At 45.3% G+C, this 144,179-nt stretch overlaps 1 protein-coding gene across 1 annotated transcript; it reads left to right on the top strand.

Annotated features, from left to right (window-relative positions):
• The first annotated feature begins 42,800 nt into the window (after positions 1–42,800).
• On the top strand, positions 42,801–142,583 carry PLCXD3 (phosphatidylinositol specific phospholipase C X domain containing 3). Its single transcript, XM_069745336.1, has 3 exons — positions 42,801–42,934; positions 86,342–87,050; positions 141,462–142,583. The coding sequence occupies exons 1-3, from the start codon at positions 42,832–42,834 to the stop codon at positions 141,613–141,615; spliced, it is 966 nt and encodes a 321-aa protein (XP_069601437.1). The 5' UTR covers positions 42,801–42,831; the 3' UTR covers positions 141,616–142,583.
• Positions 142,584–144,179: the final 1,596 nt, after the last annotated feature.

The raw sequence follows: 144,179 nt of genomic DNA, 5'->3' as shown, positions 1-144,179 counted from the left end.
GGACGAAAGAATAAAAAAGTTCTGCCTCTTGGAAGAAGGGGAGGAAAAAATCGAAAGAACAAAAAAACTGAAAACTGGAAAGTTTGGGAAAAATTTGGAAATTTTTGACTTTTTTTTGTCTTTTTTAACTTTTGGCATCAGAAGAGTTAATGCAACTCAGTTCTGGTTTTATTGCCGCTTTTTTTTTTCTTTCTGCTGAAGCAGATTGCAATTAAAGTGAATGCAAATGGCGACATCAGGAGCTATAGTTTCGTACGGCGCGGCTCTATTTTCTCGAGCTAAAAGTCTGAGCAATTTATTATTGTTGCCTGGATACAAAAAAAAAAGGAAAAAAAAATATCTGCATATAAAGCATTTAAATCCTGCGTCGTACCTAAAACCCACCTGATTGTTGCTACGACAACATTAGTGGATTAGCGGTGGAAACATAAAGCAGACGGCGCCATTAACCCACAACACAGCTGTGTTGATGCTTCAATGTGAACTTGCGCTCTGATCCTAGAAAAGAATCAATCTGTTATAAACATATAGAAAAATAATCATTGCCGTGGGGTGGGGGGGGGGTCCCGTTAAGTAAGCGCTCCCCTCCCCCACCCACACTGCCCAGACAGATGAAAAATACAAATATAGCCACTCTGAGCAATGATGTATACACAGGGTGCGTATACCGCCACGATGCCGATATACGGTGACGTCATCTCTGACCGCTCCATCCTCCCCGGGTGAGGGCCGAGAAAACAGAATCCACTTGGGTAACAACGACCATGACTCATTTTGGGAAGCAGAAATCTTCCCCCCACTGAATGGAATGTTCAAGATTAGAATTTACTGACTTGTTCCAGAAGTAGCGCCACACCCGTCCGTGGGTTTTGTCTGGTATTGCAGCTCAGTCTTACTTAAACCAGTGGTCGTGGATAGGTGTAACACTGTTTTTTGGAAGACCCACGCAGATTTTCCAGTGCCTTTAAAAAGTTGCTAAAGTTTCATTCTTGTTTTGAAGAGAAGTTTTGAAACTTTGCAAATCACTTTATTAGTTGATTTGTCTTCACTCCTGTGAAGGAATTGGATGTAAGTGGCCTCCATCCTATTTGCCTACATTGATATCAGAGCATACTACTTTGGAGTACAGATGATGGCAGTGATGGGTCAGCCCCCGTCTCCTCCTCCGATTGTTCAGCCTATCAGGACAATCTCCTGCAGCAGCTCCTCCTGCTCAGAGAGACAAAGTAGGTGACCATCACTGCCATCATCTGTACTCCTGTCTGATATTAATGCAGCTTAAGGCCAGCATATAGGCTGCGGAAAGGCAAAGGATAGCAGCCACGTACATGCAAATCCCATAATAAAGGGAGATGGTAAGTTTTATAACTTTCCACATGGGACAAAATTATTTAAAAAAAAAAAGAAATAAAATGTTTAGTTACTCTTTAAAGAATCTCCAATCAAAAGTTGAGTACGTTGTACCAGAGGCATTGTCACGTTGAATTCCCATTTTTGTGGAGAGGAGGAGGACGTATCTTGTCACGACTCTTATATAAATAAATGAACCAGGCGAGCCGCCCACCTTGTTCATATCTTTTGTTGGTTGAGCTTTATTTCATGTGTGGTGGGTACAAAGTGAGGTGACAGGTCACTTGGGCAGGATGCCAAAATGTGGTCAATGGAGCTTCGATGGGTCCAAAGAATACAACATGGGTGCTGAAAAACCTCAGGGTGAGACTTAATGATTCGTAATTAGAGAAAATGTGTGAGTACGTGCAGACAGCCAAGGATTGACAGCCAGCACAATGACAGCCCGAGAGATCTGCTCAGCATCACTGCTAGAGTGAGCCTCTCTGATGGGGCAGATGTAGGGCGACTCTGGGAATACCAAATGTTTACGAAGAGCTTCATTCTACAGTAACTACCTGCTGATTTCTCCAAAGTGATGGAGAGTCACCATGACATAAAGACAGACCCTGCGTATGTGTGTCCTGAAGTGATCTGGAGCTGTAGACTACCTTCCTTGAGGCCACTGGTGAAAGATAACATGGCTTGAGACAGCAAAGGACATGGTAAGATATGGCAGACTTTTGTGGCCTTGATGACAAGGAGACCACTGGGAGACTGTGATGACCTGGATAGTGTCTGGAACCCCCATTATTGCTGGGCTGCAATAAGTGAAAAGAATCTGTTTGTTACTTTGCAACTACCAAGCTCTTTACCTTCTAGTATTGCAATGACCAAACTTTGTGCCTCCTAGTTCTACAACCACCAACTGCTGTGCTTCCTAGTAGTGCAACTGCCAAGCTCTGTGCTTCCCAGTGGTTCAACCACCAAGCTTTGTGTCTCCTAGTAGTAAAGATGTCAACTTCTGTGCCTCTTAGTACAACCACCAAGCTCTATGCCTCCTAGTAGTACAATTGCTGATTTCTGTGCCTCCTACTAGTACAGATGTCAAGTTCTGTGCCTCCAAGTAGTACAACCACCAAGCTTTGTGTCTCCTAGTAGTAAAGATGTCAAGTTCTGTGCCTTCTAGTAGTACCACCACCAAGCTCTCTGCCTCCTAGTAGTACAATTGTTAATTTCTGTGCCTCCTACTAGTACAGATGCTAAGTTCTGTGCCTCCTAGTAGTACAACCACCAAGCTTTGTGTCTCCTAGTAGTAAAGATGTCAAGTTCTGTGCCTTCTAGTAGTACCACCACCAAGCTCTCTGCCTCCTAGTAGTACAATTGTTAATTTCTGTGCCTCCTACTAGTACAGATGCTAAGTTCTGTGCCTCCTAGTAGTACAACCACCAAGCTTTGTGTCTCCTAGTAGTAAAGATGTCAAGTTCTGTGCCTTCTAGTAGTACCACCACCAAGCTCTGTGCCTCCTAGTAGTACAATTGTTAATTTCTGTGCCTCCTACTAGTACAGATGTCAAGTTATGTGCCTTCTAGTAGCACAACCACCAAGCTCTCTGCCTCCTAGTAGTACACATGCTAAGCTCTGTACCTCCTAGTGGTACCACCACCAAACATTATGTCTCCTAGTAGTACAACCACCATGTAAACTCTATTGTGATAAGATTTGATAGTATATGCTGCTATTATGCGAGATTATGTACTTTATGCCCCCATATTCGTGATGCAAGCATTTATCATATAATCCTTTCTTTTGCCTGAATTTTTGGTCTATTTGGGTCTTGCCTGTCCCTAGCATTTATGTGTGTCTCACAATCACTGTAATAATATCCTCTTTCATTGTGTATTATCTATTAATTAAGTTGATTTTTACTATTTGTAATTCTTTGGACTTTTTGATCGTCAGATCCTCCCCCCCCCCCTGTGTTTTGCTAGCGTAATTGATGATTTGTCCATATTTAGTCCGTATCATTCATTGGTTGGCTATTGTCCCACATTATGACCTAGATATTAATACGTATAGGTGACCAATGTTATTCATAAGTTATTGTTATGCCTCCTAGTAGTACAATCACTAAGCTCTATGTCTTATGGCTATATAAACACAAATTCTGTGCCTCCTAGTAGTACAACTGCCAAGCTCTACGTCACCTAGTATAACCACCAAATTCTGTACCTCCTAATAGTACAACCACCAACCTCTGTATCTCCAAGTAGTATAACCACCAAGCTCTGTATCTCCAAATAGTATAACCACCAAGCTCTGTGTCTTCTAATAGTACAACCGCCAAATTCTGTACCTCCTAGCAGTACAACCACAAAGCTTTGTGCCTCCTAGAAGTACAATTGTTAATTTCTGTGCCTCCAACTAGTACACATGTCAAGTTCTGTGCCTCCTAGTAGTACAACCATCAAGTTTTATGTCTCCAATAGAATAACCACCAAATTATGTGCCTCCTAATAATATAACAGTCAATCTCTGTGCCTCCTAGTAGTGAAATGCCAAGTTCTCTACCTCCTTGTAGTACAACCACCAAGCTCGATGTCTCCTAGTAGTACAACCATCAGGCTCTGTGTTTCCTAGTAGTGCAACCATCAGGCTCTGTGCCTTCTAGTAGTACAGTACAACCATCAGGCTCTGTGCCTCCTAGTAGTACAACCATCAGGCTCTGTGCCTCCTAGAAGTACAACCATCAGGCTCTGTTCCTCCTAGTAGTACAACCATCAGGCTCTGTGCCTCCTAGTAGTACAACCATCAGACTTTGTGCCTCCTAGTACAACCACCAGGCTCTGTGCCTCCTAGTAGTACAACCATCAGGCTCTGTGCCTCCTAGTGGTACAACCATCAGGCTCTGTGCCTCCTAGTAGTACAAGCATCAGGCTCTTGCCTCCTAGTAGTACAACCATCAGGCTCTGTGCCTCCTAGTAGTACAACCATCAGGCTCTGTGCCTCCTAGTAGTACAACCATCAGGCTCTGTGTCTCCTAGTAGTACAACCATCAGGCTCTGTGCCTCCTAGTAGTACAACCATCAGGCTCTGTGCCTCCTAGTAGTACAACCATCAGTCTCTGTGCCTCCTAGTAGTACAACCATCAGGCTCTGTGTCTCCTAGTAGTACAACCATCAGGCTCTGTGCCTCCTAGTAGTACAACCATCAGGCTCTGTGCCTCCTAGTAGTACAACCATTAGGCTCTGTGCCTCCTAGTAGTACAACCATCAGGCTCTGTGCCTCCTAGTAGTACAACCATCAGGCTCTGTGCCTCCTAGTAGTACAACCATCAGGCTCTGTGCCTCCTAGTAGTACAACCATCAGGCTCTGTGCCTCCTAGTAGTACAGTACAACCATCAGGCTCTGTGCCTCCTAGTAGTACAGTACAACCATCAGGCTCTGTGCCTCCTAGTAGTACAGTACAACCATCAGGCTCTGTGCCTCCTAGTAGTACAGTACAACCATCAGGCTCTGTGCCTCCTAGTAGTACAGTACAACCATCAGGCTCTGTGCCTCCTAGTAGTACAGTACAACCATCAGGCTCTGTGCCTCCTAGTAATACAAATATCAAATTTAGAGGCTGCTTATTTCTTGCGATAGCACAGATCAGTGCTTTAATTTTGACATGTAACCAGTAAGATTTATACCGACATATCTCAGGCACTAGAACATCTCCTTGCGATATGCCACCATTTTATGGTGATGGAGTCTTTAGGACTTCTCTGCAGCTACAAGTAAGGCTTGGCTACCCCTGAGACATAGAGGCAAGATATGATGTTGCCCATGATAATCATTGGATATTAGTCTTCATTATACTGACAGTGTGAATGCGGAGCTCAGTCTGTATACAGCAGCATACAGCTCCTGTAGTCATAACCACCGTCCCCCGCTGTCACCTCTGCAGCAATGTAATGGCTCGGAGCCTCGGTATTCTGCAGATCTACTGATCACACGGCGCTGGCATTTTGTATCCTTTGGTCATTTGCTCAAATGGCAAGTACTAAATGTGCACGACTGCCTGATTGTACTGCACGCCTCGTCTTATTCCAGATGACTTATGTGCATTGGCAAAATAAAAAAAAAATACACTCGGAGATATTCAAAGGTCTACGCAGATAACCCGACCCTGGAAGGTCTCCCTATTACACCTCCAAAACTGACAAGCTGAACATTTTGTAAAGGATTAGAAAACGATGGCAGCTTCCTTACAAAATTAGCTGCACCCCTGAAGGTTGTGTCTGATATCGCAGGTTAATTAAAAGTGAGTAGAGCAGATCTGCAATGCCAGACACAACCTGTGGCCGGGTGTGGCGCTATTTGCAAAAGAAAGCAGTCATACTGTTCTATTCCTCTGAAAGTTATTGACCCATTTAGGGTTCAAATGACTTGTTTTGCAAATGAATATGTGGAAGTCCCCCCACTGAAGCAGATTTAGCAATACAATCCTAAAATGAGTGAGGATGAACTAAACCAAACAAGGGGAAAACTGCCAATGTTGTCAAAACAGCAATTGTTGCATAATAAGTTTGGTCGAATTTTCAGGATGTGTCGCACATTCCCTTCTATCACCTCTCAGCTGATGTATTATCCACCATTCAAAATTCTGCGCTCTGGTATTACATTTATCATATTATGGAGAAACTTTGTTTATGTGCAAATTTGAAAATTAAGCTGTGTGCTTCTTAGTAGAACAATCACTAAGCTCTGTACAGCTCTGCACAGCGATGAAGCTCTATGCCTCCTGATTGTGCTACCACCAAGGTCTGTACATTCTCATAATACAACCATCAAGCTCTATGCCTCCTGATTGTGCTACCACCAAGGTCTGTACATTCTCATAATACAACCATCAAGCTCTATGCCTCTTGATTGTGCTACCACCAAGGTATCTGTACATCGTTGCTGTACAAACATCAAGCCCTATGCCTCCTGATTGTGTTACCACCAAGATCTGTACATTCTCATAATACAACCATCAAGCTCTATGCCTCCTGATTTTTCAATCACCAAGCTCTGTACCTCATCGTAATACAACCTCCAAGCTCTATGACTCCTGATTGTGCTACCACCAAGGTCTGCTCCTATTCATAATACAACCATCAAGCTCTATGCCTCCTGATTGTGCTACCATGAAGGTCTGCTCCAATTCATAATACAACCATCAAGCTCTATGCCTCCTGATTGGTCAATCACCAAGCTCTGCACCACCTCATAATACTACCATCAAGCTCTATACCTCCTCATAATACAACCACCAAGCTCTGCACCACCTCATAATACTACCATCAAGCTCTATACCTCCTCATAATACAACCACCAAGCTCTGTACCTCCTCATAATATAACCATCAAGCTCTATGCCTCCTGATTGGTCAATCACCAAGCTCTATACTACCTCATAATACTACCACCAAGCTCTGTACCTCCTCATAATACAATCACCAAGCTCTGTACCTCCTCATAATATAACCATCAAGCTCTATGCCTCCTGATTGGTCAATCACCAAGCTCTATACTACCTCATAATACTACCACCAAGCTCTGTACCTCCTCATAATACAATCACCACGCTCTGTACCTCCTCATAATACAACCATCAAGCTCTGTACCTTCTCATAATACAACCATCAAGCTCTATGCCTCCTGATTAGTCAATCACCAAGCTCTGTACTACCTCATAATACTACCACCAAGCTCTGTACCTCCTCATAATACAACCACCAAGCTCTGTACCTCCTTATAATATAACCATCAAGCTCTGTACCTCCTTATAATATAACCATCAAGCTCTGTACCTCCTTATAATATAACCATCAAGCTCTATGCCTCCTGATTGGTCAACCACCAAGCTCTGTACCTCTTCATAATATAACCATCAAGCTCTGTGCCTCCTCATAGAACAGCCATCAAGCTCTTTGCCTCCTGACTGTGCAACCACCAAGCTCTGCTCCTCTTCATAATATTACTAGTGATGAGCGAGTGTACTCATTGCTCAGGTTTTCCAGAGCACGCTCGGATGACCTCCGAGTATTTATGATTGCTCGGAGATTTAGTTTTCATTGCGGCAGCTGAATGATTTACAGCTACTAGCCAGGCTGAGTACATGTGGGGGTTGCCTGGTTGCTAGGGAATCCCTACATGTAATCAAGCAGGCTAGTATCTGTAAATTATTCAGCTGCTGTGATGAAAACTAAATCTTCGAGCGGTCATAAATACTCGGAGGTCACCCGAGCGTGCTCGGGGAAACCCGAGCAACGAGTACACTCGCTCATCACTAAATATTTCCATCAAGCTCCAAGCTTCCTGATTGGTCAAATACCAAGCTCTGCACCTCCTCATAATTCATCCATCAAGATCTGGATCTACTCATATTACAATCGTGAAGCCCTATGCCTCCTCATTGTACAACCACCAAGCTCTGTGCCTCCTTGTAGAACAACAGTGAAGTTTGTTGCCTCCTGATTGTGCAACCACCAAGCTCTGCACCTTCTTGTAGTACAACCATCAAGCTCTTTGCCTCTTGATTGTTCAATCATCAAGTTCTGCATCTCTTCACACTACTGCCATGAAGCTCTAAGCCTCCTGATTGGGCAACCACCAAGCTCTGTAACTCCTCATAGTACAACCATCAAGCTCTACTCATAGTACAACCATCAAGCTCTATGCCTTCTGATTGTGCAACCATTAAGCTATATGCTTTCTCATGGTAAAACCACTAAGTATAGAGACTGTTCTTGTTATCTTGCAATTGCACAGCTCAGTGCTAACGTTAGGTTCACTTGGTGAGATGGATTTGCAAAGCAGCAGATCAGGGTGGAAACAGATCCATGTCATTAGCGCAGAACCTTGTAGATATTCACAACAACGTCACAGGTGTTGAATGCGGTCTCCCATTCATTGCCTTTCATTGTGGATAAGTTTATAAACTAGACTCAGGTCTAATTTGGTGAAGACAGAATTCAGAGATGAGAGGTTATTGGTCTTTCAGCATGATTTCATTCTGACTCTGATAGTCTATGGACGGTCTCAGAGACTTTTTGTTGAAGAAAAAGCCTCCACCGGCCAGAGATACAAATTTTCAGATGAACTCCCCTTTCAGATTCTCTTTAATAAGCAGACATTGGCTCTGTCTCTTTCTTTGGGTGGTTTAGTACTTGCTAAAATAAAAATAGCATAGTCAAATGGCCGATGAGGAGGTAGCTTCTTGGTCCTCGGCTTAGAGAAGACATCTGCAAAGTACTGGTATGGAATAGGCAAATTCGAGGCAATAGACAGAGAACAGAGTTTCGGAGAAGGTTGTTGGAGTAGAACTTTGAGGCAATTTCGAAAACTAGAAAGTTCCCACTGGGTTATCTGGTCAGATGAACAATCAATGACCGGGGCAGGTAACCTTAGCCTCTGACGTCTTTAAAGCGCTGGTGCATCACAAAGTGACAAAATACAAAATGTAAAAAGAAATGCCCTCAATGTGTTGTTTACTAATTGTAGAGTCATCTTCTAAGTCTTGAATTGGATACTACCACCAAGAGTTACGGAGCCGTTCGTGGGGACTATCTTCAGTGACGTCCGCAAGGAAATAAAAGGAATTCTAAGCCTTTTTGCCAAAGAGAAATTAATGATATTCTCTGCAGATCCAGAATAAAGGAAATTTTGTGCTGTGAACAGAAACAAAATAGACACAGGCACGAGCAGTCTGTCTTCAGTGGAGGATAGAATTAACACCAAGGCGCTTCCTCCTTCTTTGTTTCCAGAAAAAAAATTGCTAGAGACAAACCTCAAATTGGTTCCCAAATCCCAGTAAAGCCTAAGGATCTCCATCAAATGTGGGTAAATGTGGAGATGTGAGAGATAAAAACGATTTTGACATGGGGCAAGTGTTTACGTGGAACAAAAACAAAAGACAGTCTTCATTTTTCAATAAAAGTCGCAGCTATAAAGGAAATAAAAGTTATAAGAAAAAGAGACAAGACGGCTGGATTACTGATTCAGAATCAAGCCCCGCAGAAGATACAGGTGAACCCAGTTACAGCACCTCGGTAAGAGCAGGTCCGTCAATCCCTTTAGAAAGAAAACCAGACGAGGGAGAAGAAAGCGCAATTACCAGGAGAAAGCGCAAGCAAGTTTCATGGAGGAAATAAGAACGGAAAAAGACGAACTTCAAATATTGAATTTATCGAAAAGAACATTGAGCGCTGACCATATTTCACTCCTATCCATTCCAAAGGGCTTAATTACTGTCTACCAGAGACTTTCGACTTAACAGGCTTCAAAATAGACTTATTTAAAAGTGTGAGAAAGCTTCATCTTCAAAAATATTTCCATAAAGATAAAAAACAAACCCCAAATAACTCTAGTTCTCAAATGGAAACTAACACCTCTTTTCCTATTTTAGAAAATAATATAGGTTCTTTGGGTTTTATGGTATATTCATCTCAGGATACTACAGATATAGATGATTCAACATTGTTACTTAGTATAAATGATCCCTCTGTGTCACAATATACTAGTGTAGAAAACATACCTAGTTCTCAGAAAAAAACATTTAGAGGAGGGACTCCGTCACACTTCATGCCACCGATCTCTCCAGGCAACGTTATCGACCTATTTCAAGATTTAGTGATTAAGGATGTAGAAGCAATTCTATACCAGACACCTTGTAAAAATGTAACCAACAAAGAATCACTAGCATCAAGGCCAGTCTCACACGTCCAGATAATTCCGGAAAAATCGGTACCGGAATTATCCATGTCCGTGTGTCCATGTGCTCACGTGGCACATCAGTGTGGTACACGACACGTGTGGTAGCCGTGTGCCACCCATGTGCCGACTGGGTACCACATGCACCGTGCAGGAGACAGCGCTACAGTTAAGCGCTGTCCCCTGCATCTGGTGCTGAAGCCGCCATTCATTTCTTCTCTCCAGCAGCGTTCGCTGGAAAGAAGGAATGAATAATCTTTTTTTTTTTTTATTTTTGTTTTTAAAATAAAGTTGCCGGTAATCTGCCCCCTCCCACCCCCTGTGCGCCCCGCCCGCTGGCATTAAAATACTTACCCAGCTCCCTCGGCGCTTACATCCTTTCAGCGTCGCTGCTTGTCCTGTATGAGCGGTCACGTGGTGCCGCTTATTACAGTAATGAATATGACCGCTCATACAGGACAAGCAGCGACACTGAGAGGATTGAAGCGCCGAGGGAGCTTGGTAAGTATTTCAATGCCAGCGGGCGGGGCGCACAGGGGGTGGGAGGGGGCAGATTACCGGCAACTTTATTTTAGAGAAGAAGTGAATGGGGCTTCAGCACCACACGCGGGGGGACAGCGCTTACAGTAGCGCTGTCACCTGCACGGCACACGGACTGTACATGGACAACATCCGTGTGCGGTACATGTTTTACACGGACCCATTGACTTTAATGGGTCCGTGTAATACGTGCGCTCCCACGAACACTGACATGTCTCCGTGTTTTCCAAACGGACACACGGTCCGTGAAAACACGCTGACATGTGCAGAGACACATTGATTTTAATGTGTCTACGTGAGTCAGTGTCTCCGGTACGTGAGGAAACTGTCACTGACGTGTGAAACCGGCCTAAAAGAATTACAAAAATGGGACGACATTGTTATTAGAAGAGCAGATAAAGGAGGCAATATCGTGGTATTAGATAGAGATTATTACATTAAAGAAGCCCTCACACAGTTAAATGATCAAGTGACTTATTGTTTACTGCCAAATAATCCTACCCAAAATTATAAAATGAAATTAAGAACTTTATTAAGAAAATATGTAGAAAAAGGAGTATTACCTAAAAAGCGTGCAGAAAGTTTACTGCCCGAATTCCCACAATATCCATATTGGTATACTGTAGTATACCTAAAGTTCATAAATGTATGAAAGAACCGCCAGGGCGACCTATAATTTCGGGGATTAATTCAGTCACAGAATCGTTATCTCAGTATATCGATTGGTTGCTGAAACCGCTTTTACAAACCATTCCATCGTACATTAAAGACTCTGAAGATTTAGTTTTAGCCCTTAAATAAATAGACTGGCAATGCACATTCTCATTGACATCAATACTGTAGATGTGGTAAATTTATATACCCGCATCCCCAAAGAAAAGGGTTTACAAGCAATTCAAAAAATTTTACAAAGTATGATTTTAGATCCAGAAATAATCTCCTTTATCATAGAAGGTCTAGAATTTATTCTTTCCCACAATCCTTTCAAATTTATGGACAAATGGTATAAACAATTAGTAGGGACTGCAATGGGTACGCCCACTTCATGTACTTATGCAAATCTTTTTTTAGCAGTCTTGGAAGACACATATATTAATAATATAAATAACCCATTTTTAAAACATATTCGTCTCTTCACAAGATTTGTGGACGATATTATGATAATTTGGGATGGAAATGAGGCAGAATTCAATAATTTTGTAGAATATTTGAATGTCTCTAACACAGACAATATGTTGTTCACATCATAGTAACATAGTAACATAGTTAGTAAGGCCGAAAAAAGACATTTGTCCATCCAGTTCAGCCTATATTCCATCATAATAAATCCCCAGATCTACGTCCTTCTACAGAACCTAATAATTGTATGATACAATATTGTTCTGCTCCAGGAAGACATCCAGGCCTCTCTTGAACCCCTCGACTGAGTTCGCCATCACCACCTCCTCAGGCAAGCAATTCCAGATTCTCACTGCCCTAACAGTAAAGAATCCTCTTCTATGTTGGTGGAAAAACCTTCTCTCCTCCAGACGCAAAGAATGCCCCCTTGTGCCCGTCACCTTCCTTGGTATAAACAGATCCTCAGCGAGATATTTGTATTGTCCCCTTATATACTTATACATGGTTATTAGATCTCCCCTCAGTTGTCTTTTTTCTAGACTAAATAATCCTAATTTCGCTAATCTATCTGGGTATTGTAGTTCTCCCATCCCCTTTATTAATTTTGTTGCCCTCCTTTGTACTCTCTCTAGTTCCATTATATCCTTCCTGAGCACCGGTGCCCAAAACTGGACACAGTACTCCATGTGCGGTCTAACTAGGGATTTGTACAGAGGCAGTATAATGCTCTCATCATGTGTATCCAGACCTCTTTTAATGCACCCCATGATCCTGTTTGCCTTGGCTGCTGCTGCCTGGCACTGGCTGCTCCAGGTAAGTTTATCATTAACTAGGATCCCCAAGTCCTTCTCCCTGTCAGATTTACCCAGTGGTTTCCCATTCAGTGTGTAATGGTGACATTGATTCCCTCTTCCCATGTGTATAACCTTACATTTATCATTGTTAAACCTCATCTGCCACCTTTCAGCCCAAGTTTCCAACTTATCCAGATCCATCTGTAGCAGAATACTATCTTCTCTTGTATTAACTGCTTTACATAGTTTTGTATCATCTGCAAATATCGATATTTTACTGTGTAAACCTTCTACCAGATCATTAATGAATATGTTGAAGAGAACAGGTCCCAATACTGACCCCTGCGGTACCCCACTGGTCACAGCGACCCAGTTAGAGACTATACCATTTATAACCACCCTCTGCTTTCTATCACTAAGCCAGTTACTAACCCATTTACACACATTTTCCCCCAGACCAAGCATTCTCATTTTGTGTACCATCATGTTACGGAGCCAACAGTCTTGAGCACCTGGATGTTAAAATAGAAATGATAAAAGGTGAAATAATAAGAAAAGTGTTTAAAAAAACAAACTGCAACCAACAACCTGTTGCATTTTGATAGGGCGCACCCTGCAGACACCAAGAGAGGGCTTCCTTATAGCCAAATGGATAGATTACGGAAAATCAATAACAACAATAAAATGTTTGGTGAACAAATAAGTGAATTAAAATCACGCTTTTTAAATAGAGGTTACCCCCCACAGATGTTGAAAGAAGCCGAAAACCGCATCAGTAAATTCTCCCAAGGAGATTTTCTAAAAAGAAAAAGAAAAAAAGAATCCCATATAGAGGAAAATAGCGATGTAGAAAGATTTTCATTTTGTTTTAAGCATAGCAATCTAGACAGCATTATACATGCATCTATACGAAAGAACTGGCACGTATTACAGACAGATAAAGATCTTGCATCTATACATACTAGTGCTCCTAAATTTGCATACAAACGTGCCCATAATTTGTCAGACATGCACAATAGAATTTCTGCGCCCAGAAATAATTGGTCAACAAGTAATACTTCAGTGGGAAATTACAGATGCGGTAATTGTAGATTTTGTCGCAACCCTATCCAGCTTGGCTCCATTACACATAAAGTTCAGGATTTCATTTTTTGTAAGAGTAATTTTGTAGTTTATGTTTTATTTTGTCCTTGCTGATACTTTTACATCAGGAAAACGATAAGACCGCCAGAACTGCCGCCATTGCCGCGCCACAAGGAGCGCAGGGGAAGAAGGAGGGCGTGCCATGGGAGGAGACTACCAAAGTGGCGCCAGAAGTGCTGACCGCCCTCTCCGATTACTGTTACGGGAGGACGATCGGCCCCAAAGCAGAGGAGAACCGCCCCCTGATTTGCAACGGCGGGAACCAAGACAAGAAGGAGCTCGATCCCCAGAAAATGGAGGAGCAGTGTGTGAGTGCCATCGCAGATCCCAGAGTGGGAATGATGACCAGCGGGTGCCTGAACGATAAAAGAGTGATCCTGGCCTGTCCCCGTCAGCCGGAGGAGGATCCGGACTCGAGTCTGCCGCGACTGGAGGATCCGGACTCGAGTCTGCCGCGACTGGAGGACTCGGGCTTCTTGGAACCGCGGGTGGAGGAGCCGGGTCAGCCTATCCCGAGCGAGGAGTTAGCCGATGTGAAGCAATGGAGATCGGAGCCGGCACTGAGGGTCGCATCGGGAGAACCGTGGTCCGAGCTGCAGCCGACTCCAGCGTCCTCATCAATGGAACCGATCGGCATCCGACTCCTACTGGCTCTCCTTTGTGCTTGATCTCGTTTACACTGTTCCACAATATCCTTCCCTTCATGTCTCTCTCCTGGATACCGCCGCAGGGTGTGCAGGCGCGGTTCCGTTACGTTCTGTTCTGTTCGCTAGGCACCTGCCAGGTTCCCACGCCTGACAGGGACCCCCCTGTGCCATCTCCCTCCAACACCCCCTGCCACGGGATGTTGCCTGAATCCAACCCAGTCAGCTTCTGACTAACTTCCTCCCCAGCCCCTAGTTTTATCAATGTGAGGAGTGGCCCAATAAATAAAGCCTTTTTCTCCCCCTAGTGGCCGGAGTGTGAAGTGTAATGTGTTCTGGTCATACCTGGTCAGGAGAACTCCTTAGTGCCATCAGACGTACCGCTACTCTCCTTAGCGGCAGAGTGTCATACTGCAACGACCAGGTTTTATATATAACTTTTTTAGCCTTTAACCTTTTTATCCTTTTTTCTTTGGCTATAAAAATACCGACATATATAGCCTACCGTTTAGGCCAATCGGACCTTGCGCGTTAGTGCTCAGTATCCATCTGGCTTCTTTTTGCAATAATAATTTATTCTGATCTCCTCCTTGTGGAGGGTATTTTACAATCTCTAAACCAGCGAATTTAAGCAGATTGGGATTAGAGTTGTGTTGTTATCGAGTTATAGTGTTCTTTGAATCTCGTTACTAGTGGTCTTATCGTTTTCCTGATGTAAAAGTATCAGTAGGGACAAAATAAAACATAAACTACAAATTTACTCTTACAAAAAATGAAATCCTGAACTTTATGTGTAATGGAGCCAAGCTGGATAGGGTTGCGACAAAATCTACAATTACCGCATCTGTAATTTCCCACTGAAGTATAACTTGTTGACCAATTATTTCTGGGCGCAGAAATTCTATTGTGCATGTCTGACAAATTATGGGCACGTTTGTATGCAAATTTAGGAGCACTAGTATGTATAGATGCAAGATCTTTATCTGTCTGTAATACGTGCCAGTTCTTTCGTATAGATGCATGTATAATGCTGTCTAGATTGCTATGCTTAAAACAAAATGAAAATCTTTCTACATCGCTATTTTCCTCTATATGGGATTCTTTTTTTCTTTTTCTTTTTAGAAAATCTCCTTGGGAGAATTTACTGATGCGGTTTTCGGCTTCTTTCAACATCTGTGGGGGGTAACCTCTATTTAAAAAGCGTGATTTTAATTCACTTATTTGTTCACCAAACATTTTATTGTTGTTATTGATTTTCCGTAATCTATCCATTTGGCTATAAGGAAGCCCTCTCTTGGTGTGTGCAGGGTGCGCCCTATTAAAATGCAACAGGTTGTTGGTTGCAGTTTGTTTTTTTAAACACTTTTGTTATTATTTCACCTTTTATCATTTCTATTTTAACATCCAGGTGCTCAAGACTGTTGGCTCCGTAACATGATGTGAACAACATATTGTCTGTGTTAGAGACATTCAAATATTCTACAAAATTATTGAATTCTGCCTCATTTCCATCCCAAATTATCATAATATCGTCCACAAATCTTGTGAAGAGACGAATATGTTTTAAAAATGGGTTATTTATATTATTAATATATGTGTCTTCCAAGACTGCCAAAAAAAGATTTGCATAAGTACATGACGTGGGCGTACCCATTGCAGTCCCTACTAATTGTTTATACCATTTGTCCATAAATTTGAAAGGATTGTGGGAAAGAATAAAGTCAATGAGTCCGTGTAAAACATGTACCGCACACGGATGTTGTCCATGTACAGTCCGTGTGCCGTGCAGGTGACAGCGCTACTGTAAGCGCTGTCCCCCCGTGTGTGGTGCTGAAGCCGCCATTCATATCTTCTCTCCAGGAGCGTTTGCTGGAAAGAAGGAATGAGTAATCTTTTTTTTAATTTATTTTTGTTTTTAATATAAAGTTGCCGGTAATCTGCCCCCTCCCACCCCCTGTGCGCCCGCCCGCTGGCTTTAAAATACTTACCCAGCTCCCTCGCCGCGTGCATCCTCTCAGCGTCGCTACTTGTCCTATATGAGCGGTCACGTGGTGACGCACATTACAGTGATGAATATGCGGCTCCACCTCCCATAGGGGTGGAGCCGCATATTCATTACTGTAATAAGTGGCACCACGTGACCGCTCATACAGGAAGAGCTGTGACGCTGAGAGGATGCAAGTGCCGAGGGAGCTGGGTAAGTATTTTAATGCCAGCGGGCGGGCATCGGTGGAACCACATTGGACGGAGGTATGGAAAACGCCCCTGCCCTCCTGACCGATCCGGCTCCAGTGACCGCTCCCTGTCCTGACAGTGACCGAGTCCCTGCTCCTGAACTAGTGGTGATAGCCCCCGGCACCATGGAGAAGCTGGTGCCTCCACTACCGACGACTATGGGGATACCGCTGGATGTAAGCTCAGAGGGGGTAATCTTCCAGTGGGACACCCCAAGGATTGGGTCAGACGGAACCAGGCAGGAGGGCCTCAGCATCGCCGCGCTCACTTGGGAACAATATAAACAATGCCTAATTTTACACTGGAAAGACCGAAAACAGACAGAACAAAGTGACCCACCGAAAGTACAGGGACCAAAGACAGAACGCAGTAAAGGGAGTCCGGTAAAGCGGGGAACTGTGCTAGCCTTTCACCCGAAGTGGGGTTGGAGCTACATACAGGAACCGGGGCTACCGATGGAAATCTTCTTTACTAGCTACAATGTGAGCGATAGAGGTGACGGACAGCTGCTACACAGAGGGGACCAGGTGACGTACACCCGCCACCGGAGTGCGCAAGGATGGTGCGCTCGAAATGGGTACCGATGCGAGCCGGTAATGGCGCCACCTGCTGTCCTGACTACGACTAACCCTGATTTGACAAACTCCACCCCTATCACCACAGTGTGCATTATCACCGCTACTGAACTTGCCACCAAAGCTGACATTCGGATCCAGGCACCAGGTGATCTGGCTGCACCTGAGAGACGAACCCATGACACGGACCACTGCGGCGGTATCCAGGAGAGAGACACGAAGGGAAGGATATTGTGGAACAGTGAAAACGAGATCAAGCACAAAGGAGAGCCAGTAGGAGTCTTGCCGAGAGAGAGAGAGGCAACATCTTACTGAGGCGCGTAGTCAGTGGCCGGAACACTGCAGGAGTAACTGACTTCAGGCCTTACTTCAAACTCCGCCAGACAGTTAATTATAGGTTGGCTGTCTACCTTAAATTTCCTAAGAAGACATAGGGGGCAACATTGGGAGAGGGGCGTCTCTAGGGTCCCGGAAGACCTCCAAGCCTTCCTGTCATACGGGTGCGTCCTAGCTAAAACATACTGGGGGACGAGAAACTAGTAACATCTGGAACTAAAGAGAGAGAGAGCTGTAGAGAACGAACGAACGAGAACAGCAGTTGTGAGGACTATTCCGAATGCTCAGCAGGGTAGGACTACAACACACAGGCGCTAGTGGTAGGCACTGATTTCCATCTGCGAAGGAAACTCTGGATGTGCCCATCGGACCGGCCGGTCTCTGATAGCCCTGTTAAACGTGCTCTGTATTGAGGATCCTGAAGTCTTCAGTAAAGAGGTAAAGAGACTGCAACCCTGTGTCCTCATTATTGACTGCACCTCACACCATCACCATCCACCTTACTGGGAAGCCCTGGGGACATACTTCACCTGTGGGAAGGTATACCATCCAGCTGCCATTCCATCACCCCAGCGGACCCCACAGCAGCTTCGGTCACCCTGACCGAACACCACAGGTGGCGTCACGAACCCCTGACAGACTGTACCACCATCTCCATTGGACGCCCCTTAGCAGGGTCGCGGACCGGGTCTAGCCACCGTGACAGCCTCAGAAACGAACCAGAGAGGCCCGGTACTGAGAACCCGTGGCCCTGTGTCTGGGGGCGATCCACATACTCACATTCCGATGTCTGTCACGTCCCCGGCCGTCAGCTTCCCGCACTGACTGTGCCAGTGCCGGCCGTAAAGCAGAGCACAGCAGTGACGTCACCGCTGTGCTCTGCTTTACGGCCAGCGCTGACAGTCAGTGCAGGGAAGCTGACGGCGGGGGACATGACAGACATCAGAATGTGAGTATGTAGTGTTTTTTTTTGTAACTTTTACAATGGTAACCAGGGTAAATATCGGGTTACTAAGCGTGGCCCTGCGCTTAGTAACCCGATATTTACCCTGGTTACAAGTGAACACATCGCTGGATCGGCGTCACACACGGGTGATCAGCGACCAAAAAAAGGTCCTGATCATTCCCCAACGACCAACGATCTCCCAGCAGGGGCCTGTTCGTTGGTCGCTGTCACACATAAGGAGATCGTTAGCGGGATCGTTGCTACGTCACAAAAAGTGACAATATCGTTATGTGTGAAGGTACCTTTAGGCTCACCTGGTGAGATGGATTCACAAATCTGAGGTTTGGCAAACAGACCCAGAACATTCACCCAGCTGACTGGAAAAGTGGATCTGCAAGGACACAGGTAGCCGAAGAATCAGGTGGGCAGATGGAGAGGAAAACAGGGGGTCTGGAGCAGAACACAGATGAAGGCAGCAGGATCCACAGCCGATTTGTAGCTTAATGTGAAAAATTTGTAAAAATATTTTGTGATGCTTACTGCAAACGATAGGTAAAACAGCAGGTCTGAGGGTTTGTAAAAATCACAATAGTTCACAAAAATAAATGCAGCATAATATTAACAGCCTATAAGAACTTTACAGCAAATGATGGGTAAATCAGCAGGTCTTGAAGAGTATTTGGAGCAAAGAGTAAACTTCACAAATTAGATTCAAAAAGCTGCAGGTCAGGTTTGACGCACAGACCCAGAGCACGCACACAGCAGGCTAGAAGTGGATCTGCATGGACTTCTCTTGGAGCGAGGCGCGAAACACCAGCAGCCACAGGACCAGTCGGGCAGATGGAGAGGAAAACATCAGGTCTAGAGCAGCACATAAATGAAGGTGGTAGGATCCACAGCAGGCTATATCTTAATGTGAACAATCTGTAATAATACTACTAGGCTGGATGTGAGGTCTGTGTGTCTCCCAGCAATATCGGCTGGATGTGAGCTCTGTGTGTCTCCCAGTAATATAGGCTGGATGTGAGGTCTGTGTGTCTCCCAGTAATGTAGGCTGGATGTGAGGTCTGTGTCTCCCTGCAATATCGGCTGGATGTGAGGTCTGTGTGTCTCCCAGTAATATAGGCTGGGTGTGAGGTCTGTGTGTCTCCCAGTAATATAGGCTGGATGTGAGGTCTGTGTGTCTCTCTCAGTAATATAGGCTGGATATGAGGTCTGTGTCTCTCCCAGTAATATAGGCTGGATGTGAGGTCTGTGTGTCTCCCAGTAATATAGGCTGGATGTGATGTCTGTGTGTCTCCCAGTAATATAGGCTGGATGTGAGGTCTGTGTGTCTCTCTCAGTAATATAGGCTGGATATGAGGTCTGTGTGTCTCCCAGTAATATAGGCTGGATGTGAGGTCTGTGTGTCTCCCAGTAATATAGGCTGGATGTGAGGTCTGTGTGTCTCTCTCAGTAATATAGGCTGGATATGAGGTCTGTGTCTCTCCCAGTAATATAGGCTGGATGTGAGGTATGTGTGTCTCTCCCAGTAATATAGGCTGGAAGTGAGGTCTGTGTGTCTCCCAGTAATATAGACTGGTTGTGAGCTCTGTGTGTCTCCCAGTAATATAGGCTGGATGTGAGCTCTGTGTGTCTCTCCCAGTAATATAGTCTGGTTGTTAGGCCTGTGTGTCTCCCAGTAACATAGGCTGGTTGTGAGCTCTGTGTGTCTCCCAGTAATATAGGCTGGATGTGAGGTCTGTGTGTCTCCCAGTAACATAGGCTGGATGTGAGGTCTGTGTGTCTCCCCCAGTAATATAGGCTGGATATGAGCTCTGTGTGTCTCTCCCAGTAATATAGGCATTATGTGAGGTGTGTGTATCTCTCCCAGTAATATAGGCTGAATGTGAGGTCTGTGTGTCTCCCAGTAATATTGACTGGATGTGAGTTGTGTGTCTCTCCCAGTAATATAGGCTTTATGTGAGGTCTGTGCATCACTCCCAGTAATATAGGCTGGATGTGAGGTCTGTGTGTCTCTCCCAGTAATATAGGCTGGATGTGAGGCCTGTGTCTCTCTCAGTAATATAGGCTGGATGTGAGGTCTGTGTGTCTCTCCCAGTAATATAGGCTGGATGTGAGATGTGTGACTCCCAGTAATATAGACTGGATGTGAGGTCTGTGTCTCTCCCAGTAATATAGGCTGGATGTGAGATGTGTGACTCTCCCAGTAATATAGGCTGGATGTGAGGTGTGTGTGTCTCTCCCAGTAATATGGGCTGGATGTGAGGTCTGTGTGTCTCCCAGTAATATAGGCTGGATGTGAGGTCTGTGTGTATCTCCCAGTAATATAGGCTGGATGTGAGGTCTGTGTGTCTCTCCCAGTAATATGGCTGGATGTGAGCTCTGTGTGTCTCTCCCAGTAATATAGACTGGATGTGAGGTCTGTGTCTCTCCCAGTAATATAGGCTGGATGTGAGGTCTGTGTGTCTCCCAGTAATATAGGCTGGATGTGAGGTCTGTGTGTCTCTCTCAGTAATATAGGCTGGATATGAGGTCTGTGTCTCTCCCAGTAATATAGGCTGGATGTGAGGTCTGTGTGTCTCCCAGTAATATAGGCTGAATGTGAGCTCTGTGTGTCTCTCCCAGTAATATAGACTGGATGTGAGGTCTGTGTCTCTCCCAGTAATATAGGCTGGATGTGAGGTCTGTGTGTCTCTCCCAGTAATATAAGCTGGATGTGAGGTATGTGTGTCTCTCCCAGTAATATAGGCTGGAAGTGAGGTCTGTGTGTCTCCCAGTAATATAGACTGGTTGTGAGCTCTGTGTGTCTCCCAGTAATATAGGCTGTATGTGAGCTCTGTGTGTCTCTCCCAGTAATATAGTCTGGTTGTAAGGCCTGTGTGTCTCCCAGAAATAAAGGCTGGATGTGAGGTCTGTGTGTCTCCCAGTAACATAGGCTGGATGTGAGGTCTGTGTGTCTCCCCCAGTAATATAGGCTGGATATGAGCTCTGTGTGTCTCTCCCAGTAATATAGGCATTATGTGAGGTGTGTGTATCTCTCCCAGTAATATAGGCTGAATGTGAGGTCTGTGTGTCTCCCAGTAATATTGACTGGATGTGAGTTGTGTGTCTCTCCCAGTAATATAGGCTTTATGTGAGGTCTGTGCATCACTCCCAGTAATATAGGCTGGATGTGAGGTCTGTGTGTCTCTCCCAGTAATATAGGCTGGATGTGAGGCCTGTGTCTCTCTCAGTAATATAGGCTGGATGTGAGGTCTGTGTGTCTCTCCCAGTAATATAGGCTGGATGTGAGATGTGTGACTCCCAGTAATATAGGCTGGATGTGAGGTCTGTGTCTCTCCCAGTAATATAGGCTGGAAATGAGATGTGTGACTCTCCCAGTAACATAGGCTGGATGTGAGGTGTGTGTGTCTCTCCCAGTAATATGGGCTGGATGTGAGGTCTGTGTGTCTCCCAGTAATATAGGCTGGATGTGAGGTCTGTGTGTCTCTCCCAGTAATATAGGCTGGATGAGAGGTCTGTGTGTCTCTCCCAGTAATATAGGCTGGATGTGAGATCTGTGTGTCTCCCAGTAATATAGGCTGGATGTGAGTGGAGCTCCCCCAGACGCAGGGCCGCGGGTTACTCGGTACCGGTCCTCTCTGTCTCAGTTCTAGGGTTGTCACGGTGGCTGGACCTGGTCCGTGACCCTGCTAAGGGGTGTCCAATAAAAGGGGGTGATGAAAGTTGGCTAAGGTTTCATGACGCCACCTGTGGTATTCGGTCAGGGAGACCGACGCTGCTTGGGGTCCACTGGGGTGGTGTTATGGCAGCTAGATGGTATACCTTCCCACAGGTGAAGTATGTCTCCAGGGCTTCCCGGTAGTGTAGATGGTGATGGTGTGAGGCGCGGTTAATAACGAGGACACAGGGTTGCAGTCTCTTTACCTTTTACTGAAGGCTTTGGGGTCCGCAATCCAGAGCACTGCTAACAGGGCTGGCTGAGTCCGGCCGGTCCGAAGGCACATCCAGAGTTCCCTTTGCAGGTAGAAATCAGTGCCTACCACTAGCGCCTGTGTGTTGTAGTTCTTCCCTGCTGAGCATTCGAAATAGTCCTCACAACTCTCGTGTTCATTCTTTCTCTCTTTCTCTCTCTCCGTCCCCCAAGTTTATCTGGATACGACGCACCCATTTGACGGGAAGGCTCGGAGCTATTCTGGGACCCTAGAGATGCCCCTCTCCACGCTTGCCCCTTATGTCTTCTTAGGTGATGTATGGTAGACAGCCAACCTATAATCAACTGTCCTGCGGTATTTGAAGTAGTGCTTGGAGTCAGTTACTTCCTCGGTGTTCCGGTCACCGGCTACGCGCCTCCTTCTGGCTCTCCTTTGTGCTTTGATCTCGTTTCTCACTTCTCCACAATATCCTTCGCTTCGAGTCCTTCCTTAGGATGCCGCCGCAAGGTAGTGCAGGCGCGGCTCCGTCACTTTCTACTCTCTCTGCTAGGCCCCTGTCAGGAACCCACCCCTGACAGGTCCTCCCTGGGCTCTCCCAGGCTGTGTTCTGTCCTAACTTCCTATCCGACCCCCAGTTAGGGGCCAGGAGTGGCCTAATACATAGTGCCTTTTGCTCCCCCTAGTGGCTAGAGTGTGAAGTGTAATGTGTGCTTGTGATACCTGGTCAGGTGAACTCCTTTAGTGCAATCAGACATAACATCACTCCCCTTAGTGGCAGAGCGACATTACTGCAACGACCAGGACTCTAGGGCGCTGCATGAGCTCTGTGTGTCTCCTAGTAATATAGGCTGGAAGTGAGATCTGTGTGTCTCCCAGTAATATAGGCTGGATGTGAGGTCTGTGTGTCTCCCAGTAATATAGGCTGGATGTGAGGTCTGTGTGTCTCCAAGTAATATAGGCTGGATGTGAGGTCTGTGTGTCTCCCAGTAATATAGGCTGGATGTGAGGTCTGTGTGTCTCCCAGTAATATGGGCTGGATGTGAGGTCTGTGTGTCTCTCCCAGTAATATAGGCTGCATGTGAGGTCTGTGTATCTCCCCAGTAATATAGGCTGGATGTGAGGTAGGTGTCTCTCCCAGTAATATAGGCTGGATGTGAGGTCTGTGTCTCTTCCAGTAATATAGGCTGGATGTGAGGTCTGTGTGTCTTTCCCAGTAATATAGGCTGGATGTGAGGTCTGTGTCTCTTCCAGTAATATAGGCTGAATGTGAGGTCTGTGTGTCTCTCCCAGTAATATAGGCTGGATGTGAGGTCTGTGTGTCTCTCCCAGTAATATAGGCTGGATGTGAGCTCTGTGTATCTCCCAGTAATATAGGCTGGATGTGAGATCTGTGTGTCTCCCAGTAATATAGGCTGGATGTGAGGTCTGTGTGTCTCCCAGTAATATGGGCTGGATGTGAGGTCTGTGTGTCTCTCCCAGTAATATAGGCTGCATGTGAGGTCTGTGTATCTCCCCAGTAATATAGGCTGGATGTGAGGTATGTGTCTCTCCCAGTAATATAGGCTGGATGTGAGGTCTGTGTCTCTTCCAGTAATATAGGCTGGATGTGAGGTCTGTGTGTCTTTCCCAGTAATATAGGCTGGATGTGAGGTCTGTGTCTCTTCCAGTAATATAGGCTGGATGTGAGGTCTGTGTGTCTCTCCCAGTAATATAGGCTGGATGTGAGGTCTGTGTGTCTCTCCCAGTAATATAGGCTGGATGTGAGCTCTGTGTGTCTCCCAGTAATATAGGCTGGATGTGAGATCTGTGTGTCTCCCAGTAATATAGACTGGATAAGATCTCTGCATACCTCTATAAGTAATATAGGCTGGATGTGAGGTCTGTGTTTCTCTCCAAGTATCAAACATCAATATCCAGGCTCATACGAGCAATAATCTGTGTTTCTTGACAAACCTAAGAAAAACACATACATTCAAAACACAACATAAACATGATGGCACATGTCTCCTGGACTACTGAAAATAGACGTCTGGATAATTAAAATTAAATGCTGTGTCGTCACAGACTGGATGTGAGGTCTGTGCACCCTTCCCAGTAATATAGGCTGGATGTGAGGTCTGTGTGTTTGACCAAGTAATATATGCAGGTTATGAGGTCTGTGTGTCTCTCCTGGGATTACAGGCTGGATATGAGGATGGTGTGTATCCAAGGGTCTGCTGTCTTTTTTTACCTTATGAAAAAGTACAGCTTCTATCCTGCTAGTATCTTCTTCATGTTCTTTCCTCCTTCTCTATCACCTATTTCCTCTGCCCTCCCTGAGACTGTACATGCTTTCTCTCATCTCCACTGCAGATCTGTTTAAAACCCGCTCCATTGCATTCTGTTGTAAAGCATGTCAACCCCACTTTTACTATCTCTGACATTGAGAAAAGGGAAGACGAGAGGCGATAGGATCATGCTCTTCTCAAGAGCACTCAGCTCAATAAAGGAGTGACTGACACTGTGCAGCAGCAAAATAATAGAATTTTTTTTTATAAAGTTTCAAAATTACAGATGCACAGTAAATGAACATGCATTTTTTAACCCCTTTTGGGATGTTTTTGAATGTACTGATGACCTTGAGAAGAGGATGTGGCCTGTAGAATACTGATATTAGCGTCACCCTTCGCATCGTCTGAGGATCAGACAAGAATTATGTCTTCACCGGATCGGAGATGACAGATTTCTGCGGCAGGTGTTAGAGACGCTTTCCCATCCCTCCGGAGCGTGTTCATTCTGTGCTGTAATACCTGGTATATTATAGTTTGGGCGTTTTTCCTCCGCATGGTCTCATTTCTCGCTCTCCTTCGCTCCACACGGGATGAGGCGACTCCTTACAATTTGTTTTTCAATTAAAAATACAGATTTATGTGTTTCAAATGATGGATTATCTGAGTCCGGGGGGAGTGCGAGGAGCCGATATAACTCAGGATTTAAGCTTTTACCACAAATGCTTTTCAATTTAGATAATCTGCTTCATAGCTGCGCCGTGCACCGCACAGGCAACATCCCCACAAGTTACAAAAATTACGCTGCCTTAGAAATGTTCGATTTTAACAAAGTTTTCAGTTGTCTCTGAGCTAGTGGGTGCATATTAACTGCTATGATGTCTCGTATGCTCAGAACACACAGACAAGAGAGATTCCTGCTCTTCTGTCTGTATGTAGCATATGTTCAGTAGCAAAAATGACATTATACAGCAGTACAGAGCAGTGTAGCTGGCAATCCATCTCAGGTCTGAGATGAAACTCTTGCTAGAAGCAACATCACCTTGGAGAACATTATACAGTAGTAGTGAGCAGTGTTACTGTGAATCCAGCTCTTGAATGGGATGAAACATTTACTAGATGCAACAACAGCATGGAAAGCATTATACAGCAATAAAGAGCTGTGCAGCTGTGAATTTGTCAGTGAGGGGGGATAAAACATTTACTAGGAAGAACATCAGCTTGGAAGAAATTAAACAGTAGTAGTGAGCAGTGTAGGTGTGAATCCAGTTCTGGGGTGAGATAATACACTTACTATAAGCAACCTCAGCTTAGAGGACATAATACAACAAGTGTGAAAAGTGTAGCTATGAATTCAGAACTACAGTAGTAGCAGTAGTGAGTAGTCTTACTGTGAATCCAGATCTTGGATGAGATAAAACACTTACTAGAAGCAACATCAGTTTGGAAGACATAATACAACAGTTGTGAAAAGTGTAGCTACGAATTCAGAACCGGAGTGAGATAAAACATTTACTAGAAGCAATATAATCTTGGAGAACATGACACAGCAGAACTGAAAAATGTAACTGTGAATCCAGTGGGTGAGATAAAACAAGCACTAGAAGTAACATCACCTTGAATGACATTATACAACATGAAACATTTACTAGATGCAACAACAGCATGGGAAGCATTATAGAGCAATAAAGAGCTGTGTAGCTGTGAATTTGTCAGTGAGGGGGGATAAAACATTTACCAGGAACAACATCAGCTAGGAAGACATTATACAACAGTACTGAGCAGTGTAGCTGTGAATCCTGCTCTGTGGTGAGATAAATACTAGAAAGCAGCAGAATTTTCAGTGTGTCTTATCCTTTCTCTCTCTCACACTAATCTTACCCTTTTTATCCTCCCCATAGACTTCAATAGACAGCTAAAACATAAGACAGTGTGGTCAACATCGATCAGACCAATCAGTTTAATAAATCCACTTTTTTATCTTTGCAGGGGATCCGGAGATTCGTATCAGTCCAGGATTCCAAGTTTTCTAAGGAAGAACCAAAGAGAAGAGGAGACGTCGATCAATGATTTATATTTTCAGAATCTTTTTTTTTTCATTTTGTGCGGAAGGTCACCGGGATGAACGGATTGTTGGTTAGAGGGCTCCATCAGCGCCGATGTCACATATTTAACAATACAGTAAATTTCTAGGGTCGTCCTGAGCGTCAGCGCTGAATTATATTCTCAGGAGCATCGTCCTTGGAGGAAAATCTACGGTCCTGGCATTTAAGGGCTCGTGTTCTGCCGCCGCATGAAAAAAAAAAACAATTGCACTGATTAATAGTTACACCTTACGGGAGCTGTACGTTCTCTGCCGCGTGTGATGAACATCGCGCAGGCGCCAGACTCCGTAATGGAGGAACTCCCATGTGGCCGGGGAACAATATTTCCTATGGAGAGTTGTATATTAATATTCTACCGGCAGCGACATGATGGAGAGCGTCGATCCTGGTCAGCCTATTTTATCGAAGCTTTCCTTCCCCTAGACCACCAGGGATATGACCAAAAGAGTTTTCACTTGCGTTACTTTTATCCCATTTAATTCCCTTGCTCACCCAAAAAGTTTTTTTATTAAATTCTTCGTTTCCTAAAATCACCCGGAATTTTATTACTAACTCTTCTCTGCCCTACGCCACCAGGGATGTTACTAATTAAAACCCTTTCACTGCCAAAGAACATTAGGGATGATACCAATAATCCTCTGATGGGATGTTACTATTAAGTTCGGCACTGCCTAGAAAAGTAGAGATTTAATCATCAACTCCCTCAAGACCCTAGACCACCAGGGTTTTGACCGCAAACCCTTTGACATCCCTAGACCGCCAGGGATGGTACTTATGCCTTCTTCACTTACGAAAATCACACTGGGACAACATTTACCCCTCCATGATCCCACACCATCATGGATGTTATCATTTACTCCTCTAGTGCCCTAGACCACCAGGGATATTATTCAGAAATATTTCAGTCAGGTTACTTTTAAGCCCTTTGCCATCATAGAACACCATGGATGATGTCATTTTTTTCCGTAAAGTTCCTAGACCACCAGGGATGTTATCATTAAATCTTTCACTGCCCTGGACCTGTGAGGTTAATTTTAACCCCTTTACTGCCATAGAACACCATGGATGATGTCATTTTTTTTTTCCTTCACGTCCCTAGACCACCAGGGATGTTATGACCGTCCATCTCCTTGGTAAAGACAATTATTCCGCTTGTATATATAAATATAGTAATGGCAGCCATGGTGCCCAAATGCTGTTTATACACAGATGTCTTTAGAGGGCTGCGTCCGCTCAGTGATCAGTAGCTGATGTGAAAGAGACCTTTAGTTGCTTAGTGGTTACCTTGGGTTTCTTTGTGAAAATGCGGACTACTATATGCCTATATGATCTTTGTTGGTTTATACCCATGAGAAGGGTAATAATGGTCTTGAATTTCCTCTACAATACTACCACCACCATGTTGTAGGAGGTTTTCATGCTGTAATGCAGTGTTTTTCCTTCTCCAAACACACTGAACCAGAAAACTTTATTTTGGTGTCATCCTACAATAAAATATTGCTCCAGCAACGGCTTGTTCAGATAATCTTTATAAAACTGCAGTTGGGCACCAATGTTCTTCTTAGAGAGCAGTGGCTTCTCCTTGCAATCCTGCCTTGCACACTATTCATTAGCTAATGCAACAGAGGCCTTTAGTTGCTTAGAGGTTACCTTGGGTTCCTTTGTGACCTTGCAAACTATTATGAACCTTGTTCTTGGATGTTCTTTGTTGGCAAACCACACCCAGAGAAGGTAATAATGGTTTTCAATTTCCTCCATTTGTACACATTCTGTCTGACTGTTGATTGGTGGAGTGAAAGCTTTTTAGAGATAGTTTAGAGATAGTTTTGTAACCCTTTCCAGCCTGATGAGCATCAACAACTTTTTTTTCAAATCTCTCTTCTGTTTGTGCCATGATATGATTCACGTCTACAAATATGTGGTGTGAGGATCAGACTTTGATAGATCCCTGTTCTCGAAATAAAACAGGTCGCCCACTCACAACCGATTGTCATCCCATTGAGTGAAAACACCAGACTCTTAATTTTACCTTCAATTTATCGGCTAATCCAATAGGTTCACATACTTACGTCACTGACCAACATGTGATATTGTGTAATTTCCCTCAATAAAAAGAGTCTAATAATTCAATCTTCATTGTAAAGATTGTTCTTCTTCTTCCGACTGCACGAATGTCTTGTCTCGAGGCTCGGACGGTGATCACAGAGCTGCCGCTAAGGAAGCTTTTATTAAGGATGTGCCGAGCGGCTGTATCCATCAGCAGCGCAGTGTGACATATATGCACAGTCAATACATTTGTGTCCCGCGCCCCCAGCGTCCCCCCAGTCATTGCTTTATCAGCATGTCTTCCCATCAGACTTCTAAAATCAATCTATATTTGCAGCATGTGAGGCGGTGATTACAACAGATGATGATTCCAGATGGCTTCAGCCACCAGAATATTCCTTATCTGCGAGAACCGCTGTCTTTTCCCGCTAGGATTATTTGCGTATTCTGATAAGTGTTATTTTTTGTAGATTGATATTAAAATTATATCCAGCCCATATGGGGTCAGATATCAGCAGGAAACTGTATCGAATGAAGGAGACATAAAAAGGAAACATTAAAAAATGTAGGAAGATCAAATAATGTTATGTTTCTATAAGATCCACAGAAGAACCTTAAATAATACTATGCAAACGGGATCTTATGTAGTGCAAAAATGTGAATCCCACATTTGTTTCCAAAATTACATTATAATTACATTATAGCTGAAGATCCCTACATATAGAGATACATGATACGCTTCTGTCTGCAGCCACCACTAGGGGGAGCTCCCTGTATACAGAGATACATAAGATTCTGTCTGCAGCCACCACTAGGGGGAGCTCCCTGTATACAGAGACACATGATAAGGTCCTGTCTGCAGCCACCACTAGGGGGAGCTGCCTGTATACAGAGATACATGATAAGATTCTGTCTGCAGCCACCACTAGGGGGAGCTCCCTGTATACAGAGATACATGATAAGATCCTGTCTGCAGCCACCACTAGGGGGAGCTCCCTGTATACAGAGATACATGATAAGATTCTGTCTGCAGCCACCACTAGGGGGAGCTCCCTGTATACAGAGATACATGATAAGATCCTGTCTGCAGTCACCACTAGGGGGAGCTCCCTGTATACAGAGATACATGATAAGATCCTATCTGCAGTCACCACTAGGGGGAGCTCCCTGTATACAGAGATACATGATAAGATCCTGTCTGCAGTCACCACTAGGGGGAGCTCCCTGTATACAGAGATACATGATAAGATCCTGTCTGCAGCCATCACTAGGGGGAGCTCCCTGTATACAGAGATACATGATAAGATCCTGTCTGCAGCCACCAGTAGGGGGAGCTCCCTGTATACAGAGATACATGATACGATTCTGTCTGCAGCCACCACTAGGGGGAGCTCCTTGTATACAGAGATACATGATAAGATCCTGTCTGCAGCCACCACTAGGGGGAGCTCCCTGTATAGAGAGATACATGATAAGATCCTGTCTGCAGCCACCACTAAGGGGAGCTCCCTGTATACAGAGATACATGATAAGATCCTGTCTGCAGTCACCACTAGGGGGAGCTCCCTGTATACAGAGATACATGATAAGATCCTGTCTGCAGCCACCACTAGGGGGAGCTCCCTGTATACAGAGATACATGATAAGATCCTGTCTGCAGCCACCAGTAGGGGGAGCTCCCTGTATACAGAGATACATGATACGATTCTGTCTGCAGCCACCACTAGGGGGAGCTCCTTGTATACAGAGATACATGATAAGATCCTGTCTGCAGCCACCACTAGGGGGAGCTCCCTGTATACAGAGATACATGATACGATCCTGTCTGCAGCCACCACTAGGGGGAGCTCCCTGTGTACAGAGATACAGGATAAGATCCTGTCAGCAGCCACCACTAGGGGGAGCTCCCTGTATACAGAGATACATGATAAGATCGTGTCTGCAGCCACCACTAGGGGGAGCTCCCTGTATACAGAGATACATGATAAGATCCTGTCTGCAGCCACCACTAGGGGGAGCTCCCTGTATACAGAGATACATGATAAGATCCTGTCTGCAGCCACCACTAGGGGGAGCTCCCTGTATACAGAGATACATGATAAGATCCTGTCTGCAGCCACCACTAGGGGGAGCTCCCTGTATACAGAGATACAGGATAAGATCCTGTCTGCAGCCACCATTAGGGGGAGCTCCCTGTGTACAGAGATACATGATAAGATCCTGTCTGCAGCCACCACTAGGGGGAGCTCCCTGTATACAGAGATACATGATAAGATCCTGTCTGCAGCCACCACTAGGGGGAGCTCCATTTATACAGAGATACATAATAAGATCCTGTCTGCAGCCACCACTAGGGGGAGCTCCCTGTATACAGAGATACATGATAAGATCCTGTCTACAGCCACCACCAGGGAGAGCTCCCTGTATACAGAGATACATGATAAGATCCTGTCTGCAGCCACCACTAGGGGGAGCTCCCTGTGTACAGAGATACATGATACGATTCTGTCTGCAGCCACCACTAGGGGGAGCTCCTTGTATACAGAGATACATGATAAGATCCTGTCTACAGCCACCACCAGGGAGAGCTCCCTGTATACAGAGATACATGATAAGATCCTGTCTGCAGCCACCACTAGGGGGAGCTCCCTGTATACAGAGATACATGATAAGATTCTGTCTGCAGTCACCACTAGGGAGAGCTCCCTGTATACAGAGATACATGATAAGATCCTGTCTGCAGTCACCACTAGGGGGAGCTCCCTGTATACAGAGATACATGATAAGATCCTGTCTGCAGTCACCACTAGGGGGAGCTCCCTGTATACAGAGATACATGATAAGATCCTGTCTGCAGCCACCACTAGGGGGAGCTCCCTGTATACAGAGATACATGATAAGATCCTGTCTGCAGCCACCAGTAGGGGGAGCTCCCTGTATACAGAGATACATGATACGATTCTGTCTGCAGCCACCACTCGGGGGAGCTCCTTGTATACAGAGATACATGATAAGATCCTGTCTGCAGCCACCACTAGGGGGAGCTCCCTGTATAGAGAGATACATGATAAGATCCTGTCTGCAGCCACCACTAAGGGGAGCTCCCTGTATACAGAGATACATGATACGATCCTGTCTGCAGCTACCACTAGGGGGAGCTCCCTGTATACAGAGATACATGATAAGATCCTGTCTGCAGCCACCACTAGGGGGAGCTCCCTGTATACAGAGATACATGATAAGATCCTGTCTGCAGCCACCACTAGGGGGAGCTCCCTGTATACAGAGATACATGATAAGATCCTGTCTGCAGCCACCACTAGGGGGAGCTCCCTGTATACAGAGATACATGATACGATCCTGTCTGCAGCCACCAATAGGGGGAGCTCCCTGTATACAGAGATACATGATAAAATCCTGTCTGCAGCCACCACTAGGGGGAGCTCCCTGTGTACAGAGATACAGGATAAGATCCTGTCAGCAGCCACCACTAGGGGGAGCTCCCTGTATACAGAGATACAGGATAAGATCGTGTCTGCAGCCACCACTAGGGGGAGCTCCCTGTATACAGAGATACATGATAAGATCCTGTCTGCAGCCACCACTAGGGGGAGCTCCCTGTATACAGAGATACATGATAAGATCCTGTCTGCAGCCACCACTAGGGGGAGCTCCCTGTATACAGAGATACATGATAAGATCCTGTCTGCAGCCACCACTAGGGGGAGCTCCCTGTATACAGAGATACATGATAAGATCCTGTCTGCAGCCACCACTAGGGGGAGCTCCCTGTATACAGAGATACATGATAAGATCCTGTCTGCAGTCACCACTAGGGGGAGCTCCCTGTATACAGAGATACAGGATAAGATCCTGTCTGCAGCCACCACTAGGGGGAGCTCCCTGTATACAGAGATACGTGATAAGATCCTATCTGCAGCCAGCACTAGGGGGTGCTCCCTGTATACAGAGATACGTGATAAGATCTTGTTTGCAGCCACCACTAGGGGGAGTTCCCTGTATACAGAGATACGTGATAAGATCCTGTCTGCAGCCACCACTAGGGGGAGCTCCCTGTATACAGAGATACAGGATAAGATCCTGTCTGCAGCCACCACTAGGGGGATCTCCCTGTATACAGAGATACAGGATAAGATCCTGTCTGCAGCCACCATTAGGGGAGCTCCCTGTGTACAGAGATACATGATAAGATCCTGTCTGCAGCCACCACTAGGGGGAGCTCCATTTATACAGAGATACATGATAAGATCCTGTCTGCAGCCACCACTAGGGGGAGCTCCATTTATACAGAGATACATGATAAGATCCTGTCTGCAGCCACCACTAGAGGGAGCTCCCTGTATACAGAGATACATGATAAGATCCTGTCTGCAGCCACCACTAGGGGGAGCTCCCTGTATACAGAGATACATGATAAGATCCTGTCTGCAGTCACCACTAGGGGGAGCTCCCTGTATACAGAGATACATGATAAGATCCTGTCTGCAGTCACCACTAGGGGGAGCTCCCTGTATACAGAGATACATGATAAGATCCTGTCTGCAGCCACCACTAGGGGGAGCTCCCTGTATACAGAGATACATTAAGATCCTGTCTGCGGCCACCACTAGGGGGAGCTCCCTGTATACAGAGATACATGATAAGATTCTGTCTGCAGCCACCACTAGGGGGAGCTCCCTGTATACAGAGATACATGATAAGATCCTGTCTGCAGCCACCACTAGGGGTAGCTCCCTGTATACAGAGATACATGATAAGATTCTGTCTGCAGCCACCACTAGGGGGAGCTCTCTGTATACAGAGATACATGATAAGATCCTGTCTGCAGCCACCACTAGGGGGAGCTCCCTGTATAGAGAGATACATGATAAGATCCTGTCTGCAGCCACCACTAAGGGGAGCTCCCTGTATACAGAGATACATGATAAGATCCTGTCTGCAGCCACCACTAGGGGGAGCTCCCTGTATACAGAGATACATGATACGATCCTGTCTGCAGCCACCACTAGGGGGAGCTCCCTGTATACAGAGATACATGATAAAATCCTGTCTGCAGCCACCACTAGGGGGAGCTCCCTGTGTACAGAGATACAGGATAAGATCCTGTCAGCAGCCACCACTAGGGGGAGCTCCCTGTATACAGAGATACAGGATAAGATCCTGTCTGCAGTCACCACTAGGGGGAGCTCCCTGTGTACAGAGATACATGATAAGATTCTGTCAGCAGCCACCACTAGTGGGAGCTCCCTGTATACAGAGATACATGATAAGATCCTGTCTGCAGCCACCACTAGGGGGAGCTCCCTGTATACAGAGATACATGATAAGATTCTGTCTGCAGCCACCACTAGGGGGAGCTCCCTGTATACAGAGATACATGATAAGATCCTGTCTGCAGTCACCACTAGGGGGAGCTCCCTGTATACAGAGATACATGATAAGATCCTGTCTGCAGTCACCACTAGGGGGAGCTCCCTGTATACAGAGATACATGATAAGATCCTGTCTGCAGTCACCACTAGGGGGAGCTCCCTGTATACAGAGATACATGATAAGATTCTGTCTGCAGCCACCACTAGGGGGAACTCCCTGTATACAGAGATACATGATAAGATTCTGTCTGCAGCCACCACTAGGGGGAGCTCCCTGTATACAGAGATACATGATAAGATCCTGTCTGCGGTCACCACTAGGGGGAGCTACCTGTATACAGAGATACATGATAAGATCCTGTCTGCAGCCACCACTAGGGGGAGCTCCCTGTATACAGAGATACATGATAAGATTCTGTCTGCAGCCACCACTAGGGGGAGCTCCCTGTATACAGAGATACATGATAAGATCCTGTCTGCAGCCACCACTAGGGGGAGCTCCCTGTATACAGAGATACATGATAAGATTCTGTCTGCAGCCACCACTAGGGGGAGCTCCCTGTATACAGAGATACATGATAAGATCCTGTCTGCAGCCACCACTAGGGGGAGCTCCCTGTATACAGAGATACATGATAACATCCTGTCTGCAGCCACCACTAGGGGGAGCTCCCTGTATACAGAGATACATGATAAGATCCTGTCTGCAGCCACCACTAGGGGGAGCTCCCTGTATACAGAGATACATGATAAGATTCTGTCTGCAGCCACCACTAGGGGGAGCTCCCTGGATACAGAGATACATGATAAGATCCTGTCTGCGGTCACCACTAGGGGGAGCTCCCTGTATACAGAGATACATGATAAGATCCTGTCTGCGGTCACCACTAGGGGGAGCTCCCTGTATACAGAGATACGTGGAAAGATTATTTTTATCATCTCTTCGGTGCTCGTTTATCTCCTCTTTCCTCCCTAAATGTGTGGTTACAGCCGTGACCTCGGGTTTCATAACGAAAATAAGGGGTAAATCCTTCGGTCAGGTTCTCTTTAGCTAGCACAAACTTTTCAGTATTCACTTCCAAGCGGATGTCAAAAGTTTATAATGAAAATATAAGAATTATTTTATTTCCCAAAACAGTTTGGCGCCCCCTATGAGCACCTTTATGGATGCCGCAGGTGTTGTCACCTCGCTTTCCCATGCTCCAGAATGGTCAGCTCTTCTAGTTCTCCCCTGGATTGATTGATTGTTGTGATTGGTTCTCAGGGATCGGGGCAGTTGGTGGCGATGTCAGCGCAGCCGTCCACCCCGTGTCTGCGATCGCCTGACGCTTTCAGCACCAGACAGCTGCCGCTCTTTGGGGCTGACACTATTATGGCGACTAGTGATTACGGATTCGCTTTCTCCCTATCAGCTTCTTTCAGATGGCAAACAATGGGCAGCCTGGCCGCGCCATCTAATCCATGTGTGGCGGTGCAGTCTGATAATTGTGCCCGGGACTATATTATACTCGGCTTATCTCAGCCGATAGAGAGAACAATATCCAGTATAAAAATAGATGTCATTTCCCCACAGGCAGCGTCATATATTACCGGCTGCAGACAATACACAGCGCAGAACCCACAGGATACACGAGCGGCAATAGGTGAAGAGACAAAAGGCCAAAGATGTCCTGATAAAAGAAAGTTACATCACTTCAGCCCCATACACAGCAAGATGGGACGTTCTGCGAGATCTCACACCTGGGTTCATCCATGAAACTATTGTACAGTTGTGCTCAAAACTTTACATACCCCGGCAGAATTTTTGCTTTCTTGGGCTTTTTTCAGAGAATACGAATGATAACACCAACACCTTTCCTCCACTCATGGTTAGTGGTTGGGTGAAGCCATTTATTGTTTTCTCTTTTTATGTAATAATGACAACCCAAAACATCCAAATGACCCTGTTCAAAAGTTCACACACCCTGGTGATTTTGGCCTGATAACATGCACAGAAGTTGACACTAATGGGTGTGAATGGCTACTAAAGGTAACATCCTCCCCTGTGATCTGTTTGCTTGTAATCAGTGTGTGCATAAAAGTTGTGTGAGTTTCTGGGATCCAGACAGACTCTTGCATCTTTCATCCAGCCACTGATGTTTCTGGATTGTGAGTCATGGGGAAAGCAAAAGAATTGTCAACGGATCTACGGGAAAAGGTAGTTGAACTGTATAAAACAGCAAAGGGATACAAACAGATATCCAAGGAATTGATAATGCCAGTTAGCAGCGTTCACATTGTGATTAACAAATGGAAAATCAGGGGCTCTGTAAAAACAAAACCACGGTCAGGTAGACCAACAAAAATGTCGTCCACAACTGCCAGGAAAATTGTTCGGGATGCAAAGAAAAACCCACAAATGACATCAGCTGAAATACAAGACTCTCTGAAAACTAGCGGTGTGGTTGTTTCAAGATGCACTATAAGGAGGCACTTGAAGAAAAATGGCAGCATGGTCGAGTCGCCAGAAGAAAGCCATTACTGCCCAAATGCCACAAAGTATCTCGCCTACAATACGCAAAACAGCACAGAGACAAGCCTCAAAACATAGGGAACAAGGTAATTTGGAGTGATGAGACCAAAATTGAACTTTTTGGCCACAACTATTTGAAGAGAGGTCAACAAGGCCTATGATGAAAGGAACACCATTCCTACTGTAAAGCATGGAGGTGGATCGCTGATGTTTTGGGGATGTGTGAGCTACAAAGGCACAGGAAACTTGGTCAAAGTTGAAGAAAAGATGAATGCAGCACGTTATCAGCAAATACTGGAGGCAAATTTGCACTCATCAGCCCGGAAGCTTCAAGAGTACTCCAAGGACTGGGACAGTTAAGGTCCCAGTTCCAGGAACAGTTTGAGGCCCCCTTCCTGTATTGAAGACCGTCACAGAGTGACGCATCATAAGACTTGCTGTGTACTGGGCACACCCCACAAGACTTGCTGTATACTGAGAACCCCCCACAAGACCGCCATATACTAGGAACACCCCACAAGACCGCCAAATACCGGGAACACCCTACAAGACCACCATATACTAGGAACACCCCACAAGACTGCCATATACCGGGAACACCCTACAAGACCTGCCATATACTGGGAACACCCCACAAGACCTGCCGTATACCAGGAACACCCCACAAGACCTGCCGTATACCGGGAACACCACACAAGACCTGCCATATACTGGGCACACCCCACAAGACAGCCATATACCGGGAACACCCTACAAGACTGCCATATACCGGGAACACCCTACAAGATCTGCCATATACTGGGAAAACCCCACAAGACATGCCGTATACCAGGAACACCCCACAAGACATGCCGTATACCGGGAACACCACACAAGACCTGCCATATACTGGGCACACCCCACAAGACCGCCATATACCGGGAACACCCTACAAGACCTGCCGTATACTGGGAACACCCCACAAGACCTCCATATACTGGGAACACCCCACAAGACCTTCCGTATACCGGGAACACCCCACAAGACCTGCCGTATTCCGGGAACACCCCACAAGACCCGCCATATACCAGGAACACCCCACAAGACCTGCTGTATACCGGGAACACCCCAAAAGACCCGCCATATACCGGGAGCACCCCACAAGACCTGCGGTACACCGGGAACCCCTCACAAGAGCTGCTGTATAAAGAGAACCCCCCACAAGACCTGCCGTATACCGGGAACACCCCACAAGACCAGCCATATACCAGGAACACCCCACAAGACCTGCCGTATACCGGGAACACCCCACAAGACCGCCATATACTGGGAACACCCCACAGGACCTGCCGTATACCGGGAACACCCCAGAAGAGCTCCTGTATAAAGAGAACACCCCACAAGACCTGCTATATAAAGAGAACATCCCACAAGAACCGCCGTATACCGGGAACACCCCACGAGATCATTTTGTCATTTATTCAGTTTGAAATACATCAACTATGAAGTCGTTATCAGCAGATGATGAATGTGGTGTCAGCCATCTTTGGGTTAAGGTCGGGGTCACACTGGCGGATGTCCTCTCATGCGAGATAATCGGGGTGATTATGCTAATGTCTCTCGGCCCTGGCCCTGTCACAGATTGATCCGAGCGTCGTCTGAGTGTGATCCGATTCTCTCACATGACAGAATGGCAGCACAGGTGCGGAGAAAACTGAGAACTTAATTTCTCCATTGTCTCTGTGTCCACGGACTGACTTGTATTGGCGCGTTATCCGAGTATTAGATGCACCCCCAGAATGCTGCCATTGTTATCTCCCCATAGCATAACATTGGGCCGATGTGATACAGCATCTGATCGCACTCGGCCGTGTTATGCGCTTGTGTGAGGCCCAGTGCTAAGGCCGATCTGCACATGATGTGACCGCAAGTGTCCACACTGTGCACGGAAAATGAGACCCGACGATACATGGGACCCGGCGGCTACTAATGGGCGATGCATGGAGAAGAGCCTGCTATTAGCATTGAGCACTAATGATGGCGGTATACGAGGTAGACGAGCGGTGGGAGTCAGAGCTCGTTACTGACGCTTCACCTTGGTCTGACGCTGACATTGAAAATTACTTCATGACGTCCTAAAGGGAGCAGTGATAGATGGATGGATGGATGGACAGACGGATGGATGAATGGACGGATGGATAGATGGATGGATAGACGGCTAGATGGACGGATGGATGGATGGATGGACGGACAGATGAGTGGATGGATTGACAGATGGATGGATGGATGGATGGAAGGATGGACGGATGGATGGGATGGACAGATGGATGGATAGATGGATGATGGGTAGACAGATGGATGGATGGATGAACGGACAGATGAGTGGATGGATTGACAGATGGATGGATGGACGGATGGATGGACAGATAGATGGATGGACAGATAGATGGATGGACAGATGGATAGATGGATGGATGGATGGATGCACGGACAGATGAGTGGATGGATTGACAGATGGATGGATGGACGAATGGATGGACAGATGGATGGATGGACAGATGGATGGATGGATGAATGGACGGATGGATAGATGGATGGATGGATAGACAGATGGATGGACAGATGGATGGATGTTCTCTCCGTGTTTGCATGGGTTTCCTCCGGGTTCTCCGGTTTCCTCCCACATTCCAAAGACATACTGATAGGGAATTTAGATTGTGAGCCCCAACGGGGACAGCGATGATAATGTGTGCAACCTGTAAAGTGCTGTGGAATATGTTAGCGCTATATAAAAATAAAGATTATTATTATTATTATTATGGATGGACAGATGGATGGATGGACAGATGGATGGATGGACCGATAGATGGATGGACGGATGGATGAACGGATGGATGGACCGATGGATGTACAGATGGATGGATGGATGAATGGATGGACAGACAATGGATGGACGGATAAATGGATAGATGGACAGATGGATAAACGGATAGATGGATGGATAAATGGATAGATGGACAGATGGATGGACAGAAAGACGGACAGATGCACAGATGGATGGATGAATCACCTGTAGTGATCTTATCGCTGCCTCCTTTCTGCAGAAGCTGGTGTTTAAATAAATATGCTAATTAGGGTGCATGGTGCATCATGGGTGGAGCCAAAAGGCTCAGTGCAATCTTACGCCCATTGGTTTTGAATGGCCCCACCTCCCTCACTGGTGATTGACAGCACTCGCCTGATCTTCCTCTACAGGCAGTGCTCACTCCAGACAAACCACTGCTGTCAGTCCACAGCGATGGAGGCAGAGAACATGTGGAAATTGTGGGCGGAACAGTGCACCGAGCTCTTGTCCATGCCCAGGGTCCGCCGTGCACCTAAATTGGCATATTTAATTAAACAACAGTTTCTACAGAATGGATGGAATGATCAGTTCACTAAAGGTGCAATTATTATCAGGGGCGGTATCCCCTACAGGGTAACACAGGGTTTAGGCTGACACACTCCCTTTAATTGTATTGTGTTTATCTAGATGGATAGACAGATGTGAACTTAGCCCTAAGTACAGAAGTAGTTGCAGGACTCCACTTTTCTCTGGGACCGTCACCTTAAGGCTGGGGCCACACGGCCGTATATTCTCCAATCTGAGAGAATTGGATCGATTATGCTAATTACAGCCTAACCAGAGTGTGATCCAATTATCTTGGATGAGGAGAAGATGGGAAAAATGTCTACATGTTCTCTATTCAGTCAGCGGAAATCATCCGATGTTATCCGAGTGCAGTCAGATATTTTCCACGGACCCATTGACTTGCATGGCCGAGTGTGATGATGTCTTCCACGGACCCCTTGACTTGCATGGCCGAGTGTGATGATGTCTTCCACGGACCCCTTGACTTGCATGGCCGAGTGTGATGATGTCTCCTACAGACCCGTTGACTTGCATGGCCAAGTGTGATGATGTCTTCCATGGACCCGTTGACTTGCATGGCCGAGTGTGATGATGTCTTCCACGGCCCGATGACTTGCATGGCTGAGTGTAATGATGTCTTCCATGGACCCCTTGACTTGCATGGCTGAGTTTGATGATGTCTCCCACAGACATATTGACTTGCATGGCCGAGTGTGATGATGTCTCCCACAGATCCATTGACTTGCATGGCCGAGTGTGATGATGTCTTCCACGGACCTGTTGACTTGCATGGCCAAGTGTGATGATGTCTTCCACGGACCCGTTGACTTGCATGGCCGAGTGTGATGATGTCTCCCACGGACCTGTTGACTTGCATGGCCAAGTGTGATGATGTCTTCCACGGCCCGTTGACTTGCATGGCCGAGTGTGATGATGTCTCCCACGGACCTGTTGACTTGCATGGCCAAGTGTGATGATGTCTCCCACGGACCTGTTGACATGCATGGCCGAGTGTGATGATGTCTTCCACGGCCCGTTGACATGCATGGCCGAGTGTAATGATGTCTTCCACAGACCTGTTGACTTGCATAGCCGAGTGTAATGATGTCTTCCACGGCCCGTTGACTTGCATGGCTGGGTGTAATGATGTCTTCCATGGACCCCTTGTGTTATGAACAGGTGATTCAGAACCACAATGGACCTGGTGGTTACGAGCACAGAAAATGACCTGATAGTTGCTAATCACATAGGACGAGCGCGGAGATGTGGGAACTCTGCTGACCGCAATCCCTAATCCTATCATACCACACTAAAGGTAGCCGTGGAGCGCTCCTGACCAGACCTAGGCGCCTCGGGCACAGCCTGAGAAACTAGCTAGCCCTGAAGATAGAAAAATAAGCCTACCTTGCCTCAGAGAAATTCCCCAAAGGAAAAGGCAGCCCCCCACATATAATGACTGTGAGTTAAGATGAAAATACAAACACAGAGATGAAATAGATTTTAGCAAAGTGAGGCCCGACTTACTGAATAGACCGAGGATAGGAAAGATAGCTTTGCAGTCAGCACAAAAACCTACAAACAACCACGCAGAGGGGGCAAAAATATCCTCCGCACCGACTAACGGTACGGAGGTGCTCCCTCTGCGTCTCAGAGCTTCCAGCAAGCAAGAAAAACCAATATAGCAAGCTGGACAGAAAAAATAGCAAACAAAAGTAACACAAGCAGAACTTAGCTTATGCAGGGCAGACAGGTCACAAGAACGATCCAGGAGAGAGCAAGACCAATACTGGAACATTGACTGGAGGCCAGGAACAAAGAACTAGGTGGAGTTAAATAGAGCAGCACCTAACGACTTAACCTTGTCACCTGAGGAAGGAAACTCAGAAGCCGCAGCCCCACTCACATCCACCAGAGGAAGCTCATAGACAGAACCAGCCGAAGTACCACTCATGACCACAGGAGGGAGCCTGACCACAGAATTCACAACACCCTTGACTTGCATGGCTGAGTGTGATGATGTTTTCCACGGACCCCTTGACTTGCATGGCCGAGTGTAATGATGTCTTCCACAGCCCGTTGACTTACATGGCCGAGTGTGATGATGTCTCCCACGGACATATTGACTTGCATGGCCGAGTGTAATGATGTCTTCCACGGCCCGTTGACTTACATGGCCGAATGTGATGATGTCTCCCACGGACATGTTGACTTGCATGTCCGAGTGTGATGATGTCTCCCACCGACCCGTTTGTTGACTTGCATGGCCGAGTGTGAATCAACTATTGGATGCGAGTTGTGCATGCTGCGATGTTTTCCTAGCATAGACTCGGTCCGAGGAAAAAATCGGACACGTGCCCGGGAATCACATTGCTCCGACTGCGATGTGATGTTTTGTTGGATCACACTAATCCCGTGGTCTACACCAGCCCTAAGTCCAAGGGGCTTTATCTTTAAAGAACCCCCCATATGACATAAGGGGGTAGTGAGAAAGCCAGTTTAGAAAGTCTTCACCATGTATCGTGTCCAGAACAATGTAATCCCCCAGTACAGTAATATATGTAGACTGTCCTGATCTCACAACTCCCATCATCTCTCCCACTGCAGGGCTACATTAACCCTTGTCAGCCTGCAGCACACAGAGGGGCCACACTGAGCAGGGGGTGCGGGGCTGTGTGGGTGTGGTGGGCTGTGTGCGCACTCTCCAGCGCAGGAGCCAGCAGCAGACACAGGCAGCACACAGGCAGCAGGCAGGCAGCAGGCAGGCAGCACTCAGCACCATGGCTTCATCTCAAGGGAAGAGCGACCTGCAGTTTGCCGAATGGATGGCCAATCTGCCCGAGAGGATCCACAGGGTGCCACTCACAAGTTTGGCCATCCCAGGTAGGTGCAGCCCCCCCTGCCCACAACTTTACAGCCAGCAGCCCCTGCAGCTCCTGCCCCCCATCTATGGGCACGGAGGGACAGGCAGCTCTATGGCATTTTCTGTGCATGTTCCAGCTCTGGCATCCATTGTACAGCAATGTGCACCTATCGATAAGGGACTCGTGGATGTACATATATATATACTATATATATATTCTCTGGAGGTGGTAGTGATCATGGAGGGATGACATTTTTCTGGAAGTCTTCTCACTTATTGAAGGGCACAAGCCGCAATCAGTTCTGCATTGTGCTCACAGACAATGCGACTTTAAGATAAGGATCCCTTTAAGGCTGCTTTGTCCTCAAGTCAAGGTCTTTGCACCACTTGGGCGCCTGATGAAGGATTTGCTGTAGGATTCCTCTTCCATGGTGACATTCTGTTGCAATGTATTTGTTGATACAATATTGTTTTGCAAAACTAGTTACATCCTATAGAATAAATGAAAGGCATGTGTGACCCATGGCCATGCAGGTAGGGGGCTCCTGCGTCCCCTTCTGGACCTCTCCCCCCCCCAAATCATTAATATTCTCCTCAAGTCTCCAATAAATTGAAGTTTCCTGCAGCACAAAGCAAACAGGAGACGAGGAGATCGGGTCAAGCAACAGCCTGGAGGATAGATGTGAATCAATAGGGGTTTCGCACGGGGCATCGACTCCGCCAGGTGGGAGACGGGTGTAAAAATGGCACGTAATGTTAAAAAAAATGGAGCTTGGGATGCAGAAAAGTCATCCTGAGATGGATCATTTATGGCTGCAGAATTAATTCGATGAGAATCTTTTGCCTGGAGCTGAACGTCCCCGGCTGTGACACTTCACCAGGCACGGGGCGAAGCGAAGGCTAGCGGAGAGAGCACGTCCGGACTATGTGCCGGCGTCTCCATAGATAACTAGCCAGCGACTATTGATCGGCAAGTAATGGCTTTTTAATGTATGTTTTAACACATGCATTATATATGGCGGAGAGGGCGGATTTACCCCTTTAATAGGTTTTATTATGTCGCTGTGACTGGGATTTTAGTCTCATAGGAAATCCTATAATTGCTCCATGATTGTATCGGTGTCTTCGCCTCCGTTGCAGCCCATGAAGGAGTTAGCAGGGGGCACGTGGTCCATCGTGTGGGCTAATCAGGGTATGCAGAAAGTAAGAAAGTGACTATGGAGGAAGGCGCAGGGGTCAGGGCTTTGGTGACCTCCTTCATCAAGAAGGAAGAGCAGCTCTGGAGCACGAACCGCAGTCCTAACAAGGAGCGGTCATGCGCACGTCAACTTCTATTTATCATGGAGAGACGCACTTTAAAGGGGATTTGTATTTTTTTTTTACAGTTAATATTATACTATTGGGGTCCCTAGGTTTAGTCAAACGTGTGGTCTCGAGTCCTTTATTCCCACCCATATGGTGCGTATATGTATGCCGATCGTCCATTTAGACTTAGAGCAATGTATCAATTATCACCCGATTCATATATTTGGGGGCCGGAATTCCCCTTTAACTCACATTTAAAGAGATTCTCCGCTCAGTTTTATTAGAAGAGTCCACTGGCGGCAAATTGATTGTCAAGTGAAAGTGTTTAGTTTCCCTACAGTGCCCCTGCAGGAGAAATGATGCATTACCATTTTACCATTAAAATCAATGTAGTCCATGAACATGTCGGGTCCTCCAGAGAAATCTTGAAGGAGGGACCCCCCTGTTTTTTAAAATTTTAACAGGGTATGTAGCAATGTTTTTTTTTTTTAATCCTGACAACCCCTTATAAGACAAATTCCTACCAGTGGCGCGGACCGATTCTGACAGAGGGTATTATTGTGTGCGGATGTCCTGGCACGAGCTATGGAACTATAGGACATTGCCAGGGACAGCGGGAACCGGCACGACGCTGACGCTACAGCCGGGAGGGGGTGACGGAAGGCTACAGTGGAACATTACGGATTTTATTTCACGCCTCCAGGGTGTCGCACGCCGTCTGCATCGTATCCACAGTGTCTGTGCTGCATAGAAAGACGCCACCATGTGCAAAATAAAATAAAAATCAGTCGGAAAATGGAGCAAAAAGTAGAGTTGTGTCCGTGCCTTGATCATGTCGTGTTGTGTGTCATATTTATTATTATTTTGATACTTTTGACATTTCCTTGGCGCCTGTTGTATATAATAAGGGAAGTATCGCGCAGCCCGCCGGGGAACGGAACTTGCTCCTTTTATTTCATTCTTGTATTCAGGGAAGGATAATTGCTGTTTATTAAATATATGGTAATAAGCCTGATAAGCGCGCAGCCCTGAAATTACCGCTAACAGCTGGAAGGTGCAGCTGCTGAGTTACTGATTTGTCGTAATGTTTTTAGCGCAGAATAAGATGCAGATTTGTTCCTGGCTCCGTCTTACATGAAATAAATGGAAACCTATTATTCCATGTGTCGCTGACAGCTGCACCGCTCCGCTATGTTACGTCTACATTTATTTTTTTAATCAAGGAAACAAAATAAATAAATTGAGAAAAATGGAGAAATGTGTCCGGAAACGAGTGAAATAGGTTGTCTGGGAATTTATTAGAACCGTTTGGACACCAGGGTGGAGGCGGCGTAAAATGACTTTCACCCACGGACAGAACAAGTTCATACGAGCGGATTAAGAATGGTCTGATTTTCATCCAGAAAAAAGATGATTTTTCATCCGTAATGGCGTCCGTAATGGTGTCTGTAATGGTGTCCGTAATGGCGTCCGTAATGTCATCCGTAATGGCGTCCGTAATGGTGTCCGTAATGGTGTCTGTAATGACGTCCGTAATGGCGTCTGTAATGAGGTCCGTAATGGTGTCCGTAATGGTGTCTGTAATGACGTCCGTAATGGTGTCTGTAATGACGTCCGTAATGGTGTCCGTAATGGTGTCTGTAATGACGTCCGTAATGGCGTCTGTAATGAGGTCCGTAATGGTGTCCGTAATGGTGTCTGTAATGACGTCCGTAATGGTGTCTGTAATGACGTCTGTAATGACGTCCGTAATGGCGTCCGTAATGGTGTCTGTAATGAGGTCCGTAATGGTGTCCGTAATGGTGTCTGTAATGACGTCCGTAATGGCGTCCGTAATGGTGTCTGTAATGACGTCCGTAATGGCGTCCGTAATGGTGTCTGTAATGACGTCCGTAATGGCGTCCGCAATGGTGTCTGTAATGACGTCCGTAATGGCGTCTGTAATGGCATCCATAATGGCGTCTGTAATGGCGTCTGTAATGGCATCCATAATGGCGTCCATAATGGCGTCCGTAGTGGCATCCGTAATGGCGTCCATAATGTCAACCGTAATGGCGTCCGTAATGTCATCCGTAATAGCGTCCGTAATGGCGTCCGTAATGTCATCCGTAATGGCGTCTGTAATGTCATCCGTAATGTCATCTGTAATGGCGTCTGTAATGGCGTCCATAATGGCAACCGTAATGGCTTCTGTAATGTCATCCGAAATGGCATCTGTAATGGCGTCCCTAATGACATCTGTAATGGCGTCCGTAATCTCGTCTGTAATGGCGTCCATAGTGGCATCCGTAATGGCGTCCATAATGGCGTCCGTAATGGCGTCTGTAATGGCGTCCATAGTGGCGTCCATAATGGCGTCCATAGTGGCATCCGTAATGGCGTCCGTAATGTCATCCGTAATGGCGTCCATAATGCTGTCTGTAATGGTGTCCGTAATGGCGTCTGTAATGGTGTCCGTAATGGAGTCCATAATGGCGTCCGTAATGTCATCCGTAATGGCGTCCATAATGGCGTCCATAGTGGCGTCTGTAATGGCGTCTGTAATGGCGTCCATAATGACATCCATAATGGCGTCCGTAATGGCACCCATAGTGGCATCCGTAATGGCGTCCATAATGTCATCCGTAATAGCGTCCGTAATGGCGTCCGTAATGTCATCCGTAATGGTGTCTGTAATGTCATCTGTAATGTCAACCGTAATGGCGTCCGTAATGTCATCCGTAATAGCGTCCGTAATGGCGTCCGTAATGTCATCCGTAATGGTGTCTGTAATGTCATCTGTAATGTCATCTGTAATGGCGTCTGTAATGGCGTCTGTAATGGCGTCCATAGTGGCATCCGTAATGGCGTCCATAATGGCGTCTGTAATGGCGTCCATAGTTTCATCCGTAATGTCATCCGTAATGGCGTCTGTAATGGCGTCCATAGTGGCATCCGTAATTAGATACATAATGGCGTCCGTGTGGCGTCCATATGACATCTGTTTTTATACATCAGCAGGTTAATAATCTCATTATCTCCATATAAATCAGATGTGATCCGGTTGATCTTTTTGGAATCTGATTTCCGCTCTTTTCATACTCTGGAGTAGACGAGTCTCATGTCAGACGTTGGACAGACTGGAACTTTCTGCGAGTGTTTTCCGATCGGTCCGTGTATAAGAACAATCATCTGCCGGCCATAGTGAGCGACTTTGGTCCGAGTGACGTCTGTTTTTTTTTTTTTCTCCATCATTCAAACACACGGTCGTGAGAACGAGGCCAGAGGAGGGAGAACACGTTTTGGGGATCAGATCTTCCTGCTTTTCGGAGAGTTGGCGCGGACGTCTGTGACCGGCGTGCAAACTAATAAAGTTGGAAAGGTTTTTGCACAACTTCGAGTCGTACGAACATTTTGTGACGGAATTCGGGCCAAAAACGTTTGATGAATTGAGGCCACAATTTAAGGAAGGTGACGACGGACGCGGGGATTTCACCATCTGGGACATTTATGGCGCATCCTCAAAAAATGGAATGCGGTATATTGGTGAATACTGCAGTCTATACAAGTGTCTCAAGGAACAGATGTAACTCTGCAATCTAATGAATTGCTATAAGTGCCTGCTCCCTAAATATTGCCCCGCCCCCCATTAGGAGCAGCGGGGGCTTTTATCCGAGGCTTCGCCAGTGATGGATGTCGGATCCGCGCATGTTTTGCTTCTCTTTGCTGCGCTGTTACATTGTTGCGCAGCCAATTGGATGAAAGGAATGAATGAGGCGCAATATGTATCTCTTTCAATTAATATCACGCAGGATTCTTCTTACAAATGGAAATTGAAAATTGGCTTCCTGCCTGTATTTCTTGCTAATTTCGGAATTGATAACGGTAATGTTTAATGGATTGGCTTATAAGGATCCTGCCAGACAGAAACGCTTCCATTCACCACCTAATGAGCTTTTCTTATCCATTTGTGAAAAAAAAAATATAAAAAATAAAAAAAAGAGAGAATTTCAATTAAAAAGTGAGAATATAATATTAATATTAACCGTGTAGGGACCACGGACTTGTATAACAGCTTCTACTAGGTTAGCATGGCTATAGGATCTGATCCTAGGAGAAAAAAGCACCGAAGATGAGCATGCCCACAACACTCCTATAGAAGTCACTGGGTGATATACGCAGCCTACCTCTCCCAATGGTGGCAGAGCATGCCCACAACACTCCTGTAGAAGTCACTGGGTGATATACGCAGCCTACCTCTCCCACTGATCACAGAACATGCCCACAGCATTCCTATAGAAGTCACTGGGTGATATACGCAGCCTACCTCTCCCAATGGTGGCAGAGCATGCCCACAGCACTCCTATAGAAGTCACTGGGTAATATACGCAGCCTACCTCTCCCAGTGGTCACAGAGCATGCCCACAACACTCCTATAGAAGTCACTGGGTGATATACGCAGCCTACCTCTCCCAATGGTGGCAGAGCATGCCCACAACACTCCTATAGAAGTCACTGGGTGATATACGCAGCCTACCTCTCCCAATGGTGGCAGAGCATGCCCACAACACTCCTATAGAAGTCACTGGGTGATATACGCAGCCTACCTCTCCCACTGATCACAGAACATGCCCACAACACTCCTATAGAAGTCATTGGATGATATACGCAGCCTACCTCTCCCACTGATCACAGAACATGCCCACAACACTCCTATAGAAGTCACTGGGTGATATACGCAACCTACCTCTCCCGGTGGTCACAGAGCATGCCCACAACACTCCTATAGAATTCAATGGGTGATATACGCAGCCTACCTCTCCCAATGGTCACAGAGCATGCCCACAACAATCCTATAGAAGTCACTGGGTGATACCCGCAGCCTACCTCTCCCAGTGGTCACAGAGCATGCCCACAGCATTCCTATAGAAGTCACTGGGTGATATACGCAACCTACCTCTCCCAATGGTGGCAGAGCATGCCCACAACACTCCTATAGAAGTCACTGGGTGATATACGCAGCCTACCTCTCCCAATGGTCACAGAGCATGCCCACAACACTCCTATAGAAGTCACTGGGTGATATACGCAGCCTACCTCTCCCAATGGTGGCAGAGCATGCCCACAACACTCCTATAGAAGTCACTGGGTGATATACGCAGCCTACCTCTCCCAATGGTGGCAGAGCATGCCCACAACACTCCTATAGAAGTCACTGGGTGATATACGCAGCCTACCACTCCCAATGGTCACAGAGCATGCCCACAACACTCCTATAGAAGTCACTGGGTGATATACGCAGCCTACCACTCCCAATGGTCACAGAGCATGCCCACAACACTCCTATAGAAGTCACTGGGTGATATACGCAGCCTACCTCTCCCAATGGTCGCAGAGCATGCCCACAACACTCCTATAGAAGTCACTGGGTGATATACGCAGCCTACCTCTCCCAATGGTGGCAGAGCATGCCAACAACACTCCTATAGAAGTCACTGGGTGATATACGCAACCTACCTCTCCCGGTGGTCACAGAGCATGCCCACAACACTCCTATAGAATTCACTGGGTGATATACGCAGCCTACCACTCCCAATGGTCGCAGAGCATGCCCACAACACTTCTATAGAAATCACTGGGTGATATACGCAGCCTACCTCTCCCAATGGTCACAGAGCATGCCCACAACAATCCTATAGAAGTCATTGGGTGACATATGCAGCCTACCTCTCCCAATGGTCGCAGAGCATGCCCACAACACTCCTATAGAAGTCATTGGGTGATATATGCAGCCTACCTCTCCCAATGGTTGTAGAGCATATACTCAACACTCTCCTACAGAATAATATAAAAAAATGTCCATATAGAAAAACAGATATGGCACTTCAAACAATATGTTACTACCAACGGACTTACAAAAGTAGTAGTCCAAAGAAGCGAACCATATGTAGGTTAAAATATACAGCTTTATTATAAATATTAAAAGACAAATAAAAGTAAATAAAGAAGCAAAATTGTCCAGTAGGGGGAGCCCTCACATCAGTGCAAGTACGATTACAAGAGAAGAATAATACAGGGTAGTAAATATGTAGCTCTAAGGTTCAATAACAGTATACAACTAAATTAATAACAAATAAATAATACTTTCTATGATATGTAAAACATAGAGAATAAAACCCCTATAAGAACACCTAGAACTAGAGTGTCCTAAGACCTGGTCCCAATAAATAATAAAGATCAAGACGATTGTAGGTATTATATAAGGCTCATAAAATGGTAGATTCAAGTATACAGCATCGACTGTGCAGCAGAAATTCCGTATAATAGAATATTAACACCTCAGAGACTCAGTGAAGAGAACATATAAACTTAGGGATATAGAATAAAAAACATTACCTGCATGAAGAGTAAAATTTGAAGAAGCATTGAGAGACAGGGACCAAGTGCCAGGACCGATAAAGTTCCCCCCACCACCCCAACGTACGTTTCACCCTAGCTTTTTTTTTTCACGCCCCCTGTAAGTCCATTGGTAGTAACACTCTCCTATAGAAGTCAATCTATGATGTACATAGACTACCCCTCCCACTGGTCACAGAGCATGCCCACAACACTCTCCTGTAGAAGTTACTGGGGATTTACACATCCTACCTCTCCCACTGGTCACAGAGCATGCCCACAACACTTTCCTATAGAAGTCAATAGGTGATGTACACAGTCTACATCTCCCACTTGCCACAGAGCATGCCCACAACACTCTTGTAGAAATAACTGGGGGGTATGCACAGCTTACCTCTCCCACTGGTCACAGCATGGCCAGAGCAGTCTCCTGTAGAAGATAATAGGCTATGTACACAGCATAGCCCTCACACTGGTTATAGAGCATGCCTGCAATTCTGTCAGGAAATAGGAAGAATTTCTTATTACTTCTATTACACATACAGAGCTCTCAGCTGCAGTTTTCCCTTAGCCTGCAGGCAACTCCCTCCCCCCTGGTATATGGCTGTAATGTGACACCAGCGTGCTAGCAACATCCATATATAAAATTACTAGTTTTGTTTGTCCTTGCTCTATAACGAACGGTCACGTCCTCTGAAGTGAATTACGCTACTAATCTGGGCTGACTCCGGACACATTATTAAGAAATCGGAGCTGGTGGCAGCGGGTTTGTCCTGTGCATCTGGGAGGCTTTGTAGCGACGGACGGCATTGATAGTTATTGTTCCCGCCTGAGTGGGAGTAGTTATATCGCCCTCGCTGCAGCATGCCCATTAGCCAGTACAAAGTAAGGCAGCCTTTCTGGCGACTAATTATCCTATGTGCAGTACCCGGTCTGACCTGAGGGTAAGGGGGGCGCCAGAGAGCTGCAAGTTCCAAACCGGAACTGGGAAGTGGGATATAGATAAATCCCTTTCAGGAAGAACCAAGGGCAACCAAACAACCTCGGTTCATGAGAAATTGGTGTGAGCGGCGGGGATGATAAAGATATCCTCCCTGGGATTCATGACATCTTGTATAGAAGCCAATATGCAATGTATACAGCCAACCTCTCCCAATGGTCACAGGGCATGGCTATAACACTCCCCATAAACGTTGATAGGTGAAGAACACCTTCTTACTCTTTCCTGCACAAATCACAGAGCATGCCCACAACATTCTCCCATAGAAGCTAATAGGTGATGAACACAGCTCACCTCCAACCCTTCCCAAGAGAGGTCACACAACATGCCCACAACACTCTCACATGGTCAATGGGTGACCGACACCGTTCATCTCTTCAATTCCCTGCCCGGACCATAGAGCATGCCCACAACACTGTCTCCAGCCTACTGCTCTAAAGGAAACTATAAATGCTGGAAACAGCAGCTCAGGAAAGATGGCCGCCCCATAATCATGTACAGAGAATAGAATAAAAATCTAGTAATGCACAAAATTAGGATTCAGTATCTGGCTCTAAACAGTAAAATATCTAAGTGGCTCATTCCCTTTAAGGACAAAGCTTCCAAATGGAAATGACTGCCAGTGACACAGTCTGGGCTGGGATCCCTCTCCTGCCTACAGACGTCCTAATACTGCCAAGTAGTAACTGCTGTGTCATAGTGACCATGAGTAAGGGGGCAGCACATGAGGGGGCAGCTCCGCTCAGAGACCACAGTGACCACACCGAGCTCACAACTGAGAACCCTCTAGAGAGGCAGTAATCCTGCTGCAGCTGCATCCCCCTCCTCTTCCATCCCTCTCACAGCAACCACTGAGGAAGAGGACCTGCTGCAGCTGCATCCCCCTCCTCCTCCATCCCTCTCACAGCAACCACAGAGGAAGAGAACCTGCTGCAGCTGCATATCCCTCCTCTCCCTTCTCCATTTCTTATTATTTACCAAACTTCTATGGATTAATTTTTTTTATGGTTGAGGATATTTGTGGACACCCAGCATCACCAATATATTTGCCTTTATAACAGACACACAATTCACTCCTTTGTATGTATAAATTATACCGCCAGAGGCCGTCTCCGATACGTTGCGCAGTTGGATGGATCTTGTCTTTGTCATACAGTTTATTACCATTTTCTTCCATCTAAAGGAGGAGAGGAAATTGCAGATCTAAATTTTCTCGCTAGATATCGGTTACAGTGCCACATTTGGGGAGGGATTTGCTATCGGTCCAGAGATCGCATCTCCTCTGAAATGAACGTCTATAATGTTCCTGACTTCTCAATATGCCTATTATTTGGTCACTATGTGGCAGTGCTTATGATTATTCGATGAAGACAATTAACTGGATATTATCTATCCCTTTCATTCGGGGCAGGATATGGGAGCATTAATGGGTATTTTATAAAGCCTAACAATGAAGTACTGCATAGTCCTTTTATTTGAGTACAATATGGCTGTATTTATGAGAATTGTACGACGGCTACATATTAGCTAGTATATTGCTTTTTATTTGGGCACTATGTGGTGGTATTTATTAGTATTGTATAAAAACTGTCAATTAGGTAGTATATTTCCCTATTATTTGAGCATGATATTACAGTTTTTGTGAGTGTTTTATGAAGACTACAAATTAGATAATATATTGCTTTTTTATTGGGCACTATGTGGTGGTATTTATTATTATTGTATGAAGATAATCAATTAGGTGTTATATAACCCTATTAATTGGATATGATATGTCAGTATTTTTTAATATTGAAAGGAGGCTATAGATTAGGTACCGCAGGGCCCTATTATTTGGGTCATGGTATGTCAGTGTTAGTATAGTATGGAGGCTATCAATTGTAGAACTGTATGGTCCTATTATTTTGACATGATATGGTAACATTTCTTATGGTAACAGATGGAGGCTGTCAGTTTTGTACTGTATTGTCCTATTTTTGGGCACGATATGTCACTATTTCAATATTGCATGAAGGCTACAAATTTTGTATCCTGTTATTTGGCAGTAATTTGGAGTGTTTAATGAAGGCTCTCACTCCCAATACTGTATAGTCCTATAATTTTGGCACAATATGGCAGTACGTTTAAACTGTTTCAAGGATATAAGCTAGGTTCTGTATGGACCTATTTTGGCACAAAATGGAAGTATTATAGAGGGATCATTTGATGGCTGTTTCTTTCATTTGATCACTATATGGCAGTATTATTTCAACACGTCCATGATTCTAAAGAACTTATGTTTGCAAAGTAATTACGGTAATTTTTTGTTTTAGTTTTTTTCCCCATGTGCCTCTGTAGACTCTGACACCCACCTTGGCTTCATGACAGCTCTTTTTAATAGTAGGTAATTATTAGGATTTTCCTATACTGTTACAATTAAAACAATGGGTAAAATTCATTATTACATTTGTGGCTTTTTTAGTTTTTTTTTTTTTTTTGCCTGTTTTTTAATTTGCATTTTATTCTTCCTTTATTTTTCAGCTTTTTTTTTTAAGTTTATTTTAAGAGTTTGCCTTATTTTTTTTAATCACCATTATGTGCAGGGTTTATGGTTTCCTGATGTTTTCTTTTTAAAAAGTAGCAAAACTTCGGCGTAAATGTTGTCCCTTGGAGTGATTTTACGTACCTTCGCATCATTTTGGGGGAATGTGTGACTTTTTTTTAAATTCTTCGTTCGTGTGTTACTTTTACAATTTCCATTATTTTATTTTTTTGGAGCGGTGAATATAAAATTACAGCTCCAGACTTGATGGAGCACGGTCGTTCCCGCGTTTTTACTCTACAATTATCCATTTGTGTTCATATGTTGGACGCATTGTAATCTATATTTATTACCGCGCGCAGCTAAAGCCTCCGCCATTTGAAGCTGTCATTGCCGTTAATTCTTTTTCATGTCTCTATAAAGCTGCGGTGGAGAGAAGGGACGATGGGAGTTAAATCCACTCCTCCTTTCATATTCAGAATTATGCATTTCCTACCAAGAACAAAGGATCAAGGCGAGAGGCTTTTTGTTATAGTGCAGTATTTTGCTACTCAACACACACAGAGATCCCGGGAAAGAATGCCAATATATTATAAGTTTCGGGTTGCCATAGCAACAGTCAGACTTCAAATAGTGTTTACAAATGATTGATAAAGCGGTATTTAAGAAAGCGCTGAATTTTATCTGCTAGTTAAGAAGCCCCGATGTTGGTCCTTATCGCCTATCGCCAATTTTCATATTTTTTCCGCACCGTAAAAAAAAGTGTCCATACCTAAAGAAGTACTTGGCTGATTGTGAAAATGTCACCAAGAAGTTTTCACTTTAATGATGCAAAGTGCCTCTTCAAAGAGGAAGAGGACTAGAACTAGCTAAATCAGATCTCTTACTTTGCACTGATGAGGGGCAAAACCCCGAAACAACGTGTCGGCAAATTGAGATTATGATTTGGCTTTTATCCTAAGTCGTATTTGAAGTCTCTTTAAAGGGTTGATTGTGACTTGTAGGATCGCTGCTTTCAACAGGTGGCGCTATAGAGTTCTCTTCCGCTCTGAAGAGGCAACTTGCATATTTAACTTTCCAGAGGAGCATTGCATGGCGAATAAGCCTCCTTACATTGTCATGCCAGGGCTGGTATGTCACTATCCACAAGAGAAAAATGACCCCTTAGACCTCAGTCTTAGCCTTTCCCTTTAGCCAAATAACATCTCATACTTTGCACTGATGAGGGGCAATGGCCCGGAACACCGTGTCTGCAAATTGAGATTCTAATTTGGCTTTTATCCTAAGTCATATTTCAAGGACATTGTGTCTTTCCCTTTAATTTTTTAAGTGCCTTTATTGACTCATACTAATGCTCTTTTATAAAGGGGCATGTTTAGCACTGTATTGGTAAAAGGGGTGATAACATGAAGAAAAGTTCCTGAACCTTCTTGGGCTAACTAGGGGCTGTACAAAAGAGATGACAGTAATAGGCTGTGAATGGTGGGCGGGTGATAACATGGAGAAAGGTTCCTGTATCACCTTTTAGCTCATTGGAGGAAGTACAGAGGAGATAATAGCCTGTTATTGGTGAGGTCACTGGAGGCTGTACAGGAGAGGTGACAGTAACAGGCTGCATTTGGTACACTGGTGATAGCATGAGGAAAGGTTCCTGTATCTCTTTCTAGATGTCACTGTGGGTCATATGGGAGAAGATGACAATAACAGGCTGTGGTTGGTAAAAGGAGCGATAACCTGAAGAAAGGTTCCAGTATTCTTTCCCCGCCTGCAGTAACTAAGGGATGTACAGGCAGAAAATGACAATAACAGTCTGTGACTGGCAAGTGGATGATAATATGGAGAAAGGTTCCTATTTCATATTTGAGCTCATTGGAGGAAGTATAGGGAGATAACAACAGCCTGTGATTGGTAATATGGTGATAACAGAATAAAAGGCTCCTATACCTTTCAGCTCACTGACGCTGTACAGGAGAGATGACAGTAGCAGGCTGATTTGGTGCAAGGTCTATGATAACATGCCAAAAATGTCTGTATCTCCTTCCTGATGTCACTGAAGGTCATATAGAGGAAGATGACAGTAGCAGGCTGTGCTTGGTGAGAGGGGTGACAACATGAAGAAAGGTTCCTCCTACCACGCAGTAACTGGAGGATGATATAAAAGTTTCTGTAATACCTTTACGCTCATTGGAGTAAGTACAGTATAGATAACAATAGGAGGCTGTGATTGGAAAGAGGGTGAGAACATGAAGAAAGGCTCATGTACCATCTTGAGGTCACCGGAGGCTGTACAATAGAGATTTCAGTGATAGGGTATGATTGGTAAATGGGTGCTGCCATGTATAAAGGTTATTTCATCACCACTGAGCTCATTGTTGGAAATATGGGAGAGACAGCAATAACAACCTGTAATTGGTAAGAGGGTGGTAGCATGAAGATACAGTAGGTACCTGTACCTTCTTGAGCTCAGTGGAGGCTTGTGCACTAGAGATGACAGTAACATTCAGTGATTTATGTGAGGGTGATAACATGAAGTAAGGTTCCTGTATCCTTCCTGATGTCACTGAAGGTCATAAGGGGGCAGATGACAGTAACAGGTTCTGCTTGGTAAGAGGGATGATAACATGAAGAAAGGTTCCTGTACCTCTCCCCCTTCCTTTAGTAACCGGGGGATGTACAAGGAAGAGATGACAGTAACGGGCTGCGATTGTTAAGAGGGTGATACCATGAAGAAAGATTACTGAATCACCTTTGAGCTCACTATAAAAAAAAAGTACAGGGGAGTTAACAATAACAGGCTTGTGATTGGGGCGAGGGTGATAGCATGGAGAAAGGTTCCTGTATCACGTTTGAGCTTACTAGAAGAAAGTGACAGTAACAGGCTATGATTGGTAAGTGGGGTGATAACATGAAAAAAGTTCTGGCATTAGTTTTGAGCTCACTGGTTGCTGTATAAGGGAGATGATGACAGTAACAGGCTATGATTGGTAAGTGGGTGATAACATGGAAAAAGGCTCCTGTATTTACCCTCCTCTTAGTCGTGACAGACTGTTAGCTTTTTTTTCCACCTCACTTGCTGCTGCTCCATGAATATTTCACCTAGAGCTTTGCTTGTATAAGACAGTGCCTACAATAAGGTGAGGGAAACTCTGACTTTCTTTTCTTTGTAATTTACTTTACTCCAGATGCATCTCGAGTAGCGAAACCTTGGCATTACGTTGGGTTGAGATGGTCATCAACAAATTTCGATGTCCTCCTTTGCAGACAACTGAAGATTATTCCTTTTTACCCTGAGCCTGGCAGACGTTTAGTCTGGCCAATTAACTTTAATTATAAAATGAGCAATTAGAAGGAGCCCATAGTTAAATTTCACAACTTTTCAGTTATTCACACACGGATCTCCAATTTCTCTGCTTTTCGTCATAGAGTTAAATGATAACGTTCGGGAACTAGAGAACAACTGAGGTGCAAACTATTAAACATAGAGCAGATCTTACTTTTCTTTATTTCCTACTTCAGACAGAGGGGAGAGGTTCCTGTTGCAGTCACGCCAAAAAAAGGAACCAACCCAAGCACTATGCCTTCAAGGGAGTTTGGTAGCAGTCTTGACCCTGCAAAACTGACAACACTTGACAGGAGAGGGGTAAAGATGGAAACTTATCATGAGCTATTTTAGAAGCAGAATGAACGCAAAAAAACAAAAATTGAAGTTCTGTTTCGCCACATGCTGCTTCCTCAAGTGCTCTTTTGGCAAATCTCTAAAACACCGAGCCCTGAAAGGCTGCTGGATGGAAGAACAGCTACAGGAAAATGTCAGTAGAGTCTCCAGTAGGAGACAGAGTATAGTTGTCTCCCAAAAACACAATGGAACACACAATTTTTGATGGGGTCATCCCACTGGTCACTGCCTATGTGATATATTATTTCCCAGACGCAGTGTGAAGTGATTCCAGCATCTAAGTACGGTACCTAAAAGTGGCCCAAACAAATAATAAACTAAAAAAAAGAAAAAAATTAAATTAAAAATGTACAAATTTTAATATTTTGCACAAAAGGGCAGCTGGGATTTCGTATGTCCCCTGCCTAGTCCTAATTGGGGTTATTTCCAGCCTTTTAGTAATCCTATTTCTTAGCAAGAAAAGAAGAAGTAACTTGACATTTTCCATCAACGGCTTATATTAACTCTGCGTGATGTGTGATAAGCGCTGGATTTTTTTAGTCTGGTTAGAATGGAAGAGACCCGCTGATAATAAGACACATCCGCCACCCAACCCTCCTCATAAAAATTACTTATTTTCAGCATACAGTCCATTAAACTAATGACTGAGGAGGGACATAAGGATTTCTTTAAAAAAAAGACAGGAGGTGGCTTCTCGGGACGTTACTCTTTGTTAGCGCCAATATTGGTGTTTTATGAAAGTAAGCTGGGTCAGCAGCAATATATGAAGGGGGCGGGAAAATGTCAGAAAACCCTGGTGCTCAAAAAACGATTGTACTCTCCAAGCCCCCCATCCTCCTCTCGCACAGAAGCCTCGGCAAGGCTTGTCCACCGGATGCTCCCTTGATGGAGACCTGTTATCAGCAACTTGAACCAGCTGGAAGCCCCCAAATATATAAATATCATGGACACTTGTCGACATTTTTTTTTAGGGTCTCCAAGCAAATTGCAAATCCCTCTTTTTCAAATCCTTGATATTTCTCTAGATGGATCTGACACCAGATGACCCTTTCTCCTTCATAGACCAATTTTTGGTCAAAATTTCCCATAACCAAATTTTTCAAAGCTTTTTTTTTTTTTTTTTAGCTTTTATTTTGGAATAATCCAAACATTTTTTTGGAAATCTTTTTGCTAGTAAATTGGTGTGATGAAAGGAAAGAAACATCGCTCCATATTTCTGCCGGAGAAAATAATAATCTATGGACGCCAAAATGCAAAACGTGAGCTTGTGATCTCCTCCTCTTAGTGCAGCTGATTTCTTGGAGGACATTTTTGGCAATTTGTGCAGCTCTCTTAATCCTAGTGCTGACACACTGTTAGGATTTGGCTCGGCTTGGCGAGTCCAGCGTTTGTGATCTTCGTAGTTGTGGTCACATGCCGACTAGTCTCGAAGAGGCAGAGACTCTAGTCGGCACATGTCTCCCAAGTGGCCGAATCTCATACTCGCTGTCACGTGACAACTGTTTGGACTTTCCAACTTGGCAAAAATGTTCTCAGTGGTGGACAAAGCCTTTTAAAAAATATGCAAAAATTGCTCAGGTGGCGTCCATTCTGAGCACCCGCCTTGGGTGGGAAGTTATTTTTTGTCACTGGTGGACAAGCAGCTTGCCTTTTCAGTGACTTCTGCAGTGGTGATAACGCAAAGGTTGAATCGTGAAACTTTAAAGGATAAAGAGAAGTTCGTAAAACTATAAAAATCCATCCACCGGTCTGTAAATGTTTTCTCTATGGGTTCCCTATCCTTGAAAAAGCCACAAAAGGGGAACACAAAGATTTTCATGATCTTGGTGTAACGGAAAATGTCGACAGTCTTTGTCTGCGAGACCAAAATCCTGAAAATCTCCTCGTACCGTCTTCTCCGGCTCCTCTTTGGGTCCGGTGAGATGTCGTTATAGCGGTCATGATGTTGCACAAGGGACACTACTCGGAATGATAGGTGCTCACCAGGTGAGGTGGATCCTCAAAGCTTCATGTCCGGGTGGGCACATAGACCCTAGGAAAAAGGAAGGCACATGTGGAGCGCTCAGGAATCTTAGGAGCAGTAGGTCACATGAAGGGGAACCCAGCAAACACAAAAAGCACAGATGGTGGAGCAAAACACAGGTGTGTCTAAATGGGCAGATTATGTCATTGGCTCACTCCGCGCAACCTACAAAACCCAACGTGGAGCACAGCAAAGGGCAGCGGACCCAGTGGAAGGAAACGGAGCCCGGCTGTTATTAAAGGTAATTCAGTACCACAATGGACATAGAGGTCAGCGCACATACAGTGACCTGACAATAACCCAAAAAACAAGAACGAGCTCTGAGACGTGGGAACTCTGTTGACCGCAATCCCTAATCCTCTCCAACACACTAAAGGCAGCCGTGGATTGCGCCTAACGCTCCCTATGCAACTCGGCACGGCCTGAGAAACTAGCTAGCCTGAAGATAGAAAATAAGCCTACCTTGCCTCAGAGAAATACCCCAAAGGAAAAGGCAGCCCCCACATATAATGACTGTGAGTTAAGATGAAAAGACAAACGTAGAGATGAAATAGATTTAGCAAAGTGAGGCCCAACTTTCTGAACAGAGCGAGGATAGGAAAGGTAACTTTGCGGTCAACACAAAATCCTACAAAAACCACGCAAAGGGGGCAAAAAGACCCTCCGTACCGAACTAACGGCACGGAGGTACACCCTCTGCGTCCCAGAGCTTCCAGCAAGCAGTAAAAAACAAATTGACAAGCTGGACAGAAAAAAAACAGCAAACAAATAGCAAAGAGGAACTTAGCTATGCAGAGCAGCAGGCCACAGGAACGATCCAGGAGGAAACAGGTCCAATACTAGAACATTGACTGGAAGCCAGGATCAAAGCACTAGGTGGAGTTAAATAGAGCAGCACCTAATGACTTCACCACATCACCTGAGGAAGGAAACTCAGAAGCCGCAGTACCACTTTCCTCCACCAACGGAAGCTCACAGAGAGAACCAGCCGAAGTACCACTTGTGACCACAGGAGGGAGCTCTGCCACAGAATTCACAACACCCGGCATACCCTGGACAGATGAGGCGCATGGAATACTGTAGGATGGCGGAGGCTCGCTGGGCTCTGATACAATGACTATGGACTAACGACGTTACCACCAGACCAGGATCCTATGCATCTTTTTGTTAAACCCTACAAGTCACAGAATAAGAAAATATTGGACAGCAGCCGTATTCGGCGATTTTTGGAGCTGCCATGTGCACTGCTGCCATCTGGTCACTGCCAGAGCAGATTTAAGCTATTCTGTGGGGGCGGGAGTTCAGGGTGGCGGAGCCCAGCCCATCTAATATTTATAACAAAACCAGCCCCATTCTTTGCCTTGATTGAGAAACGGGCTGACCTACCTTTTGAATTGAGCATTGAAACAGCCCCATTACACACAGCTCTGGTCAGACTCCTGCCTGTGTTCAGCACGGGGGTTGGAATTGGTGCTGCCTGGACTCAGGATGTTATAGTGGGGAAATATTCACATCTGAACATTATATTTTTCTAACTGGACAACATCAATCCAAATTGTGACTTAGGGTTCTGGTTCCCACAGCTCTTTACACCTACGCAGAGCCTTAGAGCCACAGCAAGATGATGTTTTGGGGCTGAACAGTAAATATAGGCTCGGAGCTTTGAGCTGTTTTTATCATTATTTTTCCTGTTTACGGTAAGTTTTTTCCACTTGTGATTCGGTTTCTCCCCTTTTCAGAATATTTGGGTTTAAATACAGTATTTACAGTTTCGCAGAGTGTGTGGGTGGGCGACATGTATGCCACTTATTATAGGCTTCTAGTAACTATGATTGAGCGCTACTTCTAGCTGAAAGTATTCGGGAACCAGCTGGATTTTCCACATTATTAGTCTTCAACTTTTGACATTTGAAGAAGGGACTTCCCAAGTCTTTGTATTTCTGCTAAGTATTTGGCAGCAAGAATATTAAGCTTTAAGCTCGAAAAGCAAGGACATAAATTAAGTCATAAGACATTAATTGATGAGCCTTGTGCATAGGGAAAAGGGGCAGAGTGTAAGGAACAAACGCCCATGAAATAACTAGGAAACGCCCACATTGGGGCAGATCTCATAAGCTCTGCTGCTTCATCGATCAATTTTGCAAAAACTAGGACACTTGGGAGGTAGACATTGCTGTTATATACCACTTATTACAACAGGGTCTGGAAGGAGGGAAAATCCAGAGATAAACAGCTCCTCATGGGCGTGGCTAAATTCCAGTGCTTAACTTTAAGTATTTTTAAGTCAATTAAAATAAAGTGTTTTATGTAGCCAATCAGAACAAGGGAATGGTTACATGATAGCAATAATGTATGAGGCTCACCAAACAAACCCTAGGTCCAGGTGGGTCCAGGGTGTTGCTGCAGCTGACATGATGGCACGCACAGGAGCCTGGGGAGCAGCATGGAGGATGAAGTGGAAGTCAGCAGGGATTGAAGCACGTTGGCGTGTACAGAAGGTGGAGTGCACCAAGCTAAAGTCTTTAATCCCAAGGGGGTGCGTTGGAATCTGAGCCGCGCTCCTCTTAATGAATCAGGCGTGTCTTAAAAGTGTTGTGCTCCTCTGTGTCACTACGCACCATACGGTCCCACATTCCACCCCAGCTTCGCCCATTTTGGAAACGCCAAAAGTCTTTGACTTTCTCGGATGAGAAGCATCAAATTTATCACTTCTTGAACCCATCCATAGAGATTGTCCCACAGACAATTATAGGAGCAGCGGTGGAGCAGGACATGGCCGCCCACGCAGTATATAGACGTCCTTTCAGAATTGCTGGGGGGGATCCTGTAATCAAACTCTTAGCAATTAGTAAGTGATCCCCCAATCTGATCCTTATTTTCAAGTTTGCCAATATACATTGAGTCAATTTTCTTGTCACATATGGGTTTTCGCAAGAGTGTTGCAGCCCCTTCCTAACGGATAAGGTCCTAGCACGCGGTTGGACCCTCACCAGTCATATATTGATGGCCTCAATCCCGTAGGATTCCTGTAATAGGAGGACAATCTTACATTGTTGTCAGCAATAAAGAAAGATACCTTTGCAGACAAGGTTCCAAAATAACAGAGTATCGGATGTGCTGAGACACTGTGAAGGAGAGAATGGCTAATGGAATCAATTATTAACCTTACATAAGCTAGTAATGTATTTGGTGTGGCAAGATGGCGTCTAGCTCCTGGAACTACGCCCCGGAATCCTTGGAATTTGAGGTGGACACACTGAAGACCATATATGGAATAGACCTAGCAGGGACCTATCACAGACTGATACAATGGTGAGGATTAGGTCTGAGGTTTTTTTAAAAAATAAATGACTGCAGTTTTTCTCACTCGCATAGAGAAAGGACATTTATTTCTCCATCCCGTTAGATCCACTTCTGATTTTGGATGCAAAAACGACCTCAAAAACCCACAGCAGCATTTTTCCAATCAATCCACCCTCGGCGGCTAGAAAAATCGAAGCGTTGCAGAGTGCGCATAATAATGGGAATCCATCGCATTTATCTCCAGAGAACCCATAATAAACGCCGGCCTCTGACCACCTCATAAAATCCCAACTGCTCTATGTAATATCTTTATTAATTACGGTAGATTGTAGATTATTAAAATCTTTATTTTGGCAGATGATACCGAACAGTGACGCAACACGGAGAAAAATACATTCTAACGTCACGGGTGAATTTGGAAAAGTTTATAAGTTTGCATAATGTTAAAGGAAACTGGAGCAATCAATGTCAGATAGCTGCTGCCGAGTCACATAAGAAAAATGTGATGTAAGAAACGATGACGAGAACATACCTGCATATAAACTAAATGCAGAAAAGTATGTGCCCCCTCCACATCCCAGCCTACATCTATGGACATTAATATGGAGTAGCTCCTCCGCAGATATAGTGGATCTCGCTCTTCTGGGAAGGATTTCTACAAGATTTTGGAGGTGAATTTTTGCCTCTTCATCCATTTCTGAGGTCATACGCTAAAATCGGCTAGAGGGGCCAGTCTCGCAATCTCTGTTCTTGGATGAGTCTGGGGTCTCCTACAGCTTCATTTACTGTACAATCAGGTCTCTACGGTTTTCTAATGGAAAGTTGTTGGTGTTTTCGTGTCCCTCGGGAGCTGTAGAGAGCAGATCATTATGTGTACGACGGGCAGGAGGTTCGGGGGAATTAGATTACAGCCGATGTTTTATTTCATTAGATGGACAGTAACATTGACAGGTCTGACGTACGTCTCGTATACAGCAGCGGGGCGGACGATCCACCTACAATGACAGTGAGACATTAGATAATACAAGACTCAGGAGAAAGACGCATGAGACAAAAGACACAGCTCCATCCAGTTCACCCGGGGACGGACCCTTATTTACATTTTCTAACATTTGCAGAATTTTCAGGGCATTTTGTACAACTCACTGTCAGATCATGTTTGTTCTGATAATTAAAAAATATAACAATTTTTTTTAATAGTCTCTGTCACGATTCACACCGTGACCGTCACCCCTACATCACGGATCGGGGTGACTTTAGGCCAACAGACGGCTATCACATGTGCAGGGGGTCTTATCTTAGTTATCCCTCCACTACAACAATGTGATGAAAAACAAACACACAAGGCTATTGACCTCTTAGTTTACAGCAGGGGCTTATTTTAGGTATCCCACTGCTCTTCAATATGCCACGAACTGCAGGGATTTATGTATTTCCCGTTTTACAGTTCCACTTGAAACTTGCAGCTCTCTGGTGCCCCCCTCACCCTCAGGTCCGACTAGGTACTGCACCCAGGGTAATTAGTCGCCAGAAAGGCCGCCTGCTATGTACTGGCTATTGGGTACGCTGCAGCGAGGTGATTTAACTACTCTCACTCAGGCAGGAACAATAATTATCAACGCCGCAGTCGCTACAACGACACCCAAAGGCCCCACACACGATATGCTGCCACCAGCTCCGATTAAACGGGTCCGAAGCTAACCCAAAACAGTAGCGTAATTCTCTTCAGAAGACTTAGGGCACATTTTAGAGCAGGAAGAACGAAAACTAGTCATTTATATATTTTACTCCGAAAGAAGACAGTGTTTGTAAAAAGGCATATAAAGATGTTACAAAAGAGACAATTGAAATATGTACAAGGTAATTATAAAATAAAGGGATTAAATGAGAAAATCAACACTTACATGTTCTCAGTTCATTTCAGGCAAAACCATGCTGGTGGGCGGAGCTCCCCAAATGTCCCAGTGCATCAGGAGGTTTGGATAGAAACAGCTCCTTAAGTAAAACTCTGCTGACTCCCAAGGCTGGGCAAAGTGGAGTCACTTAAATAACCACAGCCTTGTGACATCACTAACAGCGCTGGTTTCCTCAGACCCTCCTATCTCTTCAGTCTTAGTAAATTTCACACAAGTTTGTCTAATGCCTGTATCTCCGCTACAGAACATGTCAGAATCATAACACACCCAGCATTCATCTTGTATTAAGATCTGCTCTCTATAGATACTAAATTCGGGCTAGTAGGGACACTCCGTTCCAGAGAAATCTGTACTTATTTACCTGGTGGAATTAGAAGCTCATGCTTACAGGGGCTGACAGACCCGCCGATGGACGTTAGCAATATGTATTTATGATTTTCCTAGCCCAAATCGTTGGCCCAGAATCTTACAATATTAGGACAAAGGACCTCATGTTTTAAAGAACTTCTATACCAGTCCTAGCTAGTACAGATGGAAGGGGCGAGTAAGTTGCTCAGAGCTTGGGATTTATGGCCAGAACAATAAAAACCTCTTCTACACATACATTCAGAAACACACAAAGAAGGGGGGGTTTAGCCTGCAGCATGGGTCTGAAGTGCAAAGCTACAATATCATATTATATTTCATACAATATCGTGACAGTCTCCATTAAAAAAATGTCCACAACGCCTATCCATCTCCATGGTAACAGACTACAAACTATCATTGTGTAGTCTGAACTTGCAGCCATTCTCCCCTCCATCTTTATCCAGCTTCTTGATCATCTGAGAAATGTATGTGAAAAGAAGGGAACAGATGGACAAGAGAATGACTGCAGGACCAGACTACGCAGGTGTGGCTTGTAGTCTGTTACCATGGAGACATATGACTGCAGGATCAGACTACACAGGTGTGGCTTGTACTCTGTTACCATGGAGACACATATGACTGCAGGATCAGACTACACAGGTGGGGCTTGTAGTCTGTTACCATGGAGACACGTATGATTGCAGGATCAGACTACGCAGGTGTGGCTTGTAGTCTGTTACCATGGAGACACGTGCGACTGCAGGATCAGACTACACAGGTGTGGCTTGTAGTCTGTTACCATGGAGACACATATGACTGCAGGATCAGACTACACAAGTGTGGCTTGTACTCTGTTACCATGGAGACACATATGACTGCAGGATCAGACTACACAGGTGTGGCTTGTAGTCTGTTACCATGGAGACATGTATGACTGCAGGATTAGAGTACACACGGGTGGCTTGTAGTCTGTTAACATTGAGACACATATGACTGCAGACAGGCTACAGACACAATGGTAGATTCTATTCTAGGAAAATTATTTGTAAAATTGCTTAATTTTTTTATTTTATTAGAGCTATAGAGATATTGTTTGCCAAGGTGAACATGGCCTTGAATAGGGTTGTGAGGGGACTAGAAGGAAACGTGATGGTGAATACACACGTCCTCATTTACCATCTGTAGTCTGAGCTCCCAGACCCCCATACCACCACACCAGGGCCTGAATATCCTGAACAGTATCAGTGAGACATTGATTTTGGTTAGGAATCAGTAGCTGGGGATTGTAGATGGCCGTCATCCAGACCGCACTCTGCTGTGTCCCAGGATCCTGTTACTCATTAATATAACTGCACAGAGGCCAATAACTCCATCAGCTCACCGCACTCCAATGGCAGATCAGATCTGTCCAGTTAGAAAAGTAAGGTAATTACTACACGTCCTTGGTCCTTGCTTCTAAGCAGCTCCTTCTCCTTACCATAGTCTGTAATGAAACGTATTTACTGCTAATTATTTAAAGGGGTGTTGCCTTTAAATAGGTCTGACTGCTGTTAATTTTGCATTCACTAAAACAAAATGGCAGCTGTGCTAGGAAAGGGCAGCTGAAATAAATTTCATGCAGTTTCTCCTCCTCTTCCTTATTTACCTGTGCCTCATTATTCTCACACTTTCCTCCACTCTTCTTCCTGCATCAACTAATCACTTCTTACTTCACTTCTTCTTTCCTCTTCTTATCTCTGAAGCCCTTACTTTTCCTTTAACTCCTTGGTCCTCTTCCCTCCTCTTGTCCTTCCCCCGTCCTGTCTCCTCACTTCTTTTCCCTTCAATTTCCTTTCCATTTTCTCTTGTTTTTGCTTTTCCACCCCTTTCTTATGCCTTTTGTTACTTTCCGTACCCTTCCCATTTCTTCTTCCTTTACTCTCTCTTTACTTATTTCCCTTTCTTCTTATTTCCCTTGCTTCTCCCCCACCTTTATGTTCTCTGTGCTTCATGTCCCTTTTATTTTCCTGTTCCATTTCAACTTTTATCTTTTTCTTTTGCAACCCCCTTCCTTTCTCTTCATTCCACCTCTTTCCTATCCTTTCCCCTCACCCTTCCTTGTTTTCCCCTTGTTTGATCTACTCTTGCTTTCTCTTCATTTTGCTGCCCTTCCTTTATTTTGTGCTACTTCCTATTTCATTCCTCATTATTTCTCCTATATTCCTTTTCTTCCTCTCTCCCTTTCCCTTAATTTTGCTTCAATTTCCACTTTCTTTGCCTTCTCCTTCCTTTCCTTTCTTACATATGGCTTCTCCTCCTCTTTCATTTTGCTTCCCTGCTCCTTTCCATTTACATTCTAAATTTCCCTTCCTTTTGGTGATCCTGTTTCCTCTCCTCTCCCCCTGTTCTTGCTCCCCCTTAGTTGTTTTATCTTCTCCCTCCATCCTTTCTCTTCCTTTTAATTTTCCCTTCTTTTTCTACTTTTCTTTTCTACATCTTTTCTTTTACTTTTAAAGTCCCCCTGTCAGCAGGAGTTTGCACAGTAATTACAGACAGTGTCAGGTTGGCGCTGTTATGCTGATTACATTGATACCTGATGATGAAATCTGTCTTGTATTTGTTGTTTAATCTTTATTTTCAGTTAATAATATGCTCGTGCTCTGGGGCGGGGCTGTGGGCGGGGTTTTCTGGCTTCTGACAGGTCACTGATCCCTCACTGACCTGCCCCCTATTTTACATAATGACTATTTTATGGTTTACAAAAATTATAATTTTTTTACCGCATCTGCGCTGTAGCAAGAGACGGGGGATAATATGCATATTTTTGTTTTATTTAGGCATATAGCTTTGTTTAAGATTTTTTTTTTCTTCAAACAAAATGCTGCCAGTGATTTAGCCTAATTTTTTTCTTCTCTGCCAAAATAGTGCCGGTGGCGGCGCCTGTGCAGTAGCATCTATCAGAACTTCTTCTTCTTGTTTGGAAAAAAAAATCTTAAATAAAACTATATGTCTAAATAAAACAAAAATGTGCATATTATCCCCCGTCGATTGCTACAGCGCAGGTGATGCTGCTTGCCTGATGAATGTGGATTTATTTTTTTCAAACTATATAATATTCAGTATGTAAGATAGGGGGAGGGTGACTGAAGGGTCTGTAACTAATCATAAGTCATACAGATGAATATGTAAGCAGAGCACCACATAAAGCCCCACCCTCAGCTGCGCCCACAGCCCCGCCCACAAGCTCCCCTAGAGCACTAGAATCTCATGAACTGAAAATTACAAATAAAGATTAAACAACAACCACAAGACAGATTTTAGCACCAGGTGTCATTGTAATCAGTATAATGACACCAACCTGACACTGTTTTTAGGTTACTCAGCACAATCCTATGAAAAATGGGGGGATATATTGACCGCTTACAATCCTCCAGAAAATGTGCAGCTGTAACAGGACACCTGGATCAGCAGGGGGCACAGCTTCTCGGCTTCAAAGAAGGAATTCTCACCAACACCAACTAGCTAGTATCAGAAGACCCACAGTTGGTCAAAACTGCTTTGTTCAGACAGCTTGGATTTCGTAAGGAGAATATGGACTTACCCTGGGTTCTAACCACACACCGGTTACAATTTTGAAATTTATGGAACAGGCTCAACTTCTTCCAGGGTCTCGATACGTTCTAGCACCACAGAGTGTGGGAAAACGTAGAATGCTAATAGGAGCCAGGTAGCAGAGCTGTGTTTGGCCTCATCGCGTAGCAGGGGCCTGACCTGATCCAAAGGCACCAAAACACCTCCCTAGGACTGTGTATTAAAGAGTTATGACCCATCTTAGGTTTTGTAGTTTTTAGCTGCTAGAGGCAAGGGGACAGGATTTAGGTTCAGCCCAGAGAGCAGGAGGGGAGTGACCCAAAGGGGATTAAGAATAGTGTAAGGCCTTGTGGTCTCTCTCTATGTTATGTTTGCGGTTCACTTCGAAAGTGGTGGCTATGTTGAGTAACGTGCTGTGGAGGAACCAGCTGGCAGCTCATGCCCCCGTGCTGCCCAGCACACACATTGTCTCATATCAAACCGGTAATTGACAAGATCCATCTGCTTATATATTGTGTACTACCACTGTTTGTATTGGCATATCTGATGATTGTATATGTATAACCATCATGTATATATAGTGAATTGTCTAGTGTGACCATAAGGTGATTAAATATATAATTTAACCTTGGGCTGCTCTTTTATCTAAATCCACGAATCCATACGTTCAATTCTCGGCTTAACTTTCCATGCTGCCGGGGCTGGTTTCTGTCTCGTTAAAATCCTGATAATGGACCGACATTATATCTAACGAGGAACTGGTAGCAGTCCTATGGGCTGGCAGCGCTCTGGTTCACTGGTGCTAGTGAAAGATGACTTTCAGCCTGTCAGGGTTGCGAGCGAGTGTGGCACCATGTCACTGACTGTGTGGGCCACATCCTCTCACTCCCCATTTCTCCCTGGTCTGGTATGGACAGTGGATGTCTGTGTAAAACTGTACCAAGGTGACCTTGTGTATCCCAAGGCATTTAGAATGTCATGTTGGTGAAAGTGGGCAGACCACTGACCCCTACTTTTCTCTTCTCCATCAATCCTTTCACCTCCTTTTGATGCTTCCCCTTCTTCCGTCATTTTACTTTCTTTTTCCCTCTTCATTTCTTTTTTCCATCCTTTGCTTTTGATGCTCAATCTGCTTTTTTCTTCTCAATTTATCCTCTCCATTTCATTCTGCACTTTAATTTCTATTCTTCCTTCCTTTCCCTACTTTCCTTTCATCCCTTCATTTCTCTTCTCCCTCTATCCTTTCCCTTCTTCTCCTTCTTTTCTATTTTCCCTCCATCATTTACTTACTTTTTCCTCCTTCATTTCTCTTTTCCCTCTTTCCTTTCCCTTACTTTCTTCCCTTTTTTTCTTTCCTCCATTTTTCCATTCCTTCCCCTTCTCCCTCCCTCCTACCTTTCCTTTAATTACCTTTCTCCCCTTTTTTCTCATCTTTGCTCCCTCCATCCTCTATTCTCTCCTTCTTTTCTCTTCTCTTTTCCCTCCATCCTTTCCCTTCCTTCCTTTCTCTCCATTCATTTCTCTTCTCCCTCCATTTTTCTCCTTCCTTACCCCCTTCTTTCTTTTTTCCCTCCCTACATCATTTCCATTCCTTTCCTTTCTCCTCGTCTTTTCTCTTTTCTCAGCATGATTTCCCTTCCATTCTCCCTTTCTTTTCTGTACTCTTCTCCCTTCCTCCATCCTCTCCCTTCCTTTCCTTTTTCCCCTTCTTTTCTCTTCTCCCTCTATCGTTTCCTTTCTCCCCATCCTTTCTCTTATCCCTCTTTCTTTTTCCTTCCTTTCTCCCCTTCTCTTCTATTCTTTTCTCCCTCCACCCTTTCCCTTTCTTTTTCTTCTCCTGCCATCATTTCCCTTCCTTTCTCCCCTTCTCTTCTCCCTCCATTCTTGTTCTTCCTTTCTCTCCTCCTTCCATCATTTCCCTTCCTTTCTCTTCTCCTTTCATCATTTCCCTCCATTTCTCCACATCTCTTCTCGCCCCCATCCTTTTTCATCCTTTCTTTTCTACTTCCATCATTTCCCTTTTTTCTCCTCTTGTCCCTCTTTCCTTTCTCTTCTCCTTCCATCCTTCCCCTTCCTTTCTTTTTTTCTATCATCTCCCTTTCCTTTCCTTTCTCCCCTTCTCTTCTCCCTCCATCCTTTCTCTCCTCCTTCCATCATTTCCCTTTCTTTATCTTCTCTTGTCCCTCCTTCCTTTCTCTTCTCCTTCCATCCTTCCCCTTCCTTTCTCTTTTCCTTCTATCATCTCCCTTCCTTTCTCCTCTTCTCTTTTCTTGTCCCTCCTTCCTTTCTCTTCTACCTCCATAATTTCCCTTCCTTTCTGTTCTCCTTCCATCCTTCCCCTTCCTTTCTCTTTTTCTTCTATCATCTCCCTTTCCTTTCCTTTCCTTTCTCCCTTCTCTCCTCTTTCCACGATTTCCCTCCCTTTCTCCCCTTCTCTTCTCCCTCCATCCTTTCTCTTCTCTTTCCATCATTGCCCTTCCTTTCTCCCCTTCTCTTCTCCCTCCATCCTTTCTCTCCTTCTTTCATCATCTCCCTTTCCTTTCTCCCTTCTCCTCCATCCTTCCTCTCCTCTTTTCATTATTTCCCTTCCTTTCTCCCCTTCTCTTCTCCCTCCATCCTTTCTCTTCTTTCCATCATTTCCCATCCTTTCTCCCCTTCTCTTCTCTTCTCCCTCCATCCTTTCTCTCCTTCTTCCATAATTTCCCTTCCTTTCTCTCCTTCTCTTGTCCCTCCATCCTTTCTCTCCTCCTTGCATCATTTCCCTTCCTTTCTCCTCTTCTCTTTTCTTGTCCCTCCTTCCTTTCTCTTCTCCTTCCATCCTTACCCTTCCTCTTTCTTTTTTTTCTATCTCCCTTTCCTTTCTCCCTTCTTCCTCCATCCTTTATCTCCTCTTTACATCATTTCCCTTCCATTCTCCCCTTCTCTTCTCTTCTCCCTCCATCCTTTCTCTCCTCTATCATTTCCCTTCCTTTCTCCCCTTCTCTTCTCCCTCCATCCTTTCTCTCCTCCTACCATCATTTTCCTTCCTTTCTCCTCTTCTCTTGTCCCTCCTTCCTTTCTCTTCTTCTTCCATCCTTCCCCTTCCTTTCTCTTTTTCTTCTATCATCTCCCTTTCCTTTCCTTTCTCCCTCCATCCTTTCTCTTCTCTTTCCATCATTTCCCTTCCTTTCTCCCCTTCTCTTCTCTTCTCTTCTCCCTCCATCCTTTCTCTCCTTCTATCATCGCCCTTCCTTTCTCTCCTTCTCTTCTCTTGTCCCTCCTTCCTTTCTCTTCTACCTCCATAATTTGCCTTCCTTTCTCTTCTCCTTCCATCCTTCCCCTTCCTTTCTCTTTTTCTTCTATCATCTCCCTTTCCTTTCCTTTCTCCCTTCTCTCCTCTTTCCATGATTTCCCTTCCTTTCTCCCCTTCTCTTCTCTTCTCCCTCCATCCTTTCTCTCCTCTATCATTTCCCTTCCTTTCTCCCCTTCTCTTCTCCCTCCATCCTTTCTCTCCTCCTACCATCATTTTCCTTCCTTTCTCCTCTTCTCTTGTCCCTCCTTCCTTTCTCTTCTTCTTCCATCCTTCCCCTTCCTTTCTCTTTTTCTTCTATCATCTCCCTTTCCTTTCCTTTCTCCCTCCATCCTTTCTCTTCTCTTTCCATCATTTCCCTTCCTTTCTCCCCTTCTCTTCTCTTCTCTTCTCCCTCCATCCTTTCTCTCCTTCTATCATCTCCCTTCCTTTCTCCTCTTCTCTTGTCCCTCCTTCCTTTCTCTTCTACCTCCATAATTTCCCTTCCTTTCTCTTCTCCTTCCATCCTTCCCCTTCCTTTCTCTTTTTCTTCTTTCATCTCCCTTTCCTTTCCTTTCTCCCTTCTCTCCTCTTTCCATGATTTCCCTTCCTTTCTCCCCTTCTCTTCTCCCTCCATCCTTTCTCTTCTCTTTCCATCATTTCCCTTCCTTTCTCCCCTTCTCTTCTCTTCTCCCTCCATCCTTTCTCTCCTTCCATCATTTCCCTTCCTTTCTCCCCTTCTCTTCTCCCTCCATCCTTTCTCTCCTTCTTCCATCATCTCCCTTTCCTTTCTCCCTTCTCCATCCTTCCTCTCCTCTTTTCATGATTTCCGTTCCTTTCTCCCCTTCTCTTCTCCCTCCATCCTTTCTCTTCTTTCCATCATTTCCCATCCTTTCTCCCCTTCTCTTCTCTTCTCCCTCCATCCTTTCTCTCCTTCTTCCATCATTTCCCTTCCTTTCTCTCCTTCTCTTGTCCCTCCATCCTTTCTCTCCTCCTTGCATCATTTCCCTTCCTTTCTCCTCTTCTCTTTTCTTGTCCCTCCTTCCTTTCTTTTCTCCTTCCATCCTTACCCTTCCTCTTTCTTTTTTTTCTATCTCCCTTTCCTTTCTCCCTTCTTCCTCCATCCTTTCTCTCCTCTTTACATCATTTCCCTTCCTTTCTCCCCTTCTCTTCTCTTCTCCCTCCATCCTTTCTCTCCTCTATCATTTCCCTTCCTTTCTCCCCTTCTCTTCTCCCTCCATCCTTTCTCTCCTCCTACCATCATTTTCCTTCCTTTCTCCTCTTCTCTTGTCCCTCTTTCCTTTCTCTTCTCCTTCCATCATTTCCCTTCCTTTCTCCCCTTCTCTTCTCCATCCTTCCTTTCTCTTCTCCCGCCATCATTTCCTTTCTTTTCTCTTCTCCTTCCATCCTTCCCCTTCCTTTCTTTTTTTTCTATCATCTCCCTTTCCTTTCCTTTCTCCCCTTCTCTTCTCCCTCCATCCTTTCTCTCCTCCTTCCATCATTTCCTGTTGTGAATTCTGTGGCAGAGCTCCCTCCTGTGGTCACAAGTGGTACTTCGGCTGATTCTCTCTGTGAGCTTCTGTTGGTGGAGGGAAGTGGTACTGCGGCTTCTGAGTTTCCTCCCTCAGGTGATCTGGTGAGGTCGTTAGGTGCTTCTCTACTTAACTCCACCTAATGCTTAGATCCTGGCTTCCTGTCAATGTTCCAGTGTTGGACTTGCTTTTCCCTGGATCATTCCTGTGGCCTGCTGCTCTGCATAGCTAAGTTCTTCTTTGCTATTTGTTTGCTATTTTTTCTGTCCAGCTCGTCTAATTTGTTGCTGGAAGCTCTGGGACGCAAAGGGTGTACCTCCGTGCCGTTAGTTCGGTACGGAGGGTCTTTTTGCCCCCTTTGCGTGGTTTTCTTTAGGGTTTTGTGTAGACCGCAAAGTTACCTTTTCTATCCTCGATCTGTTAAGAAAGTCGGGCCTCACTTTGCTGAATCTATTTCATCTCTACGTTTGTCTTTTCATCTTAACTCACAGTCATTATATGTGGGGGGCTGCCTTTTCCTTTGGGGTATTTCTCTGAGGCAAGGTAGGCTTATTTTCTATCTTCAGGCTAGTTAGTTTCTCAGGCTGTGCCGAGTTGCATAGGCAGAGTTAGGCGCAATCCACGGCTGCCTCTAGTGTTGTTTGGAGAGGATTAGGGATTGCGGTCTGCAGAGTTCCCACGTCTCAGAGCTCGTTCTATGATTTTGGGTTATTGTCAGATCACTGTATGTGCTCTGACCGCTATGTCTATTGTAGTACTGAATTGCCTTTCATAACAGTACAGGAAGCCCAAAGTACTAATGATTCTCAATAGAGGGAAAAAAGAAGTTCTGAGACCATTTTTTTTTCTTTGCACTGTGTTTTGCCTTTTTTTTCCCCTAGACATTTGGGTGGTTCGGTACACAGGTGTAGCGATGGACATTAGAAGTCTGTCTTCATTTGTGGATCAGCTCTCGGCAAGAGTACAAAAGATTCAAGACACTATTGATCAGAAAGCTATGTTGGAACCAAGAATTCCTATTCCTGATTTGTTTTTTGGAGATAGAACTAAGTTTCTGAGTTTCAAAAATAATTGTAAATTATTTCTGGCCTTAAAACCTCGCTCCTCTGGTGATCCAGTTCAACAGGTTTTGATTGTTATTTCTTTTTTGCGCGGCGACCCTCAGGACTGGGCATTTTCTCTTGCGCCAGGAGATCCTGCATTGAGTAATATTGATGCGTTTTTCCTGGCGCTCGGATTGCTGTACGATGAACCTAATTCAGTGGATCAGGCAGAGAAAAATTTGCTGGCTCTTTGTCAGGGTCAGGATGAGATAGAGGTATATTGTCAGAAATTTAGAAAGTGGTCCGTGCTCACTCAATGGAATGAATCTGCGCTGGCAGCTATGTTCAGAAAGGGTCTCTCTGAAGCCCTTAAGGATGTCATGGTGGGATTTCCTATGCCTGCTGGTTTGAATGAGTCTATGTCTTTGGCCATTCAGATCGGTCGACGCTTGCGTGAGCGTAAATCTGTGCACCATTTGGCGGTATTACCTGAGCTTAAACCTGAGCCTATGCAGTGCGATAGGACTTTGACCAGAGTTAAACGGCAAGAACACAGACGTCTGAATGGGCTGTGTTTCTACTGTGGTGATTCCACTCATGCTATCTCTGATTGTCCTAAGCGCACTAAGCGATTCGCTAGGTCTGCCACCATTGGTATGGTACAGTCTAAATTTCTTCTGTCCGTTACCTTGATCTGCTCTTTGTCATCGTATTCTGTCATGGCATTTGTGGATTCAGGCGCTGCCCTGAATATGATGGACTTGGAGTATGCTAAGCGTTGTGGGTTTCTCTTAGAGCCCTTGCAGTGTCCTATTCCATTGAGAGGAATTGATGCTACGCCTTTGGCCAAGAATAAGCCTCAGTACTGGACCCAGCTGACCATGTGCATGGCTCCTGCACATCAGGAGGTTATTCGCTTTCTGGTGTTGCATAATCTGCATGATGTGGTCGTGTTTGGGTTGCCATGGCTACAAGCCCATAATCCAGTATTAGATTGGAAATCCATGTCGGTGTCCAGCTGGGGTTGTCAGGGGGTACATGGTGATGTTCCATTTCTGTCAATTTCGTCATCCACCCCTTCTGAGGTTCCAGAGTTCTTGTCTGATTACCGGGATGTATTTGATGAGCCCAAGTCCGATGCCCTACCTCCGCATAGGGATTGTGATTGTGCTATCAATTTGATTCCTGGTAGTAAATTCCCAAAAGGCCGATTGTTTACTTTATCCGTGCCTGAGCACGCCGCTATGCGCAGTTATGTGAAGGAATCCCTGGAGAAGGGGCATATTCGCCCGTCATCGTCACCATTAGGAGCAGGGTTCTTTTTTGTAGCCAAGAAGGATGGTTCGCTGAGACCTTGTATAGATTACCGCCTTCTAAATAAGATCACGGTTAAATTTCAGTACCCCTTGCCATTGTTATCTGATTTGTTTGCTCGGATTAAGGGGGCTAGTTGGTTCACCAAGATAGATCTTCGTGGTGCGTATAATCTGGTGCGAATCAGGCGAGGAGATGAATGGAAAACTGCATTTAATACGCCTGAGGGTCATTTTGAGTATCTAGTGATGCCATTCGGACTTGCCAATGCTCCATCAGTGTTTCAGTCCTTTATGCATGACATCTTCTGAGAGTACCTGGATAAATTCCTGATTGTGTACTTGGATGACATTTTGATCTTCTCGGATGATTGGGAGTCTCATGTGAAGCAGGTCAGAACAGTTTTTCAGGTCCTGCGTGCTAATTCTTTGTTTGTGAAGGGATCAAAGTGTCTCTTTGGTGTGCAGAAGGTTTCATTTTTGGGGTTCATCTTTTCCCCTTCTACTATCGAGATGGATCCTGTTAAGGTCCAAGCCATCCATGATTGGACTCAGCCGACATCTCTGAAAAGTCTGCAAAAGTTCCTGGGCTTTGCTAATTTTTATCGTCGCTTCATCTGCAATTTTTCTAGTATTGCCAAACCATTGACCGATTTGACCAAGAAGGGTGCTGATTTGGTCAATTGGTCTTCTGCTGCTGTGGAAGCTTTTCAAGACTTGAAGCGTCGTTTTTCTTCTGCCCCTGTGTTGTGTCAACCAGATGTTTCTCTTCCGTTCCAGGTCGAGGTTGATGCTTCTGAGATTGGAGCAGGGGCTGTTTTGTCGCAGAGAGGTTCTGATTGCTCAGTGATGAAACCATGCGCTTTTTTTTCCAGGAAGTTATCGCCTGCTGAGCGAAATTATGATGTGGGTAACCGAGAGTTGCTGGCCATGAAGTGGGCATTCGAGGAGTGGCGTCATTGGCTTGAAGGAGCTAAGCATCGCATGGTGGTATTGACTGATCATAAGAACTTGACTTATCTTGAGTCTGCTAAGCGGTTGAATCCTAGACAGGCTCGTTGGTCGCTGTTTTTTGCCCGTTTTGACTTTGTGATTTCGTACCTTCCGGGCTCTAAAAATGTGAAGGCGGATGCTCTGTCTAGGAGTTTTGTGCCCGACTCTCCGGGTTTGTCTGAGCCGGCGGGTATCCTCAAGGAAGGAGTAATTGTGTCTGCCATCTCCCCTGATTTGCGGCGGGTGCTGCAAAAATTTCAGGCTAATAAACCTGATCGTTGTCCAGCGGAGAGACTGTTTGTCCCTGATAGGTGGACCAATAAAGTTATCTCTGAGGTTCATTGTTCGGTGTTGGCTGGTCATCCTGGAATCTTTGGTACCAGAGAGTTGGTGGCTAGATCCTTTTGGTGGCCGTCTCTGTCGCGGGATGTGCGTGTTTTTGTGCAGTCCTGTGGGATTTGTGCTCGGGCTAAGCCCTGCTGTTCTCGTGCCAGTGGGTTGCTTTTGCCCTTGCCAGTCCCGAAGAGGTCTTGGACACATATCTCTATGGATTTTATTTCTGATCTTCCCGTTTCTCAAAAGATGTCAGTCATTTGGGTGGTCTGTGATCGCTTTTCTAAGATGGTCCATCTGGTACCCTTGTCTAAATTGCCTTCCTCCTCTGATTTGGTGCCATTGTTCTTCCAGCATGTGGTTCGTTTACATGGCATTCCAGAGAATATCGTTTCTGACAGAGGTTCCCAGTTTGTTTCAAGGTTTTGGCGAGCCTTTTGTGGTAGGATGGGCATTGACTTGTCTTTTTCCTCGGCTTTCCATCCTCAGACTAATGGCCAGACCGAACGAACCAATCAGACCTTGGAAACATATCTGAGATGCTTTGTTTCTGCCGATCAGGATGACTGGGTGTCCTTTTTGCCTTTGGCTGAGTTCGCCCTTAGTAATCGGGCCAGCTCGGCTACCTTGGTTTCGCCATTTTTCTGCAATTCTGGGTTCCATCCTCGTTTCTCTTCAGGACAGGTTGAGTCTTCGGACTGTCCTGGTGTGGATACTGTGGTGGACAGGTTGCAGCAGATTTGGACTCATGTAGTGGACAATTTGACCTTGTCCCAGGAGAAGGCTCAACGTTTCGCTAATCGCAGACGCCGTGTGGGTCCCCGACTTCGTGTTGGGGATCTGGTTTGGTTATCTTCTCGTCATATTCCTATGAAGGTTTCCTCTCCTAAGTTTAAACCTTGTTTCATTGGTCCGTATAGGATTTCTGAGGTTCTTAATCCTGTGTCTTTTCGTCTGACCCTTCCAGATTCTTTTTCCATACATAACGTATTCCATAGGTCATTGTTGCGGAGATACGTGGCACCTATGGTTCCATCTGTTGATCCTCCTGCCCCGGTTTTGGTGGAGGGGGAATTGGAGTATATTGTGGAGAAGATTTTGGATTCTCGTGTTTCTAGACGGAAACTCCAATATCTGGTTAAATGGAAGGGTTATGCTCAGGAAGATAATTCCAGGGTTTTTGCCTCTGATGTCCATGCTCCCGATCTTGTTTGTGCCTTTCATGTGGCTCATCCTGGTCGGCCTGGGGGCTCTGGTGAGGGTTCGGTGACCCCTCCTCAAGGGGGGGGGTACTGTTGTGAATTCTGTGGCAGAGCTCCCTCCTGTGGTCACAAGTGGTACTTCGGCTGATTCTCTCTGTGAGCTTCTGTTGGTGGAGGGAAGTGGTACTGCGGCTTCTGAGTTTCCTCCCTCAGGTGATCTGGTGAGGTCGTTAGGTGCCTCTCTACTTAACTCCACCTAATGCTTTGATCCTGGCTTCCTGTCAATGTTCCAGTGTTGGACTTGCTTTTCCCTGGATCATTCCTGTGGCCTGCTGCTCTGCATACCTAAGTTCTTCTTTGCTATTTGTTTGCTATTTTTTCTGTCCAGCTTGTCTAATTTGTTGCTGGAAGCTCTGGGACGCAAAGGGTGTACCTCCGTGCCGTTAGTTCGGTACGGAGGGTCTTTTTGCCCCCTTTGCGTGGTTTTCTTTAGGGTTTTGTGTAGACCGCAAAGTTACCTTTTCTATCCTCGATCTGTTAAGAAAGTCGGGCCTCACTTTCCTGAATCTATTTCATCTTTACGTTTGTCTTTTCATCTTAACTCACAGTCATTATATGTGGGGGGCTGCCTTTTCCTTTGGGGTATTTCTCTGAGGCAAGGTAGGCTTATTTTCTATCTTCAGGCTAGTTAGTTTCTCAGGCTGTGCCGAGTTGCATAGGCAGAGTTAGGCGCAATCCACGGCTGCCTCTAGTGTTGTTTGGAGAGGATTAGGGATTGCGGTCTGCAGAGTTCCCACGTCTCAGAGCTCGTTCTATGATTTTGGGTTATTGTCAGATCACTGTATGTGCTCTGACCGCTATGTCCATTGTAGTACTGAATTGCCTTTCATAACAATTTCCCTTTCTTTCTCTTCTCTTGTCCCTCCTTCCTTTCTCTTCTCCTTCCATCCTTCCCCTTCCTTTCTCTTTTCCTTCTATCATCTCCCTTCCTTTCTCCTCTTCTCTTTTCTTGTCCCTCCTTCCTTTCTCTTCTACCTCCATAATTTCCCTTCCTTTCTGTTCTCCTTCCATCCTTCCCCTTCCTTTCTCTTTTTCTTCTATCATCTCCCTTTCTTTTCCTTTCTCCCTTCTCTCCTCTTTCCACGATTTCCCTCCCTTTCTCCCCTTCTCTTCTCCCTCCATCCTTTCTCTTCTCTTTCCATCATTTCCCTTCCTTTCTCCCCTTCTCTTCTCCCTCCATCCTTTCTCTCCTTCTTCCATCATCTCCCTTTCCTTTCTCCCTTCTCCTCCATCCTTCCTCTCCTCTTTTCATGATTTCCCTTCCTTTCTCCCCTTCTCTTCTCCCTCCATCCTTTCTCTTCTTTCCATCATTTCCCATCCTTTCTCCCCTTCTCTTCTCTTCTCCCTCCATCCTTTCTCTCCTTCTTCCATCATTTCCCTTCCTTTCTCTCCTTCTCTTGTCCCTCCATCCTTTCTCTCCTCCTTGCATCATTTCCCTTCCTTTCTCCTCTTCTCTTTTCTTGTCCCTTCTTCCTTTCTCTTCTCCTTCCATCCTTACCCTTCCTCTTTCTTTTTTTTTTCTATCTCCCTTTCCTTTCGCCCTTCTTCCTCCATCCTTTCTCTCCTCTTTACATCATTTCCCTTCCTTTCTCCCCTTCTCTTCTCTTCTCCCTCCATCCTTTCTCTCCTCTATCATTTCCCTTCCTTTCTCCCCTTCTCTTCTCCCTCCATCCTTTCTCTCCTCCTACCATCATTTTCCATCCTTTCTCCTCTTCTCTTGTCCCTCCTTCCTTTCTCTTCTTCTTCCATCCTTCCCCTTCCTTTCTCTTTTTCTTCTTTCATCTCCCTTTCCTTTCCTTTCTCCCTCCATCCTTTCTCTTCTCTTTCCATCATTTACCTTCCTTTCTCCCCTTCTCTTCTCTTCTCCCTCCATCCTTTCTCTCCTTCTATCATCTCCCTTCCTTTCTCCTCTTCTCTTCTCTTGTCCCTCCTTCCTTTCTCTTCTACCTCCATAATTTCCCTTCCTTTCTCTTCTCCTTCCATCCTTCCCCTTCCTTTCTCTTTTTCTTCTATCATCTCCCTTTCCTTTCCTTTCTCCCTTCTCTCCTCTTTCCATGATTTCCCTTCCTTTCTCCCCTTCTCTTCTCCCTCCATCCTTTCTCTTCTCTTTCCATCATTTCCTTTCCTTTCTCCCCTTCTCTTCTCCCTCCATCCTTTCTCTCCTTCTTCCATCATTTCCCTTCCTTTCTCTCCTTCTCTTGTCCCTCCATCCTTTCTCTCCTCCTTGCATCATTTCCCTTCCTTTCTCCTCTTCTCTTTTCTTGTCCCTCCTTCCTTTCTCTTCTCCTTCCATCCTTACCCTTCCTCTTTCTTTTTTTTCTATCTCCCTTTCCTTTCTCCCTTCTTCCTCCATCCTTTCTCTCCTCTTTACATCATTTCCCTTCCTTTCTCCCCTTCTCTTCTCCCTCCATCCTTTCTCTCCTCTATCATTTCCCTTCCTTTCTCCCCTTCTCTTCTCCCTCCATCCTTTCTCTCCTCCTACCATCATTTTCCTTCCTTTCTCCTCTTCTCTTGTCCCTCTTTCCTTTCTCTTCTCCTTCCATCATTTCCCTTCCTTTCTCCCCTTCTCTTCTCCATCCTTCCTTTCTCTTCTCCCGCCATCATTTCCTTTCCTTTCTCTTCTCCTTCCATCCTTCCCCTTCCTTTCTTTTTTTTCTATCATCTCCCTTTCCTTTCCTTTCTCCCCTTCTCTTCTCCCTCCATCCTTTCTCTCCTCCTTCCATCATTTCCTGTTGTGAATTCTGTGGCAGAGCTCCCTCCTGTGGTCACAAGTGGTACTTCGGCTGATTCTCTCTGTGAGCTTCTGTTGGTGGAGGGAAGTGGTACTGCGGCTTCTGAGTTTCCTCCCTCAGGTGATCTGGTGAGGTCGTTAGGTGCTTCTCTACTTAACTCCACCTAATGCTTTGATCCTCGCTTCCTGTCAATGTTCCAGTGTTGGACTTGCTTTTCCCTGGACCATTCCTGTGGCCTGCTGCTCTGCATAGCTAAGTTCTTCTTTGCTATTTGTTTGCTATTTTTTCTGTCCAGCTTGTCTAATTTGTTGCTGGAAGCTCTGGGACGCAAAGGGTGTACCTCCGTGCCGTTAGTTCGGTACGGAGGGTCTTTTTACCCCCTTTGCGTGGTTTTCTTTAGGGTTTTGTGTAGACCGCAAAGTTACCTTTTCTATCCTCGATCTGTTAAGAAAGTCGGGCCTCACTTTGCTGAATCTATTTCATCTCTACGTTTGTCTTTTCATCTTAACTCACAGTCATTATATGTGGGGGGCTGCCTTTTCCTTTGGGGTATTTCTCTGAGGCAAGGTAGGCTTATTTTCTATCTTCAGGCTAGTTAGTTTCTCAGGCTGTGCCGAGTTGCATAGGCAGAGTTAGGCGCAATCCACGGCTGCCTCTAGTGTTGTTTGGAGAGGATTAGGGATTGCGGTCTGCAGAGTTCCCACGTCTCAGAGCTCGTTCTATGATTTTGGGTTATTGTCAGATCACTGTATGTGCTCTGACCACTATGTCCATTGTAGTACTGAATTGCCTTTCATAACAATTTCCCTTTCTTTCTCTTCTCTTGTCCCTCCTTCCTTTCTCTTCTCCTTCCATCCTTCCCCTTCCTTTCTCTTTTCCTTCTATCATCTCCCTTCCTTTCTCCTCTTCTCTTTTCTTGTCCCTCCTTCCTTTCTCTTCTACCTCCATAATTTCCCTTCCTTTCTGTTCTCCTTCCATCCTTCCCCTTCCTTTCTCTTTTTCTTCTATCATCTCCCTTTCTTTTCCTTTCTCCCTTCTCTCCTCTTTCCACGATTTCCCTCCCTTTCTCCCCTTCTCTTCTCCCTCCATCCTTTCTCTTCTCTTTCCATCATTTCCCTTCCTTTCTCCCCTTCTCTTCTCCCTCCATCCTTTCTCTCCTTCTTCCATCATCTCCCTTTCCTTTCTCCCTTCTCCTCCATCCTTCCTCTCCTCTTTTCATGATTTCCCTTCCTTTCTCCCCTTCTCTTCTCCCTCCATCCTTTCTCTTCTTTCCATCATTTCCCATCCTTTCTCCCCTTCTTTTCTCTTCTCCCTCCATCCTTTCTCTCCTTCTTCCATCATTTCCCTTCCTTTCTCTCCTTCTCTTGTCCCTCCATCCTTTCTCTCCTCCTTGCATCATTTCCCTTCCTTTCTCCTCTTCTCTTTTCTTGTCCCTCCTTCCTTTCTCTTCTCCTTCCATCCTTACCCTTCCTCTTTCTTTTTTTCTATCTCCCTTTCCTTTCTCCCTTCTTCCTCCATCCTTTCTCTCCTCTTTACATCATTTCCCTTCCTTTCTCCCCTTCTCTTCTCTTCTCCCTCCATCCTTTCTCTCCTCTATCATTTCCCTTCCTTTCTCCCCTTCTCTTCTCCCTCCATCCTTTCTCTCCTCCTACCATCATTTTCCTTCCTTTCTCCTCTTCTCTTGTCCCTCCTTCCTTTCTCTTCTTTTCCATCCTTCCCCTTCCTTTCTCTTTTTCTTCTATCATCTCCCTTTCCTTTCCTTTCTCCCTCCATCCTTTCTCTTCTCTTTCCATCATTTCCCTTCCTTTCTCCCCTTCTCTTCTCTTCTCTTCTCTTCTCCCTCCATCCTTTCTCTCCTTCTATCATCTCCCTTCCTTTCTCCTCTTCTCTTCTCTTGTCCCTCCTTCCTTTCTCTTCTACCTCCATAATTTCCCTTCCTTTCTCTTCTCCTTCCATCCTTCCCCTTCCTTTCTCTTTTTCTTCTATCATCTCCCTTTCCTTTCCTTTCTCCCTTCTCTCCTCTTTCCATGATTTCCCTTCCTTTCTCCCCTTCTCTTCTCCCTCCATCCTTTCTCTTCTCTTTCCATCATTTCCTTTCCTTTCTCCCCTTCTCTTCTCTTCTCCCTCCATCCTTTCTCTCCTTCTTCCATCATTTCCCTTCCTTTCTCCCCTTCTCTTCTCCCTCCATCCTTTCTCTCCTTCCATCATTTCTCTTTTTTTCACCCCTTCCTTTCCTTTCTCCGCACCTTTTTCCCTGCCCTTTCCCCCATCCCCAGTGTCACTAATCCCTTTCCTTTAGCCTCTATTCCCTGACTAGTAAGCTCTTTCCTCCCCGTGTAGTTCTGCGCTCTCGTGCTCGACCTAATGGCGCTTGCAGATCTCGGTGCTATTTCTGTTTCTTCTTGGCTTACTCTCTCCTAGTCGCACTTTGTGATGATGAGAACAATTGTCTTCTTGCTATGTCAGAGATCTGTCAGTAGCTGCGGAGTGAGACAGGAATAGACAGTAATAAGCAGGATTTTGCTGATATCATTTAGAAGTGTGATGCCGGGAGCACAGGATGGCTTCGAGTCAGCCGGGGTCGGGTTTTCTTTATCCTCTAAATGACGGGCTCTCTGGCGGCCAGTGCCGGCCTGCATTACCATCACTGTACAGGAGGCTCCGAGCTTCACTACATATAGAAACAATAATGATAACATTAAATTAAAGTATATAAATATATAAAATGGCATCAAATAAACCAGATACTCCACCCAATGTGGAGTCTCATCAGCATATCTCTAACTATGCCGTTAAATCCATTGATAACTCTCTACAATCCCTGTCCCCTTTCACAACCAATTGAATTAAATTGGAGAACACTTTTGCCATTTTGGGTATGCAGCTCCTATGCCGATCTATGTTTTTCCATGGCCACAGTCCCTTTCTCCCAACGAACAAGAAACCTTCTGACAACCTCTGATTTCCGTGAAGTTTTGGATGGTTTTTATAGGGTCCAGGAGTCTAAGGTGGTCTCACATAGAGCCTTTTGGAGGGTCATGAAAAAAATCATGACCCTCCAAAAGGCTCTACCATCTGTTGGTCTTCAAGAAAAGCCTTTAGAAACAGACTACATCCTTTTTTTTCTACTCTACAACCATGACGTCACTTGGGTCTGCATAGTGTAGACACAAAATATCAGGATTTTTAACCTTTTATATTTTAAAGTTTTTTAATATTCCTTTTTATTGCATTCGAGTATAAGTGGACAAATCCTTTACATTTTTTGCATCGAATTTCCATGAAAGTAACGTGTTGCCGTAAGCTGTTCTCACAAGGAACAATTGGGCGAGGAAGGTATAATGGAGAAGACGTGGAGACAAAGCGGCTACATGTGACAGTCACACATTACACAGTGTAATGCATGGAGATATTTACAAGCGCTGAGTAAATGTCGCCCCAGCGGGTCGCCCCATTCTTCAGCTCCTCTTCTGCATTTGCTGCCGCAGGTGGAGGTGGGGATGTCATTGTCATCGCCACCGCTGATTACTGAGCTGGGATATGCTGCTGTTCTCTGTGCACTGACAGATCATTAGTCACAGGGAAGATAAGTGATGCTATGCAACTCCAAGCCAAATCCGGACTAACAATGAAACGTAACAAACAAAAGAAAAGTTCTATAATAACAGCACTAAAGAAAAGTGCAACTTTCTGCATAGAACTGAGATGGTTTTGTGTCATTATTCTTACAAATCTATCTGCAGAAGCTGAAGATTCGGGCAGAGAAATAACAAATGAGATGTAACAGAGTAAAGTGATATTCTGCACTTGGGAAGGGAACGTACTTGTCACCAATCACTTGCATAGAAAAAGACGTTAGCACTTTAGCAACTAGTGTCAGGCAGCTGCTGCTAAAGCACATAAGACTAAGGTAATGATTAAAAAAACTGTCACAGCAGGGGCTCATAGCTTTTTTTTCTAAGGTAATACATTTCCCTGCCTGTTTTATCACAGGAGCAAGTGCTCCTGCTGCGTCTCCAGTCCTCTGAACTAATTGTAAATCAAATAAGTGACATACAAGCTCAGCGGCCACTGGAAGTTCTATGTCACTGACGTGATTTATGTTGAGCGTGGAGGGTTGGAGAGGCTGCAGAAGAATTTGCTCCTGTGATGAAACAGGCAGGGAAATGTGTTACTTCAGACAGAAAAAAGCTGTGATACTCTGTAGAAACACTCGCTCCTGTGATAAAACAGGCATGGAAATGTGTTACTTCAGATAGAAAAAGCTGTGATGCTGCGATATTCTGTAGAAACACTCACTCCTGTGATAAAACAGGCAGGGAAATGTGTTACTTCAGACAGTAAAAGCTGTGAATCCCTGTAGAAATGATCACTCCTGTGATGAAACAAGCAGAGAAATGTTACCTTAGAAATGAGCAACTGCGAGCTCTTGCTGTGACATCTGTATACTCACTTATCATAAGTGACTTGTTCTTCCTTCCCTGGCCAGTAGCTGTGGTCTGTGCCAACTATTTTCCTGCATGGTCACACACAACAATTAAGACGGTAGAACACATGTATGAGATTATTTCAGTGGGGAACAGTTTTGTAACACATCCAATTGTGGAACTTGTTATTATTTCTAGATCTATTAATTAAAATGGATGTTGCTCGTGGGACAACCACTTTAAATAGTTATGGAATATCCAGAGATGGTGACAAAAGTTCCTAGAATTAGGAATCACACTTACAGTTTGCAGCATTTTTATCTGCAGCACATTTTTTTTCCATCCATATCAGCCAACAAACCCAATTAAATTCATTAGGGCTCATGAACCTCCACTTGGGTGCTTCAGAAAACAGACCCGTCATAGAGTCTTGGCTTCCATTATCGACCAATTATTCATGCTGATTTAATATTTCCTTGTCTTGTAGGATCACACGACTCCTTCAGCTTCTACATCGATGAATCATCTCCAGTTGGACCAGAACAGCCGGAAACTGTCCAGAACTTTGTCTCCGTTTTTGGTACAGTTGCCAAAAAATTGATGAGAAAATGGTTGGCTACACAAACCATGAACTTCACGAGCCAGATGGAGGCCGGGGTAAGGTATTTCGATCTTCGGATTTCGACCAAACCCAGAGACCCCGATAACGAGTTGTATTTTGCTCATGGATTATTTAGTGCCAAAGTCAATGAAGGACTGCAAGAGATCAATGCCTTTCTGTCCAGTCACAAGAAGGAGGTGGTATTTTTAGACTTTAACCATTTTTATGGCATGCAAAAGTCCCATCACGAAATGCTTGTGCAAATGCTCAAGGATATATTTGGGAACAAGACTTGTCCGGCTATATTTGCCCAGGAAATAAGTCTTCAGTATCTTTGGGAAAGGAATTACCAGATCCTAGTTTTCTACCACAGCCCCGTAGCCCTCGAGGTTCCTTTCCTCTGGCCCGGGCAGATGATGCCAGCACCTTGGGCCAACACGACAGACACAGAAAAATTAATTCAATTCCTACAGTCATCGATTACCGAACGCAGAAAGAAAGGCTCCTTCTTTATATCTCAAGTCGTATTAACGCCAAAGGCAAGTACTGTGGTCAAAGGAGTAACCAGCGGACTGCGAGAGACCATCACAGAACGGTAAGAGAGACCTTTTACCATCACTTCCATCGTCCAAACGCCCAATCAAATCATGAGTCATTGTCAATGTTACTTTTATTCTTATTTCTTCTTCTTTGCAAAAAAACAGGATTTTTCCATGTAAAAAATAAAGATAAAATGAAAATTATGGAGACTTTGATGCAATCCTGCCTGGAAAATGTGTAAAATAGCTCTCCTCCAGAATGACCGAAACTCCCTCTTCCACGCATTCTTAGCCAATAAGAATCTGCCTTGAAGGCTCCTCAGAGGTGGAGTTATGGGTGACATGGTAGTCACCTCTAGATGGCACTGGAGACAGTTTTCCGTCTGGAGAAAATCTATTGTATTTTGCAGAATTTACCTTTCAAATTTTTCGTACGCTGTGTTTTATTATGAGAAGATCTGAAATCTGCACAGGTTAACTTTGTCATATATGCTTCCTCTCCATCCACCCTACCGAATATTTCAGTGGGTCAACTCTGGTCCTATCGGAAGAATGGTGATCGCTTGTCCCTAGATCATCCACGGAGTTGGCTGCTGAGCGCCCTACATAGGTGGAGAGTGAATCTATTTTGTGCAGAACCATAATTAGTCTCCATGATGAGGTTTTTTTTTCTGTCGAGATCCGTATAATTTTCCAAGATAATGTATTCTGCATAAATTAACTGTTCTTGGCACCTTTTCTTTTGGAGAGAACGTTTGCATGCACGGAACCTTGTAATGCCTGTGTACAGTGAACGGAGGTTAAGTGGTAAAATTCCAGCACTCAATGATTAGTTTTAATTTTGGACCACCCCTGTAAGGGTTCAATACTGGACTGGTGGAAGTAAATTGAAGTGATAGTGATCCATACATTACGGGGTTCAAATGACTTGCCTTGCTCTGGGCGCTGGAAACTTTCCCTATGCTAAGTACAAGCTCCATTGTCACTGTGTGATATTTTCAATGCACAGTGACAGTGCACTCCCTTGCCGACCATGTTGACAAGTGATGAGCAGGCAAGAGATTGCACTGCTTTGTATGAAGAGAACTAGACGAGCAGCAAGAGCAGAGAAAAGAACTGCCGATGTCACTTTTGGGGCGTTTTCTTTGCTCACCTGGTATTAGCCTTACTGACAGTACATTGTCTTGCCAGCTTGTCTCTTCTTATCAGAGCTGGCGAGGGAGTGCACTGTCACTGTGCATTATAAAGAACATCGCACAGTTACGAGGGAGCTCATACTGAGTGTTTGTTGAAATTGGCAACCGACATATGCTCAGTAGAGCAGCGACTAGCCCAGCTCCTGGAATGAAGAAGCAAATAATGCCGCCACACCATGACCCTACCACATATTACCACCACATAGTGACTGAATAATACTACCATATTAATGAATTATTAATAAAACCCACTATACTAACCCTTTTATCACCACCATATAATGACCGTATAGAGGAAGGTATCAGTATATACAGTACAGATAACTCCATATACTCACCGGTGACGTCTCCCATTGAAGTCATTTTCTCTTTTCTTCTCCATCCGGCACTGACCGCTACGACTTCTATCTCTGACTCATCTCTGCAGAATGTAACTCACAAACATACATGGATGGTCTTCTAGACCGCACCCTTTCCACTTTTCCCCGCTTCTACATGTAACAGTTTCTCGCTTTTGTCCCACAATATCCTTAAAAATAAAATCCAATACAGTAGTGATACTTCCCTGTGCCTCTCCATACAATTGTAATGTGTATGTTCTCGTTAGGCTCAAATACAGTAGAATTGCCCCCAACGTGGCACCCATAGAGTTCACCTATTAAGCACCTACACAGGTGTGATATCTATCTTTCTGTCCTCGATGTTGTAATGGCCGCCATACAATAACAACGTTCCCCTATTTGGCTTCCATAATTTAATAATCTTTCCTTATGTGGCCTCCCATAGTAATAATATCCTCCTATGTGGCCACCATTAATTAATAATGTCCTCCTATGTGACCCCACATAGTAATAATATCCCCCTATGTGGCCCCACATAGCAATAATGCCCTCCTATGTGTCCATCATTAATTAATAATATCCCCCTATGTGACCCCACATAGTAATAATGCCCTCCTATGTGTCCACCATTAATTAATAATGCCCTCCTATGTGACCCCACATAGTAATGATGTCCTCCTATGTGGCTCCACATAGTAATAATGCCCTCCTATGTGGCCACCATTAATTAATAATATCCCCCTATGTGACCCCACATAGTAATAATGCCCTCCTATGTGGCCACTATTAATTAATAATGTCCTCCTATGTGACCCTGCATAGTAATAATGCCCTCCTATGTGGCCACCATTAATTAATAATGTCCTCCTATGTGACCCTGCATAGTAATAATGCCTTCCTATGTGTCCACCATTAATTAATAATATCCCCCTATGTGACCCCACATAGCAATAATGCCCTCCTATGTGTCCACCATTAATTAATAATATCCCCCTATGTGACCCCACATAGTAATAATGCCCTCCTATGTGTCCACCATTAATTAATAATATCCCCCTATGTGACCCCACATAGTAATAATGCCCTCCTATGTGTCCACCATTAATTAATAATGCCCTCCTATGTGACCCCACATAGTAATGATGTCCTCCTATGTGGCTCCACATAGTAATAATGCCCTCCTATGTGTCCACCATTAATTAATAATATCCCCCTATGTGACCCTGCATAGTAATAATGCCCTCCTATGTGGCCACCATTAATTAATAATGTCCTCCTATGTGACCCTGCATAGTAATAATGCCTTCCTATGTGTCCACCATTAATTAATAATATCCCCCTATGTGACCCCACATAGCAATAATGCCCTCCTATGTGTCCACCATTAATTAATAATATCCCCCTATGTGACCCCACATAGTAATAATGCCCTCCTATGTGTCCACCATTAATTAATAATATCCCCCTATGTGACCCCACATAGTAATAATGCCCTCCTATGTGGCCACTATCTATATATATAATTGCCTAAGGGTTTTTCCGTCTGTCTGTCTTTCTGTCTGTCTGTCCAGGAAATCCCGCGTCTCTGATTGGTCGAGGCCACCAGGCCTCGACCAATCAGCAACGGGCACAGCGACGATGATGTCATAAAGGACGTAGACATCTCACGTTTCTGATTCAGCGACGGGCACAGTATCGACGTAGATGTCATAATGGTTGCCATGGCGACGATGATGTCATAAAGGTTGCCTCGACCAATCAGCGACGGGCACAGTCTGCCGTGAATTCTGGAATCATCATTGTCCATATACTACGGGGACATGCATATTCTAGAATACCCGATGCGTTAGAATCGGGCCACAATCTAGTTAATTAATAATGTCCTCCTATGTGACCCTGCATAGTAATAATGCCCTCCTATGTGGCCACCATTAATTAATAATGTCCTCCTATTTGACCCTGCATAGTAATAATGCCTTCCTATGTGGCCACCATCTATATATATATAATTGTCTAAGGGTTTTTCCGTCTGTCTGTCTGTCTGTCTGTCTGTCCTGGAAATCCCGCGTCTCTGATTGGTCGAGGCCGCCAGGCCTCGACCAATCAGAGACTGGCACAGCATCGACGTAGAAATCCCGCGTCTCTGATTGGTCGAGGCCGCCAGGCCTCGACCAATCAGCAACGGGCACAGCGACGATGATGTCATAAAGGACGTAGACATCTCCCGTTTCTGATTCAGCGACGGGCACAGTATCGACGTAGATGTCATAATGGTTGCCATGGCAACGATGATGTCATAAAGGTTGCCTCGACGAATCAGCGACGGGCACAATCTGCCGCGAATTCTGGAATCATCATTGTCCATATACTACGGGGACATGTATATTCTAGAATACCCGATGCGTTATTCCCGATGCCAGGCCTCGACCAATCAGCAACGGGCACAGTATGGCGACAATGATGTCATAAAGGTTGCCCCGACCAATCAGCAACGGGCACAGTCTGCCGCGAATTCTGGAATCATCATTGTCCATATACTACGGGGACATGCATGTTCTAGAATACCCGATGCGTTAGAATCGGGCCACAATCTAGTAGTAATAATATCCCCCTATGTGACCCCTCATAGTAATAATATCCCCCTATGTGACCCCTCATAGTAATAATGCCCTCCTATGTGGCCACCATTAATTAATAATGTCCTCCTATGTGGCCACCATTAATTAATAATGTCATCCTTTTTGACCCCCATATAGAAACATTTTTCCCCTATGTTGCTCTCATACAGTAATATTGCACCTATGTGGCCCGCATATAGTAATATTGATCCCTATATGGCCCCATATAGCAAATAGATCAATGGCTGCACTCAACTGTACTAAAGCAAGGAAATGTGCGATATATGAAATGTGAATAGATTAACCCCTTTACCCCCAAGGGTGGTTTGCACGTTAAAGGGACACTGTCACCTGAATTTGGAGGGAACAATCTTCAGCCATGGAGGCGGGGTTTTGGGGTTTTTGATTCACCCTTTCCTTACCCGCTGGCTGCATGCTGGCTGCAATATTGGATTGAAGTTCATTCTCTGTCCTCCGTAGTACATGCCTGCACAATGCAATCTTGCCTTGCGCGGGCGTGTACTATGGAGGACAGAGAATGAACTTCAATCCAATATTGCAGCCAGCATGCAGCCAGCGGGTAAGGAAAGGGTGAATCAAACACCCAAAAACCCCGCCTCCATGGCTGAAGATTGTTCCCTCCAAATTCAGGTGACAGTGTCCCTTTAATGACCGGGACAATTTTTACAATTCTGACCACTGTCCCTTTATGAGGTTATAACTCTGGAACGCTTCAACGGATCCCAGTGATTCTGACATTGTTTTCTCGTGACATATTGTACTTCATGATAGTGGTAAAAATTATTTGATAGTACCTGTGTTTATTTGTGAAAAAAATGGAAATTTGGCGAAAATTATGAAAATTTCGCAATTTTCCAACTTTGAATTTTTATGCAATTAAATCACAGATATGTCACACAAAATACTTAATAAGTAACATTTCCCACATGTCTACTTTACATGAGCACAATTTTGGAACCAAAATTTTTTTTGTTAGGGAGTTATAAGGGTTAAAAGTTGACCAGCAATTTCTCGTTTTTACAACACCATTTTTTTTTAGGGACCACATCTCATTTGAAGTCATTTTGAGGGGTCTATAAGATAGAAAATAACCAAGTGTGACACCATTCTAAAAACTGCACCCCTCAAGGTTCTCAAAACCACATTCAAGAAGTTTATTAACCCTTTACGTGCTTCACAGGAATTTTTGGAATGTTTAAATAAAAATGAACATTTAACTTTTTTTCACAAAAAATTTACTTCAGCTCCAATTTGTTTTATTTTACCAATCCAATACAGTAGTGATACTTCCCTGTGCCTCCCCATACAATTGTAATGTGTATGTTCTCGTTAGGCTCAAATACAGTAGAATTGCCCCCAACGTGGCACCCATAGAGTTCACCTATTATGCCCCTATACAGGTGTGATATCTCTCTTTCTGTCCTCAATGTTGTAGTGATATTCCCCTTTTATGGCCGCCATACAATAACAATGTTCCCCTATTTGGCTTCCATAAATTAATAATCTTTCCTTATGTGGCCTCCCATAGTAATAATATCCTCCTATGTGGCCACCATTAATAATGTGCTCCTATGTGACCTCTATATAGTAATAATATCCCCCTATGTGGCCCCACATAGCAATAATGCCCTCCTATGTGTCCACCATTAATTAATAATGTCCTCCTATGTGACCCCGCATAGTAATAATGGCCTCCTATGTGGCCACCATTAATTAATAATGTCCTCCTATGTGACCCCGCATAGTAATAATGCCCTCCTATGTGTCCACCATTAATTAATAATGTCCTCCTATGTGACCCCGCATAGTAATAATGGCCTCCTATGTGGCCACCATTAATTAATAATGTCCTCCTATGTGACCCCGCATAGTAATAATGCCCTCCTATGTGTCCACCATTAATTAATAATATCCCCCTACAGTCATGGCCAAAAGTATTGACACCCCTGCAATTCTGTCAGATAATACTCAGTTTCTTCCTGAAAATGATTGCAATCACAAATTATTTGGTATTATTATCTTCATTTAATTTGTCTTAAATGAAAAAACACAAAAGAGAAAGAAGCAAAAAGCAAAACATTGATCATTTCACACAAAACTCCAAAAATGGGCCGGACAAAAGTATTGGCACCCTCAGCCTGGTTGCACAACCTTTAGCCAAAATAACTGCGACCAACCGCTTCCGGTAACCATCAATGAGTTTCTTACAATGCTCTGCTGGAATTTTAGACCATTCTTCTTTGGCAAACTGCTCCAGGTCCCTGATATTTGAAGGGTGCCTTCTCCAAACTGCCATTTTCAGATCTTTCCACAGGTGTTCTATGGGATTCAGGTCTGGACTCATTGCTGGCCACCTTAGAAGTCTCCAGTGCTTTCTCTCAAACCATTTTCTAGTGCTTTTTGAAGTGTGTTTTGGGTCATTGTCCTGTTGGAAGACCCATGACCTCTGAGGGAGACCCAGCTTTCTCACACTGGGCCCTACATTATGCTGCTAAATTTGTTGGTAGTCTTCAGACTTCATAATGCCATGCACACGGTCAAGCAGTCCAGTACCAGAGGCAGCAAAGCAACCCCAAAACGTCAGGGAACCTCCGCCATGTTTGACTGTAGGGACCGTGTTCTTTTCTTTGAATGCCTCTTTTTTTCTCCTGTAAACTCTATGTTGATACCTTTGCCCAAAAAGCTCTACTTTTGTCTCATCTGACCAGAGAACATTCTTCCAAAACGTTTTAGGCTTTTTCAGGTAAGTTTTGGCAAACTCTAGCCTGGCTTTTTTATGTCTCGGGGTAAGAAGTGGGGTCTTCCTGGGTCTCCTACCATACAGTCCCTTTTCATTCAGACGCTGACAGATAGTACGGGTTGACTGTTGTGAATTCTGTGATCAAGCTCCCTCCTGTGGTCACGAGTGGTACTGCGGCTTCTGAGTTTCCTTCCTCAGGTGATGAGGTTAAGTCGTTAGGTGCTGCTCTATTTAACTCCACCTAGTGCTTTGATCCTGGCCTCCAGTCAATGTTCTAGTATTGGTCTTGCTTCCTCCTGGATCGTTCCTGTGGCCTGTCTGCTCAGCATAAGCTAGGTTCTGCTTGTGTTACTTTTGTTGCTATATTTTCTGTCCAGCTTGCTTTTTTGGTTTTGCTTGCTTGCTGGAGGCTCTGAGACGCAGAGGGAGCACCTCCGTACCATTAGTCGGTGCGGAGGGTCTTTTTGCCCCTCTGCGTGGTTGTTTGTAGGTTTTTGTGTTGACCGCTAAGCTATCTTTCCTATCCTCGGTCTGTTCAGTAAGTCGGGCCTCACTTTGCTAAATCTATTTCATCTCTGTGTTTGTATTTTCATCTTTACTCACAGTCATTATATGTGGGGGGCTGCCTTTTCCTTTGGGAAATTTCTCTGAGGCAAGGTAGGCTTATTTTTCTATCTTCAGGGATAGCTAGTTTCTCAGGCTGTGCCGAGTTGCATAGGGAGCGTTAGGCGCAATCCACGGCTACCTCTAGTGTGGTTTGATAGGTTTAGGGATTGCGGTCAGCAGAGTTCCCATGTCTCAGAGCTCGTCCTATGTTTTGTGGTTTTTGTCAGGTCACTTGTGTGCTTTGAACTTCAAGGTCCATTGTGGTTCTGAATTACCTATTCATAACAGTACTGGAGGCCCAAAGTACTATGCTTCTCAATAGAGGGAAAAAAGAAGTTCTGATACCATTTTTTTTTCTTTGCACTGTGTTTTGCCTTTTTTTTCCCCTAGACATTTGGGTGGTTCAGGACACAGGTGTGGTGATGGACATTAAAGGTCTGTCTTCATGTGTGGATCTTCTCACTGCAAGAGTACACAATATTCAAGACTTTGTGGCTCAGAATTCTATGTTAGAACCAAGAATTCCTATTCCTGATTTGTTTTCTGGAGATATAGCTAAATTTCTGAGTTTCAAAAATAATTGCAAACTGTTTCTGGCGTTGAAACCTCGCTCCTCTGGTGACCCAGTTCAACAAGTTAAGATCATTATTTCTTTATTACGTGGCGACCCTCAAGACTGGGCATTTTCCCTTGCGCCAGGAGATCCTGCATTATGTAATATTGATGCGTTTTTTCTGGCGCTCGGATTACTGTACGATGAACCTAATTCAGTGGATCAGGCAGAGAAAAATTTGCTGGCTCTGTGTCAGGGTCAGGATGAGATAGAGATTTATTGTCAGAAGTTTAGAAAGTGGTCTGTGCTCACTCAATGGAATGAATGTGCTTATGCAGCAATCTTCAGAAAGGGTCTCTCTGAAGCCCTTAAGGATGTCATGGTGGGATTTCCTATGCCTGCTGGTCTGAATGAGTCTATGTCTTTGGCCATTCAGATCAGTCGACGCTTGCGTGAGCGTAAATCTGTGCACCATTTGGCGGTATTATCTGAGCATAAACCTGAGCCTATGCAGTGCGATAGGACTTTGACCAGAGCTGAAAGGCAAGAACACAGACGTCAGAATGGGCTGTGTTTCTACTGTGGTGATTCCACTCATGCTATCTCCGATTGTCCTAAGCGCACTAAGCGGTTCGCTAAGTCTGCCACCATTGGTACGGTACAGTCGAAATTTCTTTTGTCCGTTACTTTGATCTGCTCTTTGTCATCCTATTCTGTCATGGCATTTGTGGATTCAGACGCTGCCCTGAATTTGATGGACTTGGAGTATGCTAAGCATTGTGGGTTTGTCTTGGAGCCCTTGCAGTGTCTTATTCCATTGAGAGGAATTGATGCTACGCCTTTGGCCAAGAATAAGCCTCAGTATTGGACCCAGCTGACCATGTGCATGGCTCCTGCGCACCAAGAGGATATTCGCTTTCTGGTGTTGCAAAATCTGCATGATGTGGCCGTGTTGGGGTTGCCATGGCTACAAGTCCATAACCCAGTATTAGATTGGAAATCAATGTCTGTGTCCAGCTGGGGTTGTCAGGGGGTACATGGTGATGTTCCATTTCTGTCTATCTCATCATCCACCCCTTCTGAGGTCCCAGAGTTCTTGTCTGATTACCGGGATGTATTCGATGAGCCCAAGTCCAATGCCCTACCTCCGCATAGGGATTGTGATTGTGCTATCGAGTTGATTCCTGGTAGTAAGTTTCCTAAGGGTCGACTGTTTAATTTATCTGTGCCTGAGCACGCCGCTATGCGGAGTTACGTAAAAGAATCCTTGGAGAAGGGTCATATTCGGCCGTCGTCATCGCCATTGGGAGCAGGGTTTTTTTTTGTGGCCAAGAAGGATGGTTCGCTGAGACCTTGTATTGATTACCGCCTTCTAAATAAAATCACGGTCAAATTTCAGTACCCCTTGCCGCTGCTATCTGATTTGTTTGCTCGGATTAAGGGGGCTAGTTGGTTCACCAAGATAGATCTTCGTGGTGCATATAATCTTGTGCGTATTAAACGGGGCGATGAATGGAAAACTGCATTTAATACGCCCGAGGGCCATTTTGAGTACCTAGTTATGCCATTCGGACTTGCCAATGCTCCATCAGTATTTCAGTCCTTTATGCATGACATCTTCCGAGAGTATCCTCAGAAATAAGAATACAGATAATAAATGGGAAATGTTTAAGAACATCCTAAATAGGCAGTGTAAGCGGTTTATACCTTGTGGGAATAAAAGGACTAGAAATAGGAAAAACCCAATGTGGCTAAACAAAGAAATAAGACAGGCAATTAACAGTAAAAAGAAAGCATTTGCACTACTAAAGCAGGATGGCACCATTGAAGCTCTAAAAAACTATAGGGAGAAAAATACTTTATCTAAAAAACTAATTAAAGCTGCCAAAATGGAAACAGAGAAGCACATTGCTGAGGAGAGTAAAACTAATCCCAAACTGTTCTTCAACTATATCAATAGTAAAAGAATAAAAACTGAAAATGTAGGCCCCTTAAAAAATAGTGAGGAAAGAATGGTTGTAGATGACGAGGAAAAAGCTAACATATTAAACACCTTCTTCTCCACGGTATTCACGGTGGAAAATGAAATGCTAGGTGAAATCCCAAGAAACATTGAAAACCCTATATTAAGGGTCACCAATCTAACCCAAGAAGAGGTGCGAAACCGGCTAAATAAGATTAAAATAGATAAATCTCCGGGTCCGGATGGCATACACCCACGAGTACTAAGAGAACTAAGTAATGTAATAGATAAACCATTATTTCTTATTTTTAGGGACTCTATAGCGACAGGGTCTGTTCCGCAGGACTGGCGCATAGCAAATGTGGTGCCAATATTCAAAAAGGGCTCTAAAAGTGAACCTGGAAATTATAGGCCAGTAAGTCTAACCTCTATTGTTGGTAAAATATTTGAAGGGTTTCTGAGGGATGTTATTCTGGATTATCTCAATGAGAATAATTGTTTAACTCCATATCAGCATGGGTTTATGAGAAATCGCTCCTGTCAAACCAATCTAATCAGTTTTTATGAAGAGGTAAGCTATAGGCTGGACCACGGTGAGTCATTGGACGTGGTATATCTCGATTTTTCCAAAGCGTTTGATACCGTGCCGCACAAGAGGTTGGTACACAAAATGAGAATGCTTGGTCTGGGGGAAAATGTGTGTAAATGGGTTAGTAACTGGCTTAGTGATAGAAAGCAGAGGGTGGTTATAAATGGTATAGTCTCTAACTGGGTCGCTGTGACCAGTGGGGTACCGCAGGGGTCAGTATTGGGACCTGTTCTCTTCAACATATTCATTAATGATCTGGTAGAAGGTTTACACAGTAAAATATCGATATTTGCAGATGATACAAAACTATGTAAAGCAGTTAATACAAGAGAAGATAGTATTCTGCTACAGATGGATCTGGATAAGTTGGAAACTTGGGCTGAAAGGTGGCAGATGAGGTTTAACAATGATAAATGTAAGGTTATACACATGGGAAGAAGGAATCAATATCACCATTACACACTGAACGGGAAACCACTGGGTAAATCTGACAGGGAGAAGGACTTGGGGATCCTAGTTAATGATAAACTTACCTGGAGCAGCCAGTGCCAGGCAGCAGCTGCCAAGGCAAACAGGATCATGGGGTGCATTAAAAGAGGTCTGGATACACATGATGAGAGCATTATACTGCCTCTGTACAAATCCCTAGTTAGACCGCACATGGAGTACTGTGTCCAGTTTTGGGCACCGGTGCTCAGGAAGGATATAATGGAACTAGAGAGAGTACAAAGGAGGGCAACAAAATTAATAAAGGGGATGGGAGAACTACAATACCCAGATAGATTAGCGAAATTAGGATTATTTAGTCTAGAAAAAAGACGACTGAGGGGCGATCTAATAACCATGTATAAGTATATAAGGGGACAATACAAATATCTCGCTGAGGATCTGTTTATACCAAGGAAGGTGACGGGCACAAGGGGGCATTCTTTGCGTCTGGAGGAGAGAAGGTTTTTCCACCAACATAGAAGAGGATTCTTTACTGTTAGGGCAGTGAGAATCTGGAATTGCTTGCCTGAGGAGGTGGTGATGGCGAACTCAGTCGAGGGGTTCAAGAGAGGCCTGGATGTCTTCCTGGAGCAGAACAATATTGTATCATACAATTATTAGGTTCTGTAGAAGGACGTAGATCTGGGGATTTATTATGATGGAATATAGGCTGAACTGGATGGACAAATGTCTTTTTTCGGCCTTACTAACTATGTTACTATGTTACTATGTTACCTGGATAAATTCCTGATTGTATACTTGGATGATATTTTGGTCTTCTCAGATGATTGGGAGTTGTTATGATTAGGCAATTCAGTACCACAGTGAACATAGAGGTCAGAGCACATACAGTGATCTGACAATAATCCAAAAACATAGAACGAGCTCTGAGACGTGGGAACTCTGTTGACCGCAATCCCTAATCCTATCCAACAACACTAGAGGAAGCCGTGGATTGCGCCTAACGCTACCTTTGCAACTCGGCACAGCCTGAGAAACTAGCTGCCTGAAGATAGAAAATAAGCCTACCTTGCCTCAGAGAAATACCCCAAAGGAAAAGGCAGCCCCCCACATATAATGACTGTGAGTAAGATGAAAAGACAAACGTAGAGATGAAATAGATTTAGCAAAGTGAGGCCCGACTTTCTGAACAGAGCGAGGATAGGAAAGGTAACTTTGCGGTCAACACAAAACCCTAAAAACCACGCAAAGGGGGCAAAAAGACCCTCCGTACCGAACTAACGGCACGGAGGTACACCCTCTGCGTCCCAGAGCTTCCAGCAAACAAATAGATAAGCTGGACAGAAGAAAAGCTAACAAAATAGCAAAGGAAAACTTAGCTATGCAGAGCAGCAGGCCACAGGAACGATCCAGGAGGAAAACAAGTCCAATACTGGAACATTGACAGGAAGCCAGGATCAAAGCACTAGGTGGAGTTAAGTAGAGCAGCACCTAACGACCTCACCACATCACCTGAGGGAGGAAACTCAGAAGCCGCAGTACCACTTCCCTCCACCAACGGAAGCTTACAGAGAGAATCAGCCGAAGTACCACTTGTGACCACAGGAGGGAGCTCTGCCACAGAATTCACAACAGTACCCCCCCCTTGAGGAGGGGTCACCGAACCCTCACCAGAGCCCCCTGGCCGACCAGGATGAGCCACATGAAAGGCACGAACAAGATCGGAAGCATGGACATCAGAGGCAAAGACCCAGGAATTATCTTCCTGAGCATAACCCTTCCACTTAACCAGATACTGGAGTTTCCGTCTTGAAACACGAGAATCCAAAATCTTCTCCACAATATACTCCAACTCCCCCTCCACCAAAACCGGGGCAGGAGGGTCAACAGAAGGAACCATAGGTGCCACGTATCTCCGCAACAATGACCTATGGAATACGTTATGTATGGAAAAAGAATCTGGAAGGGTCAGACGAAAAGACACAGGATTAAGAACCTCAGAAATCCTATACGGACCAATGAAACGAGGTTTAAACTTAGGAGAGGAAACCTTCATAGGAATATGACGAGAAGATAACCAAACCAGATCCCCAACACGAAGTTGGGGACCCACACAGCGTCTGCGATTAGCAAAACGTTGAGCCTTCTCCTGGGACAAGGTCAAATTGTCCACTACCTGAGTCCAAATCTGCTGCAACCTGTCCACCACAGTATCCACACCAGGACAGTCCGAAGACTCAACCTGTCCTGACGAGAAACGAGGATGGAACCCAGAGTTGCAGAAAAATGGCGAAACCAAGGTAGCCGAGCTAGCCCGATTATTAAGGGCGAACTCAGCCAAAGGCAAAAAGGACACCCAGTCATCCTGATCAGCAGAAACAAAACATCTCAGATATGTTTCCAAGGTCTGATTGGTTCGTTCGGTCTGGCCATTAGTCTGAGGATGGAAAGCCGAGGAAAAAGACAAGTCAATGCCCATCCTACCACAAAAGGCTCGCCAAAACCTCGAAACAAACTGGGAACCTCTGTCAGAAACGATATTCTCTGGAATGCCATGTAAACGAACCACATGCTGGAAGAACAATGGCACCAAATCAGAGGAGGAAGGCAATTTAGACAAGGGTACCAAATGGACCATCTTAGAAAAGCGATCACAGACCACCCAAATGACTGACATCTTTTGAGAAACGGGAAGATCTGAAATAAAATCCATAGAGATATGTGTCCAAGGCCTCTTCGGGACTGGCAAGGGCAAAAGCAACCCACTGGCACGAGAACAGCAGGGCTTAGCCCGAGCACAAATCCCACAGGACTGCACAAAAGTACGCACATCCCGCGACAGAGATGGCCACCAAAAGGATCTAGCCACTAACTCTCTAGTACCAAAGATTCCAGGATGACCAGCCAAGACCGAACAATGAACCTCAGAGATAACTTTATTCGTCCACCTATCAGGGACAAACAGTTTCTCCGCTGGACAACGATCAGGTTTATTAGCCTGAAATTTTTGCAGCACTCGCCGCAAATCAGGGGAGATGGCAGACACAATTACTCCCTCTTTGAGGATACCCGCCGGCTCAGATACACCCGGAGAGTCGGGCACAAAACTCCTAGAAAGAGCACCCGCCTTCACATTTTTAGAGCCCGGAAGGTATGAAATCACAAAGTCAAAACGGGCAAAAAAACAACGACCAACGAGCTTGTCTAGGATTCAACCGCTTGGCGGACTCGAGATAAGTCAAGTTCTTATGATCAGTCAAGACCACCACGCGATGCTTAGCTCCTTCAAGCCAATGACGCCACTCCTCGAATGCCCACTTCATGGCCAGCAACTCTCGGTTGCCCACATCATAATTTCGCTCAGCAGGCGAAAATTTCCTGGAAAAGAAGGCGCACGGTTTCATCACTGAGCAATCAGAACCTCTCTGCGACAAAACAGCCCCTGCTCCAATCTCAGAAGCATCAACCTCAACCTGGAACGGAAGCGAAACATCTGGTTGACACAACACAGGGGCAGAAGAAAAACGACGCTTCAACTCTTGAAAAGCTTCCACAGCAGCAGAAGACCAATTGACCACATCAGCACCCTTCTTGGTCAAATCGGTCAATGGTTTAGCAATACTAGAAAAATTGCAGATGAAGCGACGATAAAAATTAGCAAAGCCCAGGAACTTTTGCAGACTTTTCAGAGATGTCGGCTGAGTCCAATCATGGATGGCTTGGACCTTAACAGGATACATCTTGATAGTAGAAGGGGAAAAGATGAACCCCAAAAATGAAACCTTCTGCACACCAAAGAGACACTTTAATCCCTTCACAAACAAAGAATTAGCACGCAGGACCTGAAAAACCGTTCTGACCTGCTTCACATGAGACTCCCAATCATCCGAGAAGATCAAAATGTCATCCAAGTACACAATCAGGAATTTATCCAGGTACTCTCGGAAGATGTCATGCATAAAGGACTGAAACACTGATGGAGCATTGGCAAGTCCGAATGGCATTACTAGATACTCAAAATGACCCTCGGGCGTATTAAATGCAGTTTTCCATTCATCGCCTCGCTTAATTCGCACAAGATTATACGCACCACGAAGATCTATCTTGGTGAACCAACTAGCCCCCTTAATCCGAGCAAACAAATCAGATAACAACGGCAAGGGGTACTGAAATTTAACCGTGATCTTATTTAGAAGGCGGTAATCTATACAAGGTCTCAGCGAACCATCCTTCTTGGCTACAAAAAAGAACCCTGCTCCTAATGGCGATGATGACGGGCGAATATGCCCCTTCTCCAGGGACTCCTTCACATAACTGCGCATAGCGGCGTGCTCAAGCACAGATAAATTAAACAATCGGCCTTTTGGGAACTTACTACCAGGAATCAAATTGATAGCACAATCACAATCCCTATGCGGAGGTAGGGCATCGGACTTGGGCTCATCAAATACATCCCGGTAATCAGACAAGAACTCTGGAACCTCAGAAGGGGTGGATGACGAAATTGACAGAAATGGAACATCACCATGTACCCCCTGACAACCCCAGCTGGACACCGACATGGATTTCCAATCTAATACTGGATTATGGACTTGTAGCCATGGCAACCCCAACACGACCACATCATGCAGATTATGCAACACCAGAAAGCGAATAACCTCCTGATGTGCATGAGCCATGCACATGGTCAGCTGGGTCCAGTACTGAGGCTTATTCTTGGCCAAAGGCGTAGCATCAATTCCTCTCAATGGAATAGGACACTGCAAGGGCTCCAAGAAAAACCCACAATGCTTAGCATACTCCAAGTCCATCAAATTCAGGGCAGCGCCTGAATCCACAAATGCCATGACAGAGTACGATGACAAAGAACAGATCAAGGTAACGGACAGAAGAAATTTTGACTGTACTGTACCAATGGTGGCAAACCTAGCGAACCGCTTAGTGCGCTTAGGACAATCAGAGATAGCATGAGTGGAATCACCACAGTAGAAACACAGCCCATTCAGACGTCTGTGTTCTTGCCGTTCAACTCTGGTCAAAGTCCTATCGCACTGCATAGGCTCAGGTTTAAGCTCAGGTAATACCGCCAAATGGTGCACAGATTTACGCTCACGCAAGCGTCGACCAATCTGAATGGCCAAAGACATAGACTCATTCAAACCAGCAGGCATAGGAAATCCCACCATGACATCCTTAAGGGCTTCAGAGAGACCCTTTCTGAACATAGCTGCCAGCGCAGATTCATTCCATTGAGTGAGCACGGACCACTTTCTAAATTTCTGACAATATAACTCTATCTCATCCTGACCCTGACAAAGAGCCAGCAAATTTTTTTCTGCCAGATCCACAGAATTAGGCTCATCGTACAGCAATCCGAGCGCCAGGAAAAACGCATCGATATTACTTAATGCAGGATCTCCTGGCGCAAGAGAAAATGCCCAGTCCTGAGGGTCGCCACGCAAAAAAGAAATAATGATCAAAACCTGTTGAACTGGGTCACCAGAGGAGCGAGGTTTCAAAGCCAGAAATAGTTTACAATTATTTTTGAAACTCAGAAACTTAGTTCTATCACCAAAAAACAAATCAGGAATAGGAATTCTTGGTTCTAACATAGATTTCTGATCAATAGTGTCTTGAATCTTTTGTACTCTTGCCGAGAGCTGATTCACACATGAAGACAGACTTCTAATGTCCATTGCTACACCTGTGTCCTGAACCACCCAAATGTCTAGGGGAAAAAAAAGGCAAAACACAGTGCAGAGAAAAAAAAATGGTCTCAGAACTTCTTTTTTCCCTCTATTGAGAATCATTAGTACTTTGGCTTCCTGTACTGTTGTGATTAGGCAATTCAGTACCACAGTGAACATAGAGGTCAGAGCACATACAGTGATCTGACAATAATCCAAAAACATAGAACGAGCTCTGAGACGTGGGAACTCTGTTGACCGCAATCCCTAATCCTATCCAACAACACTAGAGGCAGCCGTGGATTGCGCCTAACGCTACCTATGCAACTCGGCACAGCCTGAGAAACTAGCTAGCCTGAAGATAGAAAATAAGCCTACCTTGCCTCAGAGAAATACCCCAAAGGAAAAGGCAGCCCCCCACATATAATGACTGTGAGTAAGATGAAAAGACAAACGTAGAGATGAAATAGATTTAGCAAAGTGAGGCCCGACTTTCTGAACAGAGCGAGGATAGGAAAGGTAACTTTGCGGTCAACACAAAACCCTAAAAACCACGCAAAGGGGGCAAAAAGACCCTCCGTACCGAACTAACGGCACGGAGGTACACCCTCTGCGTCCCAGAGCTTCCAGCAAACAAATAGATAAGCTGGACAGAAGAAAAGCTAACAAAATAGCAAAGGAAAACTTAGCTATGCAGAGCAGCAGGCCACAGGAACGATCCAGGAGGAAAACAAGTCCAATACTGGAACATTGACAGGAAGCCAGGATCAAAGCACTAGGTGGAGTTAAGTAGAGCAGCACCTAACGACCTCACCACATCACCTGAGGGAGGAAACTCAGAAGCCGCAGTACCACTTCCCTCCACCAACGGAAGCTTACAGAGAGAATCAGCCGAAGTACCACTTGTGACCACAGGAGGGAGCTCTGCCACAGAATTCACAACAGGGAGTCTCATGTGAAGCAGGTCAGAATGGTGTTCCAGGTCCTGCGTGCTAATTCTTTGTTTGTGAAGGGATCAAAGTGTCTCTTTGGTGTTCAGAAGGTTTCATTCTTGGGGTTCATTTTTTCCCCTTCTACCATCGAGATGGACCCTGCTAAGGTCCAGGCCATTTATGATTGGACTCAGCCGACATCTCTGAAGAGTCTGCAAAAGTTCCTTGGCTTTGCTAATTTTTATCGTCGCTTCATCTGCAATTTTTCTAGTATTGCTAAACCATTGACCGATTTGACCAAGAAGGGTGCTGATGTGGTCGATTGGTCTTCTGCTGCTGTGGAAGCTTTTCAAGAGTTAAAGCGTCGTTTTTCTTCTGCCCCTGTGTTGTGTCAACCAGATGTTTCGCTTCCGTTCCAGGTTGAGGTTGATGCTTCTGAAATTGGAGCGGGGGCTGTTTAGTCGCAAAGAGGTGCTGATTGCTCGGTGATGAAACCATGCGCCTTCTTTTCCAGGAAGTTTTCGCCTGCTGAGCGAAATTATGATGTTGGCAATCGAGAGTTGCTGGCCATGAAGTGGGCATTCGAGGAGTGGCGTCATTGGCTTGAAGGAGCTAAGCATCGCGTGGTGGTCTTGACTGATCACAAGAACTTGACTTATCTCGAGTCTGCCAAACGGTTGAATCCTAGACAGGCTCGTTGGTCGCTGTTTTTCTCCCGTTTTGACTTTGTGGTTTCGTACCTTCCGGGCTCTAAAAATGTGAAGGCGGATGCCCTGTCTAGGAGTTTTGTGCCCGATTCTCCGGGTTTGCCTGAGCCGGCGGGTATTCTCAAAGAGGGAGTAATTGTGTCTGCCATCTCCCCTGATGTGCGGCGGGTGCTGCAAAAATTTCAGGCTAATAAACCTGATCGTTGCCCAGCAGAGAAACTGTTTGTCCCTGATAGGTGGACGAATAAAGTTATCTCTGAGGTTCATTGTTCGGTCTTGGCTGGTCATCCTGGAATCTTTGGTACCAGAGATTTGGTGGCTAGATCCTTTTGGTGGCCGCCTCTGTCGCGGGATGTGCGTTCTTTTGTGCAGTCCTGTGGGATTTGTGCTCAAGCTAAGCCCTGCTGTTCTCGTGCCAGTGGGTTGCTTTTGCCCTTGCCGATCCCGAAGAGGCCTTGGACACATATCTCTATGGATTTTATTTCGGATCTCCCCGTCTCTCAAAAAATGTCGGTCATTTGGGTAGTTTGTGATCGCTTCTCTAAGATGATCCATTTGGTACCCTTGTCTAAATTACCTTCCTCCTCTGATTTGGTGCCATTGTTCTTCCAGCATGTGGTTCGTTTACATGGCATTCCAGAGAACATCGTTTCTGACAGAGGTTCCCAGTTTGTTTCGAGGTTTTGGCGAGCCTTTTGTGCTAGGATGGGCATTGATTTGTCTTTTTCCTCGGCTTTCCATCCTCAGACAAATGGCCAGACTGAACGAACCAATCAGACCTTGGAAACATATCTGAGATGTTTTGTTTCTGCTGATCAGGATGATTGGGTGTCCTTTTTGCCGTTGGCTGAGTTCGCTCTTAATAATCGGGCCAGCTCGGCTACCTTGGTTTCACCGTTTTTCTGCAATTCTGGCTTCCATCCTCGTTTCTCTTCAGGGCAGGTTGAGTCTTCGGACTGTCCTGGTGTGGATACTGTGGTGGACAGGTTGCAGCGGATTTGGACTCATGTAGTGGACAATTTGACCTTGTCCCAGGAGAAGGCTCAACGTTTCGCTAATCGCAGACGCTGTGTGGTTTCCCGACTTCGTGTTGGGGATTTGGTTTGGTTGTCATCTCGTTATATTCCTATGAAGGTTTGCTCTCCTAAGTTTAAGCCTCGTTTCATTGGTCCGTATAGGATTTCTGAGGTTCTTAATCCTGTGTCTTTTCGTTTGACCCTTCCAGATTCTTTTTCCATCCATAACGTATTCCATAGGTCATTGTTGCGGAGATACGTGGCGCCTGTGGTTCCATCTGTTGATCCTCCTGCCCCGGTTTTGGTGGAGGGGGAGTTGGAGTATATAGTGGAGAAGATTTTGGATTCTCGTGTTTCGAGACGGAAACTCCAGTATCTGGTTAAGTGGAAGGGTTATGGTCAGGAAGATAATTCCTGGGTCTTTGCCTCTGATGTCCATGCTGCCGATCTTGTTCGTGCCTTTCATATGGCTCATCCTGGTCGGCCTGGGGGCTCTGGTGAGGGTTCGGTGACCCCTCCTCAAGGGGGGGGTACTGTTGTGAATTCTGTGATCAAGCTCCCTCCTGTGGTCACGAGTGGTACTGCGGCTTCTGAGTTTCCTTCCTCAGGTGATGAGGTTAAGTCGTTAGGTGCTGCTCTATTTAACTCCACCTAGTGCTTTGATCCTGGCCTCCAGTCAATGTTCTAGTATTGGTCTTGCTTCCTCCTGGATCGTTCCTGTGGCCTGTCTGCTCAGCATAAGCTAAGTTCTGCTTGTGTTACTTTTGTTGCTATATTTTCTGTCCAGCTTGCTTTTTTGGTTTTGCTTGCTTGCTGGAGGCTCTGAGACGCAGAGGCAGCACCTCCGTACCGTTAGTCGGTGCGGAGGGTCTTTTTGCCCCTCTGCGTGGTTGTTTGTAAGTTTTTGTGTTGACCGCTAAGCTATCTTTCCTATCCTCGGTCTGTTCAGTAAGTCGGGCCTCACTTTGCTAAATCTATTTCATCTCTGTGTTTGTATTTTCATCTTTACTCACAGTCATTATATGTGGGGGCTGCCTTTTCCTTTGGGAAATTTCTCTGAGGCAAGGTAGGCTTATTTTTCTATCTTCAGGGATAGCTAGTTTCTCAGGCTGTGCCGAGTTGCATAGGGAGCGTTAGGCGCAATCCACGGCTACCTCTAGTGTGGTTTGATAGGTTTAGGGATTGCGGTCAGCAGAGTTCCCACGTCTCAGAGCTCGTCCTATGTTTTGTGGTTTTTGTCAGGTCACTTGTGTGCTCTGAACTTCAAGGTCCATTGTGGTTCTGAATTACCTATTCATAACAGTTGACACTGTTGTACCCTCCGACTGCAGGGCAGCTTGAACTTGTTTGGATGTTAGTCGAGTTTCTTTATCCAACATCCGCACAATCTTGCGTTGAAATCTCTTGTCAATTTTTCTTTTCCGTCCACATCTAGGGAGGTTAGCCACCGTGCCATGGGCTTTACACTTCTTGATGACACTGCGCACGGTAGACACAGGAACATTCAGGTCTTTGGAGATGGACTTGTAGCCTTGAGATTGCTCATGCTTCCTCACAATTTGGTTTCTCAAGTCCTCAGACAGTTCTTTGTTCTTCTTTCTTTTCTCCATGCTCAATGTGGTACACACAAGGACACAGGACAGAGGTTGAGGCAACTTTAATCCATGTTAGGCCGGTTTCACACGTCAGTGGCTCCGGTACGTGAGGTGACAGTTTCCTCACGTACCGGAGACACTGACACTGACTCACGTAGACACATTAAAATCAATGTGTCTCTGCACATGTCAGCGTGTTTTCACGGACCGTGTGTCCGTTTGGAAAACACGGAGACATGTCAGTGTTCATGGGAGCGCACGGATCAATGGGTCCATGTAAAACACGTACTACACACGGATGTTGTCTGTGTGCAGTCCGTGTGCCGTGCAAGAGACAGCGCTACTGTAAGCGCTGTCCCCTGCGTGCGGTGCTGAAGCCCTATTCATCCCTTCTTCCCAGCAGCGTTCGCTGGAAAGAAGGAATGAATAATCTTTTTTTAAAATTTATTTTTGTTTTTAAAATAAAGTTGCCGGTAATCTGCCCCCTCCCACCTCCTGTGCGCCCCCCCGCTGGCATTAAAATACTTACCCAGCACCTCGGCGCTTACATCCTTTCAGCGTCGCTGCTTGTCCTGTATGAGCGGTCACGTGGTGCCGTACATTACAGTGATGAATATGCGGCTCCACCTCCCACACGGACACGGATAATTCCGGTACCGATTTTTCCGGTACCGGAATTATCTGGACGTGTGAGACTGGCCTTAACTGGCTGCAAGTGTGATTTATTTATTGCCAACACCTGTTAGGTGCCACACGTAAGTTTCAGGTGCTGTTAATTACACAAATTAGAGAAGCATCACATTATTTTTTGAACAGTGCCAATACTTTTGTCCACCCCCTTTTTTAGGTTTGGTGTGGAATTATATCCAATTTGGCTTTAGGACAATTCTTTTTGTGTTTTTTTCATTTAAGACAAATTAAATGAAGATAATAATACCAAAGAATTTGTGTTTGCAATCATTTTCAGGTGACCCCACATAGTAATAATGACCTCCTATGTGGCTCTACATAGTAATAATGCCCTCCTATGTGTCCACCATTAATTAATAATGTCCTCCTATGTGACCCCACATAGTAATAATGCCCTCCTATGTGTTCACCATTAATTGTGTCCTCCTATGTGACCCCACATAGTAATAATGTCCTCCTATGTGGCTCTACATAGTAATAATGCCCTCCTATGTGTTCACCATTAATTAATAATGTCCTCCTATGTGACCCCACATAGTAATAATGCCCTCCTATGTGTTCACCATTAATTAATAGTGTCCTCCTATGTGACCCCACATAGTAATAATGTCCTCCTACGTGGCTCTACATAGTAATAATGCCCTCCTATGTGTTCACCATTAATTAATAGTGTCCTCCTATGTGACCCCACATAGTAATAATGTCCTCCTATGTGGCTCTACATAGTAATAATGTCCTCCTATGTGGCTCTACATAGTAATGATGTCCTCCTATGTGGCCCCACATAGTAATAATGTCCTCCTATGTGACCCCACATAGTAATAATGCCCTCCTATGTGTCCACCATTAATTAATAATGTCCTCCTATGTGACCCCACATAGTAATAATGCCCTCCTATGTGACTCTACATCAGGGGTGTCAAACTGCATTCCTCGAGGGCCGCACACCATGCGTGTTTTCAAGATTTCCTTAGCTTTGCACAAGGTGCTGTAATCATTATGTGTGTAGGTGATTAAATTATCACCTGTGCAGTACAAGGAAGTCCTGAAAACATGACCTGTTTGCAGCCCTTGAAGAATGACACCCCTGCGCTACATAGTAATAATGTCCTCCTATGTGGCTCTACATAGTAATGATGTCCTCCTATGTGGCCCCACATAGTAATAATGTCCTCCTATGTGACCCCACATAGTAATAATGCCCTCCTATGTGTCCACCATTAATTAATATTATCCCCCTATGTAACCCCACATAGTAATAATGCCCTCCTATGTGGTCACTATTAATAATGTCCTCCTATTTGACTCCACATAGTAATAATATCCCCCTATGTGACCCCACATAGTAATAATATCCCCCTATGTGACCCCACATAGTAATAATGCCCTCCTATGTGGTCACTATTAATAATGTCCTCCTATTTGACTCCACATAGTAATAATATCCCCCTATGTGACCCCACATAGTAATAATATCCCCCTATGTGACCCCACATAGTAATAATGCCCTCCTATGTGTCCACCATTAATTAATAATGTCCTCCTATGTGGCCACCATTAATTAATAATGTCCTCCTATGTGACCCCCCATAGTAATAATATCCCCCTATGTGACCCCACATAGTAATAATATCCCCCTATGTGACCCCACATAGTAATAATGCCCTCCTATGTGTCCACCATTAATTAATAATGTCCTCCTATGTGGCCCCACATAGTAATAATGTCCTCCTATGTGGCTCCACATAGCAATAATGTCCTCCTTTGTGGCCACCATTAATAATGTCCTCCTATGTGGCCCCCATATAGTAACATTTTCCCCCTATGTTGCTCTCATACAGTAATATTGCACCTATGTGGCCCGCATATAGTAATATTGATCCCTATATGGCCCCATATAGCAAATAGATCAATGGCTGCACTCAACTGTACTAAAGCAAGGAAATGTGCAATACATGAAATGTGAATAGCTTAATGGCTTGTGAAATCTATGAAAAACCCATGAGATGCTTAGCACAAGATTTGGCCAAAAATTGTGAGCCCATCCACCAAACGTCAAGGTAATCTCAGATCGGATGGGTACCTGACCTGACTGCCTAGTGTGAACACTTACCTCTGGCTAATAACATGGTGAAGCCTGCATTTATAGGAAGGTCAGAACCAACTGTGTTTGGATGTAATTAAAATCACAGCATGGTGAAGGGCGGGGCGTTCAAGTCAGAAAAAATAGTACATAGTAAATATAGGAAAATCCCATATAGTAACATTTTCCCCCTATGTGACTTTCATATAGTAATATTGACCCCTATGTGTCCTCCATTTAGTGACATTTTTCCTCTATGTGGCCCCCATATATTATTATTATTATTATTATACATTTATATACCGCCATTTATATCATGGCGCTTTACATGTTTATAGGGCACAAATATAGACAAAAGTACATTAAACGTGAGCAAAAAATCAAGGCACACAGGTACATAAGGAGGGTTGACCCTGCCCGCGAGGGCTCACAGTCTGCAGGGGATGGGGGAGGATACACTAGGAGAGGGTAGAGCTGGTTGTGTGGCGGTTCAGTAGGTTGAGGATCACTGCAGGTTGTAGGCTTGTCGGAAGAGGTGAGTCTCCAGGTTCTTTTTGAAGGTTTCTATGGTAGGCGAGAGTCTGATGTGTTGGGGTAGAGAGTTCCAAAGTATGGGAGAAGCACGGGAGCAGTCTTGGATGCGGTTGTGGGAAGAAGAGACGAGAGGGGAGTAGAGATGGAGATCTTGTGAGGATCGGAGGTTGCGTGAAGGTAGGTACCGGGAGACCATGTCAGAGAAGTATGGAGGAGATAGATTGTGGATGGCTTTGTATGTCATTGTGAGGGTTTTGAACTGGAGTCTCTGGACAATAGGAAGCCAGTGAAGGGCTTGGCATAGGGGAGAGGCTGGGGAATAGCGGGGAGACAGGTAGATTAGTCGGGCAGCAGAGTGTAGGATGGATTGGAGTGGTGCCAGAGTGCTAGAGGGGAGGCCAGAGAGTAGGAGGTTGCAGTAGTCAAGGCGGGAGATGATAAGGGCATGCACTAGTGTTTTTATGGTGTCGCGGTCGAGGAATGCACGGATCCAAGAAATATTTTTGAGTTTGAGACGGCAGGAGGAGGCAAGGGCTTGGATATGTGGCTTGAAAGAGAGGGCAGAGTCTAGGATCACTCCGAGGCACCGGGCATGTGGGACTGGGGAAATTGAGCAGCCATTGACATTGATGGATAGGTCTGGTGGAGGGGTAGAGTGAGATGGGGAAAGATGATGAATTCTGTTTTGTCCGTGTTCAGTTTTAGAAAGCGAGCGGAGAAGAAGGCTGAAATAACAGACAGTGTGGGATTTTAGTAAGTAAGGAGGTGAGGTCAGGTCCGGATAGGTAGATCTGCGTGTCATCGGCGTAGAGATGGTACTGCCTACCGTGGGATTCTATGAGTTGTCCCAGGCCGCAGGTGTAGATGGAGAAGAGTAGGGGTCCTAGAACAGAGGCTTGAGGAACACCGACAGACAAGGGGCGAAGTGAGGAGGTGGCGTGGGGAAGGGAGACACTGAATGTTCGGTCTGACAGATATGACGAGATCCAGGAAAGGGCCAAGTCTGTGATGCCAAGAGATGAGAGGATCTGAAGCAAAAGGGAGTGTTCCACAGTGTCAAAGGCAGAAGACAGGTCCAGGAGAAGGAGGACAGAGTAGTGTCGCTTGCTCTTGGCAGTTAGTAGGTCATTGGTGACTTTAGTTATGGCAGTTTCGGTTGAGTGATGGGGTCGGAAGCCAGATTGTAACTGGTGAAAGAGGGAGCAGAAGGAGAGGTGGGAGGACAGTTCAAGATGGACGTGTTGTTCCAGTAATTTGGAGGCGTAAGGGAAAAGAGATATCAGGCGATAGCTAGACACAGAGGATGGGTCGAGGGAGGGCTTTTTGAGGATGGGTGTGATCTTGGCATGTTTGAAGGATGAGGGGAAGACACCTGTTGTGAGTGAGAGGTTGAAGAGGTGTGTTAGGGTTGGGATGAAGACCGTGGCAAGGTTAGGGATGAGGTGGGACGGGAGCGGGTCGAGTGTGCAGGTGGTGAGGTGTGATCTTGACAGGAGGGTGGAGAGCTGTCTTCTGCCATGGTGGAGAAGGTGGTTTTGGAGGAACAGGGTTGAGCAGCTAACAGGGGCATTGGGCATTGTGGGCCAAGGCTTTCTCTGATTGTATCGATCTTCTGTTTAAAGAAAGAGGCAAAGTCTTCATCGGAAATGAGAGAGGACGGAGGAGGTGCTGGGGGACGGAGTAGAGAATTGGAAGTGTTGAAAAGCTGTTTAGGGTTGTGAGACAGGGAGGATATGAGAGATGAGAAGTAAGTTTGTTTTGCGGCAGTGAGTGCGGACTTGAAGCTGGCGAGGGACTGCTTGTAGGCAGTGAAATGGTCGGCAGAGCGGGATAGCTTCCATCTCCGCTCAGCGATCCTGGAAGCCCGTCTCAGTTCTTTTGGTCAGGCTGGTCAGCCAGGGCTGTCTGTTGAGTGTACGAGTTTTGCTATGCATGAACGGGGCGGCCGAATCGAGTGTTAAGGTTATTGTGGTGTTATAAAAAGTGGCAGCAGCATCTGTATCATGAAGGGAGGCTATGTCTGTAAGATGAAGAAGGGACTCAGAGAGTGATTGTAAGTTGAGATGTTGGAGATTTCTGCAAGGGTGAGTGAGTTTTTGGAGTGGAGGTTGCACACTAGGAGAGGAGAGGGAAGAGAATGTCAGTAGGTTGTGGTCAGACAGGGGGAGGGGTGAGTTAGTGAGATTAGTAAGGGAGCAGAGGTGGGTGAAGATGAGGTCCAGCATGTGGCCGTCTTTGTGAGTGGCCTCAGAGGACAATTGAGTGAGGCCAAAGGAGGCAGACACTGATAAAAGTTTAGAGGCAGCTGAGGTGGAAGTATCAATGGGGATATTGAAATCAACCATGATGATAGTGGGGATGTCGACAGAGAGGAAATGAAGAAGCCAGGTGGTGAAGTGGTCGAGAAAGGTGGAGATGGCTAGTTCTGGGGGGCAGTAGATGACAGCCAGCTGGAGGTTGGAGGGGGAATAGATGCCGATGGAGTGCACGTCAAACGAGGGAAGAGTAGCGGGATTGGAGTAAAGGAGCAGGTGTCAGACAGGAGCAAGCCAACTCCTCCACCACGTTTGTTGCTGGGCCGAGGGATGTGAGAGAGGTGGAATCCGCCATAGGAGAGCGCAGCTGGAGAGGCCCCTATAAGGCCCCATATAGTAACATTTCCCCCCTATGTGGCTCTCATATAGTAATATCGACTCCTATGTGGACTCCATATAGTGACATTTTTCCCTTATGTGGCCCTCATGTAGTAATATTGACCCCTATATGGCCCCATATTGTAACATTTTCCCTCTATGTGGCCCTCAGAGTAATATTGCCTCTATGTGGTCCCCATATAGTAACATTTTTCCCCTATGTTGCCCTCATACAGTAATATTGCCCCTATGTGGCCCGCATATAGTAATATTGACCCCTATATGGCCCCATATAGTAACATTTTCCTACTATGTGGCCCTCCTACAATAATATTGCCCTTATGTGGCCCCATATAGTAATATTTACCCCTATGTTGCCCCCATATAGTAGCATTTTCCCCCTGTGTTGCCCCATATAGTAATATTGACCCCTATATGGCCCCATATAGTAACATTTTCCTATTATGTGGCCCTCATACAGTAATATTGCCCCTATATGGCTCCCATATAGTAATATTGACCACTATGTCTATGTGGCCTCCATATACTGTAGTAACATTTTTCCCCTGTGTTACCCCCATATAGTAATATTGACCCCTGCATGGCTCCATATTGTAATATTTCCCCCCTATGTTCCCCTGATCTAGGAGTAATGCCCCCCAAAATGCTCCACTACTATTTAAAAAAAAAAATCTGTCCCCGCTCCCACGTCGAGTGGCTTTGTCTTCTTCCTTACCGCGGATAGCTCCCTGCTCCTCTGAGCCCTGTCTGCCACAGGCCCGGTCGTGGTCACAACCCTGCGGCGGCCATCGTTACGCATCTGTCCATGAGGCTTATGTTGCAGAAAGTTCCATCCAGTAAAACTTCCCAAGCTTTGGGTCGTTGCGGAGCCTTGAGGCCACTGTCTCATCCATGTGTCCGCGGGCCCGGTCTGGCAGATCCGACAGTGACCGCTGTATGTGATAATTGGTATTTTTCGTTCTTGTAGTCTGAGGACGGTTTTGCTAATTTGATATTTGGCAGAAACGTGAACTTCGCACCGTGCAGGTTTTAATTTGTTTGTACAGCGGCAATTGTCTATATTCTGTGATGGCCACCAAGGGAAAAAGGTGAAAATAAAAGCAAACTTTGCGGAGCGTTAATGACTAAACACAAATGAAGGATATAAATAAATCTGCATTATGGCGAGAGCAGGACTCGGCCGCTCTGTTCTCGCCACCATGGCAGCAGAAGAATGTATTCTCAGCCTTTGTGGTGGTCATGGAAACAGGGTTTTTTTTTCCATTCCTCAGAATTCCATAATTCATGAGCAGAAATTTGCTGACAACAGACGTGATAGCTGCAGCCGAGCTGTCCCTGCAACAGCACCGTGACACCCGGAAACTCTCAGCACAACACCATGGAGCCGATGTGGGATCACCACCATCATTCACTGCAGATACTCCTGCTACAGACCCGCCATGTGTAGATACCGAGCCCTAGCTGAACAAACACAAAATAAACACAAAGCCTGGCCATAGGCATAGCTAGCCTCGAGGTACGTTTTAACACTGTCCTACCTAGCTTTCCTACATATCCTCCCCCTCTGCCTAAACCAGGGCTGGTTACCCTCTGCAAACCCACATTGCCTACAAGGGCTAGTTTAAGCTCCTGAAATGCTCTCTCAGGAATGCTCTGACCTTGTAACTCTGAGACCGGCCCCTGTTTCTGGCCATGTTGTCTTTGGAAAGGTGACAAATTTCCTGCTATTTTGACACTCACAATGTTGGCTTCTAACTGGGCCAACCAGCAAGGAGTTTCTAGCAGGTTCCTCTCCTTCCAGGGTTTTAGTAAGTTGTCATAATATATCAGGAAGGCATTTCTTTTCCCTGGTCAGTGTATCATATAGTTGAACTCTCCCACCTCCTACAGTTCCCTTGCCATAGGGTAAAGATCTTCCTCTTCGCTGTGGGAAATAACACAAGTACCCGATCCCAAGACTTAAATTGTCTCAATTGAGCATACCTATTATATCCCCTGGATTTTTCCTATTAGACTTTGAGGAGGGGCTCTTTTACCTGGCCCTCACTTTGCTCCCTCATCACAAATCATTATGCCTGGCCAATTGCGGAAAAAGATTATCGACTCCCAGCTCCTGTGGAACCTCGTTTACCACACTTATATTTTCCAGCGTACCTTTTACTGTTATGGCCCTGAGATGGGCAGTCCCAAAGTTGTTCTGGGACTCCTCCAAGTCAAGGCCCTTATCTCTAGGGGTTGCTGCCCCATCCTTTTTTCTAGCTGGTACATTGAATAGAAATTCACATCATGTGACCTTGTTACCATAGCCGACTCCTGGCGGCATACTAGACTACTAAATGCTACAGGTTTAGCCCATAAGCCCCAGTAAAACGGAAAGTCATGTCCAATAACAATAGCATGCAATAACGTTTGGACCAGTCCTACTTGGTGGGACATGAAACCACAGTCTGTGCGTATGTTGACCTGGACCATGGGATAGTTATTGGCGTCTTCAAGGATACACTTTATCCCCGACTCCTTCCCAAGGACCAGGACATGTAGAAGTGTGGCCCTTACAAGTGTTCCTCAAACTCCCTGAGTCCAGAATTCCCATCATTTGGACACCGTTCACAGGCACTTGGCATTCTTGAGGCTCCTCGCCAGGATGAGGAACAACACTGCAGATAGGGTAGGCAAAGTAGGAGTATCATCGGCCTACGAAACTGTCCAATGGTTCTAATACTAGAGGATAATGGTGGATACATAATTACTGTTATTGTGAACAGTTAAGCAAGTTGAAGATGAAATGATCTGTAAAAGGCCTAAAGTTACAGATGACACATTTCCTTTGCATTTTAAGCCAAAAAAAAAAAAAAAAATATATATATATATACTCATCTTTTACATTTTTTAAATTACAAAAAGGAATATGGGACGATACAAATATATGGGCACCCTGCATGGTTAGTACCTAGAAACACCCCTTTTTGAAAGTATCATAGCTTGTAAAAGCTTTCTGTAGCCAGACAAGAGTCTTTAAATTCTTGTTTGAGGGATTTTCCTCCATTCTTCCTTGGAGAATTCCTCCAGTTCTGTGAGATTCCTGGGCCATCTTGCACCCTCTCCTATTCTGAGGTCTAGCCGCAGATTTTCAAGGGGACTGTGAGGGCCATTGTAAAACCTTCAGCTTGCGCCTTTTGAGGTCGTCTATTGTCAATTGTGATGTATGTTTAGGATCATTCTCCATTTGTAGAAGCCATACTCTTCCTCTTCCTCTTTTGAACTTCAGCTTTTTACAGATGATGTTATGTTTACCATTGATCATTGTGGCCAGGACTTATTTCCCAAATGCATAAGGTTTGTTTAGATGTTCTTTTGCATACTTCTGATGCTAAGTTTTATGATGAGGACGCAGCAGAGGTTTTCTTTTGATGACACTTCCATGAAGGCCATATTTGTGCAAGTGTTTCTGAACAATAGAACAATGTACCACAACTCCAGAGTCTGCTAAAACTTTCTTAAGGTCTTTTGCAGTCAAGCTGTGGTTCTGATTTGCCTCTATAGCTATCCTACGAGCAGCTCCCACTGAAATTTTACTTGTGCTTCCAGACCTTATCTTGACCTCCACTGTTCCTAGTAACTGCCATTTCTTAATTAAATTTCAAACCGAGGAAAGGGAAACTTGTAAACGCGTTTCTATCTTACAGCCTTCTCATGCTTTGTGGGCCTCCACCATTTTCATTCTCAGAGTGCTGGGCAGCTGCTTAGAAGAACCCATGGCTGCTGTTTTTTGGCACAAGGTTAGAGGAGGCTGGGTTTTTATAAAGCTGAGAAATTCTCATCCCCTGTCCTTTCCTAAAGATGATGGTGAACAAGTCATAACCCTAACAGACTAATTAAGGTCTGAGACCTTAGACAAAGTTATCTGAACACACAAATTTCCAAGGGTGCCCAAACTTTTACTTTGACCCAATTCCAATTTTGTAATGTTTAAAGTGTAAAAAATTACAATATAGATTCTGCATTCTAGGGATCTCCTTGGGCAACTCAGCTTTGCAAGGATTTTGGTAGAGAGAAGATAAATCGGTCTACTACCATTCTTTCCATCACGTGTTAGAGAGCAGGTCTCAGGCTGCAGCCATCTTTGGACCAGGTGTAACAGGTCAAACATCTGGAACAAGGGATGCTTGTCCTTTTGGTGGTGCCAGAGGACTCATTGTGCCTGGACTGCCGGGGTTACACCCAGACGTGCCATAATGTCCGCCTTCAGCTTGCCGTACTCCATGGCATCCAGCAGGAGCCAGGTCGTAGTACACTTTCTGTGGTTCCGGAGCTAAGACCTCTTGCCCATTGCTTTGTGGGCAGTTTCTCCCTGCCGACCACCTTCTCGAAAACAGTGAGCCTGGACATAGCTTTTTTATATATCGGGAAAAAAAAAATCACCATTGCGTTTTTAATCCCAGGTTTGAAAACTGTCTTCAGAAAAAAATACATTAGAAAAAAGGGAAAACGCGGCAAAAAATTGCTGTAAAAATGCAATAAAATGTAGATTGCTATATGTATTTTGGTGCTGAAAAAAAATGGCATAAAAAAACCACAGGGCTTTCATACATCTGAACATGGACTGAGATTCTGACAGTTCCTGGAAAAGAAATCCTGAAAACCAAGACATAATTGTCCGGTACAAGTCGTGCCCGAGCTGCGAATCCGCTGTGCTACTAAGGAGACATGATTCGTCCCTGGACGGCACCGGACGTGCGCTCTCACTTCTCCGCTGATAATATAAATTAGATTTTTATTCCAGGTTAAGCCCCTACAAAGCTCAAACTATTTTCCAAAAAGAAAAAAAGTGACATTTTGTTCCCCTATTTGGATTAACCCCGTCCGCTTCATTCCTCCAGACACTGAAGGGATCAGACGAACACAATCTGGATTCATCAAAGTCATGAAACTTTGCCCTCCCTTAGTAGATGAATTGTGAATGTCTGAATGGGGGAAGATGAATGATGTGATTGATGAGCAATCATGTTCAGGCTCGTGTTACGGACTCTCCGCAGCCATTATGCATGTGTTACACGTTCGCACAATTACCGCTGTCTGATTACCTCTGTCATTGCCCTTACTGGCCGCGCATCACCCGGAGGTTCTCACATACTGACCTGTCTTCGCAGAGTTAATTTAAAAAGAAAGCGCAGGGCGTCCAGATGACGGTTTAATTTTTCAGGGTCGGTAAGAGGCCTCTTAAACGTGCGGTGCGCGGTTTACATGCTTCGGTGACTTATTTGTAGAAGAGAAGAAGTCATTAAGAAAACAGCGCTGTTATTTGGTAGCTCTGCATGTGGGCGCTGCGCCCCGGCGGCTACAACGTCTTCCGGGGAAAGACTTTTCTTACAAAATACAACGTACATTAGCTGAAAAAAGGCACAAATTGTAAAAATGCGCTTAGAGCAGATAGAGGAGGACATTGTGCATCCGGTAATGACGGCACAACGTGTCCACACTTTATGGTTGCTCCTGGTGCCTGAAATATGGCGCATGCTTAACAATTCATTTGGCGCATGCTTAGCTTTTTTTTTTTTTCATTTTAAGCTGATGGAGGAATTTACCATCGAAAATGTGTCAAAATTTGCCGCAAATTTATTTGACTTCCTAATAAATTTTACTCCAGCGAGAGCAATACTGACCTTAATTTTCGGCTGGAGAAAAGTAGAGGCGGCTTAGAGGAGTCCGATTTATAAACTTTCTGCACAATTTTTACGATCGGTGCAAAGTCAGTAAAAAAAGGAAGAGGCTAAGGAAGAAGTGACGCCAAAGGTATTATTTCATGTGCACCATTTTGATGAATTTGCCGCAGTTTTCCGCCTACTTCCATTGTTAACTTTCCTCCAGCGTTAAAGGCTTATGCTTTGATTAAAACAAGCAACTTAGCAATTTATTTTTTTTATTAAAATTCCTCTGTCTTTTCAAGAATGGATGAATTTTAATTCCATAGCTCATTGCCTAGGTTACCGGCCTCCGCTGAAGTCCAACAGAGGTGGCTGGTCTCCTGGGAAAAGATCCTGCAGAGAGGAAGCCACCTTAGGGGCAGCTGCTGAGCCATGCCGCTGGTCCAAACTGTCAATCATTAGGAGCGCACCCTTCTTGGCCAAGCAGGAAGCCGGGAGACAGAGTAGCGGTGCGCTCCTGAAGAGCTGGTGACCGCCGTATGACCAGCATTAGCGCTCTTGCAGTGCTCCATACCCTGGTTACTGTAAATGTGATCTGTTCCTTTTAGGAATGTGATTGTTCCCGTCCCAGGATTTATTTTCTTCCTTTTCTGCAGTTTTCTAGGACCCTGCATTAGTCAGTAATGGCGCAGCGCAGTCCTGTAATAATTATACATTATAGATCATTATAAATGGAGCAGTAACAGGAGCGCTCGGGATCGCTCGCACAACAGCTTTATGGTTTTTCTGACATTTAGTGGTGGCAATTATCTTTCATCATTGGAAGATTTTATTTTTAGATTTTTTTTCACCTCCCAGATTGTGCAGTGTATGGAGAAGACGCCATCATGAGACAATAGGACAAAGAGCAGAGTGAGGGTGAATCTGCGCCCATCCATAACCAGTGATAGACCTGGTCTTGGGCAGCCACATAAATGATTCCCATGCTCTGCCCTCTTCCCTTTTAGAAGCACAGATTTCTCCTCCAACAGCACAAGGTCCTGACTCCTATCTCCTGCAGCAGCATACCCCCACTGCTACTAACTGCAGGAGAACCTACTCCTTCCACATAGGGCAGCAGCGTCTCCCACTTCCACATAGTGCAGGAACACACTTCACTTCCACTTACCGCAGCAGCGCCTCCGCTTCCACATACTGCAGGAGCACCTCCAATTACTGCAGCAGCACCTCCACTTACTGCAGCAGCACCTCCACTTCCACATACTGCAGCAGCACCTCCACTTACTGCAGCACCTCCACTTCCACATAGCGCAGCAGCACCTCCACTTCCACATACTGCAGGAGCACCTCCACTTACACTTTCTGCAGCAGCACCTCCACTTCCACTTTCTGCAGCAGCACACCCCTTGCCACATACTGCAGCAGCACCTCCACTTCCACATAGTGCAGGAGCACACTTCACTTCCACTTACTGCAGCACCTCCGCTTCCACATACTGCAGGAGCACCTCTGCTTCCACATACTGCAGGAGCACCTCCACTTACTGCAGCAGCACCTCCACTTCCACTTACTGCAGCAGCACCTCCACTTCCACATACTGCAGGAGCACCTCCACTTACTGCAGCAGCACCTCCACTTCCACTTACTGCAGCAGCACCTCCACTTACTGCAGCAGCACCTCCACTTACTGCAGCAGCACCTCCACTTCCACATACTGCAGGAGCACCTCCACTTACTGCAGCAGCACCTCCACTTCCACTTACTGCAGCAGCACCTCCACTTACTGCAGCAGCACCTCCACTTCCTGCAGCAGCACCAACAACTTCCACTTATTGCAGCAGCACACCCCTTGCCACATACTGCAGCAGCACCTCCACTTCCACATACTGCAGGAGCACCTCCACTTACTGCAGCAGCACCTCCACTTCCACTTACTGCAGCAGCACCTCCACTTCCACATACTGCAGGAGCACCTCCACTTCCTGCAGCAGCACCTCCACTTTCACTTTCTGCAGCAGCACACCCCTTGCCACATACTGCAGCAGCACCTCCACTTCCACATACTGCAGCAGCACCTCCACTTCCACATACTGCAGCAGCACCTCCACTTCCACATACTGCAGCAGCACCTCCACTTCCACATACTGCAGCAGCACCTCCGCTTCCACATACTGCAGGAGCACCTCCACTTACTGCAGCAGCACCTCCACTTCCACTTACTGCAGCAGCACCTCCACTTCCACATACTGCAGGAGCACCTCCACTTACTGCAGCAGCACCTCCACTTCCACTTACTGCAGGAGCACCTCCACTTACTGCAGCAGCACCTCCACTTACTGCAGCAGAACCTCCACTTCCTGCAGCAGCACCTCCACTTTCACTTTCTGCAGCAGCACACCCCTTGCCACATACTGCAGCAGCACCTCCACTTCCACATACTGCAGCAGCACCTCCACTTCCACAAACTGCAGCAGCACCTCCGCTTCCACATACTGCAGGAGCACCTCCACTTACTGCAGCAGCACCTCCACATCCACTTACTGCAGGAGCACCTCCACTTACTGCAGCAGCACCTCCACTTCCTGCAGCAGCACCTCCACTTCCACTTTCTGCAGCCTCACACCCCTTGCCACATAGTGCAGCAACACCTCCACTTCCACATACTGCAGCAGCACCTCCACTTCCACATACCGCAGCAGCACCTCCACTTCCACATACTGCAGCAGCACCTCCACTTCCACATACTGCAGCAGCACACCCCACTTCCACATACTGCAGCAGCATACCCCACTTCCACATACTGCAGAAGCACACCCCGTTCCACATACTGCAGAAGCACATCCCACTTCCACTTACTGCAGCAGCACCTCCAGTTCCACATACTGCAGGAGCACCTCCACTTCCACATACTGCAGGAGCACCTCCACTTACTGCAGCAGCACCTCCGCTTCCACATACTGCAGGAGCACCTCCACTTACTGCAGCAGCACCTCCACTTCCACTTACTGCAGCAGCACCTCCACTTCCACATACTGCAGGAGCACCTCCACTGTTGTGAATTCTGTGGCTGAATTCACTCCTGTGGTCACAAGTGGTACTGCAGCTTCTGAGCTTCCTCCCTCAGGTGTTCTGGTGAGCTCGTTAACTGCTTCATTACTTAACTCCGCCTGATGCTGCTATCCTTGCTCCTTGTCAATGTTTCAGTGTTGGATCTGAGCTTCTCCTGATTGTTCCTGTGACCTGCTGCTCTGTATAGCTAAGTGCTTTTTGCTTTTTTGTTGCTTTTTTTCTGTCCAGCTTGTCTTTTGTTTTGCTGGAAGCTCTGAGACGCAAAGGGTGTACCGCCGTGCCGTTAGTTCGGCACGGTGGGTTTTTTTTGCCCCCTTTGCGTGGTTTTGCTTTAGGGTTTTTTGTAGACTGCAAAGTTCGCTTTACTGTCCTCGCTCTGTCCTAGAATATCGGGCCCCACTTTGCTGAATCTATTTCATCCCTACGTTTTGTCTTTTCATCTTACTCACAGTCATTATATGTGGGGGGCTGCCTTTTCCTTTGGGGAATTTCTCTGGGGCAAGTCAGGCCTATTTTTCTATCTTCAGGCTAGCTAGTTTCTTAGGCTGTGCCGAGTTGCCTAGGTAGTTGTTAGGCGCAATCCACAGCCGCTTTTAGTTGTGTTTATGATAGGATCAGGTGTGCAGTCTACAGAGTTTCCACGTCTCAGAGCTCGTTCTTGTATTTTTGGGTATTTGTCAGATCACTGTGTGCGCTCTGATCGCTAAGCACACTGTGTTTCTGGATTGCCTTCATAACACCTGTCATTAGCAAACATAACAGTGCAAGGAGCCTAACTAATGATTCTCAATAGAGGGAAATAAAAAGTTCTGACATCATTTTTTTTTTTTTTTTTCTGCTCTGTGTTCACTTTTTTTTTTTCCCCTAGACATTTGGGTGATTCTGGACACAGGTGTGGACATGTATATTCAGGGTCTGTGCTCTTCAATGGATAATCTCGTTATAAATGTACAAAAAATTCAAGATACTATTGATCAGAAATCTATGTTAGAACCAAGAATTCCTATTCCTGATTTGTTTTTTGGAGATAGAACTAAGTTTCTAAGTTTCAAAAATAATTGTAAGCTATTTCTGGCCTTGAAACCTCATTCTTCTGGTAATCCTATTCAACAGGTTTTGATTATTATTTCTTTTTTGCGCGGCGACCCTCAAGACTGGGCATTTTCTCTTGCGCCAGGAGACCCTGCATTGAGTAGTGTCGATGCGTTTTTCCTGGCGCTCGGATTGCTGTACGATGAGCCTAATTCAGTGGATCAGGCTGAGAAAAATTTGCTGGCTTTGTGCCAGGGTCAGGATGATATAGAAGTATATTGTCAGAAATTTAGGAAATGGTCAGTACTCACTCAGTGGAATGAATCTGCGCTGGCAGCTTTGTTCAGAAAGGGTCTCTCTGAGGCTCTTAAGGATGTCATGGTGGGATTTCCTATGCCTGCTGGTTTGAATGAGTCTTTGTCTTTGGCCATTCAGATCGGTCGACGCTTGCGCGAGCGTAAATCTGTGCACCATTTGGCGGTACTGCCTGAGGTTAAACCTGAGCCTATGCAGTGCGATAGGACTATGACTAGAGTTGAACGGCAGGAATACAGACGTCTGAATGGTCTGTGTTTCTACTGTGGTGATTCCACTCATGCTATTTCTGATTGTCCTAAGCGCACTAAGCGGTCCGCTAGGTCTGCCGTCATTGGTACTGTACAGTCCAAATTCCTTCTGTCCATTACCTTGATATGCTCTTTGTCGTCGTTTTCTGTCATGGCGTTTGTGGATTCGGGCGCTGCCCTGAATCTGATGGATTTGGATTATGCTAAACGTTGTGGGTTTTTCTTGGAGCCTTTGCGGTGTCCTATTCCATTGAGAGGAATTGATGCTACACCTTTGGCCAAGAATAAACCTCAATACTGGGCCCAGCTGACCATGTGCATGGCTCCTGCACATCAGGAAGTTATTCGCTTTCTGGTGTTGCATAATCTGCATGATGTGGTCGTGTTGGGGTTGCCATGGCTACAAACCCATAATCCAGTATTGGATTGGAATTCCATGTCGGTATCCAGCTGGGGTTGTCAGGGGGTACATGGTGATGTTCCATTTTTGTCGATTTCGTCATCCACCCCTTCTGAGGTCCCAGAGTTCTTGTCTGATTATCAGGATGTATTTGAAGAGCCCAAGTCCGATGCCCTACCTCCGCATAGGGATTGTGATTGTGCTATCAATTTGATTCCTGGTAGTAAATTCCCTAAAGGTCGATTATTTAATTTATCCGTGCCCGAACACGCCGCTATGCGCAGTTATGTGAAGGAATCCCTGGAGAAGGGACATATTCGCCCATCGTCATCACCACTGGGAGCAGGGTTCTTCTTTGTAGCCAAGAAGGATGGTTCGCTGAGACCGTGTATTGATTACCGCCTTCTTAATAAGATCACTGTTAAATTTCAGTATCCCTTGCCATTGTTATCTGACTTGTTTGCTCGGATTAAGGGGGCTAGTTGGTTCACTAAGATAGATCTTCGTGGTCCGTATAATCTGGTGAGAATCAGGCAAGGAGATGAATGGAAAACTGCATTCAATACGCCCGAGGGTCATTTTGAGTATCTAGTGATGCCGTTCGGACTTGCCAATGCTCCATCTGTGTTTCAGTCTTTTATGCATGACATCTTCCGTGAGTATCTGGATAAATTCCTGATTGTTTACTTGGATTACATTTTGATCTTCTCAGATGATTGGGAGTCTCATGTGAAGCAGGTCAGAATGGTTTTTCAGGTCCTGCGTGCTAATTCTTTGTTTGTGAAGGGATCAAAGTGTCTCTTTGGTGTGCAGAAGGTTTCATTTTTGGGGTTCATCTTTACCCCTTCTACTATCGAGATGGATCCAGTTAAGGTCCAAGCCATCCAGGATTGGATTCAGCCGACATCTCTGAAAAGTCTGCAAAAGTTCCTGGGCTTTGCTAATATTTATCGTCGCTTCATCTGTAATTTTTCTAGCATTGCCAAACCATTGACCGATTTGACCAAGAAGGGTGCTGATTTGGTTAATTGGTCTTCTGCTGCTGTGGAAGCTTTTCAGGAGTTGAAGCGTCGTTTTTGTTCTGCCCCTGTGTTGTGTCAGCCAGATGTTTCTCTTCCGTTCCAGGTCGAGGTTGATGCTTCTGAGATTGGAGCAGGGGCGGTTTTGTCACAGAGAGGTTCTGATTGCTCAGTGATGAAACCATGTGCTTTCTTTTCCAGGAAGTTTTCGCCCGCTGAGCGTAATTATGATGTGGGCAATCGAGAGTTGCTGGCCATGAAGTGGGCATTCGAGGAGTGGCGTCATTGGCTTGAAGGAGCTAAGCATCGCGTGGTGGTATTGACTGATCATAAGAACTTGACTTATCTCGAGTCTGCCAAGCGCTTGAATCCTAGACAGGCCCGTTGGTCGTTATTTTTTGCCCGCTTCGACTTTGTGATTTCGTACCTTCCGGGCTCTAAAAATGTGAAGGCGGATGCTCTGTCTAGGAGTTTTGTGCCCGACTCTCCGGGTTTATCTGAGCCAGCGGGTATCCTCAAGGAAGGAGTCATTGTGTCTGCCATCTCCCCTGATTTGCGGCGGGTGCTGCAAAAATTTCAGGCGAATAAACCTGATCGTTATCCAGCAGAGAAACTGTTCGTCCCTGATAGGTGGACTAATAAACTTATCTCTGAACTTCATTGTTCGGTGTTGGCTGGTCATCCTGGAATCTTTGGTACCAGAGAGTTAGTGGCTAGATCCTTCTGGTGGCCATCTCTGTCACGGGATGTACGTACTTTTGTGCAGTCCTGTGGGATTTGTGCTAGGGCTAAGCCCTGCTGTTCTCGTGCCAGTGGGTTGCTTTTGCCCTTGCCGGTCCCAAAGAGGCCTTGGACACATATTTCGATGGATTTCATTTCTGACCTTCCCGTTTCTCAAAAGATGTCAGTCATTTGGGTGGTCTGTGATCGCTTTTCTAAAATGGTCCATCTGGTGCCCTTGGCTAAATTGCCTTCCTCCTCTGATTTGGTACCTTTGTTCTTTCAGCATGTGGTTCGGTTGCATGGCATTCCTGAGAATATTGTTTCTGACAGAGGTTCCCAGTTTGTTTCGAGGTTCTGGCGAGCCTTTTGTGGTAGGATGGGCATTGACTTGTCTTTTTCCTCGGCTTTCCATCCTCAGACTAATGGCCAGACCGAACGAACCAATCAGACCTTGGAAACATATCTGAGATGTTTTGTTTCTGCAGACCAGGATGATTGGGTGTCCTTTTTGCCGTTGGCTGAGTTCGCCCTTAATAATCGGGCCAGCTCGGCTACCTTGGTTTCTCCATTTTTTTGCAATTCTGGGTTCCATCCTCGTTTCTCTTCAGGACAGGTTGAGTCTTCGGACTGTCCTGGTGTGGATTCTGTGGTGGATAGGTTGCAGCAGATCTGGACTCAGGTAGTGGACAATTTGATCTTGTCCCAGGAGAAAGCTCAACTTTTCGCTAATCGCAGACGCCGTGTGGGTCCCCGACTTCGTGTTGGGGATCTGGTTTGGTTATCTTCTCGTCATATTCCTATGAAGGTTTCCTCTCCTAAATTTAAACCTCGTTTTATTGGTCCACATAGGATTTCTGAGGTTCTCAATCCTGTGTCTTTTCGTTTGACCCTCCCAGACTCCTTTTCCATACATAATGTATTCCATAGGTCGTTGTTGCGGAGATACGTGGCACCTATGGTTCCATCTGTTGAGCCTCCTGCCCCGGTTTTGGTGGAGGGGGAATTGGAGTATATTGTGGAGAAGATTTTGGATTCTCGTGTTTCTAGACGGAAACTCCAGTATCTGGTTAAATGGAAGGGTTATGCTCAGGAAGATAATTCCTGGGTTTTTGCCTCTGATGTTCATGCTTCCGATCTTGTTCGTGCCTTTCATGCGGCTCATCCTGGTCGGCCTGGGGGCTCTGGTGAGGGTTCGGTGACCCCTCCTCAAGGGGGGGTACTGTTGTGAATTCTGTGGCTGAATTCACTCCTGTGGTCACAAGTGGTACTGCAGCTTCTGAGCTTCCTCCCTCAGGTGTTCTGGTGAGCTCGTTAACTGCTTCATTACTTAACTCCGCCTGATACTGCTATCCTTGCTCCTTGTCAATGTTTCAGTGTTGGATCTGAGCTTCTCCTGATTGTTCCTGTGACCTGCTGCTCTGTATAGCTAAGTGCTTTTTGCTTTTTTGTTGCTTTTTTTCTGTCCAGCTTGTCTTTTGTTTTGCTGGAAGCTCTGAGACGCAAAGGGTGTACCGCCGTGCCGTTAGTTCGGCACGGTGGGTTTTTTTTGCCCCCTTTGCGTGGTTTTGCTTTAGGGTTTTTTGTAGACTGCAAAGTTCGCTTTACTGTCCTCGCTCTGTCCTAGAATATCGGGCCCCACTTTGCTGAATCTATTTCATCCCTACGTTTTGTCTTTTCATCTTACTCACAGTCATTATATGTGGGGGGCTGCCTTTTCCTTTGGGGAATTTCTCTGGGGCAAGTCAGGCCTATTTTTCTATCTTCAGGCTAGCTAGTTTCTTAGGCTGTGCCAAGTTGCCTAGGTAGTTGTTAGGCGCAATCCACAGCCGCTTTTAGTTGTGTTTAGGATAGGATCAGGTGTGCAGTCTACAGAGTTTCCACGTCTCAGAGCTCGTTCTTGTATTTTTGGGTATTTGTCAGATCACTGTGTGCGCTCTGATCGCTAAGCACACTGTGTTTCTGGATTGCCTTCATAACACCTGTCATTAGCAAACATAACACTCCACTTACTGCAGCAGCACCTCCACTTCCACTTTCTGCAGCAGCACCTCCACTTACTGCAGCAGCACCTCCACTTCCACATACTGCAGCAGCACCTCCACTTCCACATACTGCAGCAGCACCTCCACTTCCACATACTGCAGCAGCACCACCACTTCCACATACTGCAGCAGCACCTCCACTTCCACTTACTGCAGCAGCATACCCCACTTCCACATACTGCAGAAGCACACCCCTTTCCACATACTGCAGGAGCACATCCCACTTCCACTTACTGCAGCAGCACCTCCACTTCCACTTACTGCAGCAGCACCTCCACTTCCACTTACTGCAGCAGCACACCCCACTTTCGCATAATGCAGCAGCACACCCCACTTCCGTATACTGCAGCAGCACATCCCTTTCCATATACTGCAGGAGCACACCCCACTTCCACTTACTGCAGCAGCACCTCCACTTCCACTTACTGCAGCAGCACACCCCTTGCCACATACTGCAGCAGCACACCCCACTTCCACTTACCGCAGCAGAACACCCCCTGCCACATACTGCAGCAGCACACCCCACTTCCCCATACTGCAGCAGCATACCCCACTTATTCATACCGCAGGAGTACACCCCACTTCCACTTACTGCAGCGGCACACCCCCTGCCACATACTGCAGCAGCACACCCCACTTCCTCATACTGCAGGAGCACACCCCTCTTCAACATACTGCAGCAGCACAACCCACTTCCAATTAGTGCAGCAGTGCATCCCACTTCCTCTGACTGCCACAACATCCCCACTGTTATTTACTACATTAGCACCCCTACTTCCACTTACTGCAGTATTACCTTACACTTCCTGCACCAACACCCCCTGCTTCCACTCACTGCAGCAGCACCTCCACTTCCACTCACTGCAGCAGCAGCACATCCCACTCCCATCAACTGTAGCAGCACAACCCACTTTCATATTCTGCAGTAGCTGGGACCCTCTACCCAATCTCTACAGAGCAAACTGTCGGCTCTGCTTAGTGCTGTGACTCCGCGAGATTCCTGTGCAGCAGTATTGCCTCCTGCCATCGGGTAGTGCAGTTTTTCCTGGATTCCTGGAGAATTGACTGTCAGACCCTGACAGTCACTAGTTTATGGAAAATGTAACCGTGAGCACTACTAGAGAAGGGGTGCTAAGGACAGGTTCCCAAACCATATAGGTTAATAGTAAGAGACCGAGCACTCAACTTTAGGGAAGATGCAGCAGGAAAAATGTATCGTAGTAAATACAGGAAAACGTTTCGGTCAATTGTGACCTTCATCGGTTGCTACAAAAACACAGACATCTGTGTCAGTACAAGGAAAAAATGACAAACAAAATAACAACAACAACAAAAGTATATACAAAGAACATAGCAAACAATGTAAGGTCATAATAAATTTATAACTTATTAAATAAAAGCCGGTAACGGGAATGATAATCGATGCCGCGTTCCTAACCCAGGTGGAAGTGGAAATCCGGGGCGGTGATGAAGGAAGTCGGCTGTGGGAGTGTCCATAGAGTCACATGACGATTATGGGCGGGGTCAAGAAACGGGATCCTGAGACTCATGGAGTTATAATGAAGGGTATACGAGTGATTCATCCAGGATAGAGCGGTGTAGTGGTCGTCCTATGGACGCTGAAGTGTGGGTAGGGGCATAACGCAGAGATCGGGACGTCACTAGTGAAGAGTGGTGGTAGTATTCACAACAGATATCCAGATCCACAGACATTAGTATAGACGACTCTATAATAGAAGAACATATATTAGTATATCACATGGACTTAGGGCTTACATCATCTTATAATGTCTGTGCAAGCGTCACATATAAGATGCCCTAATCCACAGAAGTATACCCACACCGTGAGGACCTAACCTACGATAAAAGGAAGTTTTACATATAGTAACATGGTGGCCTTGTGTGGGCAGAAAACATACAATGTTCATAAAAGTCCCATATGACCGTTCCCTATAAGAACCCTACTGTCTGTATGTTACAAGAATGACGTCAGTTCATATTCCCTATTCAGACCCTTGGGGCTCATTGTGTCCAGGGTATGAATCCAGTAGGCCTCAGGTTTTTTTTTAAGGAGGAGGACCATGTTGCCCCCTTGCCGTGGGGGTGGGACATGCTCTATGACCTGGAATCTTAAGGTACCGTCACATTTAGCGACGCTGCAGCGATATAGGCAACGATGCCGATCGTTGCAGCGTCGCTGTTTAGGTCGTTGTGTGGTCGCTGGAGAGCTGTCACACAGACCGCTCTCCAGCAACCAACGATCCCGAAGTCCCCGGGTAACCAGGGTAAACATCGGGTTACTAAGCGCAGGGCCGCGCTTAGTAACCCGATGTTTACCCTGGTTACCATTGTAAAAGTAAAAAAAAATAAACACTACATACTTAGATTCCGGTGTCTGTCCCCCTGCGTCAGCTTCCCTGCACTGTGTCAGCGCCGGCCGTAAAGCAGAGCACAGCGGTGACGTCACCGCTGTGCTTTATGGCCGACGCTGACAGTCAGTGCGGGAAGCTGACGCCGGGGGACGTGACAGACACCGGAATGTGAGTATGTACGGTTTGTTTTTTTAACTTTTACAATGGTAACCAGGGTAAACATCGGGTTACTAAGCGCGGCCCTGCGCTTAGTAACCCGATATTTACCCTGGTTATCAGTGAACACATTGCTGGATCGGCAATCCAGCGATGACAGCGGGTGATCAGCGACCAAAATAAAGGTCCTGATCATTCCCAGCGACCAACGATCTCCCAGCAGGGGCCTGATCGTTGGTCGCTGTCACGCATAACGATTTCGTTAACGATATCGTTGCTACATCACAAAAAGCAACGATATCATTAACGAAATCGTTATGTGTGAAGGTACCTTTAGTTGGGCTATATTGTGGCCCACCGAGATGAAATGGTGAGGGATGGGAAGGAGAAGATTTTTACACCTTATAGTGGATTTATACTTAGAAATCCTGTCACGAATAGGTTGGGATGTTTCGCCTACATTGAGTAGGCCGCAGGGACATTTGATTAGGTACTCTACGTATGATGATTCGCAGGTAAAGGACTCACGAATATTGAATGGCTTCCCAGAAAAGGGGTGTGTAAACGTATCACCTTTGAGCACATTGTTGCACTGTATACAATGCAAACATGGAAAGGTGCCTTTCCTTGGGTTCTGTAGGAACCGTTGTTTCGGTATACTAGATTTCGTGCCCATATCTGCTTTCACTAAAGAGTCCTTTAGGTTTGGTGCCCTTTTGAAACATGGAAGGAACGGATTTTGAAATTCCTGGACATCTGGGTAGGCGGTTGATAACAAGTGCCAGTTCTTCCGAATGGACTTATATAAAGCTGTGCACAAAGGGAATCCGATTCAAGGATTGTTTGGCTGACCCTGTAGGGGCATGATAAGATTCGGTTAGCACCTGTGAGGGGTAACCCCTTTCTTTAAATTTTGTAGTCATCTCATTAAGCCTGTGATGTCGTGTATCTATATCCAACACAATACGCCTTACTCTCTGGTACTGAGATTTCGGTATTGCCCGTTTTGTAGCTGTGGAGAGGAGACTATGGAAATGCAGTATACTGTTCCGATCTGTCTCCTTAACATATAGATCGGTAGAGAGGATTCCTCTAGGATCTTTGATCACCATTGTGTCCAAGTAGTTGATACGATAGGGATCATGGCCCATTGTGAATTGTATCCCAGGCCAAGAGGTATTCAGGAGATTAAAGAGCATTGTGTCTCTGAAGAGCCCCCCATATACATAAAAGACATCATCAATGTAGCGTTTCCATACAATTACATTCTCGCGAAAAAGTGCTTGTTTGTAAATGATATTTTGCTCAAAATCCGCCATATAGGCGTTTGCGTACGGGGTGCTACATTGGACCCCATTGCAGTCCCCCGTATCTGCAGATAAAAATTGTCCTGGAACGTAGCGCCCCGTACACAAACGGTGGCTCAGTGGTTAGCACTGCAGCCTTGCAGCGCTGGAGTCCTGGGTTCTAATCCCACCTTGGACACCATCTGCAAGGAGTTTGTATGTTCTCCCCGTGTTTGCGTGGGTTTCCTCCGGGCACTCCAGTTTCCTCCCACATTTACAAAGACATACTGATAGGGAATTTAGATTGTGAGCCCCATCGGGGACAGCGATGATAATGTATGCAAAACTGTAAAGCGCTGCGGAATATGTTAGCGCTATATAAAAATAAAGATTATTATTATTATTACAGAGATACATGATAAGATCTTGTCTGCAGTCACCACTAGGGGGAGCTCCCTGTATACAGAGATACATGATAAGATTCTGTCTGCAGCCACCACTAGGGGGAGCTCCCTGTATACAGAGATACATGATAAGAACCTGTTAGCAGTCATCACTAGGGGGAGCTCCCTGTACACAGAGATACATGATAAGATCCTGTCTGCAGCCACCACTAGAGGGAGCTCCCTGTATACAGAGATACATGATGAGATTCTGTCTGCAGCCACCACTAGGAGGAGCTCCCTGTATACAGAGATACATGATAAGATTCTGTCTGCAGCCACCACTAGGAGGAGCTCCCTGTATACAGAGATACATGATGAGATTCTGTCTGCAGCCACCACTAGGAGGAGCTCCCTGTATACAGAGATACATGATAAGATCCTGTCTGCAGCCACCACTAGAGGGAGCTCCCTGTATACAGAGATACATGATGAGATTCTGTCTGCAGCCACCACTAGGAGGAGCTCCCTGTATACAGAGATACATGATGAGATTCTGTCTGCAGCCACCACTAGGGGGAGCTCCCTGTATACAGAGATACATGATGAGATTCTGTCTGCAGCCACCACTAGGAGGAGCTCCCTGTATACAGAGATACATGATAAGATCCTGTCTGCAGCCACCACTAGGGGGAGCTCCCTGTATACAGAGATACATGATGAGATTCTGTCTGCAGCCACCACTAGGAGGAGCTCCATGTATACAGAGATACATAAGATCCTGTCTGCAGCCACCACTAGGGGGAGCTCCCTGTATACAGAGACACATGATAAGATCCTGTTTGCAGCCACCACTAGGGGGAGCTCGCTGTATACAGAGATACATGATAAGATCCTGTCTGCAGCCACCACTAGGGGGAGCTCCCTGTATACAGAGATACATGATAAGATCCTGTCTGCAGCCACCACTAGGGGGAGCTCCCTGTATACAGAGATACATGATAAGATCCTGTCTGCAGCCACCACTAGGGGGAGCTCCCTGTATACAGAGATACATGATAAGATCCTGTCTGCAGCCACCACTAGGGGGAGCTCCCTGTATACAGAGATACATGATAAGATCCTGTCTGCAGCCACCACTAGGAGGAGCTCCCTGTAAACAGAGACACATGATAAGATCCTGTTTGCAGCCACCACTAGGGGGAGCTCCCTGTATACAGAGATACATGATAAGATCCTGTCTGCAGCCACCACTAGGAGGAGCTCCCTGTATACAGAGATACATGATAAGATCCTGTCTGCAGCCACCATTAGGGGGAGCTCCCTGTATACAGAGATACATAAGATCCTGTCTGCAGTCACCACTAGGGGGAGCTCCCTGTATACAGATACATGATAAGATCCTGTCTGCAGTCACCACTAGGGGGAGCTCCCTGTATACAGAGATACATGATAAGATTCTGTCTGCAGCCACCACTAGGAGGAGCTCCCTGTATACAGAGATACATAAGATCCTGTCTGCAGTCACCACTAGGGGGAGCTCCCTGTATATGGAGATACATGATAAGATTCTGTCTGCAGCCACCACTAGGGGGAGCTCCCTGTATATGGAGATACATGATAAGATTCTGTCTGCAGCCACCACTAGGGGGAGCTCCCTGTATACAGAGATATATGATAAGATCCTGTCCGCAGTCACCACTAGGGGGAGCTCCCTGTATATGGAGATACATGATAAGATTCTGTCTGCAGCCACCACTAGGGGGAGCTCCCTGTATACAGAGATACATGATAAGATCCTGTCTGCAGCCACCACTAGGGGGAGCTCCCTGTATACAGAGATATATGATAAGATCCTGTCCGCAGTCACCACTAGGGGGAGCTCCCTGTATACAGAGATACATGATAAGATCCTGTCTGCAGCCACCACTAGGGGGAGCTCCCTGTATACAGAGATACATGATAAGATCCTGTCTGCAGCCACCACTAGGGGGAGCTCCCTGTATACAGAGATACATGATAAGATCCTGTCTGCAGGCACCACTAGGGGGAGCATGCGCCCCTTGTTTTCTGTCCATACAATGGAGGTGTCTCCTGTATATATGTTTTATTCAGTGATTTATTGCTTTGCTTCCTCCGGAGAATCTCCAGTAGATAATTAACTTCCTCTATATAACATTCTGCACTAATGTTGGTGTCTGGGGATGGATGTGATCAGTGAGTGGATTTGCCGCCCGGCATTTTCCCATTATTAATGATGATTGCACGTGATGTAGATAAATGTTATAGAACTTTCTATGTCTGCTGCTGATCGTTCTGATGAAATAATTACATGTGAGAAAAGAACAATCATCAACGGCTTCTCCTCCGTTACTCTTATGAACTATTCACTTATCACTATGCAGTATATGGTGGCTGCACTGTATGGCGGTATAGAGGCATTGTGTGGTACTGTGCAGTATATGATGGTGGCTGCACTGTATGGCGGTATAGAGTCATTGTGTGGTACTGTGCAGTGTATGATGGTGGCTGCACTGTATGGCGGTATAGATGCATTGTGTGGTACTGTGCAGTATATGATGGGTGCACTGTATGGCGGTATAGAGGCATTGTGTGGTACTGTGCAGTATATGATGGTGGCTGCACTGTATGGCGGTATAGATGCATTGTGTGGTACTGTGCAGTATATGATGGGTGCACTGTATGGCGGTATAGAGGCATTGTGTGGTACTGTGCAGTATATGATGGTGGCTGCACTGTATGGCGGTATAGATGCATTGTGTGGTACTGTGCAGTATATGATGGGTGCACTGTATGGCGGTATAGAGGCATTGTGTGGTACTGTGCAGTATATGATGGCTGCACTGTATGGCGGTATAGAGGCATTGTGTGGTACTGTGCAGTATATGATGGTGGCTGCACTGTATGGCGGTATAGATGCATTGTGTGGTACTGTGCAGTATATGATGGCTGCACTGTATGGCGGTATAGAAGCATTGTGTGGTACTGTGCAGTGTATGATAGTGACTGCACTGTATGGCGGTATAGAAGCATTGTCTGGTACTGTGCAGTGTATGATGGTGGCTGCACTGTATGGCGGTATAGAGGCATTGTCTGGTACTGTGCAGTGTATGATAGTGGCTGCACTGTATGGCGGTATAGATGCATTGTGTGGTACTGTGCAGTGTATGATAGTGGCTGCACTGTATGGCGGTATAGACACATTGTGTGGTACTGTGCAGTATATGATGGTGGCTGCAGTGTATGGCATTATAGAGGCATTGTCTGGTACTGTGCAGTGTATGATAGTGGCTGCACTGTATGGCGGTATAGAGGCATTGTCTGGTACTGTGCAGTGTATGATAGTGGCTGCACTGTATGGCGGTATAGAGGCATTGTCTGGTACTGTGCAGTGTATGATAGTGGCTGCACTGTATGGCGGTATAGAGGCATTGTGTGGTACTGTGCAGTGTATGATGGTGGCTGCATTGTATGGCGGTATAGAAGCATTGTCTGGTACTGTGCAGTGTATGATAGTGGCTGCACTGTATGGCGGTATAGAGGCATTGTGTGGTACTGTGCAGTGTATGATGGTGGCTGCACTGTATGGTGGTATAGAAGCATTGTCTGGTACTGTGCAGTGTATGATAGTGGCTGCACTGTATGGCGGTATAGAGGCATTGTGTGGTACTGTGCAGTGTATGATAGTGGCTGCACTGTATGGCGGTATAGAGGCATTGTGTGGTACTGTGCAGTATATGATGGTGGCTGCACTGTATGGCAGTATAGAAGCATTGTCTGGTACTGTGCAGTATATGATGGTGGCTGCACTGTATGGCGGTATATAGGCATTGTGTAGTACTGTGCAGTATATGATGGTGGCTGCACTGTATGGCGGTATAGAGGCATTGTGTGGTACTGTGCAGTATATGATGGTGGCTGCACTGTATGGCGGTATAGAGGCATTGTGTGGTACTGTGCAGTATATGATGGTGGCTGCACTGTATGGCGGTATAGATGCATTGTGTGGTACTGTGCAGTATATGATGGTGGCTGCACTGTATGGCGGTATAGAGGCATTGTGTGATACTGTGCAGTATATGATGGTGGCTGCAGTGTATGGCGGTATAGAGGCATTGTGTGGTACTGTGCAGTATATGATGGTGGCTGCACTGTATGGCGGTATAGAGGCATTGTGTGATACTGTGCAGTATATGATGGTGGCTGCACTGTATGGCGGTATAGAGGCATTGTGTGGTACTGTGCAGTATATGATGGTGGCTGCACTGTATGGCGGTATAGAGGCATTGTGTGATACTGTGCAGTATATGATGGTGGCTGCAGTGTATGGCGGTATAGAGGCATTGTGTGGTACTGTGCAGTATATGATGATGGCTGCACTGTATGGCGGTATAGAAGCATTGTCTGGTACTGTGCAGTGTATGATGGTGGCTGCAGTGTATGGCGGTATAAAAGCATTGTCTGGTACTGTGCAGTAAATGATGATGGCTGCACTGTATGGCGGTATAGAGGCATTGTGTGGTACTGTGCAGTATTGTTATTTACAGTGGGTACGGAAAGTATTCAGACTCCTTTAAATTTTTCACTCTTTTTTTCATTGCAGCCATTTGGTAAATTCTATAAAGTTCATTTTTTCTCATTAATGTACACTCTGCACCCCATCTTGACTGAAAAAAACAGAAATGTAGAAATTTTTATAAATTTATTAAAAAAGAAACCCTGAAATCACATGGTCAGAAGTCTTCAGCCCCTTTGCTCAGTATTGGGTAGAAGCACCTTTTGAGCTAGTACAGCCATGAGTCTTCTTGGGAATGATGCAACAAGTTTTTCACCCCTGGATTTGGGGATCCTCGGCCATTCTTCCTTGCAGATCCTCTCTCGTTCCGTCAGGTTGGATGGTGAACGTTGGTGGACGCCATTTTCAGGTCTCTCCAGAGATGCTCAATTGGGTTTAGGTCAGGTGTCACGATAATGTACAAAATGCAATATGATTATTAGTTTTCCCTGATAGCACACCATGGTGGGCCTTTGACCCCCCTTGTCTCTTTGTTTCTGCTTGCTGAAATGTGTGTGTAGAAGAGGTTTTATTGCTCTAGCTGTAAATTCCAGGGTCTGGGCAACTTACTCATCCTTAGTGGGCCCCCCACAAGAATTTATATTGCGCTAGTGTAGGCACAAATCTCCCTCCAGCTGAAACTGGTCTGATCTCTCTCTTAAGACAGGAGGTTCTTTGTTCTAATATAGTAAGATATTGGGCCACCAATTTGGGCTAGGAAAATAATAAGTCCATGTTGCAAATCTCCATCGGCGGATCTGTCAGCCACTGTAAGCATGAGCCTCTAATCCCAACAGGTACAAAGTACGGATTTCTCCGGAACTGTGTGTCCCAACTAGCCCAAACTTGGTACCAATGGAAAGCCAATTGTAAAAGAAGATGAATGAGCGGTGTGCTGTGATTCTGACATGTTCGGGAGCGAAAATACAAGAATTATAAGAATTGCTGTTAAAAGTTGTAGTCTGAGGAAAGGGGACGGTCTAAGTGAATCAGCCCTTTTTAGTGATGTCACAGCCGACCAGGTGTAAGTCTCTACTCTTCACCCAGCCTTCAGTCTTACCTGAGGAGCGCTTACTTCCAGCCCTGATGCACTGGGATATTTGGATCTCCGCCCACTAGCCTAGATTTGCCTGAAATGATCTGAACACATTTAAGTGTAAACTTCTCATTTAATCCCTGTTATTTTATAATTACCTTTGTACATATTTCCAATTATCTATTATTGTAACATCCTTGTAATGTTTTTATAAACACTGCCTAATCTTTCAGAGTAAAATATATAAATTACTAGTTTTCGTTCTCCTGCTCTAAAACGTACCCTAAGTCTTCTGAAGGGAATTACGCTACTGTTTTGGGTTAGCTTCGGACCCGTTAATCGAAGCTGGTGGCAGCATACCTTGTCCTGCGCTTTTGGGAGTCGTTGTAGCGACGGCGGCGTTTATAATTATTGTTCCTGCCTGAGTGGGAGTAGTTATATTGCCTCGCTGCAGCGTGCCCAATAGCCAGTACATATCAGGCAGCCTTTCTGGTGACTAATTACCCTAGGTGCAGTACCTAATCTGACCTGAGGGTAAGGGGGGCGCCAGAGAGCTGCAAGTTTTCAAGCGGAACTGTAAAGTGGGATATACATAAATCCCTGCAGTTCGTGTGATATTGCAGAGCAGTGGGATAACTAAAATAAGCCCCTGCGGTAAACTAAGAGGTCAATGTGAGCCTTGTGTGTGTTTTCATCACATTGGAGCAGTGGAGGGATAAATAAGATAAGCCCCCCTGCACATGTGATGGCCGCCTGTTGGCCTAAGGTCACCCCGATCCGTGACGTAGTGGTGACAGTCACGGTGTGAATCGTGACATCAGGGCTCTGGCTGGGCCAGTCAAGAATGGTCACAGAGTTGTTCTGAAGCCACTCTTGTTATTTTAGCTGTGTGCTTAGGGTCACGTTTTCAGCCAGGAGATCTCTGTACTTGGCTGCATTCATGGTTCCTTCAATGACAACCAGTCGTCCTGTCCCTGCAGCTGAAAAACACCCCGATAGCATGATGCTGCCTCCACCATGTTTCACTGTTGGGATTGTATTGGGCAGGTGATGAGCAGTGCCTGGTTTTCTCCACACATACCGCTTAGAATTATCACCAAAAAGGTCTATCTTCATCTCACCAGACCAGAGAATCCTATTTCTCATAGTCTGGGAATCCTTCATGTGTTGTTTAGCAAATTCTATGCGGCTTTCATATGTCTTGCACTGAGGAGAGGCTTCCGTCGGGCCACTCTGCCATAAAGGCCTGACTGGTGGAGGCTGCAGTGATAGCTGACTTTGTGGAACTTCCTCCCATCTCCCTACTGCATCTCTGGAGCTCAGCCACAGTGATCTTGGGGTTCTTCTTTACCTCTCTCACCAAGGCTCTTCTCCCACGATTGCTTAGTTAGGCTGGACAGCCAGGTCTAGGAAGACTTCTGGTGGTCCTGAAGACCTCTATGGATGTTGATGCCAGATTGCTGTGAGCGCTACCCTGTGGTCGGCGCTCATAGCAATGCTGTAATTCTCCTACATAGAGGCAATCTGAGCATCGCTCCTATGTAGCAGAGTCGATCAGGCTGTGCCAGCTTCTAGTCTCCCATAGAGGCTATTGAAGCGTGGCAAAAGTTAAAAAAAAAAAAAAATTAAATATAAAAAAAATTAAAAACTATAAAAGTTTAAATCACCCCTCTTTCGCCCCATTCAACATGAAACAATTTAAAAAAAATCAAACCTGCACATATTTGGTATTGCCGCGTTCAGAATCGCCCGATCTGTCAAAAAAAAAGGATTAACCTGATCGCTAAACAGCGTAGCGAGAAAAAAATTCATAATGCCAGAATTACGTTTTTTTTGGTCGCCGCAATGTTCAATTAAAATGCAATAACGGGCAATCAAAAGAAAGTGTCATTAAAACCGTCAGCTCGGCACGTAAAAAATAAGCCCTCACCCAACCCAAGATCCCGAAAAATGGAGACGCTGCGCATATCGGAAAATTGCGCATTTTGGAATTTTTTTTTCACCACTTAGATAAAAAGAACCTAGACTTGTTTGGTGTCTATGAACTCGCAATGACCTGGAGAATCATAATGTCAGGTCAGTTTTAGCATTTAGTGAACCTAGCAAAAAAGCCAAACCAAAAACAAGTGTGGGATTGCATTTTTTTTGCAATTTCACCGCACTTGGAATTTTTTTCCCGTTTTCTAGTAAAAGACATGGTAAAACCAATGGTGGCTTTCAAAAGTACAACTCGTCCCACAAAAAAACAAGCCCTCAGATGGCCATATTGACGGAAAAATAAAAAAGCTATGGCTCTGGGAAGGAGGGGAGGGAAAAACAAAAACGCAAACCCGAAAAACGCTCCGGGGGTTAATTAGGAAGGAGTAGGACCATCTCAAGGAGGATCGCAAGGAAATGGACGGCTTGCGACTAAAATATGAGTGTCTGAGCAAAGGGTCTGAATACTTATGGCCATGGAATATTTCAGTTTTTTTCTTTTTTAATAAATTTGCAAAAAATTTTTTAGACAAAAGCACTGAAAGCAGCGACGAGGAGCGGGCGTGAAACTGCTCTAAATCCGCAAGGAAAAAATAAGCCGCACGAGACGCCAGGACTCTCAATGCTGCGTCTTGTGATCCGGCTGATAATCCGATACGTACAGTCATGTGACAGAAGAGTCGCTAATTACTCGCCCAACAAACCCTCAGAACGAGCTCACTGACAGATCCTCAGTTAACTCTTCAGGGTGCAAGAAATAGTGTAAGACAGACACGATGAAATTTTTTTTTTCTTAAACCCAATCACAAAAAAATATTTATTTTTTTCAGCAGCCTCATTATCATCACAGGCAGGATTACAATAAAAGGTAACAACTTCACGATGAGCAATGTCACAGTTCACCTCTAAAATAGACCCAGCGACCAAATGTGAAAATCGCAAGATTTCTGATTTGTCATTTTTTGAGGACATTATTATTTTTTTTTACTTAACTGCATGTATTTAGGGCTAGAAATGATTCTTGCAATTGAGTTTCATTAACATTTTTGCAGCGTTTTCCTCCTATAACCTCAGGATTGCACTGTCTAGTGCTGGCTGCAGAGTGAGTTAACTGAGGCTCCATCAGTGAGCTTGATCGGAAGAGTCTGTGCTGTTATCACCAGTGTCATGGAGTCCTGTGGCTGACGCTCCTGTTTTTGTTTCTCCGCAGCGCTCTCCCCTCCATGATGCATTGGGTGCGGACGCAGAAGCCGGGAGAAAGCGGGATCAACATCATAACGGCAGATTTTGTAGAATTAGGTGACTTTATCAGCACGGTCATCAGGCTGAATTATCTGCTGGATGAAGAAGACAACGCCACTTGATACAAGAGCAAGAAACCTCCAAAAAACATGAAATGCTGCAGTGTCATTGTCTTAGCGATGTTTTCTTGTACACAGAACTCTTCCTACAAATTCTCCATGTTGCTTGGGGCCCATAATCCAGAAGTGAAATCATAGTACTTTCATTCCCAATCTCATAAAATTAAAGGGACGGTAAACAGCTGCTTTTCTTAAAATCCCAAAACAGTGCCACCCTTGTCCACAGGTTGTATGCTGTACTGCAGATCACCACCACCAGATATAACCTATACTACAAGGGCGGTGCTGTTGTTTTTTTTGTTTTTTTTGGGAAGAGAGCAGCCATGTTTTACTAATCTTGTACCACCCCTTTAACGACAAAGAGGGCGCACTTTGTTTATGTCATTTCATGGGATTTTGTCTTTCAAACCAAAGTATTAATTAATTCAATTTGTGGACTTTATTTAATGATTGCTCTAGTCAAGTAGAATCTTTTGTGGTTGTTGTTTTTTTTTTTTTAGAATCTCAGTTGTGATTTTTCTTTCTTTTCCATTTATGGTAACAATTTATTGGATAAGCTCCGCCCCCAGATCCACCCATGAGGAACCTCAAAATCTCTAAAAATTGCTAACTTACTCTATACATTAGCCTGCCCCCAGGAAATCAGTAAGGAGTGATTATATCACACCCTCTAGTGCCACCCAACAGTGGAATAGGTAGCCTCGGAACCTTTTTTCAGTTTTTTTCTTTTTTTTTTTTTTTTTTTAAGATGTCATTGATTTCCAACCTGTAGCAAAACTATTACTAACGCATGATGGGAGTTGTAGTTTTTCTTCAGCTGGGAAGCCATAGGGCGATCTGTTTTTTTTTTGCACAATGTGTAAATCTTCATTTCTAATATCTGATGCAGCGGGATTGTTGATTCCCAGGGTCACAATGTGTATCGTTTCATTTCTAAGGGCTTGTTTTCACTTGCGAGGAACACGTCCGTGTCTCGCATGTGGAAACGAAGCTCTGGTGCCGGCACTCCGGAGCGGAGCGTGCGGCTCCATGTGTTGCTATGCGGCCGCACGCTCTGCTCCACAGTGCCGGCGCCAGAGCTTCGTTTCCACATGCGAGGCACGGACGTGTTCCTCGCAAGTGAAAACAAGCCCTAATCCTGAATATCTGATGCAGCACGATCGTTTATCCCCAGGGTCACTATGTGTAAAGTTTCATTTCTAATCCTGAATATCTGATGCAGCACGATCGTTGGTTCCCAGGGCCACTATGTGTAAAGTTTCATTTCTAATATCTGATGCAGCGCGATCGTTGGTTCCCAGGGTCACTATGTGTAAAGTTTCATTTCTAATCCTGAATATCTGATGCAGCACGATCGTTGGTTCCCAGGGTCACTATGTGTAAAGTTTCATTTCTAATATCTGATGCAGCGCGATCGTTGGTTCCCAGGGTCACTATGTGTAAAGTTTCATTTCTAATATCTGATGCAGCGCGATCGTTGGTTCCCAGGGTCACTATGTGTAAAGTTTCATTTCTAATATCTGATGCAGCGCGATCGTTGGTTCCCAGGGTCACTATGTGTAAAGTTTCATTTCTAATCCTGAATATCTGATGCAGCACGATCGTTGGTTCCCAGGGCCACTATGTGTAAAGTTTCATTTCTAATATCTGATGCAGCGCGATCGTTGGTTCCCAGGGTCACTATGTGTAAAGTTTCATTTCTAATCCTGAATATCTGATGCAGCACGATCGTTGGTTCCCAGGGTCACTATGTGTAAAGTTTCATTTCTAATATCTGATGCAGCGCGATCGTTGGTTCCCAGGGTCACTATGTGTATCGTTTCATTTCTAATCCTAAATATCTGATGCAGCGCGATCGTTTATCCCCAGGGTCACTATGTGTAAAGTTTCATTTCTAATATCTGATGCAGCGTGATCGTTGGTTACCAGGGTCACTATGTGTATCGTTTCATTTCTTATCCTGAATATCTGATGCAGCGCGATCGTTGGTTACCAGGGTCACTATGTGTATCGTTTCATTTCTAATCCTGAATATCTGATGCAGCACGATCGTTTGTTCCCAGGGTCACTATGTGTAAAGTTTCATTTCTAATCCTGAATATCTGATGCAAGCGCGATCGTTTGTTCCCAGGGTCACTATGTGTATCGTTTAATTTCTAATCCTGAATATCTGATGCAGCACGATCGTTTGTTCCCAGGGTCACTATGTGTAACGTTTCATTTCTAATCCTGAATATCTGATGCAGCACGATCGTTGGTTCCCAGGGTCACTATGTGTAAAGTTTCATTTCTAATCCTGAATATCTGATGCAGCACGATCTTTGGTTCCCAGGGTCACTATGTGTAAAGTTTCATTTCTAATCCTGAATATGTGATGCAGCGCGATCGTTGGTTCCCAGGGTCACTATGTGTAAAGTTTCATTTCTAATATCTGATGCAGCACGATCGTTGGTTCCCAGGGTCACTATGTGTAAAGTTTCATTTCTAATCCTGAATATCTGATGCAGCGCGATCGTTGGTTCCCAGGGTCACTATGTGTAAAGTTTCATTTCTAATATCTGATGCAG

This window comes from Ranitomeya imitator, chromosome 1 (genome assembly GCF_032444005.1).
Source record: "Ranitomeya imitator isolate aRanImi1 chromosome 1, aRanImi1.pri, whole genome shotgun sequence".
NCBI lineage: Eukaryota > Metazoa > Chordata > Amphibia > Anura > Dendrobatidae > Ranitomeya > Ranitomeya imitator.
The sequence above is the reverse complement of the archived record's forward strand: the minus strand, read 5'-3'. Positions and strand labels throughout refer to the sequence as shown.

Coding starts and splice junctions, on each gene's coding strand:
- PLCXD3 (XM_069745336.1), top strand. CDS start 42,832: ATGGCTTCATCTCAAGGGAAGAGCGACCTGCAGTTTGCCGAATGGATG. Junction 42,935..86,341: donor CACAAGTTTGGCCATCCCAG/GTAGGTGCAGCC, acceptor CTTGTCTTGTAG/GATCACACGACTCCTTCAGC. Junction 87,051..141,461: donor CGAGAGACCATCACAGAACG/GTAAGAGAGACC, acceptor GTTTCTCCGCAG/CGCTCTCCCCTCCATGATGC.